This window comes from Chenopodium album, chromosome 21 (assembly GCF_948465745.1).
Source record: "Chenopodium album chromosome 21, dcCheAlbu1.1, whole genome shotgun sequence".
NCBI classification, from domain to species: domain Eukaryota; kingdom Viridiplantae; phylum Streptophyta; class Magnoliopsida; order Caryophyllales; family Amaranthaceae; genus Chenopodium; species Chenopodium album.
Genome location: NC_137854.1, coordinates 11,745,142 through 11,889,320, shown reverse-complemented (window position 1 = coordinate 11,889,320; position 144,179 = coordinate 11,745,142). Strand labels below are relative to the sequence as shown.

Genomic DNA, 144,179 nt, shown 5'->3' with positions numbered 1-144,179 from the left:
ACATCTACACAACATAAACAGTTCAAATGGAAAGACATTTATCTGTTAAAAATGATGAGAATACAGTTTATCAGTTAAAATTAATGAGAAGTTCTAGATGAAACAACAAATTATGTGGGAATACCACGTAAAGGGGAAGACAGGAAGAGAATTCAATCACTTCTTCCTTATTATTCTATTCGAACAATTTTTCGATTCATGTATTTAAACCTACAGATATCCTCAAAGAAATCGTCTGTGCTGCTATGGCTACTCTTCATCTGAAGAATCTTTATTACCATCTTCTTAAGGTTTCGAGCATACTTCACAAATGACTCAAGAGTACTCATTTTCTGTTCAGCATTCAATGGTGATCTTACAGTTAGTACAATCTCTTCCAAACATGGAATTGAAAACTTTGAATCAACCTGCAACCAATAATAGACAGGCGTCACACCTCAAGTAAGAGCTGTAAGACAGCTGCAGAACATCCAAGACTAATTCCAATGTATATACTCTACTAAGGTTATGTTATGCTAAAGTTCACTCACATTTTTCAAGCTATTTTTCTGACATAATGCAGCAAACATAGCTCCATGGATATCGAACTTTTGGAGCTTTGGATGAGCATTAAAGAACTCGACAAAATCGATCTCAGGGAAGGGCAGAAGGTTTTCAAAGTCCCCAGTAAATTCAACCTTCATGTAAAGATACTTCACTTCAGAAGCCCATTGAAGCATCTTGCTTATGGCATCCCAACACCATTGAACACCCCTCAAGGACAAGGTTTCGAGTGCCACGAGCTTGCTAAAATCAACCAGGTAAACTTTTCCTGTCAATAAACATTACAAGATTGAAAACTGTCAGTTTAAAAGAAAAATTGGAAACCCTCAAAACAGTCTGATTAGGAAACTGATCATAGCAGGAATTTTTACCTCCACTGTTGGAAATCGAAAGATTTCGAAGGCATTGAGTGTCCCTAACCCTCATCCAACCACACCCTTGAATCTCAAGGCTGATTAACTTTGGACAAGAAATGGTGAGGGAATTGTTTCCTGCACCATAGAAGTCCAATTTACACTCCTCCAACTCTTTCATATTAATCGAAACAGATCGAATTCCCTCACAACCGAGGAGCAATAGTCGATTCAAATTAGGACACAATTGAAGTGCATCTACCAATGTATGATCCTCCATTCTTGCCCCAACAATTTCAAGATTTCGAAGATAATGGAAAGTTTCCCATTTAGGTGATTGGGTCATCATCACACCCCACAATCTTAAGGACTCTAACTTCTTTGCAATACCTATACAATCTAGTTTACTCATTGAAGCCTCTGGACTAATTTGATGTTCCGAAAGGCTATCCATTCGAAGCTCGAGATGTCTAAGGGACTTATTAGCTACATTGAGCCAAGCTGCAAGACCTGAACTAGAGAAAGGACAGTATACAACAAGCTCCTCTAATCGAACTACCATCATTACAATTTTCAATATGATTTCATCAGGGTTGGTATTGTCACAATCTCTCATCGAGGACGTATCAAAAACGTTTCGAGGAAAGTACAGGCTTCGAATAAATGGCATAGACTCTTTCCATCTCTTTGAGACTGAAATACAAGATGTCACATCTTTGGCATTGTTTAGGTGAGACAATATGTATTGAACAATGGCATCTGGCAATGACTCCATTTATTTTGTTCTCTGGGAACATTTAACAAACAATTAGTGAGCAAATTGAATTAAATCACCACAAATTAAACTTCAAAAAGATCCTACATTTACCGATTAATTAAGATACAGCAACAAAATCAGATGGGCAGATTTAGAATCTTGTAAACAACAACAAAACCCACAAATTTCTGGGAAAATAAGATAATTTACAGTGAAATCTGACATTGTACAGCTCAATTACATCAAATCGGAACAAAAACTCAATGACCCAGAAAAATTCTATCACATATACTAATATCTGACAGCTCAATTGCATAAAATTTATAAGTAAAAACCCAATTCAATTACAAACAGACTACTCAATTAATAGTTCAACCACCCAATTCAGTAAGCTCAACACAACGAAATCAAACAAAACCCAGAAAAAATCAAAAACTAAAAACAAAAATGACTGAAACCCAGAAAAATTAGAGGGAAAAGGAGCTTACATTTGAATAAATTAGATCTGGGTTGCTCCCGAAAAATGAGTGAGAAGAGAGAGAAATAGAAGGGTTTGTGAGGAGAGAGAAAAAATGGGGAAAAGTTGGAAGGAGGTTTAAGGAGGAAGGAGCGCGGGTATATGAGAAAGAGAAGAGGGAGACTGGAATTTTTTCAAATTTCAAACGTTTTTATTTTTTATTATTTTTATTATATTTTTTTTTAATTTGATTTAATTTAATTTGTGGGTTTTTTAACAGTATTATAGTGTACAACTGACACAGTCTTGAAGTGTGGGTTTTAGGGAAATTTTAAAAAAATGAAATTTAAAAAAAAATAAAAGAAAAAGGAAAATTGTAAATAGAAGAGGCTATAAAAACAACTAACGGATGGAGCGGCAATGTGCAATATTTAAAAAGTTTTGGGTTTGAATTTTTTTGAAATTTTGATCCGTTGTGAAAAGAATTTGACATTTCTGAAATGAAATTAAAGAGGCTGGACCTTTGAAGTTGGGTTGAGCTTGGTTGGGTTTGGCCCAAAGATAATTTGAACACTTGAAGCCTCTACTTTCAATGATTTTTTTTTTTTTTTTTAGTTGCAATAATAACACTTTTACATTCAGGAATCTTAAGAGTAATTTTCCATAGAGCCCAGCATTAGCCTATTCATGTGACTTTAATTTCATAATTAGTTCTTTCAAAAACAAAAAAATTCATAATTAGTTTACAGCTAGAGTGATGTCCCGAATTCAATGCGTGTTTCTTACACCCAGGTGTACCATGTGCATGGTACACTTAAATTAAAACGCAGTTGTTTTGAATTTCAAATTTTAAAATTTTAATTTCATTTTCAAAATCTTATTATCCAAAATACTATATTTCGTTCCTTTTCTTTTTTTTTTAAAAAAATATTCTTTTAATGAAAAATAACTTAAGATTCCGTGTATAAAATTATATAATGTGATGTTCTATATCTGATTTAATAATGTTCTCTATTGGAAAACATGATGTACTTTATAGTTGTTTGTAATGTAAAATTATTTATTAAAGCTATATCTTTTTCCTTATGTCCATAATTATAACATATAATGATTTTTATTAGATTTTTTGGCAGTTTATTTTAAATGTCCATGTTCTTTAATTTTAATTGCAATGTACATTTATCATCACGTAATGTTCATTGCTTATTGTGAAATGTTCTTTGAATTTTGTCTTTGAATCTTGGTAGGTATATATATAAGTTATATTCATTACATAATTTTAATAATATTACGGATGTTTTTTAGATATGAAAAACAATCATCAATACAGGAGATCTCAAAAGAAAATCGTCATCAACCTTCATAATTAGTGATATGTGTGTGTGTGTGTGTGTGTGTATATACATAGTTAGCGATAATTAATATTAAAAAATACATATAGAGTTAATAAATGAAATATTATTTTTTAAAAATATTATAACAATTCAAAGAACATACAAAGTAAATCAAAGAACATCGAAGCAAAGAACATAAAAGATAAAAATAAAGAACATTCATATAATTGCTCAATAATTATAATAACGAACATAAGTACAATTTATAAAGAACACCATTTTCAACATTTGACAAAATATAAAGAATATCATGTTCAACCTTTGACAAAATAAAAGAACATCACCTTCAACCTTTGTCATAAAGATCTCAAATTCATAAATATTAAAATTGAAAAGAAAAAAAATGATATTTTACAAAAATCATGCAAAATAATAATGAAATATAATTAACCTAATAAGCAAAATCCTGATATTAGACAAATATATTATGTTGATATTAGACAATTATATCAATTGTGTAGAATATATATCAATTAGAGAATTATATCGTTGAATCTAAACTAGGAAATTTGTATAATTACAGAATAGTGAAGTTGTATAATTAAAGAATTGTTGAATCAATCAATTATCAATTATCAATCAATTATATGCTACTAAAAGCGAATCTAAAGAATTGGGATTTCCCTATTGGGCCAGGTCATGTCAATGTATTATTAAAAAATTTCCCGCCAAAAGTACCTTCTAAAAAAATTATTTTTACTTGAGGAAAATAAAAATTATATCTAAATTATGACATAATTTATTTTATATAAAATATAAATCTTTTCCTAAAAGATTAAACTATCCATTATAAGTTTATAACTATTGCATGTTTGTTAAATATTTTCTCTTGCATGCTTTTATTTTTAATATACTCTATATTTTTTAATACTCAAGTTATTATATTAAAAAATTTATAATAAAATTGTCAAAAATATTTAACAACTGTGCATTACACGGGATTTAACCTAGTTTAAACTAAAAATGGTGACGGTTGAATTTTTTGTCACATTGAAAATATAAGTTCTTTACTGTGTCACTATCAAGTTTATGTTTTTATGGTTATATTGGGTAAATTTTAACCATTATTTAAGTTATTAATTGAAATTGTGACTTAATTTATAGAATGAGAATAAAAAAAATTATGTGATACAACAAGTTTCTTTAGTCCCAAAATTCATCCTCCTTCATCACAAAATCATCCATATATAAAAAAATACACCTCTTGGATCGATGGGTATGCGGTCAATGAGTGATAGTGACACAACATCCGTAAAACCTGGATCCGCCACTGATCACAAATTCATTGTACAACTGTACAAACATGACCTAAAAAATCTAAAATCATATCTTTTCAATATCAATTATTCATTTGGTTCTTATCATTTGTCCTTGTGAAACGGTTGAAACATACACCATAATGTTGGTAAACATAAACGGAGTGCTTGTGATGAATTGTCAAAGAAGATTTATTTGTGAGATAAAAGTTAATTTTGAAATGTATAAACTATATTAAGATAAGTAAAATTAAGAAAAACTACTAATAAAATAGTAAAACCTAAATATAATGCAAAGCATATAATGCTCCAAGTTTTCTACCATTATTTATTTAGGATGAATTTTTTTATATAAACTGTAATTGATATCTTTTTCAATATAAGAGAATATAATAAAAGAAAACATATTTTTCATCATTATTTCATTTCAAGAATAAATATAAGTAGGTGCAGCAGCTCTACTCATTTCTCATATAGTTTATAAATATTTCTTAGGAAAAATACACTTTAATAATCTCAACTATGGGCGATTTACCTACAATAATCCCAACTATCGTTTATTCTACAATAATCCCAACTATTAGGTCAGTTTACCTCCACCAGTCCCAAACCGGTCAACAAAAGTCAACAACCTATTATTGTAGGTTGTTTGACACGTGTCAGTGTGTGAGTAGTTCAAACAAAAAATTTAAATAAAAAAAAATTAAAAATTAAAAAAAAAAAAACCAAAAAAATAAATCTGGTAGCCCAACCACCACCTCCAAAGTGGCAGCCACTCTCTCTCCCACCCCCAAACTCACCGGAACCCTAACCACAACCCTCGATCGCTGGGAATTGACCGGCCAACCACCGAAAATGGTCGGTCGGCCTCTACCACCCACCCCCAACCCCTGAAACCACCCAACCAGCCCTTCCCGACCCCCAAAACGAGAGCCCAACCTCGAATTCGACCACCTAAAAGGTAGTCACAAGCGATGATTGGGTCTGGAGGTTGAAGATGAGGTTGATGTTGAGATTTCGGTGGGTGTTCTTCAGTGTGGGTGTTCGTGGAATTGTGGGTGTTCGTCAGAGGAGGAGAGAGAAAGAGGGAGTTTTGTGGGTGTTCTTCGGGTCAATCGGGTGGGGCTGCGCTGCTGCGGTTGGTCGGAGGGGATAGGCGACGGTGGAGGCGGCGGAGCCGCGGTGTAGGGCGAAGAAAAAGGGTAGAGCCGCCATGGTCTAAGGTTTCACGGTGGGTGTAAGGTGGCTGAAGGGAGAAGGGGGTGGCTGGGATAATTTTTGATATTTTTTTCTTTTATTTTATTTTTTTGTATATTAAGCCAATCATGTTATGACATGTGTTGTTTTTAAAAAAAAAAAAAAATTACCCTTTTAGCAGGTAACCGGTTTTTGGGACTGGTGGAGGAAAACTTAGGGCATAGTTGGGATTATTGTAGAATAAACGATAGTTGGGATTATTGTAGGTAAATCGCCCATAGTTGGGATTATTAAAGTGTATTTTTCCTATTATTAATCTGATCTAATCACCCATTATACTTCCGTTGTCTCCAACAAATTTGGTATCAGAGCTGGAATAATTATATCATGGTTTCTAGTACATCAACACCATTTTTCTCTTATTCCCAATCGACACTTCCTATCTTTGACGGAGAACATTATGACTATTGGAGTAGTCAAATGCAAACATTTTTTATATCCCAAGATTTATGGGAGCTCGTGTAAGGAGGCTACGAAGACCTTCCTGAAAATCCTAATTAATGAAGCACAACAAAAACTACACAAGGAAAACAAGAAAAAAGATGCACTTGCATTACGATATATTCATGCAGCTGTGAGTAAAAGTATATTTCCCAACTTATATGGATTGAAAAAATCTAAAGAAGCTTGGGATATATTAAAACAAGGATTTATAGGAAATGAAAAGGTTGTTGCTGTTAGATTACAAAATCTATGGAGAGATTTTGATAACCTAGAAATGCAAAAGACAGAAAATATCCAAGTTTATTTTTCACAAGTCACAGAGATAGTTAATCAAATAAGAAGTCTCGGTGATACATTAGAAGAAAAAAGATTTGTTCGAAAAGTATTAAGAAGTATGGCAGAAAAATATAATTCTGCCACATTTATAATAGAAGAGTCTAAGGACTTGTCAACTCTCACAATGCATGAGTTGATGGGATCTTTGGAACCACATGAGCAAAAATTGAAAAGAAATGCAAATACCGATCAACTTGTAGATCAAACATTTCAATCCCAACTTAACATATCAAACAAACACTATCAAGGAAAGTCAGAGAAAAGAGGAGGAAACCAAAGAGGACACCAATATGGCAAAGGTCGTGGTACCATACCCAAAATTTTAGCCGTGGCCGAGGACAAAGTAGAGGAAGAGGTCGCGGACAATATCAAAATAATCAACAAAGGTCAAATAATTCTTGTCGTATTTGTGGTAAGTCTAACCATCAATCATCCGAATGTTATTTTAGATGTAAGAGATGTCATAATTCAAATCATTCTCAAAAAGATTGTTGGCATCAAAATGGAAATAATACAAATGAAGCGAATTTCACCGTAAATGCTAAAGGTGAACAGTTATTTCTTACGTGCATGGATGCACAAAATAAGTATGACAATTTATGGTTTCTAGATAGTGGTTGTAGTAACCACATGACAGGAAATAAGGACATGTTCATTAAGTTAGATATGGGTGTAGCAAGCCAAGTCACCTTAGGTGATGGAAAAAATTAAAGGCAAATGTCGAAGGAAGAGGAGTCATTGCTGTTAATAGCAAATCAAAAGACACAAAATACATACTTGATGTGCTTTATGTGCCTAATTTGACACATTATCTCCTAAGTGTTGGGAAACTTGTTCAACGAGGATATTCAGCAAATTTTGACAATGGAGAATATGTTGTTACAAACAAAAAAAATCTAGTACTATATTGGTAAAAGTACAAATGGCAGATAATAAAAGTCTTCCCACTTCATATGCCACAAAATAAGCTGGCATTACAAGAAAATGTTATAGATGAATCTTATCTATGGCACTTACGATATGGACACTTAAACCAAAAAAGATTACAACTATTGAAACAAAAGGAAATGGTTGTGGGATTACCACACATTGATAGAAATATTCAAGTCTGTGAAGGATGTATATATGGGAAAATGCATCGTCTTCCATTCCCAAAAACTTCATGGAGAGCTAAAGCTCCTCTTGAATTAGTACATGCAGATATATTTGGCCCCACAAGAAATGCTTCTCTACAGAATAAGAGGTATATTCTATTATTTGTCGATGAAATTGCTATGATTGGGAAAAACAAGACATGGGAGCTTGTCGATTACCCTGAAGGTAAAGAAATTATTGGACTAAAATAGGTTTATAAAACAAAGCTAGACCAAGACGGAAATATTCAGAAACACAAAGCAAGGCTTGCTGTCCAAAAATATGCCCAAAAACCTGGAGTTGATTTCAATGAGACATTTGCTCCAGTAGCTCGCATTGATTGAAACCATTGGGACAGTGTTAGCATAGCTGCACAGAATGAATTATATGTGTATCAGCTTGATGTGAAATATCAAATATGCATTTCTAAATGGTGTGTTAGAAGAAGAAGTGTATGTGGAACAACCACAAGGTTACGAAATTCAAGGGCAAGAAGATAAAGTTTATCGTTTGCATAAAGCGTTGTATGGGCTTAAGCAAGCGCCAAGAGCTTGGAATAGTAGAATTGACAAATATTTTATGAACAGAGGATTCAAAAAGAGTCCAAGTGAACCATCACTCTACATTAAAGAAAACAATGAGGGGCATTTTCTCATTGTTTGTCTTTATGTTAATGATCTAATCTACACTGGAAATAATGTGAAACTCATTAATGAGTTCAAAGAGTCTATGATGCAAGAATTTGAAATGACAGACTTAGGACTCATGAAATACTTTCTTGGAATTCAAGTTACGCAAACCAAGGGAGAAATTTTCTTTAATCAAGAAAAATATACTGTGGATATCCTAAAGAAATTTCATATGGAAAATTGCAAACCAGTGAATACTCTTATGGCATTGAATGAAAAATTAAGTCAAGATGATGGAGCTAGTAAGGTCGATGCTATTGTATACAGAAGTTTGGTAGGTTCTTTACTATACTTAACTCATACAAGACCTAACATAGCTCAAGTAGTAAAAATGGTATCAAGATTTATGAATAATCCTAGCAAACTACATTTTGCTGTCGCCGAAAGGATACTATGTTATCTTCAAGGCACCAAGAAAATGGTATCAAGTTTCTTTTTTGTGAGAAACTACCTATTAAAAAAATGTTATAGGAAACTACCTATTAAAACTACCTATTAAAATGAAAATGTTGTAAAAGACTACCCTTTCACCGGATTTTCATCATTGACTAACTTTTTAGTTGTTGACCACCTACTTGCCAATCACTTGAACTTTTAAAACCTTAATTTTTCCATGCCCCACCAACAATGCCACATATCATGTGACCGGCCGAGCATGGTCAATGCCGGAGAAATTAGTCAAAGACAAACATTCGACGAATAATAGCTTTTTTACAACATTATTTGCTTTAATGGTAGTTTCTTACAACATTTTAATTATAATAGGTAGTTTCTGCCAATATTTTTTTTATTAGGTAGTTTCTCACAAAAAATTTCTTTTATAAAGTAGTTTCTGACAAAAAATCTTAAAGCATGTAATGCTCCTAAGGGCCTGTTCTCTTACGTTGAAATTCAGTTCAGTTCAGTTCAGTTTAGTTCAGCTGAGTTCAGTTCAGTTCAGCTGAGTTCAGTTCAGTTCAGTTCAGTTCAGTTCAGCTCAATTCAGTTCAGTTCAGTTCAGTTCAGTTCAGTTCAGTTCAGCTCCTAATTTCCTTCTCTTATAAAATATTCATTTCAGTTCAGTTCAGTTCAGTTCAGCTGAGTTCAGTTCAGTTCAGTTCAGTTCAGCTGAGTTCAGTCAATGAGAACAGGCCCTAAGTTTTCTACCACTATTTATTTAGGATGAGTTTTTTCTATATAAACTGTAATTGATATCATTTTCAATATAAGAGAATATAATAAAAGAAAACATATTCTTCAGCATTATTTCATTTCAAGAATAAATATATATAAGTAGGTGCAGCAGCTCTACTCATTTCTCATATAAGGAGTAGTTAATAAATATTTCTTATTAATCTGATCTAATCACCCATTATACTTCCGCTGTCTCCAACATTATTCAGATCGATGACATACACAAATTATTACTTCTACGAATATTTCTATACAATTAATTAATGCATAGTTAAGAAAATTTTGTTGAATCGTTTAGAGATAGAAATCATTGAAGATAGAATGGACTCTTGGGTTGAGACAATTATTACTTTTACAGTGATGAACAAACCAAAAACAATTGAAAAATAATAAACTTGATAAATCTCATAATATTGAAATATATCCCACCAAATAACATATGTAAGAGTCCACGCACATTTATAAAAGAAGAGAAAGTTAAACACTTTATAAGGCTAAGGGGATACTCCTCCTGTTGCCATATGGTTTTAAAATGGAACCTCATTTGGTCTGTTGAAGTAGACTCGCTTTACTTTAGCATTGGGTTTTAAGAACGAACCATTATACAAAACTCTTTATATCTAGATCTAGAGCGTTGTTGATCAAAAAAGAAGTGGCGTTGGGCTTTTAAAATTAGAGGTGCGTCGAATGGTAGAACAAATTACTTCCCACAACAGATATAACTCTTGCTTAGTGAAGAGGAAGATTGTTATCACTGCCACGAGAATAATGCCGAACCATGGCCAGCCTTGGCTATAAACGATGTGAAATGTTGTAGTTAAGGTTATAAAAACTATGGAAAGGAAGAGCAAACAAAGGCCAAGGATTAACTTGCGAGGCAGTGAGTTGAGAAAATCTTTTTCGGCATACCTTGAAGTCAAGATTGATAAAAACACTAGCGTCGAGGCAGTAGATGTTATCAAAGATAGAGTATCAGTGATTGCAAACACCAAATACCACCCACTATAATGTGGAGGGTTAACCAATGAATTAGCATTGTCACGCGGCACTTTCAATAAAGACCCAAAAACTGCAGACGCTATTAAAGTCGCAACAACACTACAAGAACTTGCCATATTTCTCATCCATTTTTCTCCTGATTTCCTTAGCTCTTTGTGCTGTTCAGTAAATAAAACAAGTGGTGTTTTCCCATCTGAATTTCGATGTTCTGCGAATTGAGGCATGAGAAGATCTTCAACCACCTGTAACAACGAACACATCCGATATAATCACTACTTCAAGTATTTCCGTTTCAGACTAGTAATGATCAAATAATTACAATTACCTTAAACCACCTCATCTCCTGTTGCATTTGAAGAGCTGCCCCTGATATACTATTAAGTATATCTGTTGATGGTAACATCGCAGCCAGGTGCAGTATGTTATTATTGGTACCTTTTTCAAGATAAACCACTATCAAATCTTTCATGGCACCAATATCATATATTAGCTTGAATATCTTCTCTTGGCGATGTATAACAGCCACATGAAATATGCTTTGACATTTGTCGTTAAATTTCCATATTAAATCGGGATAGGTACGAAGTAGGGTAGTCACAAACTCGACATTGCCCATTTCTACTGCAATGAAAATTACATTCCAAGGATGGTTTATCAATCTTTCTATCTCATTCTGGCTTTCAAATAGTACTCTACGCCACACATATTCCAGCAGTTCTAGAGCTACATGTTGTAGCAGCACTTTGTCGTGGCGTGACTGACGTCCACCCATTTTAACTGGAAGGATTGAAATCATTATAACGTTAAAAGCATTTTAAATTAAGTTCATATATTTGTGTGCTACGATTAGTGGCGGGTCTACGGTGCAACCTAGCATAGCACTAGCACAGTAGCACATGCTACCAAAAGAAAACTGTAAAAGCTTCCTACAACTGTTGAAGTAAATCCCACCAAGTAACACATATAAGAGTCCCACATTGATTAAAAGAAGAGAGAGTTAAACACTTTATAAGGCTAAGGGGCTACTCCTTCTATTGCCATATGGTTTTGGGATGGAACCTCCTTGGACTTGTGAAGTGGACTCTCTCTCTTGGTTTGCGGGTGTGGCCCAGACCCGCGTTTAACAACGACACTGCGGAGTAATGGAGTATATAAAATTAAAGAATTGCAGTTCATGTGAGAGCTCGTTAGTGGTCAATAAGTTTTGGTTCGTTGGTTTAAAACTATATATGTAATAATATTTGTATATTTACCAGGTTTATCTTGTTAGGAGTTTTAGGCAAGTATTGTGTATATATATTATTGTAATTATCATGTATAATCAATGATAAGCATTAAGAATTTAATAATTGGCATTTGGGCCTTAAAATTTATGCTAAATTCAATCAACCTAGGGCATTGTTCGGGCACAAATTGATTGATATTTATAGAAATAAAGAAGGTATAAGGAGTATATAGTATACGAACATATATTGCAGCATTTGGATATCCGAGTTGCTTTTGATGACTTTAAACGCTTTTTAGCAAGAATATGTAACGTTGTCTCGTTGTTATAGTCATCCCGAGCCATGACCAATTGTTGATGCTTGCTCACCATGTTTAATGCTATATCTGCATTTGACAAGGTATATGGTTTTGTTTAGTTTATGAATCATTAGAATCATTCGTGCACATTTAAGCAGGCAACATACCATACAAATCTGAATTGATTAGCGAGATGAAAACAGTACTGCGCTCTTCATCTGAGAGATCATCTTCAGTGAGTTTTAAAAGATATTTAAACATATCTCTGTGACCCAGTAAGGCTGCCGTATGAAGTGGCGTCATGCCTAAGTTATTTCCTGGCATTTTTAGCACCTCCTTGTCAGCCCTCACCATTGCCGTCGCAATTTCAACAGTTCCGGATGCTGCAGCTAGGCAAAGTGGTGTATTACCCTTGTCGTTCCTCAAGGCTAACAGGTGCGTACATTTCTCTTGTTCCATTAGAGCCACTAGCTGCACCACAAAGTCAGTGCGCCCTACTACAGCAGCGACATGCAGAGCGGTATCACCCTGTTTAGTAATCCTTGAAGCAAAACAGTGTGGATACCTTGAATATATTTGAATTGCATCTTCCCAGTGACCCTTTAGAGCAGCTCTATAGAGTGGCAGACCACAATTCAAATACTCTGCCCGCTTATCATCTTTATTTTGTCGATATATATGCATAAACATTGTCTTAATTAGTTAATCAGCAGTAAGATTATTAAAGCTAAGAATTTAAGAAATGGGGATTTTAATAACTCACCAGACAGTAAATCTCGTGGACACTGTGATGATGGAGTTCCCCAATTTTCCTCTTCCATCGATTTAGAAACTCAATAGATATCAAATTACTCACTTCAACTTCATGAATTAACGCTGTTTATATATATACATAAACTCTATTGACACTGTGAAAGGATCTATTCCACCAAAAGTTCAGACATAAACATAATTGAATCCAACAAGAAGACTTCAATAATAAATTACATCTGCATATACTGATCTGATCTCCACCGGTCATTTTAATGTACCAGTTGATCTTTTAATTACGCAATAGCAAAATGCATACACGTATAATTAATTATTGGTAAGTTGATTGTCCCAATTGATCATTTAATTAAACCTCACATCTATTTTCTAATAATTATACAAACCTAAACCGTATAATTGATTATTATAGCTAGTAAGTTGTCCCAATAGCAAAAAATGTTTATTCTCCTATTACTATAACTCATGTTCACGATCGGTTAGCAATCCTACTTTTACTTTTTCAAAAGTTGTTGTTGGTGACTAATGAAGGTTGTTATCTATTTTCCATGTGCTTTCCTTGCAACGTATATGCCACAAGTAGGATAGGCGGCAAAGTTGAATTTTGTATTTTTTTTTTCCTTTAAATTTGTGTGTAGTATTTTCTATAATGTCATTTTTTAAAAATGACACCATAAATTGCTGACATGGGGAAATCTGATTGGCCTATATTTAGTATTTTTATTTTTATTTTGAATTATTTTTAATGTTCATAATGTATTTAAATTGTATTTATATCATGTATTTTATTTTAATAAATGTATTTTTTTATAGAAATACATAATAATGAAAATCTATTTTTATAATATTCACAATATTTACAAAAAAAAATCACAAAATTAAAATTCTTCATCATTGTTCTTCGTTCATCCACCTATTCCCAAACATTGTTAATGTATTCTCATCAATTTCTTCATTCATCCACCCATTCCCAAACATTGGTCATGTCATCTCAATACCCACTACAAGAAAACACGGCTTTTCCGATGGAATCATTCCGATGGCCATCAAAAACCATCGGAAATTTCCTATGGCTTTTAAAACCATGGGAAATTTCCGATGGTTTTAAAAGCCATCGGAAATTTCCGTTGGTTTTAAAAAAATTCCGATGGATCAAGCCGTTGGAAATTTCCGACGGCACTAATATGCATCGAAAAGTGTATTATCGATGGATTTTCCTATGGCTTAAGCCCTCGGAAATTTCCGATGATTGTAAAAACCGTAGGAAAATATGTACTTTCCTATGGCTTTTAAAACCATCGGAAATTTCCCATGGTTTTAAAAGCCATAGGAAATTTCCGATGGTTAAAAACCATCGGAAAATAGATAATTTTCGATGGTTTTTAAAACCATCGGAAATTTCCGATGGCTTTTGTTAAAAAAGCCGTCGGAAATTATAAAATAATAATAATAAAAAACCCTAAAGGGTATTACTAAAGATGAGCCGCAACCGCCCACTTCCTCTCTCATTTCCTTTCTCTCTCCTTAATTCTCCCTTCTGCCTTCTTCTCACTTCTCTTCTTTCTCACTCCTCTCATTTTTCACTCCATCACCACAATTCCCCCCTTATGCACCACTCTCATGTAATTTCTCTCTCTTCTTCTTTTCATTTCTCTTCTTTTAATTCTTCAATTCTCTATTACTAGTTCATCACTACAAGAAAAGCAAACACTACAAGAATTTAAGCAATGGTGGGTTTAATTTTTTTTGGGTTTTTTTGGCCAAATTCAACCATGAAAATTCCAGATCTGGAGTTTTCGTGGCTGAATTAGACCATGTAAACCCAATTTTCTTACAATTACGAAGGTTTGTTATTTATTTCTTCCTGTTTTTTCATTTTTTTTACGTTTTTGTTTGAATTGTGTTTTTTTTTTGTATAATGTTTTCGCGTGTTTTGGTGGGCGGTGGTGATTGAATTGTAGTGGCGGTCGATGGTGGTAGCAGCGGGTGGTCTAGGTCGTGGGTCTGGGTTGAATTGTAGCGGCGGTTGGTGGTGGTAGCCACGGGTGGTCTGAGTCATGGGTCTAGGTGGGTATGGGTTTAATTGTAGCGGCGGTTGAGGAGTAAGGTGGGTGGGCCTGGGTCGTGGGTCTGGGTTTGGGAGGAGGAATGGTGGTGAATTTCAATGTAAGGGATGGAAGGGGATATAGTATGGTCGGTGGCGTCATGGGTGGTTTTGGGCGGGGGATTTGGTTTTTTTTTTATTTTGATTTGCAGGGATTTCCGATGGTTTGGTCGGCCGTCGGAAATTTCCGACGGTTTTTCCATCGGAAATCTACGATGATTTCATCCGTTGGAAATTTCCGATGGCCTTGGAAAACCATCGGAAAAATGATTTCCGATGGCATTTCCATCGGAAAAGTGGAAATTTCCGACGAAGGGTTTTCCGATGACACGTTTCCGATGGAAAACTGTCGGAAACCAAATTTCCGACGGTTTTTGGGTGATTTCCGATGGATTATAACCATCGGAAATAAGCTAATTTCTTGTAGTGACCCCTTGCACTAAAATATACGAAATAGCTAGCCAGCAAACAACCCCAATGATGGATCACTGATTTGCTATCGGAGAAGAAGAACAAATGCCGAGAATGTTGCCTAAAAAACCGCCTAAAAACAGCCGCCTAAACACCCCTGAAAACCGCCAGAAACACACCCCAAAACTGCACCGGAAACACACCTCAAAACTGCAACAAAAATCGAATAAACTACCAAGAAAGACGCCGGTAAAAGGTACCAAAACCGCTTGAAAACTCGCCAAAACCTAGAGCTGCCGCCGTGAATCATTCACCGGACCTATGTAATTTCAATTTATCGATGCACCCTAATTGCCTATAAATCTATAATCGCACGGGAGAGACAAACAATCTGATTTTTACATGAATTAGAATTATCGAACCCGGACTAAAGCCGATTGTATACGAATTAAAGAATGAAGCAGATTTGAAAACCCAATTGAAGAATGATGATGAACAATCAAGAACGATGATAATTAATATTTGATTTTCTAAATTTTGATTATATAATTTAATTTTCAGGATGATTTTAAAAAATAAAAATGGATTTTCAAATACTATAATTAATTAATTAATTATGTATTCTTTACAAAAAAAATACATGTATTTCCAATTATACATATATGTATAGTATATTTTGGCTTTTTAAAATATAGAAAAAATTGACCAATCATAACATGCCATGTCAGCATATTATGGTGTCATTTTTTGAAGAATGACACAGTAGATTAATCAGTAGTGTAGTGGTTGAATCTGAAAGAGTTAATAAACACATGATGAAGAAAACCTTTTTTTTTTATCTGAGAAATTTAAACCAATACTCATACTAGATAGCAGGCGCACATCCTATCTATAATAAACAACAAAAAACGTATTAGGATTTAAAAGAAACATCTATCACAAAATATTTCCTAACACATAAGCAGACGGTTTAGACTCATATGAAAAGGTTTTATATCCTTAAACGCAGGATATTCAACATTAAACACAACCCAAACTCAAATCAATCAACACAACTCTTTCCTTTTTAAAATTTTTTGTTTCCTTCTTCCAAATTCTCTCTCTTTTGGTTTAATTCTTATAATAATTTTGATCCAAATTATCATCAAATTCTTCAATGTAATTTCTTCTCCTCTGTTTTCTCATTTAATTTGTTCTTTATTTTCACTCTCCTCTATTTTTTTATTTTTCATTTTTATTTCACTTTTTTGATTGAATTTGTTTCTTACAACATGTAATTAGTTTTTATTCCCGAGAAGATCGTCAATGCAGATTAGTGTTTTGTTTTGTTGATTTGTAATTAGGTTTTTTATGTTAGTTTCAATTGTATTTTTTTTTGCTTGATTTTTTGGTTAATTAGCTTCGATCAATTTCGATTCATTATGTACTTCTTTCGTTTATTTATAGTTAAAACACACACTTTAACGGTATTTAAGAAAAGTGGACCTCACATATTATAATACACATAAAATGGGGTTAATAGGTTGTTAGAAGTATAATCAAGTGGGCTATGTGCTTTAAATAAAGGTAACAATACAATTTTCATCATAAAAACCTTTCTTTTATGGTGTGTTGCAACTATTGTGACATTTCCATTTTAGAGAAGTGTTACAACTATAAGAAAAACAGAAGAATGAATTTTGTGTAAATTTCGTTCTTCATGTTTTTTTTTCTGTTCAAAATTTTTATGTATGAATTTCGATTTATTATGTGGTGATATTGTGCTTAATTTTGATTAATTAAATCTTATATGATATTTTGAATTCATATGAATTGCATATAAGTTTCGATCAATTTGATATGTGTATGAATTTCGATTAAAAATATGAATATATGCATTAAAAATATGAACATGCATTAATAATATGAATACATGCATTTTAGAAAATGAACATACGCATTCAAAATATGAACATATGCATTGGTTCATTTTTTGAATGCGTATGAACATAAGCATTTTAGAAGGTTAACATATGGATTTCAGAAAGTAGTGATCATAAACATTTTAGAAAGTTTACAAAAGCATTTTAGAAAGTTTACTTAAGCATTCAAAATATGAACATAAGCATTTAAGAAAGTGAACATATGCATAAAAAATATGAACATACGCATTTCGGAAAGTGAACCCAATCAAACAAAATATGAACATATGCTAAGGTTACCTAAAAGCTAAGTGAACACAAGCTTTTCAGAAAGTGTATGAACATAAGCATAAAATATATGAACACATTATTTCAGAATAGATATATGAACATAGGCATGCTTTTTAGAAAGTGGACATAAGCATAAAATATATGAACACGTGCATTTCAAAAAATGAACTTAACCGTTGAATATATGATCATGCTAATTGTTTTCCTTAGTAAATTCATAAAGAATATGAACAGAAAATTTTACTAATTAACATAAAATTTTCGAAGAATAATAGAGTTTCGAAAAATCCAGATAAAAATCTACATAAATTCGGACAAAAATCAGTGAAATCTTACCTTTTCTTGGGATGATCCTGTTGATTTTGCATGCATCTCTTCTCGTATATCCATTGTTGATGTTTCAGATTTGAGTGAAGTAAAATCATGTAGAGGAGAGAGAATGAAGTTGGAGAGAGAAAATTAGAGAAATTAATTGCATATATTTTTGAAAAATTAAATGAGAGAGAAGTAAAATGGTTTTTTTTAAGAAAAAGATATATTGAAAGCCAAAATATGGCGGTTGGGAAGTGGGTCGCATTTTCGTTTGGGCAAGTTTTGCAACTGGGCTTCTTTATTGGGTTAGTGTTGCATTTATCCTAGGTGCATAAGGTTGCATGTAAGATCAATTGTATATAACTAAATATTCCACGAAAGGGTGAATGAGATTTCTTGATACCACCATGTTAAACCAAAAACCAGCTCAATAACCAATTGGTTATTGGTGTAGTGGTGATAATTGAGACTACACTTGGTAGTTGGTAGGGAGGACCGATGTTTGATCCCCCGCAATTAAGGATGCATGAAAGATCAATTGTTTGGAGTGAAGTTGTTTATGGACTTGTTGTTTCCCTTCTTCTTAGAATTTTTCCTGTTTTAGACACATTCAAAGAAGACTCTACAAGATTAGCTTTAGAAGAATTAAGAGATAAATTCTAAAACTTATCCTTAAGGCGATTAGCCTCTTCGGTTCTCATGTGGCTAATAAGCTCTTGAAGAGTCATATCCTTCTTCTTGTGCTTTAAAGAATTCCGGTAGTCATTCCAAGAGGGAGGGAAGTTCTCCAAGAGGACATTGGCTTGAAGAGTCTCACACATCTTCATGCCTTCACCAAGAATTTTGGTCACCATGTTCTCATATTCATGGACCTGAGACATGATAAGCTTCTCATCATCCATCTTGAAATTAAGCCATTTTCCCACCACATACTTCTTTTTCTCGGCATCATCCGCTCCATACTTTTTCTCCAAAGAGTCCCAAATGGCCTTGCTTGACCTGAAATTGACAAACAAATCAAACAAAGTATTGTTCATATGATTGAGGAGATGACCACGAACAATATTGTTGTCCTTTTCCTTTTTCTTCAAAGCCTCAGTGATGGCCATCGGAATGGGATCCGTTACGGTTTTGGCTGCTTCTTCCGGCTTCTCCAATATTTCAATGACATCTTCATTTAAGATATAATCTATTTCCTCTTGTTAAAAAAAATAGTAACTTTTATGACCACCTCTTATAATTGTTACCATCAAAAGGTTCCAACTTAGAGAGGTTGGGAAGAGACTCACGATACTATTAGCAATAAACATTATTTCATTTTCAAATTGTTGTAAATAAAGGAGTAGTCTATTACAAATAGTATAATAATATTAAGCAAGACTGAAAAATTGATCTCACAAAAAGGAGTGAGTATGGTGTGTTGTGAAGCAAATTCACTGACTTGAAAACGAAATTCTGACGCAACCGGGGTGCTCAATTGTATGTGTCGGCAGGTTCCCTAAGGTTAACACACCACTTCCACTCAAAGGCACTTTTGGGTGGAAGGTTAGAGCCAAGTAACTTATGCCCAATATATAGTATGTGTTTAGCTTGTGTTTGATATGTATTTCTTAAGTGTATGTAACATAATAAAGACTTCTTCTATTTATAGAAAAACATAGAAGAAGAATCCCATCAAACGTCAAGGGAGATGAATAATCAAATTGATGGTGGTAATTAATCACCTTTAACATTCTCATAAAAGGGGAGGGTTATAAGAGTTACACAAAAGTATAAAGTTGGTGATTTATCACCTTAAACTTACTTAAATGAGGTGTTATGTGAGAATTATTCAATTGAAATTAAGAATGTGAAGTAACATCTTGAATTCCCTTTCTTTATTCCAACAGTGAATTCCACATGAAAGATATGGGAGATCAATCTTATTTCGTAGGGATTGAAATAAACAGGAGCAATTAAGGGTACTTTATGTCTTAAAGAAAGTATATCTTGGACTTGCTCAATGAATACTAGCTCAATAATTGCAGAAACTTAAAGTTGTCAATGGACCCGCTCTTACTTGAAACTCACTGATTTTCCTTATAAGCAGCTGAGGGCATGATTGATCACACCTATGTTCCTTCCTCTACGAAACTAGCAGATGCTCTCACTAAGCCCCTACCATCTCATCAGCATTGGAACCTTAGCTTCTTTACAAGCTGGGAGTTCAGATCAATCTCGTAAGAATGGTTCCCCATATATATTTTGATCGATGTTGTCATTGTAAGAAATCATCTGAATTAATAAAACAGTGTAATGAATCAGTGGCGGATCCAGGATTTGGGGAATGGGGGTACGAAATTAAGGATTATTAAAAAAAATTTACAAAATACAAAGTAATATGTGGAGCGTAATAATTTTTGCTTAACTAAATTTTGAGTTAATAAACCATTTAACTATTGTTAGTATATGCGTGTACTATACACCCTATCTTCCGACAACAAGGATTATAATTGACTAACTAAGGGCCTGTTCTCATTGACTGAACTCAGCTGAACTGAACTGAACTCAGCTGAACTGAACTGAACTGAACTGAACTCAGCTGAACTGAACTGAACTGAAATGAATATTTTATAAGAGAAGGAAATTAGGAGAGGAGCTGAACTGAACTGAACTGAACTGAACTGAACTGAATTGAGCTGAACTGAACTGAACTGAACTGAATTGAGCTGAACTGAACTGAATTGAACTGAACTGAACTGAACTGAACTGAACTGAACTCAGCTGAACTGAACTGAACTGAACTGAATTTCAACGTAAGAGAACAGGCCCTAAATATGTATTGTTTTTAAAAAGAGATAATCTAAGAAATCTGTTATGGTAACAATAGGTCTCTTTGATCAAAAGTACAAATGTATCGCTGGAAAATAAACATTATTGCCTAAGAGACCTGTTATTTTAACAATAGGTCTCTTTGATCAAAAGTAATACGGAGCAGTAAGGAAAATATTTCACCTAAGAGACCAGTTTTAAAATAGGCGGTCTCTTAGAATTGATACCAAAAAGCCGCGCTGATTCGGTTGTACTTTTTGGTTGTGGCGTAGTACATAACAGAGTACCAAAGAGACCGCCTATTAGATACAGGCGGTCTCTTTTTGTATCAGTTTTTTGTTTTTTGTTTTTTTCTCGCGGAATGGGGGTACAGCTGTAACTCTATGTACCCCCCTAGATCCGCCAATGTAATGAATGAACATTGAAATCAAATGGAATATCTAACCCTTGCTACTACTTTTAGGGGCCTTTTTGGTTTACCCGGGGTAAACGGAATGGAATGAACAAAAGGAATGGAAGAGAATGGAATGAAAATACCCAATATTCACTATGTTGTTTGTTTTCAAAACCAAGGGAAACAATCCCATCATCCCACTACCACACTGTAATACCCTCTATTTTTATACGTATTTTATTTAAAATGTGTATTTATAAAGGTATTTAAATAATTTTAATATTTTAATTATGGTATTTTAACTACTTATTCCATGTAAGTTGGAAATATTTTTTATAAAAGGAAAGTTTATTTAATTATATAAAAGTTGGGGTTTTATTTTAAGAAAGTATGGTTTTAGCATTTTTTATTAGGGAAGGGATTAGGAAAATTAAAAGATGAAAGTTTAGGAAAAAGGGTTGGTAGAGAAGGTATGAGGCAAATTAACTTTGCCCAGAGTGGAGAAAACCCAAGGTAAATTTCTCTCCCTTTTCTCCTTATTTTTCTTCTTTCTTTTTCTTTCTCCTTCCCCTTTCCCTTTGTTTTCGGACCACCACCGGCAACCACCACCACCGGTCGGCCGCCGACCACCAGCCACCCAGCCGGTAGTAGTGCCGGCCTGCTGTCGGCAGTCCCTGTATTCGAAAAAAAAAACTTAAAAATCTAATCTTTCTTTCTCTAATTTAATCTATACTTTAATCTAATTGTAAATTATGAGTTTTGGGATTTAATTTTGATGTTTAATTATAATAATTATGTTGATTAATTTTCAGATTTAGTTTTTAATTAAAAAGCCCCAATAAACCCTAGGTTCTTGATTTAAGAATTATTGAAAGAATATGATGTATTATGGTTTAGATCTTTGATTAAAGTGTTTTAAGACTAATTTACAGAAAGTTTTAATTAAAATAAAGTGCTGGAATTTTATGTAGAGCACTTAATATTATGTTTCTTAAAGAAATTTCAATTACCCATTAATTGGGACTTAAGTATATGGTGTTTCAAATATAATTTCAGCTTATTTTAATTAAATTATGAGGGTTTTTATAATAGTATATATTGCTGAAAATTTGTTAAGAGTGGGTTTAATACTCTATTATGATTTTAATGTGTAGGAGACTTCGAAGTAAGCAATTTCTATTAGTCGTGGCAATTTTAAGATCGTACTCAAGGTACGTTCGCGTACTTAGCATATTTTGGTGATGTAGTATCATGCTAGGCTTGATTTAAATCAATTACAAGTAGTATGATGCTAAGGTCTATGTTTGTAATTGTGAATTATTGGTGTTGGTAATTGAATTGTGAAGCATGATTTATTTGTGATGGTTTATGGATTGGGAATTTATATTTTGGCATAATTATATGGACTACACTTTTATTTATGGCATGTTAGAGTGCATGTTTAATTAAACATGTTTAATTTGGTTTGGAATATTGAAAAGGAATTTTATTATGGTTTATATAATTTTATTGATGCTTTAAGCATGAGGAAGGAGCTATATAAGTGTCTATGTACACGAAGAATAAAATGTATGTTGGTGCCTTTGTGCACTTAAGGTGTTTTTAATCACCGAGGGATAGGATTTTTGGCGCTTTATGCATTTAAGGTGTCTTTGACATCGAGGTAGAATTAAAAAGGGTTCAACATTAAATATTATATGGTCACTAAATATTCAATAATTAAATTGGTATGTTTTTTGATTGAATAATTATTGTTGATTGAATTGTTATGCTTTGAGAGTCATCACCAAGTCTACTAATATGTAAACAACGTAAAGTGAAAGAAATTACGCACTTAAACTCTTGGAACGTATATACCTTGAGTATGAACATATGGGGGGAGTTATGTGACTTTATATTTGATCATAACTTCTAATGGAGTACAAGACGCTGTACATTCCTTTTTATTTATTATTATGGGCACGAATTCCGCCACCTATGTGTGGATTTGTCGCTGGCACAGTTAGCTCCCGTGTCAGTTAACCTCAATTTATTTGGGGGAGGTAGAGTTGGAAACCCGTTCAATGCGTAATCAACGCTTAGTAAATTATTTAGTGTCTAGTTAAAGAGTCTTGATGAATATTGTGTGTGATTATTCACAGGTGCATTGAGGTAAGGGTGTGTTGATAGGTGAATGCATGTTAGTGTGTTTAATTACGCTTATGTACTCAGCTTTGCTGATTGTGTGTGTTTGTGTGTTTTGGCCATGTTTTTATCTTGGCCCTATGATGACCCATTTTTAATAGAGAGTAGTGGAAGCAATTAAGTAGAGATAAGCTTTTCAGGTACTGAAGCATATTCATGACGGGGCATGAGTGAAAAGCGAATCATGCTTATTTCCATTAGATTACGATGTGTTTTTTTCATTGACTTGGATTTGGTTTTGGATTACGTAAAGATTTGGATTTGGTTTGGTTTTGAATAAGGGCCTTAATGGTTCCAAGTTGTAGTTTGATTTTTAATTGACTTCGTTTGTTTTGGTTTTAAACTTTACTTTCGTTTGGTTGACTTTTAAGTTGACTCATTTTGAATGGTTTTGGTTTTAAGTCTTCCTCTGTGTATTTTTGATAGTTGCCTTAAACGTTTTCACGGTGGCGGTAATGTCTTAGATATTCTTATTTCGTACTTTAAAAGGGTAAAAAGAGGTATTTTAAGGAAAGGAATTTCTAGGGTGTTACACACAAAACCACCCCACAACCACCTAATTCATTCATTTTCCACCTTTTCTAGCCACCATCCGTCCACCAAACCACAAGCCGCACCTATACCGCCCTTCGCCGCACCTTCGCTGCCCTTCTCCGGCCTCGCGTAGCTCTCTCTTCCCCAAAAATCAACCCAAAAAAACCCTAGAAACATCCTAGCCCTTAGCTGCTAGGGTTTTGAGGGTGGAGGAGGGTTGAACGGTGGTTTTGCGGGGGAGAGGGAGGGATTTCTAGGGGTTGGGGATGTTTTTGTGTGAGCAGAAGAGAGTTTTACGGGGAGGGGGGAGGCGGCGAGGGTCGTAGGAGAGGCGGTGAATCGTGGGTAGTGCGGTTGTTGGGTTTCTCGGTGGTGTGTGGAGGTAGGAAGGTGGTGATGTGGTGGTGGCTAGGAAATGGGAATGGAAAAGTTTAGGGGGGTGGGGAATGAACTTAGAGGGATTTGGGGTAATGAAGAGGGGAAAGGGAATAAAAGAAATTGCTAAACAAAGATCAATAAAGGGAATTGGGCCAGTTGATTCCCATTCCCTTTCCTGATTACCCCTAACCAAACGGCCCCTTACTTCTCTATCGTGTCATTAACAGTAATTAGTTTTCTTATTAAGTATTAGTTCTTGTATCCGTTTTATCTTTAAACTAAATTAAATCAATTTATTGTAGCTATATAACTAAAATGATATTAATGAACTAATGATAGCCACATATGGTCGGGTTATATAAATAAATCTTTAAAAAGGGATATGTTCATTAGCGGATGACTTTTGAGTGGCTACAATAAAATTGTGGTCATTATAGTACATCAAATCACAACCGTTTATTTATTTAGATTAATGTGAACCGTTGATAAAATTGACTATTAGTTTTATTTTTGAAAGTTGTTGACAATAAAATCCCTATATTATATCCCATTATCGATCATTTGGTTTTGAATTCGGTTTAAAACTACAGAGTAATATTCTTGCTATTTTGGAAAAAGTATATCTGTGTACGTCATTTTCTTCTTCAACTAGTGTTAATTCTCTCTTTTTGTTAAAGCTTTTGTGCGGTTTGTTTAATTTGTATAACTGTTTTCGGTTTTTCGCCACATGATAAATTGTCGATGGTGACTTTTTTCCTTTTAAACCCATAAATTTGGATGTTTGACGCAATTGTTTAAATTAGTGTAGAAACTCTGTAACATGAGCCTTTGAGGTTTTGATTGCCTGGACAAAATCTGCTTTGCCTTCCGCAAGCTCGTCATCTGTTACTTTTCTGTCAAAATAGAATATTGTTGTCCTTTCAGTTTTTGAAAAATCTACTTATATAAATTAATTAATGGGGATGAGGATTGGATTGAAGCAACACAATTAAGAAGAATGAAAGCAAATCAAACGACATTGAGCAAGGAAAGAATTAAAAACTAATCTGTAAAAAATTGAAAACCGAATGATAGTAGATAGAACATGGGAGAAATCATCCATCAATTTATCAACAGTTCATATTAATTAAAAGAAATTAATGATTCTGATTTGATCTAATATAACGGTCACAATTTTATTGCGGCCATTTAAAATAATGCGGAACCGAATATTCGGATTTCTTTTGATAGTCTTCTACTATTAAAAAATTCATTCAGTGGGTAGATGGGGTCAAATTGAATTAGGTTTCTGAATTTCTCTGATTAATTAAGATTGGCTACAGTTTGAACGTATGACTTCTTTTTTCTTTAAAGGCCGAGTTGCTTTTGAAACCTGTAGTGGGGTAGTGCACTAGTGCAAAACGGCGGCAAATAAGCAAATTGCTGTGGATACCATTGCAGGTGACACGAAACACTTGGCAATTTTTTTTTAACAGGACTACACTTGGCAATTAAAAAGGACATAAACGTTGTCACAATGACTTTTCCAACTTTGTATTGATCATTCTGCAACTTACTGATTGATTATTCTTCCCATCAGTATTTGAAATTTTCGGCCAATGAAACATAAATTTTAGTTATTTAAAATGCGCAAAGTGATCACAAGATTAACAACCTAGACCTAATCATCTACAAGTGTCAACAAGTAATTCCTCTACAAATCTTGGGCGGAGGAAATAGTCTAATACTACGTATTGTATAACAAGTATATCATTTCATATCACTAATTATAAATTTGGATGTCGTTGTCAATTGTCAACTACAGGACAATACGGAGTGAGTAACTTCATGCTTGTCTGGAAAACTTATCAATGACTCTATAAAAATATTGTAGTTACTATTTTACTTGTGGATCTATACCCTTCACTTTTAAGGAACAAATCTTATTCATTTATTTGTTTGACCATATTTTTTATAAAACCCAAAGCAAAATATTTATGTGGTTGGGATTACATATTAAGGGTAACCCCTTACGATTGAATTACTCCTGGTCGATTGAGTAATCTTGACAAACTTTTTAAAAATTTTAATTATTGGTAATAACATTCAATTAGTGCAGCATTGACAAACTTGATAAAAAGAAATATGTCAAGTAAAAAACAGAGAAAATGTATTATTACTTACAAATATAAATAATTAATTAAAGTTGTATATTGACATATATATTAGTTAAACTATTGCAACTATTATAAAATGGGGAAGTAGGAATAAAATAATTTCATATGATGCAAGGTAAACAAAAATTAAAATACTCCACTTTTCCTCCAAAAAAAAAAAAAAAAAAGAAAAAAAAATAACTTGATGATCATTTAAAATAATAATAAAAAAATTAGTTTTGTTTATTATAAATATGACTTTGTCCATTGTTTAATTGTCAAGTCCAGCGTCGTGTCCGCTACGCTTTCATTGACTTTTATTAGTACTCGGTATATCAGTATATGTGCTCTTTCTTTCGAAAAAGTAGATGTGCTCTTATACAACTCTGTACGGCATTTACAAGGTCATTGCACATTGGAGACTAGAGACCAGAGATTACATTGACATGTATAGCGCGAAAAATGAATGGAAAACTATCCAATATTTATTCTCTTATATTCCAGGTATTCTACTATATTAACATCATTTTCTTCCCTCTCCGTCTCTCTCTGCTGTCTTTCACATCCTTGTGTAGCGAGAAACTACCACCGCTTAGCTCCTTTCCAGCCACTTTCGCAACCAAACTAGCACCCACAACTAACCATTTGTCCATAGATTTTCTTTACACTTGTATTATGCGTATTTTTTATTGAAAAATGGTTTGATATGAATATTCTTGTTGATGCATGTGGGACGAAGGACATTACATTATATGATAAGCTATATGGGGGATATGTGTATAACTCATTATGATATGCTGAATACAGTGCTTCCCATGTTTCTCAAATTCTCAATACATGCAAAAAGTGCATTTAATTTACTGTAATTGTTAATGAGTGTATAGTTAAGTCAGCTTGTTGTATGTATGTGTTATTAAGAATTTTAAGTAATGTGTTATGGAATCATAGCTTGGTGATACTCACATAATGAGAAGTATTTTGAAACATGCAGATGGTTTTTGAACTATCATCGCGTAGATATATCCAAGAGAATTTTTTGTTTATACTCGCCCAATCAGAACAGATTTCGATCTTATTGTTGCCAGGTGCTACTACAAAGTGCATAGTTTTGAGAAGATGAATTATTGTATGGTTTAGAGATGATGAGTTGAATTATTTACAAACCCAAAAGAAGATCCATCATGTACGTATGCCACACGATGAAAAAACAAACCAACGCTCCGTAAGTAATTTATTTCATAGCACGATATCAGTTTACAAAATGATTCTTCTGATAAAGATATAATTTATTTATTTATTTATTTTTATTTTTATTTTTATTTTTTTTTTTTTGGATTGATCGAATCTGATTCTCTTACAAAGAATGTATTATGCATGTATCAAGTCTAGTTTATATGATTTGATGAGGTAAATACTATGTTAAAAAAAACTATTCAACCGTCAAAGTTAACTCCAATAATTACTCTAATTAATCATGAATGACAAAACAATTGTTCATTACTACTATTAGGCCTCTAGTTGATGTAATAATTCTATTAAAAAAAAAAAAAAAAAAAAAAAACTCTAAAGTTATTGTAATAATTGTACCAGCATAAGGTCTAAAATACCAACAAACTTATTTTACAAAAGATAGATTTATCATCATTTAATTAGCATTGCTCTTGCAAGGCGTGTAAAATATTAATATTTATGTTCCTAAGTATCAAATGCTATTACATAAAATTGATGGAGTTCTTAGCTGGCTGTTCTTTGGGGGCTAGGATACATCTATCTCTACAAGGGGCTATGGGAGTGTACCTAAAAATTGGTTCTCATGCACCTGAGGGGTAGCTAAATTTACAAATGTCAGGGGAGAAAAGATGCACGCCTGCTGCACGCGCATCACCACCTCAAGTGGTTGTTGGGGCCGTAGGGGTATTGTTTTGGGGGAGGGGGAGGGGGAGAAAAGATACACGCCTGCCTCACATCACCTCCTCAAGTGTGATCTCCCAAAATTTTAGAACCTGTAGAAAAGAAATATGTGAGTACATGCTGATTATTCAATATCAAGATAGTGAGAGTTACTAGTTGATAAACAATGAATATAATAATCAAGATAAAGATTTTAATTAATTACTAGTGTTTTTTTTTTTTTTTTTTTTTTTTTTTTTAAATTTTTTTTTTTTTAAAGGTAATTAATTACTAGTTGATAAATAACAAGTTGATAATGAAGTATAGTTAGTTATACTTCATTAAAAAAAAAAAGTATAGTTAATTACAGTACTAGAAAATAGCTGATTTGCGATGGATCAATTCCGATAGACCGGTTCGTTGCAAAATTCAAAGTTTCCGACGGATTTATATTCCGTCGGATATTTCCGACGAATTCAAACAATCCGTAAAAAAATTTCGACGGAATTTCGAAATATATATTCCGACGAAATAATTAAAATTTCCGACGGATTTATATTCCGTCGGAATTTCGGACGGAAATATTTGTTGGAACATAATTTTTTTAAAAAATTATGTTCTCAATCTTCTCAGCCTTAAATATGTCACGCCTTTATTAGAGCACCAGCAGCAATGAGGATTTGTATCCTTTTAGCTCACTTTAATTTTTGTTGGCTAAAAGGTCCTCATTGATGTGTAAGAGGGGGGAGAGGATCCTTTTAAGAAGAGGAAATGATAGTTTTCTCTTAATGGAAAGGATCCTCTTACTTGGCTCTTGTGCAAAAAGCTTTAATATTTAGAAAAATTGCCCTGAATAAAAATCCCACCTTGGCCTGTCCGCTAAAAATAATCCCACCTTTGATATCAATCCGCTAGAAATGGTCCCAACCGCTCAAATAACTTGTTAACAAGTTGCTTGACACGTGTCAACCTATGATTCGTTAAAAAAATATAAATAAAATAAATTTAAAAGTAAGTTTAAATATTTTTTAACGAAAAAATAAATAAATCAATAATTATATAAAAACACCACCAGCCCAAGCTTTCCCCGCCGCCCCAGCACCGAGGCTCCGGCAGCTCAGACCCCAATGCCAGTGCCGGCATTAGCGGCGCACTGAACCACATCCCTCCCTCACGAAACCAAGCGCGCAACCACTGTCGAACCCCCTCCCCAGCTCCCTTACCCCTCCACACCCAACCCGGCCTGCCTACCTCCCTCCCCGGCATCGATGCACCAAGAACCCATCCCCAAACCCAGCTCCGGCGCACAACTTACCCCCTCACCCTCCCCTAAAGCACCAACCCTCTCCCTCACTCCTTCCCCCGCGGAAACCCAGGCGAGCCACCACAATTTAACTCCCTTAAACACAGCTCCGGCGTGCCGACCTCCTCCATCCCTAGATTCTGGCCGCGTCGATCTCCATCGTCCACCGTTTCCAGCCGCGTTGTCGAACTCCCCTGCCCCGATTTTCTTGGGTTAATGGAGCTTTGGGGTTAGGTTAAATGGTTAATGGGGTTAAAGGGTTGGGTTAATGGGAAATTAGGGTTGGGTTGGGTTAGCTTGGTGGGATTCCGGTCAGTGCAGTAGTTTCAAGTGTGGGTGGGATGGTGGTTCAAGGGTTTAGGTTGGGTGGTGGTGGGTGAATTGGTGTGGCTTGGGTGGTGGTGGTGGTTTTTTACTACTTTTTTATTTTTATTTTTTTGACTAATCAAGAAGCGACACGTGTTAATTCAACTTTAAAAAAAAATAGTTGCTCAACCGGTTCCAAGTAAAATGGGACTTTTATAGCGGAGTGGGTATAAAGGTGGGATTATTTAAAAATAATCCAAAGGTGGGATTATTTTTATCGGACGGCCTAAAGGTGGGATTATTCCGAGCAATTTTTTCTTAATATTTTTAGTTTTTGTTTTTTTTTTAAACTATTACATTAATAAATAATTATATAAATAAGAGATAGAATATGTAGTGGGGTATATGTAAATAGAAGAAAGAAAATGGAAAAGGATCCTAATTTATGTGGGAAATATTAGAGAAGGAGAATGAGAAAAAGGATTAAGATAGTGGGAATTGATGTGGAGAAAAGATAATATGATGTGTCAATTGGTGAAAAAAGAAAGGAAATGGAAAAGGATTCACCATTGTTGATAAATAAAACCCTCTTTCATCCCTTCTCTTTCTCTCTCCTCTTCCTCACTTCTCTCTTTCGTTCTCAGCTTCATTCTCACGGGTCTCTTCTCCCTCATCATGTTCTCATCCTCTTCTCTTCTCTCTCTTCCTCACTTCTGGTACTTCATTCCCAGCCTTAAGAAAATTTCCAAAACTGAAGATAAGCCTTGTTACGACGAGAAAGCTTTCGTGACGACGCCGTCGGGCCGATGTTCCCTCTTTCTCACGCCTCTCCTCTTCTTCCTCTGTTGATGGTCTATTTCATTCAAATTGATGGTTTTTATGTTCAAATTCGACCATGAAATCTCTAGATCTAGAGGTATGGTCGAAATTGATCGTATTAAACCAAATTCGATGAGAAATTACATCCATTTCGGTTTTAAGGTAAGTTTTATTTACTTTAATTTTCTTTCCTTTTTTTTTGGTTTTTGTTTTGTTAATTTTTGTGTTGCAATTGTGGTTTTTCGGCAGTAGTGGTAGTGATTTGCATTTTTTTTTTCAATTTTAGGTTATTTTTTGGGTGGTTGTTTGGTTAGGGTTGTAGATTTGGGTTTGGTTTGGGTGTGTTTGGGTGGTAGATCTAGATTTAGGTTGGTTAGGGTTAAGTGGGGTGGGTTAAGGTGGTGGATCTGGTTCGGTTCGGGTGGGTGGTTGGGTCGTTCGGTTAGGGTGGGTTATTGGGCTTCTTCGGGCAGTTGGGTAAGGGTACTGGGTTTTGGTCGTTGGAGGTGGTGATACGCCTTGGCGGTGGTACTACGGCGTGGTTTTTTTTTTAAATAGGATTTTTCGACTAAAATTCCGTCGAAAAATTTCGATAGAATTGTGTCCGTCGGAACCAGCCCCGGAAAATTTCTTCCAATGCCTTAATTCCGTCAGAATAGTGGTTCCGATGGAATTTCCGTCAGAAAAGGTAATTTTTCCTACAAAGTGTTTTGCGACAACTGCTTCCGATGGAATTTCCGTCAAAGTTTTTCCATCGCAATTTGGGTGTTTTCTAGTAGTGATTAAAAGCGAATAATTAGATAAATTAACGTGAACTGTTATTTAGTGATAAGAATTTTGGATGAAATGAGACTTTTATTTAAAGATGAATGAATATAAATTCAGCAGATACAAAATTTTTCTATATTCTTGTTGCTTCCCTATTGCTGTAACTATCTTATAAAAACTAAATGTTACAAGTTGCTATCATGTGTTTGATTTAACAATGAAAGATAAGGGGAATCAGGGGTTATAAGTTATAAGAAGGCTATGGAGAAATTGGGTGGGTAAAGGAGAAAAAATAATTGAAAATTAGTCATTAAACGTCCCTTATTTATTGCAATAATCCGGTAATAGGTAGCTTACAACATTAAGTGTTTTATAAAGTAGTTTTTTACATCTTTAAAGGAACGGTGCCACGTGGCACTCTTCAATGTATACGATACTATGTCACAATGCCACGTCACTATTCTTGCGACACATAAGCTTGCAACTTCATTTAACAAAATAAATGAATTATGATTTAATCTAGATTCGAACCCGCAACCTCCAATAAATAAAGGTTATACACTTACCATCTCAACCACTATTATCAATGTTTTAAATTTCACATAATTAACATTATATATTCCTTTCTAATTAGAGGTTATTCAATTTACTTATTCTTCACAATATTGGAAAACAAATATATGTGATGTTAAAAAAACCGTAATATCCGAGGCAATAACGCTCGGATCAAACACTAGCTATACAATCAATTGAACATAATTATCAAATTAAAGAAGTAAAAAGTACAAATTAGCAATCCGGGGCATCGCCCGGGACACACACTAGTTTAGTGTTTATAAGGTAGTTTCTTACAAAATTATACTATATTATAATTTTTATAGATTAGTGAGGATTTGTCGTCAATATTTTCAATATTGGACCTAATAAAACACAATGGGACATAAAATAGCTAAGGATGGAGAGAGTAACTTACAATGGTGTGTTAATTCACCTCATTTTTAGTTGATTTTATTTTATCTAGTCTGAAGATATATGACCTTATTAAAACTTATATTAATTGTAGTTCTAATTACTTTACACTTGGCCCCACTTAATTTGTTATAAAAATTAAATAAGTCACTATAATATACCATGTATTAAATTACAAATGGTATGATGGTGGACAAATTAGTTATAAACTACAAGTTCAATCTTTATTATTTTTTTTTGACAAAATGTTCAACTATTTGGAAGTACATGATTACTTATTTTTCATACATATATTGCTCTCTATATTTTGAAAAAAAAAAAAGGGTACAAGTTTAGATTTTTTTTTTTTCACTTTTACCACCTTTGAAAAGTATTTTTTTTATTTAATTTACCTTAAATACTACCTCCGTTAACAGTTATTTGCAACATTTACCAAAAAAAGGTGCTAACTATGATTTGCAACAAACTTATTTCTTTCCTATTTTAGTAACTTTTTTCTGTCAAAATGACCAAAATACCCTCACTTAAAAATTATTAGCACATAATACTACACATAATTACAAAACATTGTAACCTTAATCTAAGTTAATTATCCAACCCTTCCCACCCTAATAATCAGATTAATTTCAATTCATCATCTCCCCATTATCTTTCTCTCTCCTCCTTCATCTCTCAATTCATCTTCTTCATCTTTAATCTCTTTTCAAATTCCAATACATCCTTATTTGTGGGTTTCAGAGGTGGTCTGCTTGATTTGTGGTTGGATTTGGTGGCTTGTGGGTGGAATTGCAGGTGGTTCGTGGGTGGGTATTTGGTTTTTGGTTCGTCGTTTGCGGTGGTTCGTTGAAGGGTTTCAGTGATTCTTGGTGATAGTCGAAGGATTTGGGGGGGTTCTTGGTGGTTTTGGTTGGGTTTGGTTCGTGGTGGTTCTGGGTTTTGGTTCGTGGTGGTTCGTTGGGTTTTGGTTCATGGTGATTTTGGTTGGGTTCGTGGTTGGGTGTCAATGGTTTAAGTGGTGGTTTTGGGTCATGAGATTCGGTGGGTTTGGTGGTTACGGTAGGTGGTGGTTCTAGGTTTCAGTGGTTATGGGTTTTGTTTAACTTTTAATTTTTTTTTTCGGTAGGATTAATACTTAATCACATACCCTTATTTTTCAATAATGATGATTAAAAACTTTAGCCTAGGAGTTGCGTAAACCCCCTTTGTTGCAAATAACTGTTGACGGAGTTAGTAATACTACCTCCGTTTCTTATTACTTGCAACAAATGAATATTTTATATCTCACAAATAATAATACCCCTTTGTTGCGAGTAATAAGAAACGGAGGTAGTATATTGAATTCACCACCTTAAAAACAAAGTTTATTTTATTTTCCCAATGAATCTTTTTATTATTGATGCTTTATTTTATTTTTCCTTTGTATTTTTTTAAGTGTCCAATAGTGACATAACACACATGTCGATGCACAATTTTGACTATATATGTATAATTTTTAATTAATATAAATCATAATAATTCAATATTAATATTTTAAGACGATTACAATACACGAAAGTTCGTGTGAGAGGAGAGGGTGAAAAACAGGAAAGTTCGTGTGAGATGGGATGATGAAAAACACGAAAGTTCGTATAACAGAATGTGAAAACCTACACAATAATTCGTGTGACAGGAGACAATGAAAAAACCTCAATCACCAGAGTTTGTGTGAGAGGAGAGGATGAAAAACACGGGAGTTCGTGAAAGAAAATGACAAAACCTTATATATACAGGAGATCGAGTGAGAGGAGAAGAAAAAAAATGACGCTATCGAAAAGAATGACATTCTCATCAAGGGAGAGAATAAAAGAATCTCAAACACGAGAGTTTGTGTAGGAGGAGTGATCAATTGCACGCACTATTCATTATCATGAGATTGTGGATAATTCAAATTATGAAAATTTGATAATTACCATCTATTATGGTTCACATGTTAACAAATACCTCCAACAATAATTTAAATTTTATTTTACTACCAACAATTATTCAAAATATCATATTTCACCACCAATTTGCCCGAACACCCTTGCATGACATCATTCCCTTCAATTTTCCTGCTTTTTCCCCCTTTTATATATCTTGATTTTCCCTTTGTCCTTTCACTTCCATTTTCTTTCTTCTTTAATTCCCTTTATACTAGGCCACTAATTTTTTTTTACTCCAATTTGATTTCAAAATCTTAATTTCATTTCAAAACCCCCAATTTAGGTTTTCAAAAGCATAAAACAACAATGCGTACCTTTTCAACAATTATATTTAAGTATTAAAGCAAGGAGATCGATTTTTGAAACCTTAATTTTAGGGTTCATTTGGCATTACTGTAGTTTTCTGTTTTGGGTTTTATGTTTTTTAAAATCATATGATATATAATGAATCAAAAATAAGTCAAACTTATTAAAATCATGATAACTTTGAAGACTAACAATAGAAAGGTGGAAATACTTTTTTCTTGTTTCCTGCCAAACAAGCTCTTAATTTCATGATTTGATTATAGGTTTTTGCCAAAATTTGTGATGAATGAATGAATAGAGAAGGGTAAATCATGAGAAGAAGGAAAAGGAAGAAGGAAAAGTAAGGGGTGAGGCCAAGGTGATGACATCATGCAAGAGGTGGTGAATTTGGATGTTTTTTTAAAACGGTTGGTGGTAAAATAAAATAAAAATTGTTGTTGGAGATAATTACTAAAATGTAAACTACAGTAGGTGGCAATTATCAATATTTCCTTCAAATTATATAGTTTATTGTCAAAGACACGATGTAAAATTTTATTTTATTCTCCAAGTCGGCCGTTCGAGATCTAAACGCTCTGACTTGAGTGAGGGTATTGAGATATGTATATTATTATCATATAAGATATTATTGTAATACTAGGATTTTAGTATTTGGAGATAGGATAAAATATATATAAAGATATTATTCTTGTGAAAAAATATAGGTGAGCTACTAGGATAGGGTTGGATATTCCTATTGTCTATAAATGTGGCCGATTATTATGAATGGAAAATAATACAAAGAAATATATTCATTCCCTAAAATTGAACATTGGCTCACTTATGTCCCCCCAACTCCACTGCATTAATACCTGTTCACATTTACTAAACTGAACTGATTTGAGCTGAACTGAACTGATTGGAGCTGAACTGAAATGAATATTTTATGAGAGAGATATTAAGAGCTGAACCTGAACTAAACTGATTGGAGTTGAACTCAACTGATATTAAGTTAATGTGAACAGACCCTTAGTTTTGCAATTTCCCTTCTTTGTAAACATCAAATCTCTCTTTTCTTCATCTACTCTACTTCAACTTGGAGTGGCTTGGGTTTTTGATGCGTATTTACGCAGTTATTTTGAGTTTCTCGAATAAAAAACTCAATCTTTAAACCTTTCTTGGATTTTTATATGTTTATTATATGATTATAGATATATGTATTTGTTATTCTTGAGGAAAAACGAGTTAAAGAATTTTTGTGACACAAATGATAATCAAAACTCAAATCTCTCTACGGACAAAATAAAATATGGAGCTTTCTAAAAACAAAAGATAAACTAATTTCAAAACTAAATCTATCAAAATAAAAGATAAATAACTACTAAATATTTTTTATAATAACCATCCAAAGTATAACTATTATTAACAAAAGATATAATTTTAATGGCTCTTTTACGTATCCTCTAGATATGCATCAGTTTTCATGGAGATAAGAATTTATTCTCATTGTTGAATTGAAATATCGAAGGTAGAATTTCGGTGGTTTTTGGGTGGTTTTGAGAGTTAGGTGATATTTTTGGTGGTGGTTAGGTTGTTGACGAGAAATTAGTGTGTGAATACCAGTGGTGGATTACCATGAGGTGATCTGGAGGTGACTAGGTGGTTTTGAGGAGGTTCGGTGGGTTTTCGAAGGTTGTTTAGTGGTTTCGAGGGAGTTTACTTGGGTGGGCTTTGGATAAGAGGGGTAAGCTAAGGTGGTACATCGCGCCACTGACAGTCATTAGGTGGTGGCCTAGTGAAGATGTGATTGGAATTGGTGTTTTTGTGGGTCACATGTAATATAAGTCAATGCTGGAATTCTACATAAGGTGCTACTTTTTAAAAAAAATTGAAATAGTAGTTTATTTTGAAAAATTCTAATGTTAAAATGTCTTATAATTAAGATTAGAGTCTGGGTCAAAAAAAAAGAAAAAAAAGATTAGAGTCAGTGGTTTTACCGTTTCATGGTGTTCTGGAGTGTGGAAATCGAGTGAAAGGAATTACTCTATGATTGATTGTTAATAGACTACTATATAAAGAGCAGAGTATTTGAGAATTCGCTCGGCTTTGTAATAGGATATATATTATCTGAATTGATCAGATATTCGATTAATGCTAATCTCTCACCGAAGGACTTTCTTTTTTTAAAAAAAAAAACTTTTCATTTTTTATTTGTGAAGGTTGAAATCTTTTCAACCTAATTAAAGTGACGAGAATTAAAATAAGTACTATTTGGAAATTTGATTTTGCGTAATCGAATATATAATTGTTATACAAAAGCAATTTCATTTGAAATGGGGAAGTAGTGTATTGCTTAAATTAAAAATAAAATTATTAAGGCCCATTTTAATATTAGAACAGGCCCTAAATTCATTGCTACGACCCTGGATAGAAGTAGATGTCTGGTTGACTTGCTTAGCTAGTTCTTTTGCCTTCATTTATTAAACTAGAATCAAATTCTGATACAAAAAGAATTTGAGAACAATCAACTTGATAATTTGAATGCTAAATTTCACAAAAATAAACCACAGACAAATTGAATTGACAATTTATTTTTTAAAAATTGTAATTACTACTGAAAATACAAATCATAATTTAAAAATGTAAAACCCCATTTTAATTTTTTTTTAAAAAAATGAAAAACAGTGATTTAAAGATAGATGGATAAAACAGAAAATAGCATATTTAGGTTTGGAAATAAGAGATAACCTCAAACAAGAAGGAATGAAAATTTAATTACCAAGGGTAAAATATCGAGAGGATGATCCGTGCTGATAAGGATGATCGGCAGCCTCAACAGCAGAGCCAGCAATCGCCGATATTCTGGAGAAACTGTCATAGCGCAGCAAAGGGGGCTGATCCCCTGGAGGATGTGGATTTCCGGCGATGAGAGAAAATTCCGGTGATCGTCTCTGATGCTTCATCATAAAGCCTTCAGAATCTCCGGTTTCTTCTTGAACGGAAATCGGAGATTCCATTGTCACTGACATAATTCTCCGAGGGTGGTGGTAATTGATCCCTGCCGATTCTGTCGGAGGGCCAGCTTCTAAACCGGTGATTGCCTGAATTTTTGACATCAGGAGAGAGAAGAGAGAGATTGAGATAATTCAGGGAATATAGATTAAAGAAGAATGATTCAAAACCTGGCATTTTGTTTTAGTGTTGTATCCTAGTAAGAACGAAAGCACGTACTCCGTGTCTGACTTGGCTTTTATGTTTTAATATTTTTTTTTTTCAGGAATCCGCAAACACCGGAGGCAATGAACTATGACACTATTGTCACACCACTTTTGGCAGCAAACTTATTAATACTCCTAATCAAGCATGTTATTTGGGTGTTATCACACCACTTTTGAACCAACCTTTGCTTATGGTGAAGTTAACTGTAACTAGGTTGAGGCCTTTCAAGTTTTAACCGTATGACTAATAAGATAATATCAAATGTCGTATAATATAATATTTGGGTTATCTTATGGAATATTTGTTAGGGGATTTTATCGTGTATTTTAATCAATTTATATCTTTCTAGAATATTGTTATTTTCTAGATTTAGGATGTTTGTAACCCTATATGTTAATGAAAAAAGCTAAGCCATTATATTATATTTTCTCTCTAGTTTGTCAATGACTTTTATAATTATTTAATCTAGTTCTTAAATTACCAAAAAAAAAAAATACTATTAAGTGTCCAAGTTCGACAACAAATTAGGACACTCACGGAGACAAACCTCATCACTCCAGTTTGTTTGGATTGAAGGAAATGGAGGGAAAAGAAGGAAAGAAAATAAAGAGATGAATTATACTCCTTCTGTCCCTTAATGTTAGTCCCTGAAGGACAATTTTCACGGAAATTAATAGACCTAAATAAGTAGTAAAAGTATATTGGAAAGATAAATTTACATTGGGCATGCAAAAAAGTAGAGATAGAAAGTAATAAAAGTATATGTAAATGCAAAATTCACATGGAAAAGTTAAAATTTGCACAAATATTGTTGAAATTGGAGGGAATTTGAGTAAAAAAAATTAATATTAATGGTACTTGAAAAACCAAATGGGACTAACATTTTGGGATTTAAGAATTGGCTATAAGAGACTATCAATAAGGGACAGAGGGAGTATATATATATATATATCTATATAATGAGAAATTTCTTAAAATGAGAAGGATGTGAAGGATTTTATGTGCATATATTTTGTATTGAATGTGCAAATTTTGAACTAAATGTGCAAATATTTTTTTACTCGAATTTATATATGTGCATACTTTTACTTCTAAATATGCTTTATATTTACCCCATTAATTCATTCATACAGGGACCTTACTTCTGTCACTCTCTCATCCTCTACTTGCACTAAGATACTACATGTGTTCAATCTTAAAAAACCTTCAGTTCATTGTGCATAATTTTTAAACTAAATATACATAAATCTACTTCAAAATATGAATGATATAACTCCATTTATTCCTTCATATAAAATACTCTTTAGCTGCAGGTTTTTGAGTAGCATTACAATAAACCTCAAATTATATATATGCAAAGTCATGACAAATATAGTCCAGGTTATGAGCATAGTATGTGAAATCGATGACATTCTTTCAGAATACTAAGCAATTTGGAACTTAAACTAGTATCAATGGCGGATTTCTTCCATCGGGAGAATAATTACTTTAAGGCTTTCAATGAATATTTCCCAATAACCTTCTAATGTGTAGTAAATTAACTAATATCTATTACTAATTAAATATTAACGCTCATAATTATTTGTATATGATTTATATAAACGATACGACTACTCGAATTTGATTACCCCGATGTTGTAAAATTGCACGAAATGTTTACTCCTAAATAATATATAGAAAGGAGAAGGAAAGAGTAGTAAAGAAAATTCCCTTCTTGAATCTCAACACAATGGATACTTCCTTTATCATCTTTAAAATAAAAGATAGAACTTTAAATAAGCTTTGATGGAGGGAAGAGGGATCACAGAGAGAGAGAGTTTGTTGCAGTCAAGAGGGAAACTGAAAGTAAAAAATGAATGTGCATAATTTTGTATTAAATGTGCATATTTTTTGTGCTAAATGTGCATTTCGTGGAGGTGAAATGTGCATCGTTTGATTTATATGTACGATCAAGATTGCTTCTCATTATGTACATATACTTGATAAGCTGAGGTACATCAACATACCACTGTAAATACATCAATTATACACTATGGAAACAATAAACTTTCATTTCAAGTACATCTATCAACACATATTTTTGTACAAAAAAAAATAAAGAAAAAAAATCAAGCTTACTTGGTGGAGTTGATGAAAACTAACCTTGTGACTTGAGGTCCCATGTTTAAGCCTCACCTACTATATTTGATGGATCAATGTAATCCCCCATATTTTCAACCTAACTAAAATCTATTTATTTATTTATTTTTTATACAAATACTTTATTTTAATTTTATAATATGAATTATTTTGATGTAAAAACAATAAGATTTGCTAGCTAAAACTATCAAGTGTTTAATTTAGATCATAATCCCTTTTAAGTTTACTAGCCCACTACTTAAATCTTACCCAAGCCCAAACCAATCTTACTCCTACTTGGATTAGGAAGGTTAAGCCCATACCCTTACAAAAACATAAAACCCTTAAACCCACCTTATTTCTCCTCACTTATTCCTCCTCTTTCACGTACACAAAAGGAAACAAAAAAAAAAATAATAATAAAAAATAAAAATAAAAAAATTCACTCTGCTTGCTGTTGCTGCTGTTGCTGCTGCCGCCGAGAGCAGCCCTGCCGCGCCGCCCTACCCTACTCCGGCGACCACCATGGCTCACCCACGACCACTACTTCGCCCCCTTCTATCTCCTTCTTTTTCTTTTGTCAATTTAATTCAAGTTTCTATCTTTATTAAATTTTTGTTCTTAAATTGTTGTTATTGTGATTTGATTATGCATATAATTTATAATAGATTATAAATTTCTAAATTTTGCTATGTTTAATTTAATGACCAAAATTTCAGATTTGGTTTAATCAAGAATTAAGAGTTTAAATGTTGATTTTCATGGTTTTAGGGTTTGAAACATGTTGATTAAGTTACCTAATCATACTAAGTCTAGATTATGTTTATGCATAATTATTTTGATTATATATAAAATTTCAGATTTATTAAATTTTAAATTTTATGTTTAAATTGTACTAATTTCATATCTTTATGTTCCCAATCTCATAAAAAAATGATTATGGGTATTTTATGATTATAAAGCTTTGAACTTTAAAGTCTAATCTTAAGATTAAATTTTCAGATTTTATATTTATTATTTTAGAGCCACTAATTACATTGAATTGGTGTATTTTTGGGTTTAAACCTTACTAAATTAATCTATAATGTAGATAGTTTCAAAGATTACTATAATTCCAAGATTTTATGCATAAAGTTAATTTTCAGATTTTTTATAAATATCTAAACTTGCTGTAATTTCATGTATAAGGGTGTATTTTAAGGTTTTTATGAAGGAAACTTAAAGAACTATATATAAGCTTTTGATTTTGACAAAAGGAAAGGTTTTAAAGTGTTGTTTAATTGGATTTTGAAGGTTTAAAAGTAAGTTAGTATTGCTGTAAATTTGGTTGTTTGGGTATTGATTGAAATTTTATTATTTGGTTTAGGAGAGGACTTTACAAAAGGTGATTTCTAGTTGGTTAAGTGGCCAACCAATTGGTTTATTCAAGGTACGTACGAGCTACGAAACCTTGCCTTTCGAAGCATGTTTAGGAATGAAATGAGAACTTAGTATCATGTATAGAGAAGACTGGGAATAATTGTTTGGTTATACACTGTGATTTCCGAATGATGTGCACTATTTTACTTGGCAAATATTGTTTATGCATTAACTTTGCAAGGTGCGATTAGAGGCAAAGGTATATAAGTATGTGGAATGATTTATTTATTACTCATTCATGATTATTGAAATAGGATGAGTAAAGGAAGAATTCAAGTCTTATTAGACGAGGTTAAGGTTTTGGGGTGCCTTATTGTTAGAATCCAACTCCTTTTGATGTATTTGTTTCCCTTTAGATGCTTTCTAAGAGTTTAGTTTATGTTTTCTAGGCCATATGTCCCATTATTGTGTTACTGTCAGTTCAGTGTTCACTAGGGATTCTGTGCATGTACTACATTAAGCTTTTTAGAGGGCGAATGATTAATGAAATCTTAAAGCCTTCTACCAAGTGTTGCCTTGCTTTTATGCTTGTTTATTGTTAGACCTTTATAGATGTTGTGTCTTACTTGAATATTAGCTCCCCTCCAACCCAACTTGATGCGCTAAGGACTCGTGGTTCGGACCCGCTTGTGCCCGCTTTGAAGTATCGGCCGTCACAAGCCCCGACCACCCACACTCCGTCGCCCAGATAGACGGGAGTGCTCCTGACACTACAAGAAAACAGACAAATAGCGACGGAATCGTTCCGACGGACATAAAATTCCGTCGCAAAAGTCGAAATTTACGACGGATATTTATTCCGTCGGATATTTCCGACGAATTCTAAAAGTTCGTCGGAAATCCGTCGGAAATTTCCGACGGAATTAAAATCCGTCGGAAATTTCGACTTTTGCGACGGAATTTTCCGTCGTACAGTTCTATTTTCGACGGATTTTAATTCCGTCGGAAATTACTTTAAAAAAAAAGCCTTCAAAAAACCCCTTTAGAGAAAACCTAATATAAGACTCTTTCCTCCTATCCTTTTCTCCTCCTTCTCTCTCCTTCCTCCTTCTCCCTGATGCGCCGCTCTCCTCTTCTTCTCTCTGCTTCCTATCTCCTCTTATTCTCTCTTTGCTTCCTCTCCTTCTCGTTTTCCTTTCTCCTCTTCTTCTCTCTCCTTTCTGTTCTCTTTTTCTCCATTGTTGGCCTCTCCTCTTCTCTTACTTTCTTTTGTTATTGGTAGGTGGTGTTCATGATGCCGACGAGTTTGGTTTGGTGGTGTTCAAGACGCCGGTGAGTTTGGTTGGTGGTGTTCAAGTCGATTTCTCGCTAATTTTTAGAAATAAATGGTTTTTCATGTCAAATTCGACCCTGAAAACTTTAGATCTAGAGTTTTCAGGTTTGAATTTGACCTTTAAAACCCAAATTCGAGCCAATTTTGGGGTTTTTTGGGTGAAATTCAAGGTATGTACCTTTTTTCTTACTTATTTTTGTTTTTTGAGATTTTTTTTTTAATTTTATAGTGAATTGTGGTTGAATTGCGGTGGTGGTGGTGGACTTGTCGGTGGCGGTGGTGTAGATCTAGGTTAGGGTTTGGGTGTTTTAGGTGTTTGGATCTGGGTATGGGTTTGGGTTTGGGTTAGGGTTTGGCTGTTGAAGTTCGGGTTTAGGGTGTTGGGATTTTAATTTTTTTTCTTCTTTTTTTTGTTAATTTTTTCGGGTTTCGGCGGTAGTTTTAGGTGGGTTTCGGCGGTGGTTTAGGTGGGTTTCGACGGTGGTTTTAGGTGGGTGGTGGCGGTAGGTCTGTTTTCATTTTTTGTTTATTATTTTTCTTTTTTTTTTTGTTCAGTTTTCAAAGAATTTTTTAGGTTTTAAGTTTTCATTTTAATATATTTTGTTTGTTTTTTGTTAATTTTTTCGGGTTTGGTGGTAGATCTGGTGGTTGTGGGTGGTGGGGTGGTTCTGGACTGCTGATACGAGTTAGGGGTTGGTGGTTGTGGCGGTGTCTGATGTTGGGTTTTTTGGTGGTTGGAGGTGGTGATACGTCGTGCCAGTGGTGGCGCGGCGTATTTTTTTTAAATTCAGAAAAGCAATTTCCGACGGAAATTCCGTCGGAAATTTTCGACGGAATTGAATCCGTCTGAATTTTCCGACGGATTGTTGCTGTACCTGAACAGAATTTTCTGACGGAAAATTCCGTCGGAATAGTGTTTCCGACGGAATTTTCGTCGGAAAAGTTCATTTTTCCTACAAATGCTTTTCCGACAACCGCTTCCGACGGAATTCCGTCGTAAACCCTATTTCCGACGGAATTCCGTCGTAAACCCTATTTCCGACGGATTTCAGGGTGTTTCCGATTGAATTTTTCTGTCGGAATTTAGCCTATTTCTAGTAGTGTGAGATTATATTGCCCGCTTGTGTTGCTTTGTGCTCACAAGCCCCTCTTCCGCTCAAGGCTAGCATTCTTGCCGCCAAAAGGCTAGAGCGCGCCGCACGTTTCGGGGCCCAAACTCCCGGACCGTGACAGTTGGTATCAGAGCCGAGGCTCAAACCTCTTCGCAAGCAACCCGTGTAGGCACCAAGGAGGGCTACACGAAGATGGAATTCTTAGAAGAAAGGCTCGCTTGGCTCGAGGAGAAGGCGGACAAATGGGCCGAGCTCCAAGTCATTGTACACGAGCAAGCCGAGAAAATTGTGAAATTGATGGCTTACAAAGATGCCCTCCGCGAACAATTGCAATTTGTTCAAGGACAAGCTGACGAAGCACTTGAGAAATGTGCTACCTTAACGCGCGCTGTGGGCAGAGACGCGCACTGGGTGTTGGTGTGGCGAAGATCAAGCCGCCCAAACCTCGCGACTACAGTGGCGCTAGAGACGCTAAAGAAGTTGATAACTTCCTCTTCGACATGGAGCAGTACTTCCGAATATGTCAACTGAGTGACGATCAGAAGGTGGATACTGTCATCATGTACTTGTCCGAAGATGCTAAGTTGTGGTGGCGCACCAAGCACGCAGACATCAGAGCAGGAAAGATAAAGATTGATACATGGGCGGAGTTCAAAAAGGAACTCAAAGAACAATTCTACCCCGTCAACACAGCATTTGTTGCGCGGATGAAGTTGCAAGAGTGTCGTCAGAAGGCGACTATGTTAAGGAATACTCGGCGATAATGTTTGACATCACAGACATGAATGAGAAAGATCGTGTGTTCAACTCTGTCAACGGGTTAAAGGAATGGGCGCAGTGAGAGATTTTGAGGCAGAATATTGATACCCTCGCTGCTGTTATGTGTGCTGCTGAGAGATTGATGGACTACTCAGTCGGGAAGGGTCGTCAATCCGATAATAATTCAAGTGGGACGTCAACACGCTCTAACAGTCCGTCTCCAAGCTCTCCAAAGGGTACAGAGAATGGCTCACGAGTATTGTCCAACACCATTAATACATATCATAGAAGAAGTGGAGGAGGTGATGCCCAAAGACAAACATCTACCCCCTCCCAAAGAGTTAATACAAGTTGGAGGGACTAACGTTTCCCAAAAGTTGCACAAAAGGGACTAACGTTTGGCAAGTTGCAAAGAGGGTACTCAACCCACTATTGCAGGTTAACAATCAGATTGCAAAGGTCAATGACCGGTTAATTCCTATTTTCCTTTAAAAAAAATAAAAAAATCCACTCAGCTGTACTTTGGGAAGTGAAAAGCCATCATTACACTGACAATGGCACGCTTTTTGGAAAGGTTTATGCCTTTTTATTCACTCTCTCTCACCCCATTGGCTTCCTCATTATTTAGCTTCCATTTTCAGATAAATACAGAGCATTTCATTCCAAAAAAAAAAAACTCGAACTTCCTCTTCAAAAAAATCGCCATTAATGTGGGAGTGTGATTGTGAATCTTCTGCCAAGAAAGCAAAGTTGGCTGAGCTTCAATCTAGTCAAGGTATATTCCCTTTTTTTGTCTTCACCTTCGTAATTTCGCCATTAATGTTGTTGTATGCTTGTTCTGTTTTTTTTGGGCGAATTTTGTTTGAAAGTGATTTTTCTTGTTTCAATTATCATGATCTTGTATTTTGTTTGCGTAATTCTGTTGTTTGTGGGTGATTATCAAAATTTAATTGTGTTGTTGTTGGGTAGAATTTCTTGAGAATTATTTCTAGGGTTTTGGCTTACTAAAACAGAGTAGGATTTCCCATGGAAATTACCTTGTCTAACTCCATTAATTTACCTAGGTATGGACGCTCTTTCTGATGCCCACCCAATTTTCAGCAACCCCGATTTGCTTGTGGTCCATGTCTTCTCCAAGCTGGACTGGGGTAGTCGGGATAAAGTGAAGAAGGTCTGCAAGAGATGGCGTTTGTGGTGGAAGACCCGCCACCTTGCCCGACTCGAGCCCTTTTTTGGTCCTAGGGCCTCTGTCAACGAGTGGATCCTCAACGACCTCATCTACAATGATGGCCGTGACTTTCATGTCCTGGATCAACAATGACATGACAGTCTATTTTGATGGCTTCCCTCTGCTCTTCAAGGAGGTTGTGTAGGCTGTTGTTGTTAGGTTGGGTGGGGGGTATGTGCAGCCAGAAGTTTTTTGGGGTTAGGAGCTGCTAGATTTAAGCTTGATCTTATTTTTTTTTTTTATGTTTTAAGATGTGAATTGTAGGAGTGCATTGTCATGGTTAAGTAGGTTTTTGTTGTTAAAGTGACAAATCATTTATAATCTTTTGGGATTTGTCACTACCATGACAATGCTTAGGTTGAAATGGATGGCTTGGCTTGATTGTATAGCCATTTTGTGATGGAACAAATTAAATGTATATGTATGAATGAAGCCACTCCTTTTAATTAATTTGCTGTGTTATTATTATGCACTTATTCTAGAGTTAATCAAATGCTATGATATGCTTATTAAGAGAGTGCTTATTGTGGCATAATGGATGAATTAAGCATGTTTAGTTGTACATGAATTAAGGACAAGACATGAATTAATTTCCTGTAATTTTTGTAATTATTTCTTCTGATTTTTTTTTTAATCAATCGCTGCAAGGTGGAGAAGATGGCTATGGAGATGAGTATATATGGAATATTTTTGGAGTTGTACCAGCTATAATATTTAAATGCTAGATTTCTTGAACAATGCCAAACGTTAGTCCCCTCCTTTATTAATGTCAGAATTTTAATTTCCCTTTTTTTTGTTTGGTTAACCTGTTGTAGAAGGTCAATTATGTGGTGAGTACCCTATCTGCAACTTGCCAAACATTAGTCCCTTTTGTGCAACTTTTGGGAAACGTTAGTCCCTCCAACTTGTATTAACTCCCCTCCCAAAACTTAGGAAACTCAAGGGCCGGCGCATCCTCGGCAAACACAAGGGCGATAAACTGCATACTTTGTCGAGGTCCACACAAATGGTGGGATTGCGAGCATAAAGAAGAACTCGACAAGATCCAAAAGAGATTGCCATCCATGTCCGTTCAGGAGGCCACAAAAGAGACTAGCAACGATGAGGAGCCCACATACCGGATGGGTTCCATACGACACCTGAGTGCTATGAGAATGATAGTACCTCAAGAAGAACCAGAAATCCGATACCTTTCGGCAATGCGAGTGATGGAGCCTGAGAAGAAGGCAACATCGAAGAAACAAGCTCGCACCAGAAACCTAGAGAAGTGGGAGATGAAGCCCATGGAGTTGGCAACATCCCGGATACACACCCGCCAAAACCAGAATCAGATACCCGGTTCAATTCAAAGAGCAACGAGCCCAGAGACACCAAAAAGACACCAAAGGAGAACCTCCCAAGAGAGAGGGAAAACAGTGGCCGAGCAAATAACGCAGGTCATGCGCAAGGGATCACAAAGAAAATGGTCACCTAAGAGGCACCAGCCACAACTTGAAGCTCTCCACCTTAGTCTTCAGGAAGCTGCTCCCCAACAGATGATCGAGGAAGCAGCTCTCCACCAGAACCAACAAGATTCAGCTCCCAGGAGGAAATTCAGAGATGAAGCTCTCAACAAGTTGTTCGAGCAGAGCCACCCCAAAGACAAGCTCCTCGGCAACAACGAAGATCCAGCTCCAGAGTCATCGAAGATTCAAGAAGTCAGCCGCATCAACGGCACACCAGAGACTTAAGATAGTTAGGATTTTCTTATTTTGGTTGTAACTCTTGTAAGTCGACGAGGTCGTCGACAGCTTAAGTGGGGGAGGATGTTAGAATCCAACTCCTTTTGATGTATTTGTTTCCCTTTAGATGCTTTCTTAGAGTTTAGTTTATGTTTTCTAGGCCATTTGTCTCATATTGTGTTACTGTCATTTCAGTGTTCACTAAGGATTCTATGCATGTACTACATTAAGCTCTTTAGAGGGCGAATGATTAATGAAATCTTAAAGCCTTCTACCAAGTGTTGCCTTGCTTTTATGCTTGTTTGTTGTTAGACCTTTATAGATATTGTGTCTTACTTGCATATTAGCTCCCCTCCAACCCAACTTGATGCGCTAAGGACTCGTAGTACGGACCCGCTTGTGCTCGCTTTGAAGTATCGGCCGTCACAAGCCCCGACCACCCACACTCCGTCGCCTAGATAGACGGGAGTGCTCCTGAGATTCCATTGCCCACTTGTGTTGCTTTGTGCTCACAAGCCCCTCTTCCGCTCAAGGCTAGCGTTCTTGTTGCCAAAAGGCTAGAGCGCGGCGCACGTTTTGGGGCCCAAACTCCCGGACCGTGACACTTATGCACTCAAGGTGTTTATGAAGGAGTTATGTCTTCGTCGTGTGCAATTACTAGATATATAATTGGATCAAATTATGGAGATAATTAAGTCCGGACATTTGGGTCGTTGTTTTGCCATAGCTAGAGGTACTTACGATCTTTGGACTAGTAAAATAGGCCAAAGCCCAATTGGACGGATCCTATAAGGTCACACAAAGGGGCTAGATCGAGCATTAGAGGACGAGGCCCATCATGGCCCTCATCACTCTAGGTGGCCGGCCATATGGGGCTTTAAGAGGTTATTGGGCTTCGTGCCCTAGTCTAATTATAATAAGATTATAAATAGACTAGGTGCCTAGGTTTGCAAGAAAGGAATTTACTGATCATTTAGATCAAACCCTAATTAGCAAACACGAAACCAACCCCTCTCATACTCCCTCTCTCACGTCACTCTCCTCCTCCCGGCGCCGGTGGTGTCTCGTGGTGGTGGTGGTTCGTGCGGTGGTCGGTTGTCCGAAAAGGTGGTGATCGCGATTTTCCTCAATCACTCGACCAATCTAGTATTGGTGGACGGCTCGTTCGAATCTCGTGGACTAAGTAGAGGAGCAACACTTGGGGCTCTATTCTCTCCCTGATTTGCCTGTCGAATAGCTTCGTGGAATTCACGCTTCAAAGGTATGATTATGTGTCTTGTGTGTTATGCATGTGATCCTTGGATTAGGTACTTTATTGAATATGATTCATATATATTATTTCCGCTGCGTAGTACCTATAAACTCTTACAGTGGTATCAGTTAGCCTCTTGCATGAACGCGCTAGATCATAATAATACGATTATTTGATGTCCACGTTAATTTTATAATCAATTAAGAGGGAGAAATTAATTTAATTATGGTTCGATTATTATTTTTAATGCGATTAAACTTTTGGAATCGATTAAATGCGATTTAATTATGCTCAAATAGCCATAAAGAGGACCGAATTATGCCCTAATATTGTTCAAAAAATTTCGAACCCTAACCCTAATTTATTCAAAAATTCGAACCTTATTAGCCTTAAAATTATGAATTTTGATGCTTATTTTGGTTGATTACGTTTTAAATTTGTTTCATAATTTTAATTGGGTTGATTTATGCATAAAAATGTTTTATGTATGATCATAGATTTAATTTTAAAAGTTAGAATTAAATTGGGATTAATTTTATGATGAACCCTAATTTTAAAATTGAATGTGATTTAATTTTAAATCAAATGGACTGATTTAATTTAATTATGATAAGTGTTATTTTAATTAAATTAAAAACAAAAAAAACAAAAAAAAAAAAATTATTTAAGGCCAGCAACCGCGGCTGGGTGGTGCAGCCACGGCGGCTGCCGACCAGGTGGCGGTCCAAGAGGAAGGGGAGGGAGGGCGGTGGTCCATGGTGGCTGTGGGCAGCAGCGTGCAACCGTTGCACGGCTGCTGCCGCGGCTGCCAGCTCGGGGGTGCTGCTGCCTTGCGCGGCAGTGGTTGCTGCAAGGCAGCCAGCCACCGTGGCTAGCCTCGGCTGGCCACGCACGGTGGCCTGCAGCCCCAGCAGTAGCCGCTGCACGCTGCTGCCCTTGCGGCAGTGGCTGCTGTCACGGCAGCCAGCCATCGTGGCTAGCTTTGGCTAGCCAACCAAGGTGGGCGGCGTTGGTGGTTGCGGTATTTTCAAAAAAAAAAATTTATTTCAAGATAATTATGAATTATTTTGGGATAAAATCAGTTTTATTTTGGATAAGTTAAAATATTTTCAAAATATGATCTTTTATTTTAAAAGATAAAGTTTGATTTATTTGGATAAAATCTTTTATTTTAGGATAAAATCAAATATTCAAAAGTTGTTATATGTGATATTATCCATATTTAGTTTGTTATTTTGGTAATCATCCTAAATTAAAGTGGTTAATTATGGATAAGATTGATTAGGATATTCTGAGCATATTCCAAAAGGATAATAATTTATTTAAATAATGTGATTATCCCATAATTAGATTAGGATGTAATTGATTTTAAAATTATTTGATTGGCTAGTAATTAGGATAGAATCTCCTAAATTAGGATAATCATGGAAGATTAAATATGATTTATCTTTCTAGATTAAAATATGATTTGATTCTATCTCATGACTAAATTAAATATATGATATTTTATGAACCGTCATGAATAATATATGATATTATCTAATTATGATTAAAATATAAGATATTTTAGGAAATGTGTTGACTTTATTATGAACATTCGATGTTGTAGTTTAGACAAGCATATTGAGTGATTTATTATATGGCACTTTTCTAATATATGATATTATGTTGCTATATATAGACTAGTATGGCCCATAGATTCTTAAATATGATCTGCGTATCGTGATGTATTTTTGTAATCTAAATACGGTCTGCGTACCGTTAAGTATTTTTATAACTTTTATTTAATGTAAATAGAATAGTTATTTAAATGGTGTTAGCCCAAAAGAAGCCCATGAAGTGAAGGCCCAAAGGAGCAAGGTGGATGAAGATCCATGATGATTCAAGTGGGAGCATTTTTCAAATCTAGTTTTCTTAGGACTAAGGGGCCATACTATGTCATGTTTATTTTATTGCATTAGTTGATTATGCATGTTTAGGTTTATTTATGTTGATTGATGATGCGCTAGAGTTCACTAAATAATCACAACATAATGAATATAGATCCCAGTAATATTGATGCAGCTTTTCCAATTGAAAACCCGACGAAAACCTTGATCGTTTATGATGGGTCGGCCTCAGCAGAGCGTCATAATATATCTTGGGGAAGTGGGGGTAGATCACGTTCTACACTTTTAAATGGTTAAATTCAACAAGGTTACCTAAAGATCAGTTTAGAACCTTGAAGCTAAGGGTAATAATTAAACATGTGATGGTTAATTATTCAACCAAGAATTACAAGAGTTGTAATCAGTAAAGAGTTTACTCACCTTGAAAATGTAATGGTTGATGGCAGGGCCTCAGTCCGGTCAATTATTGCACAAATAAAGGATCTTGGAATCACTTAAAATTCAATTGGGATCATTTAATTATTGAATAAAGTGTTTTAAAGTTACCAAATAAATGTTTTTTTTATGGTACTTTAATTTTATTAAACATAATTATTAAACTTTGCCTTATTTTGACTTAGATGGGTAGCCGTAATCATAATGACAGCAACGTTTACAATTTGCGACCATTCCTTGAGAAGGATAGGTTGACAGGGGAAAACTTTTCCAACTGGGAAAGAATGCTAAGGCTTGTTCTGAAATCTGAAGGTAAGGAGGATGTCATTGATAACCCATTACCAGGACCTCTGCCAGAAAATCCAACTGCGGCAGAGATCAAGAAGCACAAGGAAGCTCATGATAGAGCTATGCCTATCACTTGCTTAATGATTGCTACCATGGAACCTAGTCTTCAAAAACGTTTTGAGGACCAGGATGCCTAATCAATCATGGAAGAGCTCAAAGTTTTGTTTAAGAAACAAGCTAGAGTTGAAAGGTATGAGCTTCATCGTGAGATTATGGATTGTAGAATGGAGAAGGGTACCACAGTTCATGATCATGTTTTCAAAATGATCGGCCTAATTCAAAGTATGGAGAAACTAGGGTACCCAATAAGTGATGATTTGGCAACAGACATCATTCTCCACTCACTTCCAGAAAGTTTCAACCAGTTTATCATGAACTTTAACATGACTGCGAATGCAAAGACTATGAATCAATTGCATGCAATGCTGGTTAGTGCTGAGAAACAAATCCCTAAGGAACCTAAGAAGGAAGTTCTTATGATTCAAAAGGGAAAGGGGTTCAAGAAGAAGGGGCAAAAGGCTAGTGCTAAGAGCGAGGCAAGTTGCCAAAGCTCCTGAAAAGCCTAAGGCGAATCCAAAACCCAAAGCTGCAAGTGAGAGTGAATGCTTTTACTGCAAGAAGAAAGGGCATTGGAAACGCAATTGCCAGAAATACCTTGATTTCCTCAAGAAGAAGAATGGAGCATCAACCTCAGGTATTATGTTATAAACATTTTAACTTTCACTAAGGTATGTGATACCAAGTTGCAGAGCTTAACATTATGATGTTGTGCAGGAACTGCAAACAAGTGAAGCTAGCATGGAGATGGAGCTTGAAGGTGCACTAGGAGTATTTAAGTGGCCAGAAATAGCTTCATAGTTTTATTTTCTGATTATTTTATCATGACATTTAAAACTATTTCCAGTTTTTGATGAGACAATATTTCGGTTTTCTTGTTTTGAATACTGATTTGGTTTTACTTGGCTTGGACAAATGTTGATCCATGACCAAGGTAATAAATTTTTTTCATTTTGCTAGATATGAGTTAATGTTATTTATGACAATGATATAAGTAGATCACAAAAGTAAATTTAGATGATTCAAATAAACTTACTTATAACAAAGTAAGGTTGGGTCACATAAACCATTTGCACATCCAAAGTTATGGATGGACTCTTACTCTTATATGATTATGAATCACTTGAGAATTTGAAGTCATGCTTGATAAGGTAAAATGACTAGGTTACCTTTTAGTTGAAAGGGTAAAAGAGCTAAAATGACCTTTTGGAACACAAACATATGATGTGTGTGTACCATAAGTTCAAGATATAGCAAAAAGATTAAACTATTTCATTGCTTTTATTAACGATTTAAGTAAATATGTAGATACTTACTTAATGAAATAAAGTTGGAATCATTGAAATGTTCAAAACTCCAAAAATGAAATGTAAAATCAAGTTTGAGATAAACAATTTAGCGTCACAACATGATTGTTGTGATAAATATTTAACTCAAAACAAATGATCGTCTAAAGGAATTGTTGAATTAATTCACAATCCAGGAACATTACAATTAAAATGTATGTATAAAGTAGGAATCAAACTTTGCTTGCCATGGTTCGATCCAAGATTTAATGATTTACAAATATCATTTTGAGGATATGCATTAGAACAACAACAATTGCGAATATACTAAACAGAAACTTAACCAAAGCAGTAGAAAGATGTCATAAGAGTTATGGATTGGAAATGTTCCAAAGTAATCTTTTCTAAACAGGATTGAGGGAGTATGAAATCTATGTAAAATGTTTACAAATATGACATAATAAACCCTAAATCAGGTGTTATTCCTACAATCGCGTAGAAACAAAATGTTTGTTGCTCGCGATAGTGTGTTTATAGAAAGAAATGTCTTCCTACAAAGCCAAGTGGGAGTAAAGTTAGATCTCGATGAGATTCGAGACGAGCAACAAAGGGATGTGGATAACACTACATCAGAGACGAAGGCGCATGAAATCAGCTAATTTGATAAAACATGTGTCGAAGCAAGCTAATTCAAGTAGTGAGACTTCTATCGTCCTACTAGAATGAAAGACTTCAAAGGGTTGAAGAGAATAATTCTATTGTCGCTCATACCTATTGTAGGTTACTTAGGATTAAAACAAATAGTTTGTTGGAATTCTAGTAAAAGGTGGATTCTAAAATTTTCCTATTGGAATAGTTGGAATCCATACCTACAAGCAAGCTTTGCACAAGTGCCAACTCAGGAAATGGCTTAAAGCCAAGAAATCCAGAATGGACTCCATGTCTGTAAAGATGTGCTAGTCCATGATAGTCTTACAAATAGGGTCAAACATATTAGTCATGTAAGCCTATTCGGATTATTCTAGTTATGGAAATCAAAATCACCTTCATGAAATGTTCTTGATGGATGGCATGTATATGATACAACCTAAGAGTTTTGAAATCCAGGAATTCCTAGAATGTTTTGCAAACTTCAGAAATTCATTTATGGATTGAAGTGAGCATTAGGGAGTTGGAACATTCATTAGGAAATCAAACAGTTTGATTACCTTAGAAGAATGAAAAGGAATCTTGTAAAGACAAGAAGTTTAGTGGGAGCAATTGGTCTTCTTAGTCTAGTATGCAGTTGACATACATATATCAATGCTTGAATAAGTCAAGCAATGGTTAGAAAGATTGTTTCTATATGAAAGATTTAAGAGATGTTGAGTACATATTGGGAATCAAAATCCACAAAGTGAATCTTGAAGGATGACTAGACCTAATCAAGAGACTTATGTTGATAAGGTTCTTGAGAAGTTCAAGATGCAAGGTTCTAAGAGAGGATCTCTTCCCATGTCTCATGGTTTTACACTCAGTAAAACTCAATGCCTTAAAAGCTAGTAGAGTTGAGTTGTAAAGGTAATGTACCTTATGATTTTGCAAAAGGGGTCATTGAAGGAGTTATGTCTTCGTCGTGTGCAATTACTAGATATATAATTGGATCAAATTATGGAGATAATTAAGTCCGGACATTTGGGTCGTCGTTTTGCCATAGGTAGAGGTACTTACGATCTTTGGACTAGTAAAATAGGCCAAAGCCCAATTGGACGGATCCTATAAGGTCACACAAAGGGGCTAGATCGAGCATTAGAGGACGAGGCCCATCATGGGCCTCATCACTCTAGGTGGCCGGCCATATGGGGCTTTGAGAGGCTATTGGGCTTCGTGCCCTAGTCTAATTATAATGAGATTATAAATAGACTAGGTGCCTAGGTTTGCACGTAAGGAATTAACTGATCATTTTAGATCAAACCCTAATTAGCAAACACGAAACCAACCCCTCTCATACTCCCTCTCTCACGGCTCTCTCCTCCTCCTAGGCGCGGTGGTGTCTCGTGGTGGTGGTGGTTCGTGCGGTGGTCGGTTGTCCGAAAAGGTGGTGATCGCGGTTTTCCTCAATCACTCGACCAATCTAGTATTGGTGGACGGCTCGTTCGAATCTCGTGGACTAAGTAGAGGAGCAACACTTGGGGCTCTATTCTCTCCCTGATTTGCCTGTCGAATAGCTTCGTAAAATTCACGCTTCAAAGGTATGATTATGTGTCTTGTGTGTTATGCATGCGATTCTTGGGATTAGGTACTTTATTGAATATGATTCATATATGTTATTTCCGCTGCGTAGTACCTATAAACTCCTACAGTGGTATCAGTTAGCCTTTTGCATTAACACGCTAGATCATAATAATACGATTATTTGATGTCCACGTTAATTTTATAATCAATTAAGAGGGAGAAATTAATTTAATTATGGTTCGATTATTATTTTTAATGTGATTAAACTTTTGGAATCGGTTAAATATGATTTAATTATGCTCAAATAGCCATAAAGAGACCGAATTATGCCCTAATAATTTCGAAAATTTCGAAAACCCTAACCCCAATTTCGAAAATTCCAAGCCCTAAAATATGATTTTTGTGCTTGATTTTGTTTTAATTCGATTTGTTTTATGTTTCGTAATTTTAATTGGTTTGATTCATGCATAAAAATGTTTTATGTATGATCATAGATTTAATTTTAAATGTTAAAATTAAATTGGGATTAATTTTATGATGAACCCTATTTTAAAATTGAATATGATTTAATTTTAATCTTATGGACTAATTTAATTTAATTAGGATAAATGTTATTTTAATTAAATTAAAACACAAAAAAAAAATTAATTTATTTTGGCCGGCAACCGCGGCTGGGTGGCGCAGCCACGGCGGTCGCCGACCAGGTGGCGTCCAAGAGGGAGGGAAGGGAGGGCGGCGGTCTAGGGTGGCTGTGGGCAGCAGCGTGCAACCGTCGCACGGCTGCTGCCACGGCTGCAGCTTGGTGCTGCTGCTGCCTTGCGTGGCAGTGGCTGCTGCAAGGCAGCCAGCCACCGTGGCTAGCCTCGGCTGGCCACGCATGGTGGCCTGCAGCCCAGCAGTAGCTGCTGCCACGCTGCTGCCCTTGTGGCAGTGGCTGCTGTCACGGCAGCCAGCCACCGTGGCTAGCTTCGGCTAGCCAACCACGGTGGCCGGCGTTTGGTGGTTGCGGAAATTCAAAAAAAAAAAAAAAAATTCTGTTTTAAAATTTTATTTCAGGATAATTACGAATTATTTTGGGATAAAATTGGTTTTATTTTGGATAAGTTCAAATATTTTCAAAATATGATCTTTTATTTTAAAAGATAAAGTTGGTTTTATTTGGATAAAATCTTTTTGTTTTAGGATAAAATCAAATATTCAAAAGTTGTTATATTTGATATTATCCATATTTAGTTTGTTATTTTGATAATTATCCTAAATTAAAGTGGTTAATTAAGGATAAGATTGATGAGGATATTCTGAGCATATTCCGAAAGGATAATAATTGATTTAAATAATGTGATTATCCCATAATTAGATTAGGATGTAATTGATTTTAAAATTATTTGATTGGCTAGTAATTAGGATAGAATCTCCTAAATTAGGATAATCATGGAAGATTAAATATGATTTTATCTTTCTAGATTAAATTATGATTTGATTCTATCTCATGACTAAATTAAATATATGATATTTTATAAACCGTCATGAATAATATATGATATTATCTAATTATGATTAAAATATATAAGATATTTTAGGAAATGCGTTGTCTTTATTATGATCATCAGATGTTATAGTTTAGACAAGCATGTTGAGTGATTTATTATATGGCACTTTTATAATATATGATATTATGTTGCTATATATAGACTAGTATGGCCCATAGATTCTTAAATACGATCTGCGTATCGTGATGTATTTTTGTAATCTAAATACGGTCTGCGTACCGTTGAGTGTTTTCATAACTTTTATTTAATGTAAATAGAATAGTTATTTAAATGGTGTTAGCCCAAAAGAAGCCCATGAAGTGAAGGCCCAAAGGAGCAAGGTGGATGAAGATCCATGATGATTCAAGTGGGAGCATTTTCATTTCTAGTTTTCTTAGGACTAAGGGGCCATACTACGTCATATTTATTTTATTGCATTAGTAGATTATGCATGTTTAGGTTTATTTATGTTGTTTGATGATGCGCTAGAGTTCACTAAATAATCACAACATAATAAATCTAGATCCCAGCAATATTGATGCAGCTTTTCCAATTAAAAACCCGATGAAAACCTTGATCGTTTGTGATGGGTCGGCCTCAGCAGAGCATCATAATATATCTTGGGGAAGTGGGGGTAGATCACATTCTACACTTTTAATTGGTTATATTCAACAAGGTTACCTAAAGATCAGTTTAGAACCTTGAAGCTAAGGGTAATAATTAAACATGTGATGGTTAATTATTCAACCAAGAATTACAAGAGTTGTAATCAGTAAAGAGTTTACTCACCTTGAAAATGTAATGGTTGATGGCAGGGCCTCAGTCCGGTCAATTATTGCACAAATAAAGGATCTTGGAATCACTTAAAATTCAATTGAGATCATTTAATTATTGAATAAAGTGTTTTAAAGTTACAAAATGAATATGTTTTTGTGGTACTTTAATTTATTAAACATAATTATTAAACTTTGCCTTATTTTGACATAGATGGGTAGCCGTAATAACAATGACAACAACGTTTACAATTTGCGACCATTCCTTGAAAAGGATAGGTTGACAGGGGAAAACTTTTCCAACTGGGAAAGAATGCTAAGGCTTGTTCTGAAATCTGAGGGCAAGGAGGATATCATTGATACCCCATTACCAGGACCTCTGCCAGAAAATCCAACTGCGGCAGATATCAAGAACACAAGGAAGCTCATGATAGAGCTATGCCTATCACTTGCTTAATGATTGCTACTATGGAACCTAGTCTTCAAAAACGTTTTGAGGACCTGGATGCCTATTCAATCATGGAAGAGCTCAAAGTTTTGTTTAAGAAACAAGCTAGAGTTGAAAGGTATGAGCTTCATCGTGAGATTATGGATTGTAGAATGGAGAAGGGTGCCACAGTTCATGATCATGTTTTCAAAATGATCGGCCTAATTCAAAGTATGGAGAAACTGGGGTACCCAATTAGTGATGATTTGGCAACAGACATCATTCTCCATTCACTTCCAGAAAGTTTCAACCAGTTTATCATGAACTTTAACATGACTGCGAATGCAAAGACTATGAGTCAATTGCATGCAATGCTGGTTAGTGCTGAGAAACAAATCCCTAAGGAACCTAAGAAGGAAGTTCTTATGATTCAGAAGGGAAAGGGGTTCAAGAAGAAAGGGCAAAAGGCTAATGCCAAGAGCAAGGGCAAGCAAGTTGCCAAGGCTCCTGAAAAGCCTAAGGCGAATCCAAAACCCAAAGTTGCAAGTGAGAGTGAATGCTTTTACTGCAAGAAGAAAGGGCATTGGAAACGCAATTGCCAGAAATACCTTGATTTCCTCAAGAAGAAGAATGGAGCATCAACCTCAGGAACTGCAAGCAAGTGAAGCTAGCATGGAGATGGAGCTTGAAGGTGCACTAGAAGTATTTGAGTGGCCAGAGATAGCTTCATAGTTTTAATTTCTGATTAGTTTATCATGACATTTAGAACTATTTCCAGTTTTTGATGAGACAATATTTCGGTTTTCTTGTTTTGAATACTGATTTGTTTTACTTGGCTTGGACAAATGTTGATCCATGACCAAGGTAATAAATTGTTTTCATGTTAGATCTCGATGAGATTCGAGACGAGCAACAAAGGGATGTAGATAACACTACATCAGAGACGAATGCGCATGAAATCAGCTAATTTGATAAAACGTGTGTCGAAGCAAGCTAATTCAACTAGCGAGACTTCTATCGTCCTACTAGAATGAAAGGCTTCAAAGAGTTGAAGAGAATAATTCTATTGTCGCTCACACCTATCGTAGGTTACTTAGGATTAAAACAAACAGTTTGTTGGAATTCTAGTAAAAGGTGGATTCTAAAATTTTCCTATTGGAATGGTTGGAATCCATACCTACAAGCAAGCTTTGGACAAGTGCCAACTCAGGAAATGGCTTAAGGCCAAGAAATCCAGAATGGACTCCATGTCTGTAAAGATGTGCTAGTCCATGATAGTCTTACAAATAGGGTTAAACCTATTAGTCATGTAAGCTTATTCGGATTATTTCTAGTTATGGAAATTAAAATCACCTTCATGAAATGTTCTTGATGGATGGCATGTATATGATACAACCTAAGATTTTGAATTCCAGAAATTCCTAGAAAGTTTTGCAAACTTCAGAAATTCATTTATGGATTGAAGTAAGCATTAAGGAGTTGAAATATTCATTAGGAAATCAAACAATTTGATTACCTTGGAAGAATGGAAAAGAAATCTTGTAGAAACAAGAAGTTTAGTGGGAGCAGTTGGTCTTCTTAGTCTAGTATGTAGTTGACATACATCTCATATGAAATGATGTATCAATGCTTGAATAAGTCAAGCAATGGTTAGAAAGATTGTTTCTATATGGGAGACTTAGGAGAAATTGAGTACATATTGGGAATCAAAATCCACAAAGTGAATCTTGAAGGATGACTGGACATAATTAAGAGACTTATGTTGATAAGGTTCTTGACGAGTTCAAGATGCAAGATTCTAAGAGAGGATCTCTTCCCATGTTTCATGGTTTTACACTCAGTAAAACTCAGTGCCTTGAAAGCTAGTAGAGTTGAGTTGTAAAGGTAGTATACCCAATGCTTTTGCAAAAGGGACCATTACATGTGCCATGAAATGTACGAAGCAAGTTGTTACATATGACTTGTGCATGTGTAGCAAGTTTTCAAGCAAATACAGAATAAGCATACAGAAAGTTACCAAGAACAAATCCTTGAGTACTTGAGAAGCACTAAAGGAATTTTTCTAGTTTATGGTGTTAAAGGTAAACAAGTTTGTCAAAAGTTTTACGAATGCGAGTTCTTTCCAAACAGGCAAGATGACTCTAGATTTTGATCTAGACGCACAATTTTGTCAGTATGGAGAAGTACAGTGAGCTTGAAGAGTTCAAAGCAGAGCACTATTGCATGCTCAATGTTAGAATATGTGTATTAAACTATAGTCGGATAGTTTTAGAGGAAGTTCGGATTAAAATGTCATATGACTAAAGGGTTACCTTTGCCCAAGAACAAAGGAGCCAGGGTCACATTACAAATCCAAACAAATGGATATAAAATATCGCCTCAGTTATGAGATCATTGACCGGCGGAAGGTCACGTTCAGCGAAGTTTTATTATGAGTGAGAAATCACTAAACCCCTTCCATAGACAAAGGTATGAAAGTCACATTAAAGTCTTGGATTGAAGCAAATTATGTAATTTTAAGTTGTGTATGTTTGTGGAAACATATTACATGAGAAAATACATCAATTTGCAGAATTATGTTTAAAACAGAAATTATTATTTCTCTTATTTAATTATGGTTTTGAAATTAAATAAAATGTCCAAAATAATTATGGATTGATGGGCTCATCAGGTTATCTATTTTAGAGACCTGGTGTATGAAACCCCACAGGTGAACAAAATCCGTATATTATTTAAGTTCCTAGTTCGAAATCATTAAAGTGGACATAAATGATTTCAATAAATGGACTAGCATGTAAGATTGATTGGATAGCTCGGTTTCATGGGCTATAGGGGCATAGTGATGCTCGATCAATCACTTGGATATGCATGAATGATGCATGATCGAACTATTGACCTACTTTGAAGTTCAAGTATAGAGCTTCCGTATATATTAGTGGATTCCTTTGACATGAGTGGAACATTGATTTCATTCAATGGATGTTATAACTGTGGTACATTCAAACGTCTTCCCGTAACTGGAGATTATAAAGGATGTTTCCCGGTTATTTCAGAAGTTGAGTGGGAGGCTTGTTGCCACAAGATTGGATAGAGTCTACCTATTAAATTAGGAAATGTGTCATGGCCGCTTGAAGAGGGAGAATTCAGAAAATACGTGGCCGCGTTCAAATGCATTACTCAGTAATCATTTGTTTTTGTAATTCTAACTCAGATTTCAAGAAACGATTTGTAGATTAATATGATCTCGACATGTGATGCAATCATATTATCAAATCGACATATACATTGACTTAAGGAATTTGAATATTGCACCCTTGTCTCAGACAAGTGGGAGATTGAAGGAGTTATGTCTTCGTCGTGTGCAATTACTAGATATATAATTGGATCAAATTATGGAGATAATTAAGTCCGGACATTTGAGTCGTCGTTTTGCCATAGCTAGAGGTACTTACGATCTTTGGACTAGTAAAATAGGCCAAAGCCCAATTGGACGGATCCTATAAGGTCACACAAAGGGGCTAGATCGAGCATTAGAGGACGAGGCCCATCATGGGCCTCATCACTCTAGGTGGCCGGCCATATGGGGCTTTGAGAGGCTATTGGGCTTCGTGCCCTAGTCTAATTATAATGAGATTATAAATAGACTAGGTGCCTAGGTTTGCACGTAAGGAATTAACTGATCATTTTAGATCAAACCCTAATTAGCAAACACGAAACCAACCCCTCTCATACTCCCTCTCTCACGGCTCTCTCCTCCTCCTAGGCGCGGTGGTGTCTCGTGGTGGTGGTGGTTCGTGCGGTGGTCGGTTGTCCAAAAAGGTGGTGATCGCGGTTTTCCTCAATCACTCGACCAATCTAGTATTGGTGGACGGCTCGTTCGAATCTCGTGGACTAAGTAGAGGAGCAACACTTGGGGCTCTATTCTCTCCCTGATTTGCTTGTCGAATAGCTTCGTGGAATTCACGCTTCAAAGGTATGATTATGTGTCTTGTGTGTTATGCATGCGATTCTTGGGATTAGGTACTTTATTGAATATGATTCATATATGTTATTTCCGCTGCGTAGTACCTATAAACTCCTACAGTCATTACATGTGCCATGAAATGTACAAAGCAAGTTGTTACATATGACTTGTGCATGTGTAGCAAGTTTCAAGTGAATACAGAATAAGCATACCGAAAGTTACCAAGAACAAATCCTTGAGTACTTGAGAAGCGCTGAAGGAATTTTTCTAGATTATGGTGTTAAAGGTAAACATGTTGTCAAAAGGTTTTACAAATGCAAGTTTTCCAAACAGGCAAGATAATTCTAGACTTTGATCTAGATGCATATTTTGTTAGTATGGAGAAGTATAGTGAGCTTGAAAAGTTCAAAGCAAAGCACTATTGCATGCTCAATGTCAGAATATGTGTATTAAGCTATAGTCGGATAGTTTTAGAGGATGTTCGGATTAAAATATCATATGACTAAAGGGTCACCTTTGCCCAAGAACAAAGGAGCCAGGGTTACATCACAAATCCAAACAAATGAATATGAGATATTGCCTCAGTTATGAGATCATTGACCAGCGGAAGGTCACGTTCTGAAAAGTTTTATTATGAGTGAGAAATCACTAAACCCCTTCCATAGACAAAGGTATGAAAGTCATATTAAAGTCTTGGATTGAAGCTAATTATGTAATTTAAGTTGTGTATGTTTGAGAAAACATATTACATAAGAAAATACATCAATTTGCAGAATTATGTTTAAAATAGAAATTGTTATTTCTCTTATTTAATTATGGTTTTGAAATTAAATAAAATGTCCAAAATAATTATGAATTGATGGGCTCACTAGGTTGATGACCTTTTGAATGAAACCCCACAGGTGAACAAAATTCATATATTATTTAAGTTCCTAGTTCGAGATCATTAAAGTGGACATAAATGATTTCAATGAATGGACTAGCATGTAAGATTGATTGGATAGCGCAGTTTCATGGGCTATAGGGGCATAGTGATGCTCGGTCAATCACTTGGATATGCATGAATGATGCATGATCGAACTATTGACCTACTTTGAAGTTCAAGTATAGAGCTTCCGTATATATTAGTGGATTCCTTTGACATGAATGGAACATTGATTTCATTAAATGGATGTTATGGCTGTGGTACACTCAAACGTCTGCCCGTAACTGGAGATTATAAAGGGTGTTTCCCGGTCATTTCAGAAGTTGAGTGGGAGGCTTGTTGCCACAAGATTGGATAGAGTCTACCTATTAAATTAGGAAATGTGTCATGGCCGCTTGAAGAGGGAGAATTCAGAAAATACGTGGCCGCGTTCAAATGCATTACTCAGTAATCATTTGGTTTTGTAATTCTAACTCAGATTTCAAGAAACGATTTGTAGTTTAATATGATCTCGACATGTGATGCAATCATATTATCAAATCGACATATACATTGACTTAAGGAATTTGAATATTGCACCCTTGTCTCAGACAAGTGGGAGATTGAAGGAGTTATGTCTTCGTCGTGTGCAATTACTAGATATATAATTGGATCAAATTATGGAGATAATTAAGTCCGGACATTTGGGTCGTCGTTTTGCCATAGCTAGAGGTACTTACGATCTTTGGACTAGTAAAATAGGCCAAAGCCCAATTGGACGGATCCTATACGGTCACACAAAGGGGCTAGATCGAGCATTAGAGGACGAGGCCCATCATGGTCCTCATCACTCTAGGTGGCCGGCCATATGGGGCTTTAAGAGGTTATTGGGCTTCGTGCCCTAGTCTAATTATAATAAGATTATAAATAGACTAGGTGCCTAGGTTTGCAAGAAAGGAATTTACTGATCATTTAGATCAAACCATAATTAGCAAACACGAAACCAACCCCTCTCATACTCCCTCTCTCACGTCACTCTCCTCCTCCCGGCGCCGGTGGTGTCTCGTGGTGGTGGTGGTTCGTGCGGTGGTCGGTTGTCCGAAAAGGTGGTGATCACGGTTTTCCTCAATCACTCGACCAATCTAGTATTGGTGGACGGCTCGTTCGAATCTCGTGGACTAAGTAGAGGAGCAACACTTGGGACTCTATTCTCTCCCTGATTTGCCTGTCGAATAGCTTCGTGGAATTCACGCTTCAAAGGTATGATTATGTGTCTTGTGTGTTATGCATGTGATCCTTGGATTAGGTACTTTATTGAATATGATTCATTTATATTATTTCCGCCGCGTAGTACCTATAAACTCTTACAGTTTATACACCGAGGTAGTTAATGGAATAAATAATAAATGTCGATTGTCACTAATAAATTAAGAAATGTAATTGAAAACTTGTTTACTTGATTGAATTGATATTAGATTGATTGTGTTGTTTGCATATGAGTCATCACCAAGTCTAAACTTATAAATCACGTAAAGTGCAAGATGGATGAGCAATAAAACTCTGGATTGGTGCACATCTGGAGTAACGACAATTAGGGGCTGGGGTACATGGGGTATTAGCCGCGTACTTTTCTCGAGGCCGTCTGATCTACGAGTCTCTTATTTCAAATATATTTTTTTAAAAACTAGGAGTTAGGTGAGATCTCATACTAACTACGGTCACGGAGTCGGGCCCATGGTCGTTGGATGTTTATTGATGTTTCCGAAAGAAGGCATGGGGTTTTTCTTTTATTGATGTTCCAAATGGAGCATGGGTTGGACAACCTTGTCTATTGCGTAATCCAATGAATAAAAATAATGATTTACCTATTATTAAATTGATGGAGTCTTAGTAATATAAAATAATTGAGTCATGTGTCGAGTCTATAAACTAATGATGCGTGATGATTGATTATTAGTAGCATGTTAGGGATTTCTTTTATGTTTTGCAGCTTGTATGTACTCAGCTTTGCTGATTGCGTGCTTTTATGAGTGTTTTTCTTTGGTCATGGCCTTCACCTTTCAATAACCCTGTGACGATCCAATTTTTACACTTGTAATATTGGGGAGCAGTTTAACCACAGGTTCTTACACATGCGGCATTCACATCAGGGTTGTGGGATTTTGAGTGGAGAGTTGGGTATTATTCGCATTTTATTTCTTTTCACAAGTTTGAATTTATTTAAACTCTACTTTTATTTATTTAATACTTTTGTTGGGTTTTGAATAAGGCCTTAATGGTTCCATCTTGTATTACTTAAGTTGGTTTTATTTGTTGGTTTTGAAACTTATTTATAACTGATTTAGTTTTTCCGCTGCTAATATTTTATATAGTCTTAACGCTGGAACACATGGCGGTAGCATGCCAGTAATTCTCTTGGATTTTGTTCAGGGTATTTACAGGTTTTAAGAGAGAATTATTGGGGTGTTACAATTAAAGAGAGTAAAAGTCAGGTTTCTTGGTTTGTTTGTGGCTTTTCTAGAGTATAATCAGTTTACTTCACAAGTAGGTTCATTGTGGCCTACTACGTTTTCCCACAAGTGGGTTGTGGAGTAGACTTTTTCTATGTCTAAATTCACTCTTTGGCCTGGATTTCTACTCATTCTCTTGGATTATTCCTTGATGGTCTTTTGCTTTTCTTATGTAAACCCCTCATTCAAGTGGTTGTTTTTTGTGATTAAATCATCTTCATCACTCGTTTGACAATTACATTTGACTCTTCATACTCTTTGTATTGTCTATATATTGCTTGGAATCTTTTCATGAAAAACATTATTATATACATATCAAAAAGAGCTAAACACATTCTTCTTCTTTGGGCATAAGTTTATATGGTTCCACCTTCCACCCAAAAATGCCTTAGCTTTGAGTGGAAGTGGTGTATTAACCTTAGGGAACATGCCGACGAATACAATTGAGCACCCCGGTTGGGTCGGAATTTCGTTTTCAAGTCAGTGAATTTACTTTAAGACACACCATACTCTTTCTATTATTGTCATAAGATCAATTTTTCGATCTTATTGTTCTCTTATTTTTGTAGCCTTGAAAACACCTTTTTTTACAACAATATTTGCTTCGAACTAGGGGTACGGTATTCTCTTACCTACTTTACTTACCGCCCCCCCCCCCCCCCCCACCCCCACCCCTCCTACTAGTCTACTTGTTGTCTTTAATGTGGGGTACATTATAGAGAAAATTCAAGTTTATCTCCTAGATAAACCTGGTATGTTTATCTAGGGGTGAATGTGGAATTTCGCCTGTTAAATGAGTGGGCAAAGTTGGAAACTTGAATTTAGCCCATCTGCAGACTGACAGCCGTTTACTAACGTGAACTAACCCAACTGGTTAAACATTTTCAATCTCAACCCCAACCTGGCAACCTTTCTTCAACCTCTCAGACCTTCTTGCATAACCAAGCAAACATTCTTCAACCCAGCAGATCATGACCTTCTTTGATAACCCGGTAACCTTTCTTCAACCTCTGAAATCGTGACCCCGGCAACCCGTAACATTTATTTAACCTCTCACATCGTGAAGCAACCTGCAATAATGTTTATTTTGCCTCGTTGTTGTCGAGAAGTATATTTTGTTAATAAATTGTGTAATCGTCAAGCATCGATTTTTGTTCTGATTGATAAGAAGGCGTTTAATTCGCTTGGGACGTTGGAGATAGGAGATGATTTTAAATTGAAAAAATATGAAAATTCTGAAGAAGTTTCTAAATTATTTCGGTATTGATTATTTTAATAGAGTATAAAACATATTCCTGGGCCTTAACCATCAGCTTAAGCTTTTGGTTGAAATGGTCCATTAACATGGTATCGGAGCCAACGTGACACAAAGGTCACGAGTTCGAATCTCTTCCACCCCTCTTTCAAAGTGGAATTAATTCGCGCCGGGTATGAGAGGGCCTGTGCTGTATCCACTTATCCACATCTCAAGCCCAAAGGGCCTTCATGTGAGGGGGAGTAATAGAGTAAAAAAAATATTCCTGGGCCTTAACCATCAGCTTAAGCTTTTGGTTGAGATGGTCCATTAACATATTTGAGTGATAATTATTAATGTTGGTATGTGTAATTTGATGATTGTGTTGTACAGTGCCGAATATGATTTGATAAGAATACATTGAATTCATCTATGTCATAGGAGATTGGCGATAATATGGATTAAAATAAAGCTGGAAAATCTGAAATGTATCTTGGTATAATCATTTTCTTACATTTGATTTGAATGATTAAGGCCTTGTTTGATTCACCTTAATTTTGCTAAACTGAAATTATTTTTACTGAACTGAACTTATTTTTACTTAACTGAACTTAATTTTACTGAACTGAAATTATTATTACTGAAATTAAATTATTTTTACTGAACTGAAATTATTTTTACTAATTTTCTATCACAATTCTTCTTTAAGAAAACTGAATTTTACTGAACTGAACTTATTTTTACTGAACTGAAATTATTTTTACTGAACTGAAATTAATTTTACTAAACTGAACTTATTTTTACTGAACTGAAATTATTTTTACTTAATATTATTTCTTTAAGGTGAAAAGAACAGGGCCTAATATTCCATTCTATCAAAGAGTGTTAGTGAATTGGTTTTGTATAGTGCATGGAAGAAATTGTCTGAAATTGAATTGATAAGAATGATATATGGATTTTGCTGTGCGATCTAAATCTGATAAAAAAAAAGGAAAAGGAAATAAAAACAAGCTTCTAACCATGGTTAGTTTCAGCAAACGGAAACTAACATCTGTTACCTTACGCATGGGCCCTACAGTTAGTGCTTTTCACTTAACTTATCAGCTTTTAAAAATATACTAGTATTTGGGCCTGGGCGATGCCCTGGGTCATTAAATTTTTTTCTTGTAAATAATATGTTATATATATTAAAATTTGTCTCATAAGGTAACATGAAATACATGAAATATTCTATAGCTTGGTGGTAAGATGCTTAACTTTAGAATTAGAGATTGCATGTTCAAATCTTGCGGAGAACATTTTTTTAATACAATTGCATAACATGCAATGAAAATTATGTGGAAGGTAGAGCCCCGTGGCATTAAGTGGGTGACATGGAGGTTGTTTAATCGGAGTGTTGTGAGATATAGCTATATGTTTCACAAATGGTCCCCGTTGGTTTTTTTTTTTGGTACTACTGGGACACTCTACTATGCTACTGGAATTTTTAATAATAATACTACCAACACTCTATATTATACTACTGATGCTATTATAAGTACTACTAACAGAAATATTTATCAATGATTTATAATTAAGGGCAATAATTACTTGTTTTTCAATTAATGACTTTAACGGTACTAGTTATCACAACTCTACTATTTATATATCAAAAGAGATTATCCTTTTAGTTTAATAGCCCACCATGTTTCACAACAGTAATTATCTAACTAGAGAGTTTTGACCGATACCTGAACTTAGTCGACACTGGAATCTCCAGCGTTTTGAGCTTCTGGCTTTACCAAGGTAGCTAACCCCAACCCTGTCTTCCTTAGATCAAGCACATCATATGGTTTACAGAAGGTAGCTAACACCAACCCTGTCTTCCAACTCTTGTCTAATGCCCTTTATATAGGGGAAGGCTCACAAAGGTCATCGACACTTTCTATGGTTTACAGAAAACCATGACTCAGCAAGTGAATATCGTTCACTGCTTTTTTAAAAAATAAATAAAACGTGCTACAACAGTAAAAGTAGAATACATAATTGCTGGTGTAGGCTCAGAACTCCATCATCTCTTGTAGACTGTCTTTGTTGTCCTCACTTTCTTCATAATGGACATACATTGGGTTGTCTTCTTCTATACCTAGATCCATCACACATTTAGCTGTATAGGATTCATCCCATGTGACAAAGATCTCCAATAAGTGCTCTTTTCCCTCTAAGGATAAATATCTCCTAGCTTCAATTTGTTCGAGATAATCATACACTGATTCGCCATGTAATACCCCTTCTAAATAATTTCTCAACCATTCTGGTGCTACTATAGTAGTATTTCCCACATGTATTATGACTGGTGGTTCTTCCTTTAACGCTATGAAGTGGTTAAGATACTGAGCAATATAGAAAAATCCATAAGCTCTTGCTTCTGTAGGATCTTTTACTCGTCTCTGCTGGATACAGATTGGATCTTTGAGTTTGCGATGATTGTCTTCAAACATGATCTGGAAATGTGGAGAGCTAACTTTTCCTTCAACCATTTCAATGTTTGCACTTTGTACTTGGACTTGTTCAACTCTTCCTTTATATCTTGTTGCTTCATAAATTCTCCTAAAAACATACTTCTGGAATTTCGTGAGTTTCTCAAAGAACGTGGTATTATTATCAGGAAATGGCACAATACTATGAACCATCCCATAATCCCAAGCTCTGTAGTGCTCCGCTACATAAGGTGCCCTCCATTCCGGTGAATGTGGATGAATTGACACAGTACCCACTCTGGAATTGGTGTTGAATATTATTCTACTTCCCCATATATCATAGACATCATACATCTTGTATGACCTTGATACGACTAGATCATACCAGAACCTAAAATTATTATCTTTTATTTTATTTAGTATTATATATATCCTGAATATCAGGAATGAGCCTCAGGATAATGATCATTACTTCATACATTAGGAATCTTCGAACTGCTACCTGACAACTTTTAATCAAACCATCTCGGGATCTCTTTTTTGATGAAACGATCATGGCCTCCATCAAGGCCCAAGTGGAGGGTGAAACCTGCTCCATTGCTTTATCAGTTTCTTTAATAAGAGTTTTTCTCTCTGCCTCCATCTTTTCTATTTGATGGGCAGGAGGTTTTTCCGATGTCTTGTGCTTCTTCGTCATTGGCCAATTCTCTGGCCAGGCTGTCTGCCAAAGAATTCTTTGTTCCCTGTATATGTTCAACAGTAAAAGAAAATTGGTTAAGCCATAATTGCCAACGCAGGAGTCTCCCTTGCGCTTGCATATTAGACAAATTCTTTTTAACAAAACCGAGTATGCCTTTGCAATATGTTCTATTAAGAACTGTTTAGGGGCTAAGAAGATTAAGAACTTCTCGATCCCTCTAATAACTGCAAGGATTTTCTTTTGCATTGTAGGATAGTTTAACTTAGCTTTGTTAAAACTTCCACTGCTATATCTGCAAAGTTTTTCTCCTTCTTTTATTTTTAACTCAGCACTCCAGTGTTCATTACTAGCATCTGTTTCAAGGATTAAATCATCTTCACTTGTAGGTAGGGTTAGTACAGGAAGATCTCTACACATAACTTTTAAATTTTGAACAATTTTAGAATCACATTCCTTCCAATTACAAGCTGTTTCTTTCTTGAGTTTTTGTTGTAATGGTTTTCTTAATAGAGCAAGATTTTCTATGAAATTAGAAGCATAGGTTAAGCATCCAAGAAATCTTTCTAGTTGTTTTCTATCTTCAATTTTATCTAGAAATTTTTCAATCTTTTCTAGGATATGCTTTTGCAATATTATTTGCCCTGCTTTAATTTCTAATCCTAGAAACTCAATTTCTTGTTTAGCATATACGCATTTATCTTTTCCAAGGATTATTCCATGTTCAGTACATTTTTGAGTTACACTTTGAGATCATTCTTATGCTGCTCTAAATCTTTTGAAAAGATTAGAATGTCAGCTATGTAAACCAAACAGCAATGATTAAGTTCTCTAAAAATATTATCCATTCTTCTCTGAAATATTTGTGGAGCATTTTTTAATCCAAAAGGCATTACTAACCATTCATAATGCCCTTGAGGTGCAATAAATGCAGTTAATGGAATACTTTCTTCTTCTATCTTAATTTGCCAATAGCCGCTCTTACAATCCATTTTAGAAAACCATGTGGCTCCTTGTATTCTATTAAATAACACAGTTTTATTAGGAATGTAGTAGCCATTAAAAACAGTATTGTCATTTAGTTTCTTATAATTGATGACCATTCTAGCCTTACCTCTTTTCTTTTCTGCATGGTTTCTAACTATGAACGTTGGACTATTATGAGGACTCTTGATATTCCTAATTAATTTCTTATTCAACAATTCTTTTATTTGTTCATCGAATTCTAATATATCTTGGTAGGTATAGACCATTTGTCTTATTCTGTTAATCTAATTAGGATTTGTTAGAGTTATCTTAGCAAATGCTTTATCCTTTTCCCAATGTTCTAAAGGATTTGTTGAATATAATTTTTCACATAGCTTTTCTTGTTGCTCATTAATTTCATCTATTAATGATGATTCACACTCAGAAATTCTAAGTGCAACCTCTCATTATGTAGGTGTAACTAGGGGTGAAAGTGAAGCGGTGTAAAACCGAACCGAACCGAAAAACCGAACCGAAAAACCGAACCGAATAAGGAATGTGGTTCGGTTTTTTGGGAGTTCGGTTCGGTTTCGGTGTCAAAAAATAAAAAAATTCGGTTTTCGGTTCGGTTTCGGTTCGGAAAATTGGAAAACCGAACAAAACCGAACCAAACCGAATTATAAGCCCAACATACAAAACCCCTGGCCCAAAAGTAATTACCCTAGGTATATAAAGAAAAATATGAAAACCCTAATTCCTCTCAGCCTTTCTCTCAGTCTCTTTCTCCACTCTTTCGTCCCCTCCTATCTCCAATTCTCGACATTCACTTTCTCCGACCACCAGGCGACCACCGACCACCGACCACCGACCTGCTTCTCTCTCTCCACATTAAGGTATGCTCTGCTTCTCTCTCTCTCTGCGATTTTAATTTGCTAGTTTGCGATTTTAATTTGCTAGTTTGCGATTTTAATTTGCTACTTGCGATTTTAATTTGCTACTGCCTACTGCATGTTGATTTGTTCTGCTGATGCCTGATTTGCGACTTTAATTGCTGCGATTTTATTTGCGATTGCTACTACTTTAATTTGCTGCGATTTGTTTGCGATTTTATTTGCTAGTTGCTACTGCCTACTGCTTTAATTTGTGAATTGTGAATTTGTGGGATTTAATTTGTGGGAATTTTAGTTTGTGCTAATTTGTGGGAATTAATTAGTTTGCTACTGCTACTGCATGTTCAATTGCTCTGCTACTGCATGTTCAATTGCTCTGCTACTGCATGTTCAATTGCTCTGCTACTGCATGTTCAATTTTAGTCTTCTTATGCTGCTGTTTTTTATGTCCTAGGGCAATGGCAACCAATGTGGGTGTCAATGACCAGCCTGAACTCGAACTTGAGACTGACCAATCTGACTGTAACAAAAAAGAAGGTGTAAAAAGGAAGAGGATGAAAGAGCGGTCTGAAGTTTGGGAGCATTTTGTGAAAGAAGACTTACCTTCTGGAAGGCAGGCAACTTGCAAGTACTGTGGGATGAGCTACAAGTGCGGGGCAAAGAAAAACGGCACTAGTGTGTTATGGGCTCATATTAACCGTTGTCGTAAGTATCCCTATAACACCCCTAAAGATTCAAAACAGAGTTTGCTTTCATTCAAAAGTGCTAAAGTAACAAGTGCTGTTGGTGGTACTAGTGGGTTGACATACCATAAATTTGATGCTGGTAGTATTAGAAAAGCTTTGTCGTATATGGTAATTGTTGATGAACTTCCATTTAAGTTTGTTGAAGGTGTAGGTTTTAGACACTTTTGTGGTGTAATGGAACCTAGATTTAATGTTCCTTCTCGAATTACAGTAGCAAAAGATTGTTTTGAAACTTATTTAACTGAAAAAAGAAAGCTGAAAAATCAATTAAAGAAATGTAATTCAAGAGTTTCTTTGACCACTGATGCTTGGACCTCTATACAACAAATCAATTACATGTGCTTGACTGTCCACTTCATTGATAATGACTGGAAATTACACAAAAGAATTCTGAATTTTTGTCCTATTTCTAGTCATAAGGGTGATGATATTGGCAAAGAAATTGAAAAATGTTTGCTTGATTGGGGGCTTGAAAAATTCATGTGTATAACTGTTGATAATGCTAGCTCAAATGATACTGCAATTGGTTATTTGAGAAGGAAAATGAATGGATGGAAAACTGGGGTTCTTAAGGGTCGTTTCATTCACATGCGTTGTGTTGCACACATTGTCAACTTGGTTGTTTCTGATGGGTTGAAAACTGTTAATGAGTCTGTTCAACGTGTAAGACAAGCTGTTAGGTTTATAAAACAATCTCCTGCTAGGTTGCAAAGGTTTAAAAAATGTGTTGTAGATGAAAAAATCAACACAAAAAAGGGATTGTGCCTTGATATGCCCACTAGGTGGAACTCCACCTATTTGATGTTATCTGCTGCTATTGAACTTGAGGATGCTTTTGAGAGGTATTCTGAGGAAGACCCTCACTATGTACTTGATTTGAGTGAGAGGGATGGTAAGGGCAGCCCTGATGCTGATGACTGGAACAATGTGAGAAGATTTTCTGAATTTCTGCAAGCTTTTTATGATTTGACCATGCATGTCTCTGGCTCTTTATATGTCACTTCGAATATGTTTTTTCATGAATTGGTGAGTGTTTGTATACTTTTGAAAGATTTGGTGTCAAGTGATGATCCGGATATGTGTCTTATGGCTTGTAGAATGAAAGATAAATATGAAAAGTATTGGGGTGATCCAGAAAAAATAAACCTCTTGATTTTTATTGCCGTTGTCCTTGATCCTCGTTATAAACTTGATTATGTTGAGTGGATGATAACTGAAATCTATGATTCTATTGTTGCATCAAAGTTGGTTAAAAATGTGAAAGAAGCTTTGAATGCTTTATATGAGGATTATCGTGTTTCTCCATATGGTGATGGGAATAAGATGGAAGCGGCTTCAAGTAGTGATGATAAAATTCCAATGTCTCCCAAACATAAGAAGATAGAGGTCTTGAAGAATAAGTATAAGAAACACAAATGTGAGAGAGATGGAGATGCAAAAATAGAATTAGACAAATATTTGGAGGAGGATACGGCTGAAGATGTTGCTGATTTTGACATTTTGAGCTGGTGGAAGTTCAATTGTTCAAGGTTTCCTACTGTTGCTAAAATTGCAAGAGATGTTCTTGCTGTCCCTGTGTCGACAATAGCTTCCGAGAGTGCTTTCAGCACCGGAGGCAGAGTTCTAGATCAGTTTAGGAGTTCATTAACTCCTCGAGTTGTGGAAGGTTTGGTATGTGCTCAAAATTGGTTACGTGCTGCACCATTCCCAAGTATTGAAGAGTGTTTAGAGGAACTTGAGCATCTTGAAGAAGGTAAAATATAAGAACATTTAATCAAAGTTAATTATTTTTCATTATGTATATATATTTATTTTGTTTTCTTATTTTGTGAATTATATTGAATTATGATAGAAATGAAGAATATGGCAATTGGTGATGCTAAAATTGATGAAGTGGTCGAAATACCCGAGTGATCTGCTGCTCATGTTGCTGTTCTGCTGCTACTGCTCTGCTGTTCTGCTGTATTGCTCTGCTGTTCTGCTGTCTGCTGTTCTGCTTCTGCTATCTGCTGTCTGCTATTCTGCTGCTAGCCTGCTACTGATCATGTTATGTTTAAGTAGTTATGTTAAAACTTGTTTAAGTTAAGTTTGTATGAATTGATTGGTTTGATTTGAGACTTTGTCAGTTTGTTGTTTAAAAAGAAAACTTAAGTTTGTATGATTTGGATTGGTTTGTACTTTGTATGAATTGGACTAACTTTGTTTCCTGTTATTTTGTTAATTTGCACTTGATGTGTTAGTGACTTAGTGTGTTGATTAATGAGGCCCAAATTGCAGATTATTGGCCCAAATATAAGAGGCCCAGAAAATTCGGTTTGGTTCGGTTTTTTATTGTGAAACCGAAATAAATATGGTTTGGTTTGGTTCGGTTTCTAAAGTAAAGTGGTGCGGTGTGGTTTCTAAAATCAAGAAACGGAATTAAGGTGGTTCGGTTTCGGTTTGGGCCAAAAACCAAACCGAACACCGAACTTTCACCCCTAGGTATAACCTATCACCACGCTGGCTGCGCGTAAATTCCATAGTCTGGTGGGTATAAGCTTTTGTTATTTTCTATATAGGAACAAAATGACCATTAATAGTAAAGATTATCTTATCAATAGTTTGAGTGCATGGAGTGTATAACCTTTGAAAATTATTTCCTATTATCATATCATGACTTGGTTGATCAGTTGTCCATAAAATAGGAATAACACATTGAACTCCTCCAATTTCTATTTTTAAATTTATAATTATCTCCGTATGCATCATGCCACTATTATTAGCAATTCTAACTTGCATAGGATTTTTAGCCTTTTTCCATAAGAACTTTGGAAATAATGACCTTTTTCCAAAACATGTAGAACAACCACTATCAATATACGCACATAATTTATATTTATTATAATCCTCAATGCATATATCAATTGGAATATAAATGCTATTAGGATTAGTACTGGTTACTTAATTACAAGCTTCCATTTGCATGTTAACTTCATCCTTATATACTGGTTCACTCACAGTTTTAGTATTATATCCAATGACTTTTCTTTTACCAATAGGATTGTTTGGATCTTCATTTAACTCAAAATTAGAACATGATCCCATGTCAATGCTATGCCTTGCAGGTTGTTTTAAAGCCTTTTTATTCTCATTTTTTTCATTTAGTTTCTTTAGTAGAACTTATATTTCTTCTTCGTCTTCTTCTGGCTTCTCATCACATTGTTTTTTCATTCTCATTATTGTTGAATTTTGTCTACTTAGACTTGTTGTTCTAAGACTCATATTTCTCTGTATCTTAGGTTTCATAGCTACTCCAATATGAAGTAATCATGATTCATCAATTTAACATTTTACTTGATATATTACTAACTGCAGGATTCATAAAGAATTCTTCCCAAGTTTTTTCACGTACGATTTCGTTAGGATTTACTTTTATAGGTGTAATTTTCTTCTTAGGTCCTCCTCCTTGCTCATATTTTTGAGCATCGACTATTTGCTTCTTAAAAGATGAGTCTATTGTGTTTACCAACTTATAAACCACCTTCCATCTTAATTGTATGGGTCGTGTTCCTTTATGCATTTTTACTCCTTCTGTTAGTAGTTTGATAGCTAAAAACTTTGACGCAAATGAATCTTCTAAGCTCACATAATATCTAGGTTCACATATGTAGCTTACCGTTCTTTGACTTAAATTACATGTGATACCACTAATTATTTTAGCATAAAATTCTTTATGTCTAATATCACAAATAAAACTCAAGCATTTAACATCTTGCCAAAGTCTTATAAAGGAGTTAAGTATACTTGTACTGCACCAATACAAATATAACTATAATTTCCTTTTTCTTTATGTTTTTTAATACTTTTCCAATTTGTGATATTATTTTCGGCTGCTTTTTGTTCACAATATTCGATTACTATACTTCCTTCCATTTCTTCACATACATATTTGGTTCTCGTAATAAAGAAAGAAGTTTTAAATATTTTATCCTTAGTAATTTGAGGAAAATTCCAGCTTTCTTTGTTTTTCTGATCTAGGTCATTATCTTCAAATGAATATTCAGCTCTTTTTAGTTGACCTATAGTCATTTTGCTTTTATCCTCATTATCATCTGATTCTGAGTTTTCTAATTCTTCTCCTTCCATCATATTATTTATTTCTTCGTAATTTTCATCTTCAAATTCACTTTCTTCCGGTTCTTCATTATACTCATTTTCTTCTTCTATTATTTCTACTATTCCTTTATTATTACTTAAAGCCAATTCTAAAACCTCGTCTTCTGATATTTCTATGTAATCCCAACTACCTAAGGCTTCCATTAATTTATGATTAGCTTTCTTACATTCATTAGCATAATGTCATAATTCTCCACAAGACCAACACTTGCATGTTTTCTTTTTCTCAGGACAATATGTTGCTTTTCTGAAAAACCTACTTGGTTTTCTATATTTATGTTTGTAGTACTTCTTCTTATAGGTTTCTCCTCTTGATCTGTCAAATTTATTTTTCTTATAATTCTTTCTCTTATTATAGTTTTTTCTTTCACATCCATAGTTATTTGGGAAATCCCAACAAGTGAGAAATTGTCTCTTCATTTGTTGAGTTCCTGCAACCTCTCTGCATTTCTTTTCAATCCATTTTCTTAGAAAAGCAATTATGTTTCCTAGGGCATCCCCAGCTAAGAATTTCTCTCTCCATTCTTGATATTTTTCACTAATTTCTTCATTAAGGGGATTTGGTAATTTATCATAGAACATTCCAAGATTTGTTTCATTTTCACCGATTTTATAATAATATGTCTCAAACTCCATAATGTAACTTTCAACATATTTCATATTACAGATGGACAAATTACTTAACTTTCTTTGGTATTCCATTCGTTTTTCATTAGGATCAGCTCTTGGACCAATGAACTCTAACTCAATGTATTGACATAATTGCCTAAACATTCTAGTAGAAGATTCACTAAGCTAGCTCTTAACGTAGTTTTGACTTCTTCATCTATTCCATCATACCAATCATCTATTCCAGTCAGTGTTTAGGTTGAGTACACTACGCATGCTCTTTTTCCACTAATCTAAAACATTTTGTCTATCTCTTACTCCGTCTAACTTAAGCTTATATCCAGTTTGACTTATGGCTTCAAGAGTTACTTCTTCTTGTTTAGGAATTTGGTTTGGCATAACCTTGACACTAAACCGGGTAGTTTTCCCTGGTATGTATCTTGGTCGTGTGCAACTTTCTTCTCCTTGATATCTAGGTCTTTGGATAACATTGTGTACGTTAATGTTTTCAATAATAATTTCTTCACCCACATCATTACTATCCATTACTCTTTTACCTATTTTATTTTCAATCTTTTGTTGGACTACTTCTATGGGTAGAAGGTCCAGATCATTTAACTACATTAATCCCATTTGTTGATATAGGTCTTCTTCTAAAGTAACAGAATTATTTTCTTCTATAGAAGAAATCTCTTTTTTAGAAATTAAATTCATGATTTCGTTAAGCTTATTAGGGTCTTCTTCCTTGTCGAATAATACTTGTAATTCTTCAAGCGTTCTCTCCTGAAGATGATGGCTCATCTTTAGTTTCTTGGTTCTTTTCTTAATTACTAATAGGTCTTTTAGGAAGTGATACAGTAAACTTCTTGTTTTTATCTAGATTTTGAAAAGGGTCTTTATATTTATAAGGAACAATCTTTTCCTTACTAGGTGATACTTCTTTGTTAGACTGATGTCTAACCTCATTTAATTTGTTAATGCAAGTTGTACTTGTTTAACCTGTTCTTTTAGCTCACTTAAATTTTTATTAGTCTTTGATATTGCTGTTAATAGCTTATTTTCACTACTTATGCAACGACAATGTATGCTACCAACTTCTACCTTAAGCTTGCCAATTTGATCTACTATATAATTAAGGACTGGGCCAAAATTATTAGTATTTTCTGGAATATGATAGTAATGCTTGAACTCAGGCTTCTTACACTCAGTAGAAGGTCTAGTATTCTCCAGTTTTACTTATTTATCAACAACCTAATTTAGCTTTTAACTGTATGGCTCTGATACCAATCGACGCAACACTTAAGACTAATTTTAAGAGATGTCTAAGCTTGTTTTAGAGAAGCAGTTTTAAGTTGTTCCATTGGGTACTTATTTTATATCACTGGACAATAATATTGCACTATTGATACTTGTGATAATAATACTGAGAATTTAAGGCTTTTATAAACTAACTTAATCTTTTTCTAACTCTGAAGTCTGAATTAATCGTTTAATACTGATAAATAAATTTATATTACTGAATAATAATAATAATGTACTACTAAGCGTTGAAAATATACCACTGTGGCCTCAAGTGTACTTTAGTATTTTACAGAGGTACTTTAATATAGCGAATTTCCTAAATTACCCTTGTGAGACACGAGATTCGTGTCTCGCAACCCTCCGTTTGGACTTCCTCAGTGACATGACGTAATAAGAAGTTGAGTAGATGATGTGGCGTTATGAAGGGGGCTACGTGGCACATAAACTTTCTTAGGAACGCCTTATAATATATTAGTATAGATATGATTATTTTATTTCCCATCTCTTGGGATATCTTGCATTTGTTAATCTAGGAGATAAATGGAGACTTGCTCTACATTATATCAATTATACTCCGTAGATACATTAAGGAACCATTATTATAGAAACATAAATTATTACAAATACATCAAATAATAATTCCAAAAACCAAACAAAGCATGGATTAAATTAATATTATAGCTAATACTCACTCGATCTGTTTCGTAACAATCGCAACACTTTATTTTAATGTATGTTTTATAATAATTGCAACACCACCATATTTGGAATAGTCCCTCTACTATTTTATAATTTTTGTCACACTAATCCAACTTTCACATATATTTTATTATTTCTCTCTCCTATCAACTATTCATCATAATATTATAAAATCCAATCCTCTTTTGGTCTCCACCCTGTAATTTTCCTAAAACTTTGTGTATACCCTAAGGTTGCGATTATTACGAAATGGAGGGAGTAAAAATAAATTATATTATACAATCATCAAAAACATGAAAACTATTAGGTAATTCCTGAGTCATGATCGGCTTTTAAATATGGTATAGAGTAATTGCATTTCAAATGTAGATGTCTTTAGGAGGAAAAAATTTAGTATACCCTAGGCAAAGTAATACTTAAAATAAAATAAAAAAAAAGTTTAGGTGAAATAATTCCCTCTAAAAAAGACACTACTCTAGTATAGGTTTGTGATAAAGTATAAAACATATTCGTGTACCTCAACCATCAGCTTAAACTTTTGGTTGAGATGGTAAAACGTGGTATCAGATCCAGCGTGACACAAAGGTCAAGGGTTCGAATCTCATCCACCCCGCACTTTCAAGTGGATTATTAAGCGCAGGGTATGAAGAGGGTCCATGCTGCATCCACACTTCTAGCCCAATGGGCTCTCGTGTGAGGGGGCGTGATAGATTATAAAACATATTCATGGGCCTCAATAAAAAAAAAAATGTTACAAGCTTTTGGGTATAATCAACAATCACATATTCACATGGAGCTGGTTCCAAACTCAGCAAACAAGTTATTTGGGTCGGGTCAATTTCAGGTCAGGTCTTTTTCGGGTCAACTAACATTCGAGTTTGGGTAGTTTAGGTCAATGCGGGTATCGAGTATGTTTTAGATTGGGTATTAGGCTAGGTATGCTTGGGTCGAGTCATGTTCGGGTCATTCGATTTTGTGTCAATATCGTGGATCAATCTCAAGTCCATAATTTTATATGTCGAATTATCATTATAATCAGTTCTGTCAATTTGGTTTGTGAGGTTGGATACTGTAGACACCCATTTGTGTCTCCCCAAAACCAAACCCAGTGATGAATACCTTTCACGTCAAAACATAATCGAATGAGGTAAAAGTGTGAAAAGTCAAGTGTTGCGGTTAGTTTTTATTAAAATCCTTCTTTCTGTTTTCGAAAACCATTTCTATTTTATGAAAACGTCCAATTCAGTTTATTTTGGTCCATGATAAGGGTCCAATAATGGTGTAGTTGGATGGGGCTTTAAAAGACCTTTCCAACGATATTATAAGCCCAATTCCGATGAATAATGAGGAAGTTATGGCCAAAATACTAAACTGGGCCCAAACCGGATTTTACCTACGACCCAATGATCATGAGGAGGGTCCAAAGGTTTAATCCTATTCCTAAACTAATTAGGATTGATTAGAATCTTTTATAAGTTTCTAAAATATCTTAATTATCCTTTTTTGAAAAGATAAGATCATAGAATTTGATTTGAATATAAACTTTCCGTTTTTAAAACTTTCCTAATTCTATTCGGATTTAAAGATGTTCAAAGATAGTCAGATATTATTTTTGTGCCTCATATTTTTTATCCAAATTTTATATGGTTGTATAGATCTTGAAATTATCTTTCCAATGATATATTATAATAATAAATCCGAGCTATAACGAAAAAGATATGAAAGATATACGAAACTCTATCCAAAACTGACACCCTTTCACTATTTCGTCCATATCTTTTTATCTACAAAAGATTTTAAACTGATTCTAATTGAATTAGAAAGTAGACTTCAAGAGCTTTCCAACGACATATTATATGACTTATTTGGACTTCTAGATCAAAAGATATGATAAAAACAAAATCCGCAAAAAACTGTTTCTGTCGCCAAACGACAGGTTTGTCGCCTCGCGACAGACTCTGTTGCCTGGCGACAAGGTCGGTTTGATCAGCGACAGAGTGGAGTTTTATTCCTTATCAAATTCTATGATTTTCCGGACTGTTTTCTTATAAATAGGGTCCGAACCTCTGTTTTTTTATTCATCAATTCTCTCAATCAATTCTCTCAATCAGTTCTCATCAATTCTTCCTTAATTCTCTCTATTCTTTCTCTAAGCAATATATGCTTATTCTTTCTCCCTCTCTTTCTAAACTAGCTTTTTACACACAACATTCCGCATTCACAAGGCTTAGAGTCTCTTAGCCAAGTTCGAAGTTGCCTTCGCCCTAGACGTGCAAGGTTTGATAATTTCTGAGGGTTTGGTCCAAAACTAGTCTAAACTTTATTTAATTTGATTCTAATTTAATTCTTTAATTATTCTTTATTATTTTCATTGAAGTTTACTAACTTGTGTATTTTGTTATTAGAAAGAGGTACGAGGCTTCAAAGTAAGTAGATTAGCTTACTCTCTATTTCTTTCACAATGTAGAAAGCATGCTTATTATTGTTTTATGATTCTTAGTATCATGTTAGGATGCTTTTAATGCTTTCTAGTATCATGTTTAGGGTGCCCTCAATCTTTTCTAATATCATGTTAAGTACCATGTTAGGTTTAAAGCTTTGATCTTTATTGTTTAATGACATGTTAGGATTTGTTATTAATCTTATTAGTATCATGCCTAGGGTCTTGCTATTATTATCAAGCTTTATTATGCCTTATCATGCTATTATCATCATTATTGTTATTGTTTATTATTATGTTGCTTGATATATTATTATTGTTATTGCTTGATCACACCTTTTATGATTGTTAAAGGGAATTTGTACTTGAAATCACGCTTAATAAGATAATTAATAATTTGGTTTAGGCTAATATGATTTTAACTCAAGTGTTCGCCAATAATAGTATTATTTGTGCATTAATATTCAACCAACATAGATTAAACAGGTTAGGATCAATATAATGTTTGTATGTTATTCGAAAAGCGCACATGAATACGAGCAGAACAAAGTAAAGGCCTATTTTATAGGGCGGGTCCTTTCTTTTGTAGATTGGATTCGTACCTTCATCCCCAGACCCTATTTGGTTCAAGACCTTATGGATTAGTTGATGGTCCTTTTGGATTGTCTTTTGGGTTTACAAGTTCCTAAAACTTGTTGGCGACTCTTTTTGCTCTTTTTCTTTCCCTTTGGAACGCCACCGTACTTTAGTGTATGATCACAGTGGGGTTCAAGTTTGGGGTTATCATAATGCTTGAAATATTCCCTACAGTTACGATTAGGGATGAAATAGTTTGAGTCATTTTGGCACCAAGCATTTTTATCTCAACTTTAAAGTAGCTTTAGTTCTTCACATTTCAGACATTGAATTTGTTCGAGTTAAGCAATTCGAGCTATAATCAAATCGGGTCAATTTCGGGTCACTTTTGAGTTGGATACGGGTCGAGTTGCATTGGATGGAGTTCAGTTATCGGATCAATTTCAAGTCACCATTTTCGAGTCAAGTTTGGGTCACGGGTCAGGTCAAGATTGTCAAGTCCAGTTGGTTTTAACACTACACCAAAAAAAAGTGCTTTTGAAATTACCAAAGTGTCGTGACTAACAAGATTTTTGTTGTCTATTGATCCAACGACTATAAATACTTCTCACTATTCTCACATAACTTGCACTTCTCGCATTCTTCAAAGAAATAAGTATTCTCTCTGTGTTTTAATAAGTGTTACACTTCTTTTTTGGAAAAAAACTACATTTTATTATTATACTCCTTTCGTCCCTAAATTACATTTCTACTTTCCTTTTTGGGGGTTTCAAAATTAGATTTCTACTTTCCTTAATAAGTGAATTTTTACCAAATTATCCTTATTCTCCAAATTTATTCCCCAAATGTCCCCAAATTATCCCTAAATCACTGTGATGTGTCATTACTTTAATTACTTTTTTCGTTTGCCAATTAATGGTTGCACAGAAATCATAATTTGATTGGTCCATGTAAACAATTGCAATCCATGTGTAGCACAATAAATAAATTTAATTGGTACTTTTATTTTTTTCATACACAAATGTGATTGATCATTTTTCTTTTTAAAGGATTGATGACATGTGCAGGCATTAATATCATTCTATTTTGTTTTATTCAAAGACAGCAATATAATAAATGTCTTGTGAATCCCACTGTATTTTATAATCATGGGTTTTAAGGTTACTCCAAGTTCCTTAATTCATGTGTAAATTTAGAAATAGAAATGAATTTAGGGACGAAGAAAGTATGGTCCCCACCAAAATCCATTACCACTTTTTTTATTATTATTTCTTTTCTCTCACATTTTTTTACTTTTCAATAAATTATTAACCCATTATCTTTCTTTTACAATTTTTTAATACTCCAACTGTTCCACTTACCTCTTATGATATTTAAGTCAATCAAATTGTTTAAAACTATGTGTCGGTCAAATTATAAGACTTATTACAACACGAAGGGGGTACAACTAGGGATGTCAGTGGGGCGGGCTTGTTTTGACCCACCCCACTACGGGGATGGGAATAAAAATCATACTCGCCATGGGTGATGAGGCAGGGGTAGAGTTTACATTGTACCCGCCCCCCGCCCCGTTCCACCCACCCCACTTCGTACCCGCCTCATCCCCACCTCACACCCATATCTATATATTTTATAAAACAAAATTCTATACATTAATACTATTTTATATTAAAAAAAATTATGTAAAATATAATAGTAGATATAATAATTTTATAACTAAAAAAATTTGTAATATTAATAATCATTATATTTGTTATAATTTATAATAAACATGTTAGTTGGATTGTGTATTGGTGATGGGCGTTAGAACAGTCGCTCATTCCACACTTAATCAAACACATTTATTAACAAACACCTTACAAACCAAGCATAATGACAAGTAAGAGTTCGGTCCACAAGGAACGGGATATGGTTGCTAAAGATCTTAACACTTAAGCTAATTCGAAGTCAATGGTGAATTAGAGTTCGTCAAGTAGACAAACAAACTATTGTTCTAAATCAGTGGATTAAAGACACTAGGGAATGGGATCGACTCAACCAAGGCAATTAGGTAAACAGGGAGTAAAATAGATAAGATATAGCAAGGACTATATGTAAAATCAACCTCATGCAATAAGAAAATAACTCACACTACTAAACTTAGATTCCTCATTAGTCTAGCAATAGATGATACATAATCAAATTGCAATAAGTAATGACATACTCAATTTACACTTCCATGTCAAATTAGGCATATCATGCTATCAAGCTCCTAAGTCAAGGGTAGCTAATCCTATCATGAAGAACTAACAAACAATCTCATATAATCAATTTAATTGCAATACAAACATCAATGTTTCTCCCACATTTGCATAACTAACCCAAAAGGTTGAGCTTCACCCAACCCCTAGCAAGAAGACTACTCACTCATGTTTATCAACATGCAATCAACAATTATGGTTCTAACTACTAATTTAGGAAAAGTGGTTAACAATTGAAATAACTATCATCCAATAACAAATTACCAAGAACTAAGAAGATTTAAATAACATGCAAATACCAAATAAAATCTGAAATTAAGTAGAAAAAGGTTGGAGAAATTACTAATTGAAGCTTCAAATGTTGAATACAAATTGCCAAATCTTGAGAATAATTCTTGAATTTCACTAATACAATGATTTGATTTGATGAAAACTAAGCTAAATTAATTAAAAGGAATGTTCAAACTAAGAGAGGTTTCTGAAAACTAGGCTACTGCTTTTGTACTACTAAAAGAGCTAAAGGGGAAGTATTTATACTCCCCGAAACACATAGGAAAATCCGTCAAAAGAAAACGGATTCCCAGCGAGGAGCGCCCGCTCCTAAGCTAGGAGCGCCCGCTCCTTTCGGCTGCACGCCCTCTCCAGAATGCTTCAATGAAAAGTCAGATTTGAAAGTGTCAGGGAGGAGCGCCCGCTCTCACATGATGCACGCCCGCTCCCCTGTTCCACAGCATGGGCAGATTTCAACTTCAAAGGGAGGAGCGCCCGCTCCTGGTCAGGAGCACGCCCGCTCCTGGTCAGGAGCACGCCCGCTCCTAACAAACTCTGAATTTGGGCAGAATGTAGCTAAAGTCGAGGAGCGCCCGCTCCATGAGAGGTGCACGCCCGCTCCCCTGGAGCGCCCTCTCCAATCTTTAATTCTCTTGTCTTAAACACAATTCATGCACCGAAAGCTTGCCAAATTGAGTCCATAGACCTGCAAAACGTGGACAAACACAAACTAAGAGGGGGAAAACCGAGACAAAATATTTTCATTCAAAATTGGGTTAGAAAGAGGGGAAATGATCGCAAAATCGGGTTTAAATTGACACAATAAGTGGTCAAATAAACCACTTATCAACTGGGAGGTTGGGATTAGGCGGGTCTTAGGTGGGGATTAAATGGGGATGGATATCCAAGTGGGGGGTGGGGCAGGGTTTTGGAATTGTACCCGCCGAGGCGGGGAAGGGGATGAATTTTACACCCGCCGCGGGGATGGAGATGGGGATGGGAAGGCCAACACCCGCCCCGACCCGCCCCATTGACATCCCTAAGTACAACAATAGACAAATAGGGAAGAGATAAGAAGAAAGTACAAATTCTCAAATGAACCTGGTTCACACTAATTAATTGTGGACCACTAACATTAGAGACAATATGATTGTTTTATTAATAATAATAAAAAAAAAGGTCACTATATTAAAATAAAAGTTTTTATGTTGAAATAAAAGTTAGTGTGATATTATAAAAGCTATAAGAGGTTAATTTTTTTTTAATGAAATTTTTAAATAATGGTCAATATGAATAATAAAAATCACTATGTTAAAATTAGGTCACTATTCAACATAATGTTGTACTTTAACTTCATAATAACATTAAGGGTCACACAAGTTTTTAAAAGAATTACTATGTTACAAATAAGGCTACTATAATAAAATTAGGAGTCACTATGTTGAATATAATGCCTGTTACGTGTGTATAAACCTTAGGTCCACATAAGATTTTTTAAGAAGAAAGAGTAAAGTAATGTGGATTAAGTTGAAAATTTACTGGAAAATTGATTATTTTGAAATAAAATTACATCCATAATTGAAGCAAAAATGCTTAGACAACTACAAATCTATCTACATACACAAAGAAATTTAACACATTTTCCTTAACAAAATTAGCTATTACAGGATACTCGTTAATAACTTTAACATCATAACCACTCCTTAAGATTTGAGGAAGGAATAGCCACCACGCGGTGACCGCGATGAACCCGAGAGTAAGCGGACCCGATATCAACCGGTGCAACCGAAACCTCGGCACAACTACCTCCTTAACCACAACCTCTAGCGCAGTACACGCCCCATGTAAAACAAAGAACCACGTAACCTCCCACGTGGGCATCACACGTGTGAAATAAAAGTAAATCAACTCATGCATTAGACCTGACACAGTAAAAGCCGCCATCATCCCACTCACAACAGCCCACCTTTTCCCAACCAATGGCAATGCGACACGTCGAATAGGATCGTAAGCCGACAACCGTAGGATATCCGACACCATGAGGTTCCATCTACGGCCCCAAAAATCCTGAAGCGAGGTAGCCAAGTAAGGCTCGTCGAATTGCGGGTCCAAGCCCAGGCCCGAAGCGGCCCGAACCAAGGCCGCGGTAATTCCCAAAATTACCTCAACACCAAGGTAAAGATGACAGCAGTAGTTAACCAATAGAAGAGATTTTGGTAAGTCATGACGAAAGTCGTATATTTTTATCACAACTGCGAATGCGAGCAGTTTGACCCCAAATAAGAGAAGAGATTTATGCGAGTTATGACTCCGATTGCTGGCGATCGATTTTGAGTTGACTTTTATGGGAAGAAGAGCGACGGAGATGAAAAGGGGTAAAGATGCGTTTGGAAGAGAAGAAAGTGGGCCTAAATGAAAGGAGTAAAGGATGAGTTTGAAGTTGGATAACCAAACAAGGTAGAAGAAAGTGGGGCCTCCAAGATGGAAGGAGGAGAGAGAAAATGGGAGAGTGGTGAAGAGATAGATGATTGGAAGGATGAAGAATAGTCTGAAAATGGGTTTTTTGATTTGGAAGATTCTAGATATTGAGTAGGCGTAGCTAGCTGATGCTATTGCTACTGCCCATATTTTGATGAAATTCCAGATCTCTGTTTCCATTTTCTTTACTAATTTCGGAAAGATTGCAACGATTTGACTTTGACTTAAAATGTGAGAGGTTTTTTGTTTATATTTTGACGAATTTTGGGTGCTTGTTTAAGTAATGAGAATTGGAGATGTTGAAAACGAATTTAAGTTCCTCGTTACTTTTAGGATTTAATAATTTAAAATGGAAGTTCCAAGATGAGTTATACTCTCCATTTACCAGCAATAACGAATCTAAAGTATATAGCCGCATGATAGGATGAGCTGTATTTATTAAATTCAAAATTTATGAATTTAAATATATATACCAATAAATTTCCAATTCGTAATGACATCAACAAACCACGTCACAATCATCACGACAAATCATTGATTACCGTCTTACCGACCTAGCACTAAAGTACTCTACTGTCTACTCCCTTCGTCCTACATACGGGTGATTGGGTGCTAATCGAGCGAGTCGATCACGAATAGAGGGTTGCTCGATTCGTGCTCGTTAATTTTCGAGTCGAGCCGAGTCAATCATGGGTTGATCGTTTAAAGGTTTACGTCTCTTGAAATTCAAATATTTGTTGACAATATTTTCTTCTCTTTATATAAATTTTTTCTACTTAAGCTTATTATTTTAAATTTATTAAGTGTCAAGGTTAATTTTTGTTTTTAATGATAAAATAATAGAAAATTATTGAATTTCTTATACACTTATCTAGTTTCGAGCTGATTCAAGCAAACACGAGCAAACTCGAGTTGAGTTTTGACCGAGTTGAGTTTTGACCGAGTCGAGTTTGAGCTGCTCACAAGTTGCCCTGCTCAATTAGCAACTCCTACAATGTGGAGTATTCCTTATAAATGTATTCTTCGTTATACACTTTTAATTTGTTACGGGATATCAAGGGTGGTAAGTAGATGATGTTGGTGTGGAATTTAACTTACTCCCTCCGTGTTTTTTTAAGTGTTACAGTTTGACCGACACATAGTTTTTAACAATTTAATTGACTTAAATAAAATAAGAGGTTAGTGGGATAGTTGGAGTATTAAAAAATTATAAAAAAAAGATAGTTGGGTTAATATTTTATTGAAAATAATGAATGTGAGAGGAAAGATATGATTTAAAAAAAAAAGTAATAGTGGGTTTAAGAAGGGACCATGAAAGGAGAGATATATAATATTTTAATGTAGCTTTTATACAAAAAAAAAAAAAAAAGGTAGCAGTTATTAGAACACGGCCGAATTAGGCAAGTGTAACTAACACTTATTAAAACATGGAGGGAGTATAACTTTGAGTCTCAACAACTACATTTGCTTAGGAGTAATGGAATTCCCTTATCTCCCCCTCTACTCACCCAATTAGTTCAAATTTTCAAACAAGATAGTATAATAAGTTAATTTTACAACATTCTATATACTTCTTAACTTCTACAGTTCTATATTAGTACGGGTGAATCTTACCCTATTCTATATACTCCGTAATTAGTATGGTGTAATATGGAATTGGAATGCAAACAAATGTAAAAACTGTTGAATAATGAAATGATAAAGTTGCTTCGGAGGAATTGGGTGATAATAGTGGAGCTCATGAAATAGAATACTTGTATACAAGGCACGAGGTATGACAATTTGATGCTAAGTTATTACGGAGTATACTAAGGGAAGACTAGTTAGTAGACTTAGGGGCTAGGGCCTATTCTCATACGTTTATTTTCAGTTTATTTCAGCTCTAATAAGTTAGCTCTAATAAGTTAAGTTCGGCTCTTAATTTCCTTTGCTTATAAAATTTTCATTTCAGTTCAATTCAGCTCTAATCAGTTCAGTTCAGTTCAGCTCTGCTCTAATAAGTTTAGTTCAATTCAGTTCAGCTAAGCTAAGTTCAGTCAATGAGAACATGCCCTTAGTACTCGTTCCATTCCTTTTTATTTGTTTAAGCTTTGATTATTTTTCTCTCGCAAAAGTATTCAAACGTAAGAAGATAAAAAGGAACAAAGGGTTAGATATCAAGTCCAACAACTCCATCTCTAATTCTCTTTAGATGATTTGAATCAAGTCATAACCCCAGAGCAGATCTATGCCATGCCCAGTATATTATCAGCTCTTATACAATTGAGAATTTACATAAATTCCATATTTTGCTATAGTACGGAATACAAAATCTCACATATCAAAGTCACATGGTTCCGGTAATCCACCGTCTGCTAGACCTCTTCAGGTACAACAGCCTCACGCCCTTTATCCCGACTACTACCAATCTACCCCCTCCCCCAAACAGCCACCCAAAAAATATAAGGGGAAAAAAAAAAGAATAACCAACAAATTACAATGCAAATCAAGTTACAATTCTAATACAACCACATCTTGATATATTACATGATAAACAATGGGAACGCCTTAACCTGAAGATACAATGACCACAAAAATACATCACTTGAGAGTTATATAAGAGTATTCAGGGGAATACGAAACATCTGAGCATGGATAAAAAGACATACCGTTGAAACCTATGACAAGGCTTTAGGCAACCAATCTTTTCGATGTGTGCATATATGAGGAAGCTCAGCATCAAGGACAAACTAGGCTTTTAAGCAGTATTGTGTTGGTAATGATTTAAAATCATTTGAATTGCATGCCGTTGAGATTGCGTTAAGCTCTGCAGTATAACATAAAACAAATATTATTATATTAATATCATTTCAAGTTGAATGCAATTATGCACTAGAGTTTTTTCAGCCTATACAGAATCTAATTTCGAGGCAACCTGGGAAAGCTGATCAAAAAGCGTAGTGTCACTCTGGTAGAACTTCACCAAAAAATCAACAAGGTAATTTGCTACATTAATCTGCAAAAGTAAAGGGAACAAATAACAAAGATTAGATCAACAATGATTTCGTCAACCTGTACGCAACATGCCCATCAGATAGCACAATGAATCAACCTCATTAAGGGGGTCGATACTGCTCAATAGATCATCTTCATCTCCATCCTGTTCGTTCTTCAGCACCACGCATCGTTAAAGAAATGTTAGCAGATATTATGATAACAATATAAAGCATTTCCAGGAAAAAAAAAAAAAAAAAAAAAAGGGATGAATAAACCAAGAAATATAAGAAGAGAAATAGGGAAAAAAATATATTACCTCAAATACTTTTGCCATAGCCGCAAGATGTTCATAAGCAGGTTTGCCAGAAGATTTGGCAGTTGCCACATGTAAGATGTTTTGATCAACATCTGCATCTCCTGCATCAACTTCCTCCCAGTCACTATCCTGCCACAGCATTTAATTTAAGCTTTTAGTCCGGTTTACTTTACAGGATACAAATAATACAATCAATAGTTCAATCATTACCTCCTCATCATGCTCCGTCACTTGTTCTTGAATCTCAATTAGTGTATCCGCTAACAAGGCAAGAATCTGCATCTTATAAAAAAAAAAAAAAATTAGATCAATATGTTATTTCCCACAGTTTGACCTCTAACCTCCATCACATATATATTGCAACAAATCAGGACAACAGAGGGTAGATTAGTATGCTCAGGGTAGATTAGTCTTCTTATGACTGGATAACAGAGGTTAATTGAATGGGTCACTATTCAATGGGATAAGGGATTAGTCCGTTAGGTCTTTTCGGTTACAGAGCCGGCTGGTCACAAGGTGGGGAAACTCTTTCAACGTAGCTACTTTTCCAGTTAGACAATACTGGCTTTAGGGGTGTAGAGTCAAATAATTGGGAGATTTGGGACTGGCTGTGTCTACCGTTTCTTTTTCGAGTAGGTTATTTTAGTTTTTATTGAAATTGTACACCAACTAATTACAACTTCTCTAAGTGAGGACTCACTGACAGAGGTCAACTCACAAGAGGTGAAAATAACGCAATAAAATTACATGCATCAGGCCTTTTGTGTGCATATGTTGGGGGGGGGGGGGGGGGGGGAGGAATATGCTGCAGTTTGATTTAGACATACTGCAGGGATATTTATCTTTAAAGTATGCATAGTATGGAGAGGAAGATCATACAAGATATTGAAAAATCTATGCTCACAAGATCTCAGTAAATCTATCTTCAGATTGGCTCTTAAGAGAAACGTTTGTACATGAGACGTATCACAAGATGATAGTAATGTGATAGGTTTTGTTATTACCTCAAGACAACTCAAGCCTCCTAACCCCAAAGATAAGGAAATGTAAAAGACCGGAGTGTACTAAAATCTTGTGTCATGCCTATGTAAAACCATAAGGTACCGAATGAGCACTACACAGTTTTAACTAATAGTCTAATACCAAAGATATTGATTCGACAATGGACATGCTATAAAACCATCATTGGTCTAGAACTTAAACTACATACAAAAAGTGACAAAACAATAAATACCATGCCTACAAAGCTTGTCTTAACTAGATCCAGGTTTTGTCCTTTTAACCAACTAAGCTCACTGCCACTATCACCACCCACCCTCACCACCTTCCCCAAAAACACCATCCACTGATTGTACCCTCACCACCTTCCCCAAAAACACCATCCACTGATTGTACCCTCACCACCTTCCATGGAACACCACCCATCTACCCTACTTTCACCGAAACAACCACCCTCACCAACCCACGAAATTAACCCTCACCACATCCCCTAACAAAATTTACAAAACTTGAATCCAAGGTGGTCAATGTGCCATGGGTTCCAGATCTGAAAATTTGGTGGTTATATTTGACGACCATGGTCTCAAATTTTGAGGGAATAAACAAGAGGAAAAAAGGGAAGGTGTTGGTGGCGAGATTCAACCAAATGACATGGGTTTGGTTGTGGTGGTTGACCGTGTGGTGCAGTATTTTTCTTGATTCTTTCTTTCTCCTCTTGATTTGAGCAGCTTGTTGTAAAACTGTCAAGAATAATACGTTGTGGTGGCGGTGGTGGTGATTGTGGGATGGTATGATATAATGACAGAGATAAGTTTAAGGGGTGGCGCAAGTAATTAGATGGCTAAATTGTTACCCTTTTACTTTCTCTCTCCTCCTTGGTATGAGTAAAAAGGACATGTTACACATAAAAAATAAAAAAAAAAAAAAAAAAAAAAAGGAAAAGGAAGTATTATTATAAAATGTTCAAAAAAGTTGACACATTAATAATTAGATATTTAGATTATGGTTAGCTTTCCAAATATATGCCCACTTAAATGGACTGGTGCAAAGCAAACAAATATCTTTACTCATTTCGATTGGGCATATAGTTTTAAGAAAGATAATTTGATATTGAGATTATGAGATACATGTAAATATTACTGGAAAAAGTGGGCAATTTCACAATGATACGAGAATAGTTATATGAGAAAATAATGGGCAGCTTTTATATTGATGTGAATAGGAAAAAAAGATAAATCTGTATTGAGATGGAAAAAGTACTTGTGAGTGGAGACAATTAATCCCAGATAGAGCCATAGAGGGAGTAAATGAGAAAGAGAGAACACCAGAATCAAGGAGAAGTACCACCTTTGCATTAAGAGGCATCACAGTCCACTGTTCTGGAGCTGATTTAGCTTTTGAACGTGTTGTTATTCCTGCAGTGCTCTTCATACAATAGACAGTCAGCTCTTTTTACATAGTAACTCTGCAAAATAGTCCAGAGTAAAAATTCAAACCTGAATCAAATGGCCTTGAACAAAGTTTTTTGCCAATTCTACATGCCTTGTAGACAGCAAAAGTGCCAAAGAAGTGGTGGTAACTTTAATTTGGTATGATCCCTGTATTTCACCTACAGAGGTTCAAATTAATAAAATCATTTCAAACAGCAATCAATAATCATTACCAAAATACCAACACAACGAGTAAAAGATGCATCCCGGAATGCCAGTGACAGGTATTTAAAATAAATTGAAAAGCATGGATAACATATGTGCACAGCACACCAGCTATTCACGACAATGCAGAAACAGCAGAAAATTGAATCACCATGGCTATTGTAAAAATGTATTTTCTAAGAAGTGATCAGTTGTATAAACTATCCTGCGCCCTTGTCCTTGGTATAAAGGGGGTGGGGGTTAGCAGAGGCATAAAATCCTTGTCCAGCACAGAGACAGGGCCACGGGGGGAAAGAGAAGAGAGTGAAACTGTCTTTTAGTAAATTTGTGTAATTTTATACTACTTGCAAGTCACTTTCCGCCGCTGATGCTGGTGTTTTGCCGTTGAAGGTGGTGGTCTCAGATTCGGGTTTGGGTCCGATGGTGTTTACTTGGGTGGTTGTGAGCTTGAAGGGAGATGACCAAAAGGATTGAGGGGAGAAGGTGTAAGCAAAGGTGGGGTCACAACGGCTAAGGGTTGACAACGGTAGGGGAGGTGGCGACTTAGGTACAGACAAACGTCGGGGGTGGTGGTGGCCTAGTGGACCTTGGTTGCTAGTTGTTGAGAGTACACTTTTAGGCCACCATACAAGGAGAAGGGTAGGTGGGATAAGGCCCATAAGGGTAGGGTAAGGGTATATTTGTCTATTGATTTTCTCTTTCACTTCTCCTTAATTGTGCGCCAAAATGAAGTGTGTAATCTAATAAAAAACGGAGCAAGTATGTAATAAACTACTTTTTTAAGTATGTAATAAACTACCTTTTTTGAAGAATTTATTTTAGTTGATCTGCTCCTGTTCGTTATTCTGATAATCATGACGTTAGCAACATCAATTCAATTTTTCTAAAGTTTATTGAACTATAACAGTCCTTTTACAGATGCAAATTGCAGTAAAGGCTGAGGCAGTCAGGTCATGACTGATTACTACACAGAAAGGCATGAAGCACCCTATAACAATCCAATCCAGAGATAAGACTCAAGATACCTCAATCAGCCTAGATCCCTCATCCCGGACATTGAGTTACATTGTGGTTGTAGCCCGAAGAATAATGTTACAACTTACAATGCAATCAGTGGAATCCTCAAATTTCAAACGAAAACTTACAAGTAAATGCTCTACATACACACTTTTGTCAGCTATAAGAATTTGCATACTTTAATGAATACTACTAACCTTGATGCTTGACCCATTCAGACATTACATAAGCAAATGAATTCCTGTCACCATCCCCGGGTATGGAGACCAACAAATCAATAAACTGGCCAACATTTGGAGCGCTCAAATGAACCTATACACAGTATAAGGCATTAAATATATGAAAATAGCAGCGATATGTTCAATATAATTCCAACAATACAGAAAATTTCCTCTCGGTTATAGGGAAAACTAATTGCAATAAAAACCACACAAATTTCCGCTTTGGCTGCTACTACAACTTAAGGAAAGATCGCATAAAGGAATGTGTGCACAACATAGAGTGCACATTTATGCTTCAAATGAATTACTCAAGGTTCATGCTCCCATTAAATCACACAACTGGACAACAATTTCCACTTTGGCTGCTATTAGCCTGTTACTGCAGCTTAAGGAAGGATTGCAGAACGGAATACATACATCCTATATTATGCACATCACGGAAAAAAAAAAAAAAAGGTACATGATCACTGATTAAATTCCACATTGGGTACATTAACGTTAAAAAGATTTAAAGAAATAATCACGTTTTTCTCTAGAGGGTGATATTAATCATAAACTCATTCTAATTTGGAACTTGTCATCAGATTGCTGATCTTCCAAACAAGAATTAGCCTGAGAACCAAAGGACTCACTGGAGCATGACTATAAAAAATTCTATCACTAATATCATGCCACAACTTTGATGATTTTCGTAGAGAGAAACATGAATGACATCATCCGAAGCCATGAACTTACAATTATTACTAAAAACGAAAGGTAATAAGGTTTGCTAGTTCAAGGAAGCTACAAATAAGTTTAAGAGTAATACCAATCTGGCAAAAACAAGTAGCAACGAGTTTTTCAGTCCAGCGATTTCACAAGATTTCATGCGCCTGACAAGAGCAGAGACCAGATCTTGAATATGCTGCCCCATTTGTGAAGGAAGATTCAAAATAAGTTGCAAAATGTAATTCCCGACAAAAAAAGATCCCGAGCTTTCTAGATCAGGGTCCAGAAGCCTGCATGCACAGCATAATCCAACAGTTACATATGACTACAAAAATTATTATTAAAAAAATGATCCACCCACAGAGAAACAGATGACAAGTCAAATTACCATATTGACTTGAACAAACAAAACAGATGAAAACTTAAGTACAGTATCAAAGAAATGAAAATGCAAAACAATATCATAAACAACAGTCATAATAATATTCAGACTGGGGTGACTAAAAACTTAAATTTTGCCACTTTCAACAACAGCAATACAATTTTGTCAGTAGCATGTGACAAGAACTATCGTGTATAACAGTTCGCACACAAGAACCAAAGCATCAGTGGAAAGGAAAAAGGTAGCTGACAAACATAGATACTATAGGCCTATTAGCAACCACCAATGAGGTTTTCTGCCTACAGTGGGGACTAATTCCGTTAATATAACATGTAAGGAAGCCATTTTACATATATTTACACAAAGAGGCTACTCGAGAAAGACCAATGGTAAAAGAGAAGTTATATTCACAATAAATTATACAATCACTATATCACTACTGGGGTCAAAGTAATACATCTAATGATTTGATAATTTATACTAATCAGAGGGCAAGACAACCTCAGAATTAAGAACAAACAAAAGAGCAAGAAATTGAACCCTATAAAGAAAGCCTCTTAAGACCACCTCCATCATATTAACAGTCATTTTCAAGCAAACTAACGTATTTGGCAAAGACATACGAGAATATGTAATAATGCATTTGTTCGAATACTCACACTAGTGCTGCCTTAAATTGTTGTTGCATATTGTTGTTAGTAAGCACATTAGCATGTCACTTTATTTATTAAATGATACTCTCCATCTAGAAGGCCGCTTGATTTTAGGATAATCATCATATTATAATGCAAAGACACTTATGTGGCCAAAACCAAATCCCCGTGTGGTCTGTCCAATGGATCTTACTGATAACAATACTCCCTCATTTGTTCAAATACTCACACTAGTGCTGCCTTAAATTGTTGTTGCATATTGTTGTTCGTAAGCACATTAATATGTCACTCAATTTCTTAAATGATACTCTCCATCCAGAAGGGCCGCTTGATTTTAGGATAATCATCATATTATAATGCAAAGACACTTTTGTGGCCGAAACCAAATCACCATGTGGTCTGTCCAATAACTCCAATTGATCTTACAGATAACACTCCCTCCTCCCTACCCCCCTTTCCATATTTCTGCTTACTTCTATTACCAATGGTATATAACGACCACTGCTACAAAATGTTATTTAACCTTTTCCAAAGTATCTGCTTTACTAATTGCAACAAAATGCTTGCCTAAATTTTTTTGAGGATTTTCACCAGGCAATCGAGAATACAGTCTTGCCCTTTCAAGTTTGGTCACAAGAAAGACTACATACATCAAAATCGTTCCAGAACTCATACTCATACAGAGTAATTGCAGCAGTGAAAAGCAGGTCTGCAATGAGAGCCAAACAGAAACATCCAATCTAACCTCTATTGGCCTTGAAGTGGAACTAGACTGGATACAATCTAATCCACTTTAATTCATTAGAGGAAGATCCGCAGATAGAAGGATAATAAATATAATTCAGAATATTTAGATTTTATATCTGAAGATTCTGACCCTCCAATTTGGAATTATCTACACAAGTTGAGAGTTGAATACAAATTTAAATATATACTAAGACATCCATGTACCAATTTGGACTTTCTTGTCAAAAAAAAAGTACCAGTTTGGACTTTGCAGGTTCTAGTCATGCCAAAAAAAATAACCAAGTAAAAATTTAAAAAGTCATCCTTAGCTAGCAGAAATAAATAAAGCATTTTGAGTATATACTAATGTACTCAACCAAATAGGAAAATATAATTCCTAAACCTATATACTATGATAATGATGGCACATATACATTCAAGTCCAATGCCGGTCCTCTAATTGAAATTACGATTCAAAGGAAGCATCACTCCTTTCATGCACATTAAAGATGTTAAGATTTTATAAGAAAGTAGATCATGACCAAAATCAAAAAGACATGATTCTGTCACATGAATTGTATTTTACCAACGAAAAAGGAAATCAAATACCTTGAAAGAGCATCTAGAAGACTCCTCATAGTAAATCCGGGATCTCCGCCCCAAGCAAGAAGTTCATTCTTTCCACCACATACAAAAGCAGCTAAGCATTCTGTAGCATTCTGGTGAACAGTACAGATACAACTGAGTGCTAAAAGTAATTAAAAGATGTCGAAAGTGAAATTCATCATTACCTGCATCTCACTATGATCATCGCTCTGAAGTACTATTTGTATTATAGGGTTGAAACAAACATCATATAATGCTTTGACAACCGGACCAGGAGCATTCTGTCATAAACAAAGAACATAAGCTCGATCTAATGTGTTAAAAGAAAGAGAAAAAGAACTCCAGGAGAATAACAAGAGTCACAAGTCACCTTCAAAAGCATAGTCACCAAATCCAGTGATCCAGCAACTAATCCATCAGGCTGCTGTTTAGGCTAATACACACAGCCAAGCATGCAACTCAATAACTTGATCTTTCTGAACTCATTTGACCACTATCAAGGCTTGAGGATCCAAGACATACCTGGCTAAGAATTGGTCCAATATAGGGTAATACACGAGAAACTAACGGTTCGATGCAACCCGGAGCACTTTTGATCGCCTGATGTGAAAAAAAGGGGCAAATACTCAAGAAATATAAATAGTTTAATAATACATATAGATTAAAACCCAAAGCTCCTCGAATTCCCCCAAATAAAATCCACCAGGCCACCATGCACATCAACTAACAAACAATCACTATCTACTCTGTTAGATTTTCCAAAAGACTGGCCAGCATGTCTCATGTCACCAAACAATAATCGACATAAGTTTGTATAGCAAGATACTGTCCATACAAAAACCAGATCTTGTTATCATATATAGGCCAAGGTCACTCAGACACGCCCTTACACAAATATAGAGGATATAGCTACTATACATAGAAGTGAAAAAACAAGCCCTCCATGTCACCACATGAACAGTCTCATCAAGCATAAGTTAAAAAATCTTATATTTGAGATATAGTCCCAAACATTTTTCTTGGATTGATCAATACCAGTTGACTCTAAGCCTTGCGGATTCAAATAATCAAGTGCTTATGTCATGTTTGTCAACAGCCAAACTGAAGAATAAGCGTTTTACTATCAATCACAATTGCTAGTCTTGGGCATAGTATTCATATCAGTAAATATGGATAAGGATTACTATATAGATCTCTATCTACTTCCGAGATTCCTTCTAAAACATTTTCCAACACAAAACCTCCACTGCTCCACATCTTCACCCAAATTAGTGAATTATACAGGACCTTTTTTTTCAAACAATTGTAAGCAGCACGTCAATCTTAAGACATTTCAGCATATTGTTAAGTAAATGGAAATAAAATATTTATACAAACAAATAAACAGATGAGGGAGATAGAAACAAAAGGCGGGTCGTCTGCTTGGCTAGTCAAACAAGGGTTGGTTCATAGATTGTTGGGCTTTGTAACCAAGGAATAACAACTTACCAAATAAAGCCCGAAGTGGTTACAATTATTTAGGTTCTCAATGAGCTTATGATGTCACACTGGGCGGGCTGTTTGCTAGTGTGTATCATCTTACGAGAATCAAAGTACGGTAAGGATCAACTGAAAGAGGTATGCATGAAAGTATTTGCTCCAAGGCAGAGTCCTAGAATTCCGTCTGTTTTCTGGGTTTGAAAATGTGTGGATTTTCAAAAACAGGAACCTTAAGATATGTTGGGAATCTCGTATGATAATTTATCATATTTCTCAAATCACCCAATGTGGCTTGGAAAACTGAGCTTAAGCTGTAAAAAGGAGAATCGAAGTAGTAAAATTTTCTAGCAAGGAGGAAATCCAAATCAAGTAGTGCAATAGCCTGCAGAGGTCATTTTTGTTTCACTGATTAGAGTATTAGAAGACTTTAATGTTCCTGGATGATGATATAGAAGCATTAGTTATTACTTAATTATTTACTCAACTCGTGTTTTGCAAAGTTTACTTATTTCCTTTGCTAAAGTTTTCTCAAACCTTCATGGTTATTTTTCACTCACATGTTTTTCCTCTCCTTTGTATCCCCTTACCTCCCTTTTAAAACTCTCTTAAATTTAATTTGCACGTTCTTTCTATTTCTCACTTTACACCTTTTTTTTTCAAACTTTTATTCCATCGATTATCTTGCTATGCTCTTTTTCCTTTCCAAACGGTTCCTTATGATGATTCGTGCTAGTGGACCCCAAGTCATTTTTCCATTTTGGGACTGAGGCTTTGTTGTTAGTTTGTTTGTTTAGGTCACATAAGCTGTCCCCTGTCTTGGGATTAATTTAATATATGAAAGGGAGCAAAACGTTTATATATCTTAAAGCATATTGGAATTAGAAGTGGGGATTAGGGAGGGCCATATCCATGCATGAGATGTCTGCACTTCTCTGAATCACCATTCAATTAATAAATACTAAGCATGGGTTTAGAAAACGTCATTCTGTGAAACCATGTTACAAAACGCCATGATATAAAGCACATTCTTCACGCAACATTAGAGCTTTTTTCCCCTTTATGTCCGTTCTTTGGTAAAATTAGGCCAAAAGTATCTCACTAATTAACTAAGTTATTAATGAAACATATTATATATCCATCACCAAAAATACAATCCACTTATAACAAGTTTGGTCCTGTTATAAAATCACTTCTTACACTAATAAATGCTAAGGATATTAAAACCTGTTAAATGTTCCATTCCATTTGTATAAGTTCTTGATTTATTGTCTTGACTACTACATTTTTATCCTTAAAAACTTTTACTGGCCTATAACCATCATCTACAAGCCTCTATTCTTGTAAATACACTAACCATTGATAGAGAAGCTCAACGAGACATGAAATTTCACACAATGACAAAGGAAATGGTATATCCAATACCACTTCTTCTGTCCAATAATCTATTAACTTTTACTGAGTGAGCAGAAAATAGGCACAAAACAAGGAAGACAAATGTTACCTCCAGAACTTCAATGGCATCTATACTAATAAAGGGATCAGAGACATGAGAGACCCATGTGTTAAGAATTATGGGGGAGATAATCGGCTCCACAGATAAAGATGCTTCATGACCTACATAATAATAAATCTGATATTAATTTTAAGAGAAAGGAATCTGGACCCACCAAATTATTAAAACAAAAATAGAAGACAATTATATTTCAGTAACAAACATCAAAATATGAAAATAACTATAAGTCCATGTTCTCGTCTTTATTGTTATGCAGACATTAATTATAGAGAAATACCTGACTTTATAGCTGCTTGTAATGTTTCAAGTACTAGGTGCAAGCTTTCTTCAGATGCCTACAGTTGGGTAAAAGAAGTAAGCTAGTGCATCAAGAAGATAACACAGGAAATAAAAAGGAAAACCAAAACCTCCCAATAATACGTTACATGATTAAGTAGATCAACAAGTGATGAAAATAACTGCAATATCTGAGGTTGAAGAGCCTCTTTGTTTGCTTCAGATAAGAGTTGGGAAAGCACACGACAGGAACCAACTTTTACTGGTGGTGGCCTGTACATAAAACATATCAGATATCTTTTCTGATACGTCACAACCTATCATTAAACTTGAAACCATTGTAATTTAAGTAGAAAACTTATACTCACACATCCATGCCTATGGCTCTCAAGGAAGCAAAAAGAAAATGCTCAATCACCCCAACGCTCAACTGCAAAGGAGGTTATTCTTAAGATACAATTAAGCTAAATAATTTCCCATATAGAGAAAATTTTGAAAGAGACAAAACGCCAACATTACCATAGATGAGAACTTAGGCACTGATGAGAACACACGGGCATAAAGAAAAGGGCACTCATGCACACCTGTCGAAAGGAATTGCTTAGCCAAATTACAAACAAAAATACAAACTCAAAGCCCTAACAACCTTGCATACCTGCTCCAATATCTTCCATTATCATTTGCTCTATAAATTTCTTCAAATCAAATCCATCAGCGCCACAAACCTATTGAAAAGTGAATAACACATTAAGCAACCTCAAGTAGAGTAAGACTTTTTTCATACTTCAAATAGACTATCTAGAAAGGAAAATTTGACTAATTGACAGCAACAGAGAACTCAAAGCTGCTCAAACCTCTGCTTCTTGCAATTGATCTGATAATGATGCCATAGCATAAATAACAGCCTCTCTTATCTGTCAAAGGCCATATTGAAGAAGTAAGATTGACCACCTCCAGCATGAACTAATAAGATTAACAGCAACTTTGATCATAACATATAATTAAGGGCATCTCCAATGGTAGGAAAGATCACTTCTAGCTCGACTTGCCACATCTATATATTCAGCTACAATACGTTGGTTTAAACCCACATTGAAAGCAAACTTTAAGTAAAATTTCCTTCCTTATACTGAGGCAAGGAAGGTATCTGGTCTAGACTACAGAACTGAGTACATGTACAAACTCCAATGTTCAAGCAAGTTCTTCCATCTAGCTTAAAAAATTTAAAGCTACAGCAAAAATTAACCATTGGAGTTACCCTTTGGCCTCATTTGGTTAAAACTTTGGAATCAAATTTGCATGTATCTTATCACCCAAAACATTATTTCATAATTAGATGAAACTGCAGAAAAGATATGCAAAGTGGGGGCCATCTAAGAAACGACCATGGTATACTAGAGGAAAGAGATCGATTTTCTCCAAACCCCCATCCTTGACATCAGAGGGACAAACCTCAGCACCCTATTTTTTCAGACCATCATATCTAGTTCATTAACCCCACCTCATGTAGCTCTCATTGGCACAGGCTGACTTACAGATGGACTACGGCATTATTTGTGTTAAACTATAATAGTCTTCATATCGACCTGGGAAAAACCACTCGTATCAAATTTTAATATAAGCGAGAAACTCCAGGGTATCTTTTTTAGTCAATATACAGTCCCTCAGTAGCTTAGTATCAAACTATAAAACAATATTAGATCGTTTATTAAATTGCCCTTATCATTACATCATCATTTATCAAACCAAACCTGCTTTTTCTATTTGTTATCCATAATCTGAAATGACAATCCTAAAAATTAAAAAAAAAAAAAAAAAAACAAACAAACAAAAAAACAAAAAAACAAACAAACAAACAAAAAAACAAAAAAAAAAATAAAAAACAAATGATGTGCTCCAAGATGATAAGTATTCTGCAATCATGAATAACGGCAGTCAAACAACAAAATATGCATCAAAATCTACATACTATAGCAACCCAGACTAGACATCAGCAGATATCCAAAATAATTTCAAATTTGAAGGTCATCTTTTCACAAATACATGAATGAACAATGGTATAACACCCAATGCCACCAAAGCAGCTCCCACTTGCGGAAGATGGTATAAGGTGCACAACCTTATCCCTTCACCAATAAAGTGGCTGCTTCTGTTAGACCCGTGATCTGAAACAAAACAGTTGTCAGCTGCTTCATTTCCAATCATGACCAGAGCATAAAGAGAGCCCCATTCATACAGCCTTAATTTCTATTCAAACAGATCTAGCAGAATTGCAGAAACGTTTCACCAAAATGCAAAGGCATGTTAAGTAGTTAGTAGTTTGTCACATCAAAGACAGAAAATTACAAGTTTAGATGTCAAAGCAAATTTACACAGCAACTCCCACTCCTGAAAACACACACAAACACACACACACACACACACACACACACAGAGAAGATAAATAGCATGTATAAACTTCATCAGATAATTCTCAAATCAACACAGAACATATCAGATAATTCAAGTTTGCAAAGCAATAAGTTATGCAGCAACAGATTTTGCTGCACTTACCCTCCACCAAAATTCAAAACCATCAGCCTTCTGCTGTTGTGACTCGATAAATCGCCTCCTAGCAGCATCTACCAAGGCACAAAGCCCATCCTCGCCACAAGAACTGATGATCTCTTCTAATAATAGGACACCTGTAGACAAAATGGAAAATCAACACAATTAATAATCATACAACCAAAATCAATTACATTACAAGGTAAAGGAGTACCTACCAAAAATGAACTGAGCCAGATAACATTATAGGCTATCTTATAAGTTAATCTTATCAGGAAATATGTATCCAACAGAGACGAATACTTGATTCCAATAGTACATTAGCCTCAGAAAAGGTAGCACAGATCCTCAGTAGAGAGAAGCTAGGCCCTCAAAGATTTTTTTGTTTCTCTCCATCAATGTAGAGCACGTCATTATAATGGAAACTAAATTCCTTAGTTTACTAATCCAAGCCTTTTTGTCTAATCCTACTTTCCCAAGCCATATGCACTGAAGGCAACACAAAAAAGATGTAGACGTTGACAGAAAACGGATGGCAATGTTGTTTACCAAAATTTAAACAATGCATAAGTTCCAAGCGTAAGAAAGGTAGAGTTCCCATATTAAATTATAAAAGTAACTAGGGAAATTCACAACATAACACTAAACTCTGGAGCGGCTCGATTGAAGGCAAAAGCAGAATTATATAGCAAGGCCTTCTCCAATTGACCTATAATCCTAACAAACAAAAAAATCATTTTTTCCCCAAGATTATAATGACCAAATTTTTAAAACTAAGTGTTTCTATATTTTCATATACTATAGAGAAAGAAAAAATTAAAACATGTCCATCAATACATGAACAAAAGGACTAGCTACATTACATTTACTATCAATGAGGAAAAATAGTTCCATCTACTGAATCTTAAAATTTAATTTATGTACTGATTTTTCTGTAAAAGTTCTATAGTTGTCCCTTCAAGTTTTGCATACCAGAAACACGGCAGTTGTACATATTGTCATCCTCATCAGAGATATACTGATTTGCGTCCAGAGACCACGCATTCATCTACATAATATCCAAGAAAGAAAGAGTAGTTATAGAATAAAAAACTAAATTGTGCAACTTTAATTCCTCAATTTTTCAATGAGTGACCTATCAGAGACTAAAACAGGATTTAAAAATGTACTTCCTCTGTTCTTTTTTACTTGACCTATTTCTTTTATCACGCTTGCCAATGCAGAACTTTAGCGATCTATAACTTTAATTCTCCATAAGTAAAAATTATAAAAGTTGTATATTATGATAGTACTTATTGAGACGAATTCAAAAAGATCCCAGATGAATATATTTTTCCTTACATATCATTCATAAAAGACGGTCAAAGAAGAGGTGGTGAATAGTGTAAAAGTCAATGCAGGTCAAGTAAAAAAGAACGGAGGAAGTATGTGGGAATCTTCTGATGGCCACAAAAACATAATAATACAGCTGATAAAGTCGTACCAGTTCCTCAACTCACAGATGGTTTTTTTTAAGGAAAAACGTCTGGTTTCAACAAATGTAAAAATGAGCAAGGAAAACAAATCAAACAATTTCATGATGACAAGATAATAAAGTAAAATTGACTATCCAATTAGGACAGCCAGAAATTCAAGTATCACCAACGAGGCACTAAAAACAAAAGAAAAAATGGAGCACCTGTTGTTCTGTAATCTGCATAAATCCAAATGTATAGTAAACCAGCTCTTGCAAGTTATTTGCAACAACCTAAATAGAAAAAAGAAAAGCCGTTATCACTTATCAGCAGAGCATAAGAAGAAAACAAAAAATATTACAAATCTGAATTCAAGGTTCATTTGCTGTTATACCTTGACAAATCTCGAACTGCCAACGATTGTTAACAAAAATTCAAATAACTGCAAAACGTTTGTGTTAGTAACCTTGCCTAAAGAGGTAAAGAAAGAAGATACCATACTGACAAATCAACCTGACTACACTGCACTACTAAGTAAATTTGTTTGAAAAAGATGCAGGGCATAAAACAATAAATTTACATATAAAAAAAGTGAATGACTAATCAGTGCTAGAAAAATAGATTATTGACTTCCATTTTTTGCCTGAATCATAAAGCTGCAAAATGTTTCTAGAAGACTTATTTGATAATAACCCTGTATAACTCACATCACAACCAGACAGACAAGATCTAGACAGATCTGTACAGCCTTGCCACTCAATTACACTTCCTCCATTCTCTAGAGGATGCATCATAGGGGGTAGGGGGAGGCACAATATCATAGAAATCAAGCCAACTGGAAAATCTTGATAGCTCTATTCTCTAGAGGATGCATCATAGGGGGTAGGGGGAGGCACAATAAGAGGATGCACCATAGGGGGTAGGGGGAGGCACAATATTATAGAAATGAAGCCAACTGGCAAATCTTGATAGCTCTATTAGACTTCAGTACAATAGCTATGCCTTATGAAGTTGCAATGACTGATCCAAGTAGCAAACAAAGAAAAATACAACTTTCTTGTTTCAATTTTTCTTAAGATTCAGCTTCCATCTGTCATGACTTCAAGCATGAAGTTGATGCAGCTGTTCTGTAAGTTCTGTAAGCATTGTGCCATAGTTGTGTAGAATCTGTAGATTCAACGAGATGGAGTCTAGGGTTATGGTTTCAAGGCCCTCAGGCCAAATAGTTTCAAGGCCCTCTGATCATTCAGATTCCCGGACAAGGGAGTTGAACTCAACTATCCACTCTCAAGGTTCATATAGATTACTAGATGCTGGTGTTCTTAAGATTAGCACAGTCTCATCTTAAGACTTTAATCCATTGCCACATCAGTATTTTAGACTAAATTGAATTATTTTTCTAATTTGTAATTATGTTAAGACTCCTTAAGACTCAATAAAATTTATATCTTCAATCGCTCAGACTCACTTTTTACATATAAATTAAATTATTAAAGTTTTTGAAATATAAACAAAAAATTAATTGAGTGTTAAATTAAGTCTGAAGTTGAGTCTTGAATTTTCAAGACTCCACTTCAGATTTTATTTAAATTTCATACATGCTTGAAAATAATAAAGTCTTGACTTAAGACCACAAAATTAGAAATTGATGATGTCATCTAGAATCTTAAGACCTAGGGCTAATCTTGCTCTAAAAGGTAAAATTTCTGCTTTAAGAAGGTAGTGCGAAATGTGAATTCAGTATGCAATACATCTTTAGCATTTTTTCATTACTCTCCAGGTTCCCCTATCCTAAGTTAGTTCCATTCCAATGACATGGAAGTAATATATTCAAAAGGGAAAAGCTGTTCATGTTACGTACCTGTATAACGAAGGACTCTAGACTTCTCTCTGCCCCATCAGAGTCATATCGTCCTTCAAAAGAGTCTTGAGTACCTTCAACTGATGATTGCTCATATACTTTTAAAGTAGTTACAAATGTTTGCCACAGAGGTCCGACAATAGCTGCAACACAGGACACATAGAAACAGGATGATAAATCCTCATAAAAAGAAAGAGAAACAATAAGAATGTGCCTAATTGTTAGCCTGTAGGCAAGAAACATATAAAACTCACACATGAACTCTTTTTCAGTAGCACTTGGAAAATTCTGAACAAATTGATTCAAGCACTTCAAAACCTGACATTGAAAAAGAACAAATGCGTATAATATTATTAACATAGCAGTAAACAATTCAGGAGTTCAGGGTTGGCTGTTTCACCTTCACCCAAGCCCCACAGTCCCGCACCACACACTCAAAAATTTAAAAAGGTAAAGAAGGATGTCATTCGTCAAAATAAACCTCTATTCTTATGCTCCAGTCATCAGGATCTTCTGGTTGCACTGAAAGACTTAATACAGCTGAAAACTGCTCCATCCATGGTTGGAGCATTGGTGACAACAGATAACCAGTCTCTGCCTGAAAGGAGTCATTATATGTCATATGTAAATTATTCAAAATCAATAAAGTCAAAATATATTTAATTACTCAGAATTTAGACATGTAAACTTAATACCTTGTAGGCGCCACTCATGGTACCTAGCATGGATGTACAGCTGTAGACTATTGACAGAGCTTTTGCACGCATAGATTTTTCATAGGTCTAATCAAGGTAAATACAGAGGTGAGCCACCATCAATTTGAAGCATCAACTTCATCAGAAAAATAAAACTCTGGAACAAATACTTGAAATTATATTGTTTACATTTTTACAGATAAGCAACTCAACAAGTTCACAGTTAGACACTACTTTATGTAGATTTCACCAAATCAACCCCTAAAGGCTGAGATCAACTATGGGTAGACAGGAATTTTAAGAAAGTAGGGATGTGATAATATAGTCAATACTAACCCACTAAGTTGTTCAAATAATCACAAAGATAATTACAAAAGGAGTTACATTGTAGGAGATCAATAAGAACTAAGAAAGATAACCTCGTGGCACTCAGGCTCCATCTGTTTTGGAAAAAATTATTTGGGAAAATGATTTTTCATGGAAAACAATTTTTAAGGGAAAACACAATTGAAAAAATAGTTTTCTTCAGCTTGTTTCCTAACAAGAAAATTTACAAGGGGGAAATGAGAGGGGAAGGGAAAAGATGGATGGAAGGAGAGGGAAGGAATATTAAGAGTAGGCGTCAAACACAGCATTCTGTTTTCCATTCTAGGGAAAACTAATTTTTCACCTTTGAGAAAATTGTTTTTCAACCTTTACAAACCAAACAATGGAAATTTGGGAATTGGGAAAATCAATTTCCTGAAAAATTTGTTTTGCTAAAATAAACAAAGCCCCAAAGTAACTCATCAGTTCCGTGGCTACTATGCTACATGGATACAGCTTACACAAAGAACTTGGCAATGAGAAACTTTTGGCTATAATAAACTGTTACAACCCAGCTTAACATGATTTAGCCGCCATCATTTCAAAATTGCCCATGTATGAAGCTACCAAAACAAAGCTTTTGCTACATGACTATTGACCAGTTAGGCAATTAGTCCAGCAAATTTAGATAATACACTGAAATAGGAACAAGGTAATCAAACCAGTATCAGTCTGGAATTCTACTTTCTAGATACCACAGCTCAATATATGGACAGTTCAAACAATGTCAATTAGATTATCAAGTGAGGAAAGATTGTCAAGTAATTAGAAATGCAATATTATGAGCATTCAAACAAGGGTCAGCGGTCCAGTGACAAAGGTACAAAAACAATAGCAGAAATGCAAATTGCATATATTAAGAAGAAAAATACTCTAAAGTAGAATGCTACTATACACAATAACCAACATATCAATATTAAAACAATAATATATACTTAACCCTTAAGGTGCTTATTACTTCTGATGTACCAATAGTAAGCTTAACCAAAAGTTTACTTCCTTAAGAACTAAACTGGTGTCAAACAAAGACAGCATGTAAGCATAAACAGCTAAATTTCAGATGCAACAGATTTTATTCTTTTAAGTACAGGGCACATACAACCAAAATAATAATCTACACATACACATTTGAAATGAGACAATGAATGGCTGAATTATACAGACCTGAGGAGACGAGACAATTGAGAGCAAACAAGGGAACAAGATCGGCACCAAAGATGGTACAGCTTTATCATCTATGTCCCCAGATAGAAGGGCCAAGCACCTTAATGCACCAAGCACTGTACAAAATTATTCAAGAATTAAACTCTTCTTATCTAACTTTGAAACAATGCCTTAAATAGAACAGCAGATTAGTATAGCAAAAGACAGTAAAGCATAACTAAACCAACAACTGAAAGCAGTGTCTATATGCTTTGCAAAGGCAACGCAGTCAACATTAAAATATCATCACCCTAGAAAATAGAATACTTCAGTTATTTAACATTTCAAACTACATATATGTTAACATTTTTAAATATGAATTGCATTTTTTATCTCCACCATCCAAAACCTGAGACAATGGAAGCCACTAATGGGACAGCAGCTTTGACATATCACTTTCAATCTAAACATCACACAAATTGAGCACAAGAGAGTATTGCTCAACAAGTTAAAGTTACATACAAACATAATTAGAATTTAGTCAGAAAGGTTGAACTTATTTTATCAATGCAAACCCCAAGACAAATTCGAGAGTCCAAAACTTACCTCCATTCATATTAGTTTGATCATTAATCAACTTCATCAGAAAAGGCAATAATTCAGGCCAATCTTCTGGCCAATCATAATGTGCAATTGAAGCAACAGCCATGCTAACTGCTGTGCAGATTTTCCTATGTGTATCATCCAAGCACAGCAGGAGAAGTCTGCGTATGACTTCCTGGAGAAACATGACAAATCCAATGAGAACCAAAAAGAACATGAGAAATTGTCCTACAAAATTTTTGCAATCCAGATAAAATTTAACTGGGAGAAGCAAAGTGGAAGGAAGCAGATGTTTGTGCATTTTATGGAATAGGTCAAGGTATACAGCTATAGTATAGTAGAACCAATTACAACACAACAAACAAAATCCTCAATCAAAATTCAGTTATTTATAACTTTCAAAAAACTAATGAGCATCTTGTGGGAGTATTTAAAGCCTAAAGAGTAAACACCGGTTGGAATATAAAAAAAAAATAATTAGTATGTTATTAAAACTCAAATAGTAGTGAACTTCTCTTTCAAAACGGATATCATAAGATTCATTAAAAAAACACTGGTTATATGCACAAAATAACAAAACATTGCAAGTAATACACGATGTAAATTTCAGATTCCCTTTCTCCTTTTTCACCATCTATGTAATATTTGACAATCTAATCTCCAAAAAGAGACTACTTATGCCAATGCCCACAAGACCAATATCGTAGACCTGTAAATGCATTGAATCAAACACACCTACAGCACTTATTCCCAATCTTTCCACAACCATCAAAAGGACGTCTAGGAAATGTACACTAATTTGGTTACAGATTTTCTAGTTTTTTTTTTATTAATAACAACTACCATTCAAAAATATTTCCAATACATAAAGCATTGACCTTTTCAATAATGAAAATGTGTTAGATTTACCCACATGTTCCAGATACAGATATAAATGTCATGTTTTCCATTGGAAAAATAAGCTTGAGAGTTGAGACCTAGACTCCCCCCCCCCCCCCCCGCGCCTCCATCGCCAACCAGTAGAAGACTGGTGAAAAAAAGTGACAATTACATATTCACAATTAAAGTGTGCATCAGTTAATAAGAATCATAAAAGAAACCAGAAAGTTGATCTTAGTTAGGTTGATAAAACAAAATTATACCAGTAGAAAACCCAACAAATAACCACTTTCAGAAAATTACGGTATATGTCAATGAGTCCATATCTTACAAAAATACTACATGTCCATTTCTTATAAATCAACTTTCCACTCATTATTACAAACCGGTTTAATTAACAGAAGGCTTTAACTCAACACAAAGAACAGGGTGACTAATAGAGCTTCCTTTTAGAAAGTCTGTAGTCTTTCAAATGTTTGTGGTGTTCAGGTATTTGATATCATAAATGAGCATCCAAGTCCTCATTGACTCTTTTTTGGGCCCCCCCCCTACAATCAACCCTCAAAAGCATATTCTTATAATTTAGCGAGATGTGGACAAATGTTTACAGATGATGAAGGACACTAATTGATGAAGAAAACAAACTTTAGGAAAGTGATTCAGGTAGCTCAGTTCCTAAATTATGCCTTAGAGAAGTTCAGCACAGATGAGACTAGGCTAGACTCCAGTGACAAAGGTACCCAAAAGAAAGTAAGTGGGGAACATTTAATAGATTTAACATCTGAAGATGCACCTAACTTTTAGCTAAAATGATTTGCGATCTTTTTCTGTAAGCCTTATTGTTCAATACCATTTAACTGATTTTATATATGAAGATGCTCCAAACTTTTAGCAAAGCACGCTCACCTTTACCATAAATCTCAAATGGGCTATGTATTCAAGAAAGTGATTGTCTTCCCATTTTCCACTTTCCAAATATTAAAACAGACTGCTCATAATGTGTTATACCTCTGTTTTCCTCTTTGATTCTATAAATTTATGTAAACAAAGTTTCAAGATACATATCCTATGCAAAAGGTTTCTCCTTTGCTGGAACCTTCTAATTTTCATGCACATAATCTGACGCAAAGAATCAAACTGAAGAGGAGTTTACTGAAACAGCTTACAGTGAGTCAACAGACATAATCACAATCTATCCTCTAAATTTTCTCTCACTGTACTTCTCTCATTCATTGATTGACTGCACTAAAATCCAATGGAGAGAAGGGGGGGGGACTCTACCTCCCGGATATCTTCTTCCTTAGTCTCTCCACTCTCCTGCTTTCTTTGCAAGTTTGCAAAAACAAAATGAATACATTTGCTCGACTCTCCTCTTTGTCTGTCATATAAGCCGAAAAGATGGAACAAACAAACTCCAGTCCTTAAGCCTCTTCTCCCTCCCTCATTTATCCTAATAAACCAAAAAAATTAATATATTTACCATCCACCACAGTCACCATACATTTAGCCCTCATCATCACCTTTATAGCTTTTCTCTTTAGAATTTGCCTTGTGACAATTCTTGCCATATAGCAGAGGAGAAAATTAAAGAAGTATAAAGATTAAAACAAAAATAAAAATAAAAACAAACAAACAATATAACTACACAGGTTACCACACACAAACACAAATTACAAAAATAAACAAATAAATAAATAAATAATAGAAGTTATTCCAAAGAAAAAACAAAAGGTTAGCTGGGTAGTGAGAAAACCATCAAAGGTGTGTATGAAATACTATGAATATTCAAAAAGCATTAAAAATCTCCATAACCAGGCATATTACTTTTGAACAAACAAGGAAACAACCCGGCAATGTGGATAGAAAATTTGGGATACCTTCTCATCACTTGCAACAATAGGGTGCTCAAAGTTATCCTCGTCCTCGTGCCAATGCTTTTTGATAAACTGCTTCAAGAGAACTGCGGCTAAGTAACACATGTCAAAGCCTCCAAAATAATTCAACAGGGGCCACAAGTATGTCAGAAAAATAAAAAGGCTAAATAAAAGAACATGGAGGTGGTGATTATTGATTATTGTGTGTTTCAAATGAAGCAAATATGGAATTTGACAAATGCATAAAAAAAAAAATAAATAAATAATAAGGAAATTTTGTTTTTTACCACCTCACAAAAACACGAAAATCTCTTTTACCACCTCCCAAAAAAAGTATTTTACTTTACCACCTCATAAAAAACACGAAAATAGGTTTTACCACCATTGAACTGATTCCGTTTAGGAATCCGTTAAGTGGGCCCATAAAGCCACGTGTCGTGTTATTATTGGCCAAAAAAAGAAAAAAATAAAAAAAAAAGAAAAAAAATAAAAAAAATAAAAAAAAAAAAAAGAAAAACCTAAAACTACCCAGCCACCACCACAACGCCACCACCCCCTTCCCCCCAATTCACCACAACCCTCCCCGAAACCACCACCCGCGTCGCACCACCAGCCCCAACCCACCTGAACCCTCCCCCTCCCTTTCCCACAACCGCGTCGCCCCCAAAACAACCAAACCCAAAACCCTAGATCCCCACCACGGCCACGAATCTGGCCACAAATGGCCGAAATCGGCCGGTTTTGGGGCTCAGTGGCCTTGATCGGCCGATTTCAGCCTTTTAAGGTCAAATTCGTGGTCGTTTTTGGGGGGATGAGTTTTGGGTTTGGTGGTTTTTGGAGGCGATACGGTTGTGGGGAAGGGAGGGGGAGGATTTAGGTGGGTTGGGGCTAGTGGTGCGACGCGGGTGGTGGTTTCGGGGAGGGGTGCGGTGAGTTGGGGGGAAGGCGGCGGTGGCGCGGGGGTGGTGCTGCGGTGTTGGCTGGAGTAGTTTTAGGATTTTTGTTTTTTTTTTTTTTAATTTCTCTTTTTTTTTAACAAATAAAATGCTGACACGTGTTACTGTGGGCCACACTTAACGGAATTTTTGGATGGAAACCGTTAAGTGGTGGTAAAACCTATTTTCGTGTTTTTTATGAGGTGGTAAAGTAAAATACTTTTTTTGGGAGGTGGTAAAAGAGATTTTCGTGTTTTTGTGAGGTGGTAAAAAACAAAATTTCCAAATAATAAACAAATTTTCTGACTAAAATCAGCAATAATCTATGTAAAAAATCATAGCTGAACAAAGGTAAAGAAAAGATGAATAATGAGAAAGCTTAATATGTAAGGAAAGGATATTTGGCGCAGTCCCATTGGCAATTCCCTGTTTGCAGCTACTTTGGCCAATGCACTTCCAAAACCTAGAAATTGAGGAAGGGTCAAAATTCAGTGGATGGCCTTGAATCAGCTAGTTAGTACATGTGTTAAAAGGAAGGAGGGAGTAGGGTCAGTCCAACATGCAATCAACTCATTCAAATGCCACAGGAAGATAATTAACACATTGCTAGAGATGTTAATGTAAAGGTAACATGGATGCAAAAATTTTCATACACCTGCTATAGATTAAGCCCCCTTTAGATGATCCACACACAGAAAAGGCATAATGACCTAGAAAGCTGATATAACTAACACAGATATGCACACACATAACTACTCCAATCTGAAAGCGCCATTATATCAGGAGCCACTTCATGACAGAGAATTAGTAACACTGCATTTTGATGATGCAGCAACTCTCATGCTTGCTTGCAGAGTTCTAGTTATACCTAAAAAGCCCTAGGCACATACATTTCGGAAATAACTGTATCCTAACTTTCTAGGCATATAGCCAAGAATTAAATTTCAGGATTGATATACTAATCTAGAGCATCATTAAAAGTCTGGCTACGTATAATAATATCAACACATAGACAAGGATTATATAAACACAAATTGCATCTATAATTCTGATCAATAGCCATCAGTAACATGAAAGGGCAATTATAAGAAGGTACAAAAGGGGGAGGGTGCAAATTTTTGACTGAAAATTACATCAACACATGTTACACACTTACACCATATCCCTTTTGCACCTTCACATCTTAAATTCTGTCTCGTGTAATGGGTGGCTCGTGACTAACATCAAATTTGTAATTTATCCTTATTCAATGTCTTAATAACGGTGGTTTCTATGCTAATTCAATTCTTGCCAAAAAAAAAATGATGCCATTGATCAGCAAATTTGAGTTAATCTGCATGCATGCACCTGTGCACAGACAATTACTAACAGAATTAAGAGGTATTGCACAGTTTAGGAGACCTATAATAACCACCCAAAGAAAAAAACTCCTATAAAATTTTTAAGTGACTTGAATGCTTAACATAAGGGAAGTACTTGATATGATGAAAAGAGAAGTTTTACTTCAAAAAAATTCCCATTACTCTAGGGCCTCTAGACTCCCTTTGGTTTGATGGTAGACCTTTTTAATGAATATCTTACCTAGGAAAAACATAATTATAGATTAGTTTCCTTTGCTTGGTACCTTTCAAGAAAATCTAAAATTCAAGAGAGAAAAGGAACATAGAGATAGGAGGATAGATGGAAGGAGAGAGAGGAAAACGAGGTTAACCTGCCATAAAAAGGAAATGTTTTCCACCCTCACCCTCACAAAACCATTTCCCATCTTTTACAAACCAAACAATGGAAACTAAGAAAATCACTTTTCCTACCAACCAAACACTCACCTACGGATATAGATTAATAACTGTTGAAGAGCTTCTCATAATGATTTAATATGGATCCCATCATTGGCTAGGTAAAAATTTCACTTCTCAATGTACACCATAAACAACTTAGAGATAAACTCTTGCCTTGATGTATTGTATCATCGGGTAATAACCCAAACAAGTTTCCCACCCAAGGTAGGACAAGAAAGAATAAAAATTACACAGCCTTACCCCTAGTCCCCATACAAATAAATGGGTGCTCTTAAGCTTTATCCAATTATTTCAAAGAGGCTATTTCAAATAGAATATTATTTATAAAGGAAAAAAAAAAAAAAAACACACATTACTTCATGATCAAAAGTAAATGAAAATTCACTAAGACATTTGATTTGAACCATTGCAATCCAAGATCAAATACATGTTCACTAGATTGACCAATTTGATGAACATGGACACACTTGAAAACAACACATACAACGCCAACAAAGAAAATGGGCGCATAAGATAACATCATACCAGATTACCAGGGAACCTACTCTATTAAACCTCCAGATTCAAATCAATCACTATGCATTCGATACAAATCCTAAGCTCAATAAAGAACTTTGTACTTACAAAAAAAATTAATCAAAATGATTTTCCTACAAAGCTATCAGCATGTCCATTTTAGTGGGCATCTGGGCAATTATATAAAGCACTACCTAATGAAATATAGAACCACACCAGTGGTCCAGTGCAGTTTACACAATCATAACTTCATAAGGCAAAGAATGCCCCAAGCCAGAGAAGTGATTACTCGGTCCGAAAAGATAAGCCATTAATTCATTACTGATACCACTGACCATTTCTATCAATTCCTATACTAGAATAACCAAAGGCAACATTTTTAAACAAAGCATTAATTAATGAAATTAGATCAACTAAAGTTATGTTTCAATTCAAAATAACAAATAGACTGGTATAATGAGGTCATTATGGTTGATTAACTGCAATTTCCATCCAAACTAATAGTCATGTTGATAGCGTAATTGAATTAGTAAAAATAATTAATACTCCGTAAATCCACACCGAGGCGGTATAAGAAAGAAAGAGAGAGATAGCCAACCATGTTGAAGTGACGCTTGAGTGAGAGACGCTTCAGCAAAGGAACGAACTTGGTGATCAGTATCAAGTGTAGCATTCAAACAATTGATAAGCCATTGTTGATCTTGATCAAGGTTAATCGCATTCGCCATAGTTGAAATTCACCAAAATCTCAGCAAATTATCCCTAAACCATTTCAACAACATTTAAATTAAAAAAATTAAGAAAAATCGACAGTATACAAATTAAAAATCGAATATAATCGGAAAATGGAAAATCAGAGCAATTGAATTGAATAATACTGTAATAATCTGGAATTATAAAGGAGAGAAAAAATTGAAATTGAAAGAGAAGAAGATGATATTACCAGGTTGTTTGGAGGTTTATTAGGGTTTAAGAGGAGAGGGAATTGCTTTTTGAAATGGAGCAAAACCCGGCAACAGATACACAGTCTCTCTCTTATAATAGTAGCCAGCTGAGATAATCAGTGGCGGGGGTATTTTTGCGCTTTGGGAGTTATAACATTGGACAACTCAAAAGTATCCCAAGAAGACCGTGTGAGTAATCATTTTGTATGCAATTAAGGTACATCGTAAATTTATAAGTTTGATCAAATTTATAAATGAATAATCTGTTAAATATTTTTACTGATGGTAAAATATTTATCTGTGGAGGGATGGAGATAAGAAGCAAGTAGTAGTATGATGAAAACTTTTAGTTTTTTTCAACTTAGTTCACAATACGTGAACTTGCTCTTTTATAGTCAAAATATATGAATATAATAATATACATTGATGTACTACATACAAGTAATTGTACTTGGTAAAATTTACATTGACCTTAAAATTACTTCATGTGAACTTCAATCATGCATGTTTGTATTTTTCTCAACACTCCCCCTTTGAGCGTTCATGGAATGGGGTACAAGTTGCCTCATTAAAAACCTTGCTAGGTAAAACCCCGTGGGATAAAATTATAAAAACCATAGCTAGGGAAAAAGAGTACAACTATATCGTATTATATGCTTTGGTAAACTGCCTCGTTAAAAACCTTGTCAGGAAAAACCCAAGGATAAAAACCTGATCGAAGGGAAAAAGAGTGCAGTACATATAATACTCCCCCTGATTTCAGCATAGTTCACGAAGATGTCGCATTCCGATTTTATTAACTAACTGCTCAAATTTCTTCGAAGGAAGTGAGTTGGTGAACAGGTCGGAAAGATTGTCACAAAACTGAATTTGCTGGATATCTATTTCCTCATCCTTTTGCAAATCATGTGTGAAAAATAGTTTTGGGGCAATATTGAAAGTGTTATGTATTCGATAAGTGCAATTACTAGATATATCAAGGATCACGATTATGGAGATAATTGTTTGTTGCTAGATATGACAATTGATCTTTGGGCCAGTTAAATGGCCCAAAGCCTTATAGAATGGATCCTACAAGGTCACACACAAGAGTATTGAGTTAAACAAGTTAGAGGCACATTGTTGGGCCTTATGAGTTTATGACATGCCATATTGATAGTTGGGCTTAGGTAGTTAGAAGAGTCTAATAGGTTTTGGGCTTGACATGGATTTATTTCTAGATATGATCTATAAATATAATTCATGCCTAGGGTTGCATATCAGATCAATTAACAGTTAATTGAATGAAGCAACAAAAGTCCCAAAAAAAACCCTAATTCTCTCTCTCTCCACACTCGGCCCTCTCTCTCTCTCTCCTCCCTGTCCGTACGGCCCTCCCTTGGGTGGCGCGTGTGGTGGTTCGTGACTCATATCTCCGTAGAAGGTTGATTTAAGTGTTCGGTTACGACTAACTAGCATTAGTGGATGTTTGATCTGTGCTCGAGGACTTAGTAGTGGAATCACACGTGGGGGGCTGATTTCGGTGGGGGTTGGCTTCGTGGGTGGTGGGGTTGGCTTCGTGGATGGGGGAAAGGGGAGGGGGTTGGCTTCGAGGGTGGGGAAAAGGGAGGAGGGTGCAGTCGCCGACAGGGGGGAGGAGGAAGGGTGGCAGTGGGATGGTTGGGGTTTTTTTTAATTTTTTTTTTCTAACAAACTTAACAGAAATCCTAACGGATTCCGTTAAGTGGTAGTGATTTCTAACAAACTCTAATTTAGGTGGTAGCAAAGTAAAAAAAAATAAAAATAAAAAAATAAAATAAAACGGTAGTAAATGTGAATCGAAGTGTTTTTCCTAGAGCAAATGTCAAAATTTCCTAAAAACTAAAAAAAATTGGGAGACTATTCATAAGGATAACAATTGAAAGAAGCCCCCAATTTCTCAAATGAAAAGAGGTTAAGGGCGTGTTTGGCAAAATATAGTTGTGAAGGTAGCTGTTAGCTGTCAACAAACTATAGTTGTGAAGATAAAATAATTTAGGTATGAGTGTTCGGTAAAGTAGCGGTTGACTAGCTATTACATGTTAAAATTAATATTTTATATTTAAAATCTATAATATTATTAAAATACTTGGGACAACATGCTAATGACATGTGTCACCCATATGCCACATGTGCACTACATGCCTACATGTCACCCTATGTGTCACCCCTCTACTATCACCATATTGAATTATATTCATGTTTAGTCTCTATAACAAAAACTTTTTATTGGCCTAACTTTAATGTTATATTAAAATGTTTAATTTTATTGAAATTAAAACTCTTTATATGTATATAATTTCTTATTATATTATCATTTAAATATTGTAATATTTTTCAACATTAATTCTTCTAAATTACTGGTAATTTGATCAAGGTTGTGTTTGGATACACCTATTTCATTTCAAATAATTGAATTCAATTCTAAAATTTCAATTACTAGATTTCAATTCCAAGTCCCATGTTTGGGAAAGTTAAGAATTTACAATTTTGGATTTCAAATTCTAAAAGTTAATTGGCAAAACAAGGAATTTCAAATTCTAATATCTATTTGGAAATACAAGGAATTTCAAATTCTGAATTTTAAACCAAGGTACATTTTGCCAACAAACTCTAAACAAAAAGACAACATATCAAGATCTAGCTAGTAGTTTTAGTTCACAATCACCTAAATAAAAATACTAATCATTAATACATAATAAAACCCAATCCAATTTTTCCACTTCCGGTAGAGTTTTTAACATTTCAAATTCATCCACCGTCCCATTCATGAACCTTTTCACAGCTTGTAGGACTTGGTGACGTGAGATCCCAAGTACACTTGAGACTACCTCGTAGATCTCCTGTGAAGTTGGCTTCGATGGCCCTTGCGCTCTGCTCACATACTCCTTAAACGACTCTGCAAAACAGCTCACTGCATCTGCTAAACGATCTCTTTTGAGCTTCTTGTTTGATCCTCCGGAAGAAGCCTCGGAGGTACTTGCATTATCATTTTCATTCTCCATTGCTGCAGCAGCTTCTTCATGCTGCTCAGCTCCTTCACCAGTTGCTCTATCCGCAGCAAACAAAGTACATAAATCATCCCAATTCTCAATGAATTTATTCTGATATGCAGCTGCTTGGGGAGCTTCCTACATTAGCAATAATCAACATCAATGTAAGACAAACTATAATCAGAAAAACAGCACAATGACAAACTATAATTTGATACATAAGTCTACTTTCATGGGGATATTGGATCCATTTGCATTTGGTTTTAGTTTAACAAGAGACAACAAAATTCAGGCAGAAATGGATGAATGGGTCAGACTGCTAAGATGTGCGTATCAACTCTACAAATAAACTAGTTAAGTATTAAATTCATACACCAAGTTTTATAATCACCATCAAGGGCACCTACTGTTACCTAGCTAAATTACCTGGTTAGCCCAGGATAAACACTAAACACTGCAGGATAAACACAGCAGCTTTATCCTGATGATTAACTTGTATTTTCTAGTCACCCATCCACCCATTCCTTTATGTTACCCCTGATCTCTCTAAATTCCAAGCATGGCCATAAAGCCAATAATGTATGAAGGAGAAAATCTAACTAATGACAATATACGAGCATACATAACCTGACATCCTATTTTATACAAGAAAATAAAACATAATCCTTAACTCCCTGTGCATTTTGGTGTTCCTTCAATAGCTTAAAGCAGGAAATGGCTTGCCTATGATCAACTTATACACCATGATAGAAATTTTCAGATCAAAGGAAAATAGGAAGGTTTTCAGTTCGGTAATCAAGCCTAGAATTTCAGATTAACATATAAAACAAGCCTAAATTAACATATAAGCCTAAACAAGCCTAGAAGCAGAACAATTAACAATCAACAAGCTGAAACAGATAATAAAATTTCATGTTATAGTCTATTCAATGAAACAAGGAATAAATGAAGCATACCGTACAGTACGTATACCAATCATCAAGCTGTTCTGCAGGGATTACCACCATCTTCTTTTTTTCATCCCATTTAAACTTCGTGTAAGTTCGAATTTCAGTAATAACGGAATAGTGCTTCTTCCAAACCTTAATCCGATTCCTAACATGATCTACAGTTATAGACATGCCCAAGTCAGCCCTTAACTTGTCAACCACGGCTTGATATGCTTGTGACTTGAAATCTCCATCACCCTTGTTCCCTTCATTTATTTGCTCATACAATGTAGAAGTAAGTATCTCATCCATTTTTGAATTCCACGAAACATATCCTCTTCTATTAGGAGGACCCATAGGTTGTTTGCCTTGTCTTTTAGAAGTCATTGCTCCTAAATATCACAATGTAAACATTAGCAGACAACCAATATAAGAAAAAAAAAGTGATGAAAACATTAATATGCAGTCATGTAACTCTCTGAATTCTGGGTGCACAGCCACATGGCAGAGTATGACAGGGTGCTCTGAATTAAGTAGCCTATCTATTAAACAAAAAGTATTAAACAGAAAGTATCCATTTCATTAAACATAAAGTATTATACAGAAAGTATCCATTTCATTAAACAGAAAGTATCCATTTCATTAAACAAAAAGTATTAAACAGAAACTATCCATTTCATTAAGTAGTCAAAATTCGAATTCTCCTCCCTTGATACTCTTTAAACATCTTCTTGGCAAGTCTATCCCTAAAATCATTCCACTCTTTTGTTGATCGAGCACTGGTAATATAGTCTTCTTCTTCTTCCTTTTCTACATCGATTACTTCCATATTTAACAAATCTTGTTCTACCTCTTGCATAAGAGTCGTTTCTTCCATTTTTTCCTCTCTTAAAAAGTTATGGAGGATGAAGCATGCATTAATTATCCTAATTTGAGTCTTTTTACCAAAAAAACTAGGATCCCTAAGAATGCTCCAACGTTTCTTCAACAACCCAAAAGCCCTCTCAATAGTGTTTCGGGCAGAGGAATGTCGTAAATTGAAAAGTTCCATATAATTTGTTGGAGTGTTTTCCCGCCACAAATTTAAATGATAACGGGTTCCTTTGTAAGGAGCTAAAAATCCCTCACAGTTTGAAAAGCCCAAATCCACAAGAAAGTATTTGTCTGCATTATCAAATATTAGATTAATCATATAAGATTCAGTATAAAATTACTAAGTTATGAGGAAAAAAAAAATCTAAACTCTTACTTCTTGGTATTTTAAGCCCATTAGGCCTCCTTAACGCATCACGAAGCACACGAGGATCTGATGCGGACCCTTCCCAACCAGGTAAGACATATGTGAAACGAAGATTAGAATCACAAGCCGCTAAGACATTAGTACTAAGGTCACCTTTCCTATCTCGATAGCGAGGACGATCCTCAATAGGGACGGTCATCTTAATGTGTGTTCCATCAAGAGCTCCAACAACACCCTAACATTATATTTCACAATGCATAACTTAGGCTAATAAAAAGAAATTTATATCGTTAAAGCTATAGGTCATATTGATTTTACCTCAAACCATTTCCACTTGCTATCCTCGGCAAAATTAGTGGTTTGGTCAACTTGCTTGATGTAATACTTTCCAATCTTCAAAATATATTGGAGGACTACATGGAATTGACGACTCACGGTCTCTCCAGAACGGGCAAAGATAGCTTGAATTGTTCTATTTTTCAAATCTTGGGCAAGAATATGAAGAAACAATGCAACTATCTCTGTTACCGTGACATTTCTTGTTGTCTTTAAACCTCCCTTAGTTTGCAATATATGACATAATTTATTAAAACACCTTATGTCAAGCCTTAATTGCTCTCGACAAATCCTATCATTTTTTAAAGTGTTCATCCAAGTAGCTCTAGTTAAGGCACGCTCATGCTCATTCCATGTTACCTCCTTAAGCCTATACTTTTGACCATAACATGATGCACCTACTACTATCATAATAAAACCTATAACTACGACAATAAACTCCATATCTTCGTCATCATCCCTTACACGTTTTAGCGACTCCCGAGTAGAGACTTCCTCTGACATCTTTTCAATTATGAGCTGGAAGAATAAACAATACCCAGACTCAAACTTTGCTTATCTTAAGCCAATTCAATAGTATCATTAACAGCTTGTAAGCAACACAAATCACGAAAAAAAAGAGAGATAGAATTGCAAATTAGGATTGAATATAACGCTCGATTACATGCTACTAATCAAATTTCTTGACTATCTATTCTATCATTACAATTCCAAATCAAATTTCTTGACTTTACCCATATCAAGCAGCAAATGGACCAAGTAATCAAACACAATCAGCCGCAATAACTTTTACTAATCAATTCATCAACTTAGCCAATGTACAATTGGAAGGTAGACAATTTTGAGAAAAGCTGTACAATTCACATGAACTTTCATAGAGGGGTATTTACCGGGAATTACATGCTACTACTCCTAACCCCTCACATTTTATCAAACACATCCTAATATAAAATACAATGTATTTCCGATGAATTCCCAACTAACTTACAATCAGAAGAATAAATTAGTATTGTAAACTGCAAGCAACAAACTATATGCAATAAACTACAATAATCTGAGCATTAAATTATAGGATTTCATCAAATTGATTTGATTAAATTGACAAATCTCATCAAATTACAGAAATTAGGGTTAAGAATTGCAACTTATAAACTACAATAATCTGAGCATTAGATTATAGGATTAAGCAATAAATCGGAGAGAGATAAAGCATACCTGAGGAAAGAGATTGGAGATAGAGAAAAAGCTTGACCTCAGCTTCTCTAATGGCGGCACAGGAGAAAGGTAGGAGAGATAGAGCAAGGATTTAGGGAAAATTTTTCTCAGAAAGTATCGTGGAGAGAGAAAGAGTGAGATGAGAAACAAATTGGATTTGAAATGACATGATTTGATAATGGATTTCAAATGGCCATATTTCTTACATACCTTGGAATTGGCCCAATTACAAATCCAAATTCTTAGTATAGCCAAACAACCTATTTGGCCCAATTCCGTCATTTAAAATGAAATACACAATACCAAACAGGCCATAAATGAATTTAAAATGATTCGGAGCATCACCCAGGTCAATAACTAGTTATAGAGTAAATTTTTAACAACCACCTTAAAAGCTAATATTTCTAACTTTTCATAAAAGCTACCTCCACCACTGAAATCTACCTTAACCACACGTTTGTCAAACACTCACATTTTTTTTTGTTACATAGTGATTTGACTTGGTCAAACTACTAAAAGTTACTTAAAATTACTCAAATGCTAACGTCGAATACGCCCTAAATTTGTAAAATTATGAACAAAACCTCTTGAATGCTAGCATCGAACACGCTCTAAATTTGTAAAATTATGAAGAAAACCTAAAACATACCAGTACTACATGAAACTTGGAATTTCTCCATTTGAATCCTGAAAAGATGATTTGAGAGAGAGAAGACAATTTCAAAATATTTAGTGCGCAAAGGGCGGGGAAGCCATAAAAGCAGAGCAAGAACACTAGACCTTAATTTCGACTTTTGAGGAAGATTTTAGCCATGAACGCTGGCTAATCCAAGCTTTGAAGCTTAATCAATGAATTGGGGGTTCCATAACGTCCAATCAGGTGAATTTTCTACCTTACATACTCTGAAACTACTTAGTTTTACAGAATTCTATCAATTCATTGTTCTATTTGTCAAATGTACTTCAATATTTGTATAGTTATATTTCTATAATCGAAGAATTTATAGTGCTAAATCTTTAATTCATATGATCATATCATCTTAACAATAAATTTTAATTTGATCAGTGAATTCGGGTCTCCGAAGTCCGAACAGCCCATATAATCCAAATTCAGGATATTTGAGAGCTAAGACTCTAAAATCACTTATGTAGTTAGAGTTTGAGCTCATAATTTAGAGCATTGGACTAAGCATATGAGTAAAATCATAATTAGCCTCTCAAAATAAACTTGTTGAAATTAGGTTTACAAGTTTCGGTCTAAATTACATCAACCAGGTAGATAATTATAGAGGTGTTAATGACTTTGACAGCCCGTTTGCTAACCGGTTATAAATTGCGGTAATAGGAATGAATTAGTGTAATTTGGAAAGCTAAGTGACATCCTAATGTCTACAGTAATGCAAACTCTTATGCAAACTTGTGTTTTATAGTTCATAAACATCCCTATCACCCAGTCACCAAATAATCGAATATCACTTACTAGTTGGCGGTAATGGTACTAATGGTGATAATCCAGATTTGTGAAGAGAAAGAGGGAATTTAGGGTGAACTATTTATATACAAATTCATTCGCATTATCACTTCTCATGAGTGCTACCCGATAATGGGAGACGGAGAGTGAGTGAGAGACCTTGTTAGTTCTAGTGATGAAAATCATCTTTGTGTTACATAATTTCCTTATTGCTGCTGGGATTTGCCTTTGTCATCCGTGTTTAACCAGCTAAAATCTTACAAAGTATAATATAAGGCTTCATGATTCTCAAGTAGCATGAGATCATTAATATGTTAGACTTGAATCCCTTTCTTCCCATAGTATTCTTTCTAAAATCAGTATGAAAGAATAGGAGATAAACATTTTTTTAAATAATACTTGGTTTAGAACATTTAGCCCTGATTTCCTTTCTTCCAACAGTATTCTTTCTAAAATCATCGAGCTCTGACCCACATCTGCAATTTATCCATTCTACCTTATATAGTCTCAAACCACACCATCCTTCAGTCATCATATCTATCTCCTTGTGCAGCTTGTTGCATATTCAATCTCATTGTGCAACTTGTTGCATATCCAGGACTTCTCCCGTTACTCATTCACTGATCAACTGTCACAGTCTTTCCCTGACTGTAACTCTTCTCAGCAGCAAAAATCTGCTTTCATTTTTTACATCTCATAAATTAAATCCCCTTTTTTTTTAAATTTTTTTTTAAATTATCATGAAATGGGATAAAATTGAGATAAACTCTGTTTTAAATAGTATTAAGGTTTTAATATATATCATAAACTCTGTCAATTATTATTACGCTTATTATTCAATACCAAGAGAACTTAAATCAACAGCATGAGCTCTTGTTTTCTTCGGTCAATCTTTATGTTACCCTCATGTAGACTCCTCTTTCTGTTTATTTATACATTGATGTGGAGAGAACAATTGTTAGATTATAGGTTATATTAGTTGCCTTATTTATTGATTTATGTATTTTGAGTTTTTGATTTGGTCTAGTTTTAAGACAATACTTCTAGCTTTGCAATTTCAATATCTGAAAAAAAAATATACAGTTTCCAACTTCATAGTTCAAATAGTCCAAATGAGGATAATTACATGAGTGCACATAGGTTCACAATAATGTTTATATTGAATGGTAGGTGTAGACTAAGTTCTTTTGGTACATAAGGTGCCAGAAGAGCGGTGTTGTATACCAGATCATGGACATCACCTCCTATATGACTTTATTATCTAAGCTAGTTGGCATCCACCAAAAGTGCAGTGGTATAGACTAAGCTAGTAGTAATGATTTTTTCACCACAAAATAAGTTTTTATAATGACATGTATAGTGCTGAGTAAAATAGTTAAGGGTGGTGAATAATATTCATTTCAGGAAAATGCCCTTTTGATGTTGTACATGTTAAGGAAACTCTAGTGATGGTTTTGTAAAACGGTTGATAAAGGAAGTTTTAAATATGATCATGAGTTTTGAAATGTTATAGGCTCCAGCAGTTGATCTTTTACATGAGCCAATAACTTCTATTATTGGCGTTAAAAATGCTTTCTCTAATCTGATGATTAGGTTGACTACCTATAAAACAACCTACCTTTGGGAGTATTGAAGCCTTCTCACAAAGCAGCAGAATTTATTTGATTTATTAACATGCTATAATCAAATTGCAGTGGTTTTGTGATTCTTATCTGTATGTACATATTGATTACTTGATTAAAACATTCAAAAAACTTGTTGATTAGAAGGTCAACATACATATGCATTATATAATCGCCTAATTTACTCAGACAAAATGCTATGTAATTTCAATGTCCATTATATTTATAATCACACAAACAAATTCATATATTTAGAGAAACAAGATACAATATTGTAACTATTTTTTCTAATGCACAGCAATGTAATTTACATATATACAATGTCTCTTGATTTAGTAAATACACAGAGCAATGTAAACCTTGCAATTGTATGTAGCTTATAATATGTGGATTAGGCTAGGAAATCAGTTTTTCAGATCTGTCCAGAAAAGCAGGACTCATTTATCATTCCCATTTGCTTCTTATCTGATGAGTGTGCCTGAAATCATATGTTAACACATTGCTCCCATCACCTCGCTTCAGAACAAAACTTTCGACAAGCAAATAGCAACCAAAAGTTTTCCAGTCTCCTATTCCTTCATACTTCTCTTCTTTTACCACTTTGATCCACTTCTCTTTCTCTTTAGCCCATCCAACTCTTCCTTCTTCCCACATTATTCTTTCTACAATCAGTGAGCTCAGCCCCACCTGATAGTCTGTTCCGCTTCCATCTGCTGCCTTGTACCACACCACTCCTCTGCCATCAATCATCTCTTCTTGCGCTTCTAGCTGCCCTGCTATTCTTACCATCTCTGCTGGAACCACCGCATCGACTATCACAGTCTTTTCCTGACCATAGCTTCTCTCGGCAGAAAAAATCCGCTCCCATCTTTGCTCGAGTGTCATTTCATAATATACAGAATTCTTGATTTGATCTTTCTCGCTCCCATCTTTGATGAACATAAAAGGGCAGTACCACTTACCAACAACCACAGACTTTGACATTTCTTGAAATGGCAAAATATTGAAGTCCGGAAGACGAGCTCTAAGAGAAGGGTCAATACCTCGAGCCTCTCCCATGTTGAAGTTTTTTATAGATTTGGAGCTCATGTGCCATCCTTTTCTGCGTAAAAAATGTGGAGGGTGACCATCAGGTGCTACGGATTTAGCCGAGAGCCTGCTTCCACCGAGGCATGTTGGTGTTACAGAGAACTCAAACTGCTGATATATGTCATTTGCATCAAAGGGTGGTCTTGGTTTTACATCTCGGATGCATGGGATGCAGAAGCAGCAGGTGCTGATGTCGTCTTCTCTTGAGCTTGCATATGATTCCCTGTAACCATATATAGAAACATACGAGAAAGATTGTAAACTATAAAGCTATGTTAATTTATAGCATAGTATGAGATGATTTAAGTTGTGAGTTTACCCCTTTGTCCTCCCATCTGCTTTTATTGCATAATATCGATTTGATGAGAGTGGCTGGTTGATGACAGGAATCAAATAAACCTCATCAACTGAAGTGTGAGAGCTTTCGCCATTGCTGGTTGTATATCTGATGGAGAGGCGCTTATTTTGTGGAAATGGCAGATTATTGATAGATGAACCCTTGATCAACCCGAAAAAATAGGTTGGTGTGGATTCCTCATCTCGGAGTACCAAATAACCAGAATTTGGACCTTCTGGAGCTGATGAGATAGCTTCTGGGGAATTTTTGTATAGAGATAAGGGTCTGGTTGTGTACATTTTTTTCCCTCTATACTTAGACACCAGGTGCTTCCTATTCTTGGCTGACTCAGGGATAATAGTTGGCCTATCTTCGATAAATATAGTCGCCTGAATATGTTATTTGACTTTTCATTAGATCTATTTTAACTTATTAAGTCTTTATGCTGCCAGCTTTCATATGTTATTCAGTTGCCTAAACGTCATGTATGACCTTGTCTAGCTTAAAATAATGCTTGATAATGACTAATTTGACTATGATCACCCTAATTTCTCTTTGATTTTTTTTTAATTTTTTAATTTTTTATTTATTTTTTATTTTTTGAAAACATTTGAACATTTGGCACATTGTCAAAACATAGTTTACTTACGTGATTATTAATTTCGGATAGACATTGAGAGTAAATAATTTGATTTTTGGCAAGCCATGGGATTTGGGGCACATGCACAAGCAAGTCTTGGTCTTTTCACATAAAAAACAGCTCTCAGCAGTTTCCTGTGTCTTTCTCACCAGATAATTTTCCTAATATTAAGCTAAATTTAATTATAGGATTGTAGTCCATTGTACTAGCTAAGTATTGCAACCTGATGTCGTGTTCCTTAATGTAAATTTCGCGGTTCTTTTCGTTCCTCAGTCTTGTATTTGACCAAGTTTTGCATGTTACAGAATCTTCAAAGATTAAAGATTATGCATTATGCTGCATATTTCTTCAATCTGCTCGTTTCACTGCATTGATAATCAACCTGGATTTCACTTTTCTTGATTTTCGAGCAGAATCAAATTTCTCATTCACTCATTGTATACTGCTGAGTAGTATTTTTCTGGAGTTTAACAAGCTTTCAAACAAAAAAAACTTTTGTTGCAAAATTCCTAAATTTAATGGATTGCTATAATATAATACTACCTCCGGTCCAAATTACTCGCAACTTTGGAATATTTTATATCTCACAAATAATACCCCAAAGTTGCGAGTAATTTGGACCGGAGGTAGTATTATTTCGTTGGTAAAAATTATGCGAGAACAAAAGTTATCATTTTTCAAATACAATGAGATGAAAACAATTCTCATGGTTGCAATAAATTGTTTGTTGTCTATTTGTATAATCCATTCGTATCTATTTAAGCATTAGGTTGTGCACCAAGTTTTATACAAGTGAAATAAAGTGAGTATTCTAATGTGGATGAGAGTGATAATAAAATATGTTGATAAAAGATGAGTGGAAAGGTATGACGGAGTACTCGTATAAAAACATAGAGAGATTTCGATATAATTAGGCATTTTCTACTCGTTTTAGATAAGTGATGCACTTATTGATATAGGGGAAATAACTCTTTCAAAAAAAATATAATAAAAAAGTACGAGAAAGTAAGAGCAACTCCAGTGACAAGCTAATTTGACAATTAGTTTGATATGCCACATAAGCTTTTAAGCTAATTATTATTTTAGTTACTTTTTGCTCCAATGGCTAGCTATTTGATATAATGAGTTTTTTTTTTATTATGACAAGTTTAATTCTCAAGGCAAAGCTAATTTACTTAGCCAACATAATTGAGTTTTTTTTAGCTCGGTCAAGCTAGTAGGTAGGAAATTATTGTAATTGCAAGCAAGTCTCTAGCTACCATCACTAGACAAAATCCGAATGCACTTTTGTAAGACTTGGCCCTATCTAAAATTTGCTAATTTTACGGCAAATGAGGCGAGTTTGGGGTTTTTGAGTAGCAAAAGGTTTATGTGATTGATTTTAATTTAGTACTCCCTCCGTTTCATAATGATGTTCATGTTTCGCAAATCGATGCAAAATTTTACCCATCTTTAACCGCAAATATATTTAATCTCACACTAGCAAAAATTATAAAAGTATTAATAATCTATTCACCACGAATCAAACTAGATCCCACATAGACTATATTTGCTCTTATAGATTAAGAGAAATTTAGAAGATTCTCTTTCTTAAAAAAGTCAAACACTTCAACTAGAACGGAACGGAGGAAGTATGAAAGAAGGGATGCAATGCCGGACTTTGATGCAAGCTGAAAACATGACGAAGGAGTGAGAAAATCAATTTCTAAATATTTTTTGCGGGTTAGGGTTTGGAAGTGATGAACATGCATGAGAGCAGGCAAATTCAAGCTTTGAAGCTTAATCAATGGAGTGGAAGTTCAAAATTCTTCAATGAGGTAACTTTTCAACATTACACATCTATTTATATGTTTGCAATTACTTATTTTTGTACAATTCTATCCATTTCACTGTATTACTTGTCAAATGTCCTTCAAAATTTGTATGATTGTATTTCTATAATTTAAGAATTTCATTTTTGTGATCATATTGAATTCTTTGATTTGAACTGCAGATTCGGGTTTCGGCCTCTATGAACGGCCCATAGAAAACCCAAATTAAGGATATTTGAGTGCTAAAAGAGAGATTAAACTTTAAAATCATGTAGTTAGGGAATTTTCATAAAGTTAATGCAGAATATTATATGAATTTGGGTTCTTAATTTAGAGCATTAGACTAAGCATAAGAGTATAAACATGATAATTAGCCTCCTAAACAAACCTGTTGGAATTAGATTTTGGATGTTTCGGCCTAATTTATATTAGAAACTATAGAGGTGTTTGCGCCATTTATGCTATGACGGCCCGTTTGGTTGCTAGACTGAGGTGATAGGAATGAGTTAGTGTAATTTGGTAAACTAAGTGACATCTTAATGTCTAGAAATGTCTAGAAATGCAAATTCATCCGCAAATTTGTGTTATTCTTCATAAACTCATCCAGTAGTCCAATACTACTCCTGTGAAGTGGGAGTAGTAATGGATATTTGGATAATAATGAAAATTTGTGAATAAAAATATAGAATGTAGGGTAAGCTAGCATTACCATGTGAATGGACAAATTTATATACTAACTCATTCCCATTACCACCATTACTACTATTTGTCAAACGGGCCGTGAGTCTTAACTAATCCTAAGAGACAGACCACCTAGTGATGAACATCATCTCTCAGTTACATAAGTTTCTATATGATGTCCTGAGTGTTAACATGCTAAAATCTTGTATGGCTTCATGAATCTTTGGATGTTGCGAGATCATTAATAGACTTGAAAAATACATCCAAACTGATGGGGAAAATGGACTGTAAGCATATTAATTCTTTCCCCTTCACTAACATGAACGCCAATATTTCCATTATGTCTCTAAAAAGACCCCCACCCCCCTACCTCACCGGCAGGGTCGGATGTATGCAATCTTAGTTACAATGATGTGGAGGCTATCTCCTTAAATCCTCTATCTATTGGGAAGTAAGTCAATTGTCAATAGCCATCTATTATTGCTCAACGAGTTTATCTCCTATTGCTTCATAATCCTCATCTTCTTACCCTGACTTGCTTCTGTTCCCACACCATTCTCTCTACAATCAGTGAGCTATGCCCCACATCTGATATTCATCAACTGCATCAACTTTTATAGACTTTCCCTGACCATAACTCTTCAGCTGCACAACTTCATTTGTTGACAGTTCATTATTACAGATTTTTTAACTCGATATTTCTTTATCTCTGACTCTGTTCTTTGATAACTTTGAATAATAATGATAATAAACTTTGAGCTTGCATAAGATTTACTGTGATTAGATTAAATCTCGGGGAATTTGTGCATGTTACTCAGCACTGAACCTTATCGAGTATTTTTTTTTATATATTGATTTGACCTGTCAAAATATAAAATTTGTTAGAGGTTTATTTATATACTTATTTTATAAAAAATGGCTTAGCCACTTAGGTTAGTTCCTGCAGAACTCAGTAGATCAGGTTGGTATATATAGTCCTTGTGGATTCTTGTCTTGAAGTCCCTAGTTGGCAGAATTGGAACATTTGGTGGTAATGAGATGGCTTAGGGGAGATTTTGTAAAGGGACAAGGTTATGGTGCTGTATGTTTACCCTGATGTGTTGGATTATAGATTATTTTAGTTGTCTTATATATGTAGCTTGACCTGGTCTAATTTTAAGGCAATACTTATAGCTTGCTCCTTCAATGTTTTAATGAAACTTAAAATAGAGTGACCAACTTCAAATGGCTCAAACGACTGGAATGAGGATTTTACATGAGTGCACAAAGGTTCATAATTATGTATTTAAATGGTAGGTGTAGACTAAGTTCTTTTGGTGTTTAAGGAGCCACAAGCGTGGTGATGTATACCAAGTCATGGACATCACCTCTATGTGACTCTATCACCTAAGCTAGTTGGCATCCAATAGAAGAGCGTTGATGTATACCAGATCATGGACATCACCTCTGTATGACTTCACCACCTAAGTTAGTTGGCATTCCACTAGAAGGGCAGTGGTTTAGACTAAGTTAGTAGTTGTAAATTTGGGAATAAGCTGTTATGATGATTTTTTATATTATGGAGTAAAATAGTTAAGGTGGTGAATCAGTTTGATCTCAGAAAAATGCCCTATATATGTTGAACTTGCTAAGGAATCTCCACTGATAGTGCCGTATAATGGTTGATAAAGGAAGTTTTAAATATGGTATGATTTTGGAAATGCTACAAGGTCCATCAATTGATCTTTTCCTATTACATGAGCCTGTGACTTCAATAATATTGTTGAATAAGACTTTTACCTGATCATTTTGTTGAATACTCGTTAAACCTACCTTCTTTTCAGGAGCTGTTGAAACTTTCTCAGTAAGCAGAAGAATATATTTGATTATTAACATACTACATTTAAATAGCAATGGTTGTTCTTTGTTGTGATTCTTAGCTGTAATTACATGTTGATAACTTGATTAAACATTTACATGGCTTGTTCATTAATTGGAAGCTCAACATATATATTGAATAATCTGTTTTATTTTCTTAACAAAACATAAACTAATTTCAATGTCCATTAAGTTAGAAAATATGCAAGCAATTGGAGATTATTGGAATTATAAGAGAAAAAAAAATACAACTATTTTATTATTATTATTATTATTATTATTATTTAAAAATATAAGGTAATTACATATTTACAATATCCTTTGATTTATTAGATACATAAAGCAATGTAGACCTTGCAAGTATATGTATGTTTACAAGGGATCATGCAGAATAGCAGGACTGTAGGAAGACAGTTTTTCAGATCTGTCCAGAAAATGCAGGATTCATTGTCTCATTGATCATTCCCATTTGCTTCTTATCTGATGAGTGTGCCTGAAATCATATGTTAGGATAATGCTCCCATCACCCCGCTTCAGAACAAAACTTTCAACAAGCAAATAGCAACCAAAAGTTTTCCAGTCTCCTATTCCTTCATACTTCTCTTCTTTTACCACATTGATCCATTTCTCTCTCTCTTTAGTCCATCCAACTCTTCCTTCTTCCCACATTATTCTTTCGACAATCAGTGAGCTCAGCCCCATTCGATATACTGTTCCGCTTCCATCGATTGCCTTGTACCACACCACTCCTCTGCCATCAATCATCTCTTCTTGCGCTTCTAGCTGCCCTGCAATTCTTACCATCTCTGCAGGAACCACCGCATCGACTATCACTGTCTTTTCCTGATCGTTGCTTCTCTTGGCAGTAAAAATCCGCTCCCATCGTTGCTCAAGTGTCATTTCATAATATATGGAATTCTTGATTTGGTCTTTCTCACTCCCATCTTTGATGAACATAAAAGGGCAGTACCACTTACCAACAGCCACAGATGTTGAACTTTCTTGAGAAGAGAAAATATTGAAGTCGGGAAGACGAGCTCTAAGGGAAGAGTCAATACCGCGAGCCTCTCCCATGTTGAAATTTTTTAGAGATTTGGAGCTCATATGCCATCCTTTTCTGCGTAAAAAATATGGTGGGTGACCATCAGGTGCTACGGATCTAGCTGAGAGCCTGTTTCCACCAAGAAAAGTTTGTTTTACAGAGAACTCAAATTGCTGGTATATGTCATTTGCATCAAAGGGTGGTCTTGGTTTTACATCTCGGATCGTTGGGATACAAAAGCAGCAAGTGCCCATGTCTTCTTCTCTTGAGCTTGCATATGATTCCCTGTTAGCATGTTACAAGATACAAAAAAAAAAAAAAAGTAAATTATAAAGCTATGTTAATTCATAATTTCATAGCATAGTATGAGATGATTTAAGTTGTGTGTTTACCCCTTTGTCTTCCCATCTGCTTTTATTGCATAATATCGGTTGAATGAGAGTGGCTGGTTGATGACAGGAATCAAATAAACCTCATCAACTGAAGTGCTAGAGTTTTGACCATTGCTGGTTGTATGTCTGACAGAGAGGCGCTTATTTTGTGGAAATGGCAGATCATCTATAGACGAGCCCTTGATCAACCCGAACAGATATGTTGGTGTGGATTCTTCATCTCGGAGTACTAAATAACCAGAATTTGGACCTTCTGGAGTTGATGAGATGGCTTCTGGGGAACGTTTGTATAGAGATAAAGGCCTGGTTGTGTACATTTTTTCTCTCTGTACTTATTCACCAGGAGCTTCCTATTCTTGGCTGATTCCGAAAAATAATAGTTGGCCTATACTTCAATATATATAGGCATAGCCGCCTTAAAATTGACTATTTGACTAGGTCTAGATCAACCAGATCTTGCCAGCTTTAGTTTGTTATATGTGTTTGACTATGTTATCCAGCAAATAAAATTCCCATTAAATGTTTGGAAAGCAAAAAAGTCTGCATATAATAATGCTTGAATATAACTATTACAGAGTATGTTGGCATTTGCGTGCAGTCTAAACATAGTTTATGTGACTATCAATTTCGAAGGTTAATAGTTCCGATTTGTGGCAAGCCACAGCCCACAGGATGTGAAGCATATGCACAAGAAGTCTTGGTCTTCTCCGATATAAACAGCTCTAACCAGTTTCCGGTATCTTTCTCTCCAGTTATTTTTCTTGATATCTGGCTAAATTTAATCATAGGATCGTACTTCGTACTATTTTGTATTGTACTAACTTATTTGCCGTATCCCTTAATGCAAGTTTTTTGATTCTTTTTGTTCCTCAGTCTTGTATTTGACCAGTTTGCATGTTAGAATCGTCAAAGATTGTTGGCTGAACAACGCAATTAGTTTTATTTGGATATTAGTAAATTTCGAAACCATCATTAACAAGACTATCAACATTACAACTTAAACACGCTTTGGATAATTTGTTATCGGAAATTAAAAATTATTCATGACATGAAACTGTTTCCTAATACGGAGTTAATCATAATTGGGTAAAGTTATAGTTAAGGATCTCATTTAGCCTTTATTCTCTTCGTCTGAACTAAAATGTTTTGGTTTTAATTTTCTAAAGTTCCATTTAAAATGGTCTGATATAATCAAACTGTTTGATTAGAATAAAGTTAACTTATAGATCAATATATAAATACACACCATTAGCTGGTTCAGTTATTCAAACAATTGCTTGTAATAAAAAAAAAATATACAACTCTTCCAATTAATCCAAGCAAAAAACTATAATTTTTATTTATTTATTTATTTTTTTTTAGACAAGAAAAAAACCAAAATCTATACTACATACTAAATCCACGTGTTTTAATTATTTTTTAGTATATCTTGAAAATAAATCTATTTAATTAATAAATCTATTTAATTAATAAATCTATTTCCAAAATTATTTATAACGACACTGTATATACCCTATGAACTTAAAAGTCTCTTAGCTTAGTAGTGTATACGAAGTATTTTTTTTTTTTTTAAATCTACTATATATTAATAATAAAATAATACACCGAATTATTTTTATTAAAATTGTATTTTACCTTATTATATATTACGTATATTTTTAGACTAGATATTGTATTATATGAAAAGTTATTACATTGTATTATATGATAATACATACTAAATCCACTCTTCTAGAATTTGTCCACCTACATAATATTTTCTAAGTTGAATATTTTTAAAGTGGCAATCTATTTATGTTGAGTAAATTTTAATCTGTTTATATACATATATATATGTATTGATTTAAATGTCCGAACATGCTTGAAAATTACCTAGTTTTTACAGATACAAAATTACATATTTATGACAATAACAGAACAAAATTATGAAGATTTGGTCTGATATGTCTGTCTCATATAGAATTTTCTAAACTGGTCTTATTTTAACAAGTAATACGGAGTAATAACAAGAATAAAGTGTAGAGAACAGAGCCTAATGGTTTAGTTACATTTTCGGTTAACTTTATTACTTACTTCATAGTTATGCAGGGTAACCCATTGGATGTACTCCATATAATCCATATAAGCTATTCATATATAGTTCAAATGAGAAATTGAGAATTACATCTCTGTTTTTTTTTGCTCATTTTATCATACATAGTTGTGATTAATAATCCATGAGAATGAGAAGATTTAATTGCAATTTGCTAAATAAGTAAGATGCAATAACAAATTAACAATGCCATTATTTTTTATGTGCTAGTTTCTTGGCTTGAATATTATTTTTTTTCTCATTACTTTACTACGAAGTAGTTGCTGTAGCCTGTAAGTTTGTAACCATGTTGATTGTTGAACAACGCTTGTTCTCTAATCTATTCAGTTATTCACGACAACCTGTATAACCTTCCTTCCCTGAAACAATGAAAATATAATAAAATAGATGAATTGATTTAACTATGTTGTAGTTCGTAAATAGATTGGTCACCAGTGGTGCTTAGCTGCAACACATGCAGCAAGATTGTTATTATTTTAACTGTTAGTTTTCTTTGTTGTAAAATTCACATTAAACTCTTTTTCAGTAATTCAGACAAAATGCAAAGTACTTGCAATATCTTTGTATTTACCACACACAAATGACTCAAAGATACAATTTTACAATCACCTCCAAATGCAATGTAAAGTACTTACAACGTCTTTATGTTCAGTATCACAATACTGTGTGTTTCTAAAGGATCATGCAAATCAGGACTGCAGCAAGACATTGTTTTTACATCCCTCCAGCAGGAAATTCTGATGTCATTGATGTTACTCCCATTTACTTCTTATCTGGTGAGTATGCCTGAAATCATATGTTAGCAGAATTTGCCCATTATTTCTCTTCAGAACATAACTTTCAACTAGTAAATAGCAACCAAATTTTTTCCAGTCTCCTGTTCCTTCATATGTTTCATCTTTAACCACCCTGACGCGCTGCTCTTTCTCTTTATTCCATCCAACTCTTCCTTGTTCCCACATAATTCTTTCTACAATCAGTGTGCTCAGCCCAACAAAAACTTCATTCGTCCATTCCGGTTTCATCAGTACACTTAAACCATACCACCATTATGTTATTGTTTCTGTCTTCTTGTGCAGCTTCCTGACCTGCAATTCTTACAGATTCTGTTGGAACTATCATGTCGACTGTCACTTTCTTTCCTTGATTGTACCTCCTCTCAGCAGCACATATCTGCTCCCATCGTTGCTCAAGTGTCATTTCATAGAACACGTTCTCTTTGACTTGATCTTTCCTTCTCCCGTCTTTAATGAAGATATAAGGGCAGTACCATTTACCAACAACCACAGGCTTTGGACATACTTGAGAGGACCATAAATTGAAGTCTGGAAGATGAATTCTTAGAGAAGAGTCAATACCTTGAGCCTCTCCAATATAGAAATTTTCTGGAGAGTTGGATTTCATTTGACATTTTTTTGTGCATAAAACCATAGGAGGGTCACCATCAAGTGCAACAGATTTGGCTGTGGGCATGTATACGTTCCTGCTCAAGTTTGAATTTGTTACAGAGAATTCAAACTGCTGATACACGTCGTCTTGATCAAAGTGAAAATAGTATAGTGCACCCGGGTGCACCATGCGCATGGTACACCCGGAAATAACATTAGGCTTATTTTAAAGAACATGAGGGAAAAAAAAAAGAACATACGAGTGTTTGAAAAAGAACATGCTAGTATTTGAAAAAGAACATGCATAATAGTGTTCAACACAAGAACATGTTTGTGTTTGACAAAGAACATGGCCTCCGAAAAGAACATTAGACATATTTTAAAGAACATGTTAGTGTTTGAAAAAGAACAAACCAGTGTTTGAAAAAGAACATGCTAGTATTTGAAAAAGAACATGCATAATAGTGTTGAACAAAAGAACATGTTTTTGTTTGACAAAGAACATGACCTCTGAAAAGAACATTAGGCATATTTTAAAGAACATGGAATCAAAAGAACATGTTAGTGTTTGAAAAAAAACAAGCTAGTGTTTGAAAAATTAACCTTGTTTGGTTATCTTCCAGTTGGCTTCAATTCATTACTATTCTTCTTTCTCCTCTAATTGTTCTTTTTTGAACAACTTGTACTTTATAGCTTTAATTATTTTTTTTTAAAAAAAAAAACCCAAATTGACAAAATTAAACACTTTGACTTTAAAATTATTGACGAAAAACAATTTGCATGTACAATATTTATACTTACGTTTTACTTGAATCCACCATTTGCTTAAGTTTGAAGGTTGAATTGTTGAAATAAGTTCAATTTTTTTTTCTTGGGTTTCACTTTGAAGATGAACAATTTTGCTATTTTGAATTTTTTTGAAAAATAGAAAAAGATAAAGAGAAAAGTTATGGAGAGAGAAAATGAGTACTTTGGAAATGATTTTACCCAAATTCATTGAAATTCTTAAATGAAAATGATGGTGTAAAGGAGAGTAAAAATTGGCAGCAAGAAAGAGAGTGATAGGAAGGGAAAGAGGAGTGAGAAATTGCAGGAGAAGAGAGTGATGGATTTTCAGTTGCAAGAAAATAAAAACATGTTCATTTTTTACCCATATTCTTTTAAATATACTAAATGTTCTTTTGGGTGCACCATGCGCATGGTGCACCCGGGTTCACCAGCCACAAATTAGATCAAAGGGTCTTAATTCTTCATCTGGGATTCAGATGCAGAAACAGCAGACGTCCATGTCTTTTGAACTTGCATATGCTTCCCTGTTACCAAGATTAAAATAAAAATATATTGAGAAAAATGCACATTAATTGAAGAAAGGAGTACGACCAACATATAACTTTGGTGGAGTAAACTACCTATTATTAATTGATTGTACGTTGGGCTTATTTTTGACAAATTTTCCAATTTCTAATGTGTATGTAAGAGAAGAGTACCTATATTTGTGTGGAAAATCATATGTAGGCAAGGCTGTATATATATTACCCTAGAGTCTAGACAAGTAATAAGCATGTACGGAGTTACTCTCTTTCAAAGCTCCCCGGTCCGGCCCAACGTACTTAAAAAAAAAATATATGTTTTCATCATGTAAAAATAAAAGTTAAATTTGTAATTAGTCAGGATTACAGATGACGTAATGGTTAAAATAATTTACATGCCTCCATTTAAGAAAGGTATTTATTTTGGTTTTTATTGTAGTAATGGGAGAAGATGGATGATTGGATCACCATTTCAATTGGTATATTTCTCAAATTCGATCCATTTACACCATTTTTTTTTTTTGGGTTAAAGGACAAAATTAGCACAATATATGAGGAAAGAGATAATAGAACTAACTAAATTTACTCCACACATGAAACATATGAGCTGCATAATCAATATTCAATTCTGATCCTACCAATTAATGGAACAAATATAAGTACACATAATCTTGCAATATTGAAGTATTTGATTAAAAAGTCTACGAGAACGTACATACTCTAAAAGAGTACCTTTAGCCTATTGCACCACAAGTCTACAAGAGATGATAAGTGATTTGAACCACTCACAAGTCACGACAACAAATTTATGTGCTAAGGATATGTTCTCTTCACTTTTATTTTGCTGAATTGAAATTATATTTGTTAAAATGAAATTATTTTAACAGAAGTTAAATTATTTTTACGACCACTAGTGCAACCATCCACCGATAGCTAGCCGTTAGTGAGATTTTTTCCAACGGTGTTTCACTATAACACCAACTGTTTCTGTCTGTCTTTGGAAAACGCCTGATTTCTTGTTGCGATACATTCTTAAATCGAGATATTGTAACTAGGTTATCGTTTCAAACACATGCTACTACAATTGTATGGACTACGGAGTAATAATTTTCTAATTTATGGACAAGTTATGAAAAAGTAGTGGGTAATAATAAATCAGGATGGTGTAATGGTCATGGTCCACCAATTCCAAAGTTATTCACTGACTTAAGTTAACTTATGTTCCCGGCAAAAAAAAAAAAAAAAAAAAAAAAAGGTTAACTTATGTTGTGCACTTGTGCTTGCTACTCGGCTACTCCAAATCTCCAATGTTGGTAAAGTAACTGTTGAAATCAATAACAAACAAAAGATTAGAACTTTCCTGAATTGAATATCTCAAACTCACAGTCGCGCCGCGGAACAAAATCCACTGCCTTAGAAGCGAAATACGCCACCACCGGTACAAGTTTCCTAGTGACGCACGCCCCCCAAGTTTAACGCAACTCTCCTTCGTAATTCGTGCACCCGAACCCGAAAAGTGGAATTGCTCAAGAACTGTTTAGATCTCAAAGGGTAGGTTTGTGTTTGTGTGTTTAGGGTATTTTCAATAATGAAATTAACGTATGAATCTATAAGGAAAAGTAGTAGTAGTATATTTATAAGGTCTTCAAAAGAAACCTAATAAATATAAACTTCCTCTTTGATGCTGCCGTACACGGTCGTGTAGGTGAGGGTACACGACCGTGTGGTAAAATCTTGTTCGCAAAAGCACACGGTCGTGTAGGAAAGAACACACGGCCGTGTAGTTGGGTTTATATGTAAGAGCTATCACACGGTCGTGTAGGAGAGAACACACGGTCGTGTAGTCAGGTTCATATGCAAGAGCCATCACACGATCGTATACTATTAGACACACGACCATGTATCAATTGTTGCAAAACGAGTCTACAACCAAATGAGAACAAATATCTCCGGTTGCATTACCAACTCCAACATCCAATACTGCTCTAGTGCTCTGCGCCTCTCCCGACGTAACAATAACAAAACACCAGCAGCAACAGAACGAATCAATGAACAATGCACGTTTTTTTTTTTTTTTTTTTTTTTTAAAGTGGCATGAAACTTTATTTGTAAAAAGTTTGCAAATAATTTGAACTTCTTATTCAAGAAAAATGAAATCATTTGGGACACGTTTCTACAGTTATCATAATGAATTCTTGTACATGAACAAGAGTAAAATTTAAAAAGGTTAACAACTACCCTATAATTATTTCCCGAACCACACCTCAACTTTGACGGTTTTTTTGGTTATGTATTTGCGTGATAGATACTTGGGAGTTTGGCCTTATTCTCTACAACTTATTTTAGGCTTATTCCCTAATAAATTCAGATCAGATCAAAAAGATTCATATCAGACCAGTCCAAATCAGTAATTTTTTTATTATCATTTACTTATCGCTGATATCAAAGAGAGTCTCAGTATAGTCAATCAACTAATCTACTCGTAGAGTGCTACCTAGTAGTCTAGATATCGTTAATTGCGCATTATTTTTATAAAAATTACATATTTAAAAAGTTCATAATGAGACGAATCTAACAAGATCCATTTTGATAATATTTTTCTTCATAGATTAGTATTAAAATGTGGTCAAAGTTAGCCAAATTGTTAAATCAGATCAAGCCAAACCACATCAGGCCTTAATAAATTCAGATGATGAGATCAACTTATTTCAGGTGAAGAGAACAAGTCCTAAAGGGAGGGTAAGGGATTTCTACCCCCAAATACCCTCACTTGGTGGGATTCGAACCCCCATACCTTCAGAATCTAAAATAAGAACCTTACAAAGTGAATCAACACTTTCTTGATAAGAACCTTACCTAGTGATGTATATACATAAACCCAAAATTGAGAGATGAAGAGCCGATCGAATAAGTTGATATCCAACAATGATTATTTATCAATTTCAATTCACACACTTAAGAAAAATAAGGAAGATATATAAAAATAAAAAATTGTATCTTACCTAGAGGAAGGCATGGGCCATAAAAATAAAAAATTGTATCTTACCTAGAGGTGGGCATGGGCCATGTCGGCCTGCGGGCGACACGGGCCCAGCACGACATTGGCCCGCAACGGCACGAGTCCGCCAATGACACGACACGACACGACAAGGTGACCGAGGAGTGGGCAGTGGGCCTTGCCGTGAACACGATTTCAAGAATCCGGCACGAACCTGCGGGCGGCACGGTAGTTTGGCTCACCAGCACGGCACGCCAAGCATGGCCATAAAATAACATAAATAATAATAAAGAACTATAATAATAAAAAGAACAATAATAATATAATAATAAAAAATGATAAATTAATAAAATTATTTAAATAGTATATCCATTTTAAAAGTTGTTCAATTTTTTTTAAAAAAATATTAAAAATATTATGGGCGGCCCGATGCCCGGCACGACACGGCACGTAGGCACGTGCTGTGGACTGGGGTGTGCTAAATGGTGGCCCGGCACGCATGGTACGCCAAGATGTAGGCATGGCGCGGCACAAGCCACCACCAGGCACCGTGAGACATGGCCCGCGGCGACCCAGCATGGCACGTTGCCCATCTCTAATCTTACCATCATGAACAAATAATTACCTTAATAATAGTAGCATTGGAAAAGTGTTAATTATTTTTTAGTTTAGTTTGGGATTGATTGTGGGTAGAGGGGGTAACTATCTAGCCAAAGCAAATTAGCCTATACTAATCGCATGCATGCCCTAATTAAAAGAATATTTTCGTTTTTAAAACGGAGTATTAATCGAATTGTAGGATCTTAATCCCAGGTTATTTTTGTCTCAAGAAACATGGACTTAAGAAAATAAAAATATCTTTGGATCAATGTCATCAACTGGATATGGTGAGTTTAAATGTTTGCCACTGGTTTAAAAAAAAATATAAAAAAAAAATAAAACACAGCTAAAATTATTTTGAAATGTAAGCTCATTAACCAAGAAGAAATAAAATTTTGACCTATGCAATGATTATTCATACACTTTACTTTAACTATCATGGGGACGTTGTTAGAAGGTGTATTTTCAAAATATAACTATTTTATAATTTTTATGTATTAATAATCAGAGATGTTTATGATTGATAAATATTTATGGTTGAATTATATATTGACAAACCTGATAAAAGAACGTGTCAGCTGATTTGAAACGAAGGAAATATCAAACGGATTATGAAAAAACAATAGTCATAACTTAAAAAATTTAATAGCTCAAGAATAGGGGTGTTCATTATTCAGATTAAAATCGAAATCCAATGTAATCCAAACCGAATTAATCGATTTTTTTGTAAAGATGCAAATTCATGCAATGAACTCGCTAAAAATAACAATAACAAAAATGCAGAAAAAGAAACACGGTACAAGTTTTGCAACCCCTACTAGACATGAAAATGTTGCACCCTTAAAAACCATGAATTATATTACCAACATTCATAAAGCTTAATATCAGTACGAAGTCGAAAATAAACATCATCTTCGAAAGCATCAGTGACCAATGTAGCAATACCCCTAGCCATGAAGAAATCACCAGTTCCTCCAATAACAGAGATGTCCCTAGCCTTGTTCGTCGAAGGGTTAGCCCCTGCAAAGTTTAACGACCCCTTATGCTCAGTCGAGTTGAACACGAAAGAGAATCCGAACCAAGATGTAAACACGTCCTTCTTGTCGTATAAGTAGAACCCTTGGGCGCGGCCTACTGGGGTGGAGTCAAAATCATTTGTAACTGTAATGGGATCGTCGAAAACCACAACATCTCCAAACCGATTTTGCCCGGCAAAAATGGTTCTGTTACCCCAAGCGGGCGCTGCTACGATGGCTGAAGTCGCATTTTTGGCATTCTTGCCGTTGTAGACTACGTCATGGAAGTAGTAAACCATCCTCTTGCATGGTTTTCTAGGCCTTTGGGTGGTTTTTGGTGGATTTTTAAGTGCATTTGAGAGATTTGTTAGTGATAATAGAAAGAAAATGACAAGGGAAAATACAAGTGATTTGAGTGCCATTTTACCTTGTTTTAAATGAGGAAAAGATAGAAATGTGTATACAAGAGAAGAGTATGTATATTTGTGTGGAAAATCATATCTAGGCAAGGCTGTATATACTACTCTAGAGAAGCAATCAAGTATGTACGGGACAGATGTTTTCATCGTGTTAAAAAATTATTATTAAATTCATAATTGGTTTTTAGGATTATAGATGATGTAATGGTAAAAATAATTTAAATGCCTCTAAATAAGGGTATTTATTTTTTGTTTTTGATAGATTGGATGCCTCTAAATTCAATCCATTATATCTACACATTTTTTTTTTGTTAGAGGACAAAATTAGTTCAGTAGATGAGGAAAGAGATAATAGAACTTACTAATTTTACTCCACACATGATACATAGGGATTGCAATATTTAATTAATTCCGATCCAACTACTAATTCAATTTATGGAATAAAAGTACACAAATCTGCGATATGAATGTACCCTTGCTAATGCACGGCATATATGTATGT

The 144,179-nt window shown here is 34.9% G+C and overlaps 10 protein-coding genes and 1 pseudogene across 12 annotated transcripts; 1 reads left to right on the top strand and 10 right to left on the bottom strand.

Annotated features, from left to right (window-relative positions):
* Positions 1–93: 93 nt before the first annotated feature.
* Positions 94–2,209, bottom strand: LOC145602799 (F-box protein At1g10780-like). Of its 2 annotated transcripts, XM_081658952.1 has the most exons (4): positions 2,142–2,209; positions 915–1,683; positions 531–811; positions 94–407 (listed from the first exon to the last, which is right to left on the bottom strand). In XM_081658952.1, the coding sequence occupies exons 2-4, from the start codon at positions 1,669–1,671 to the stop codon at positions 171–173; spliced, it is 1,275 nt and encodes a 424-aa protein (XP_081515078.1). In that variant the 5' UTR covers positions 1,672–1,683; positions 2,142–2,209; the 3' UTR covers positions 94–170. The 2 variants fall into 2 exon arrangements, with proteins under 2 accessions (XP_081515078.1, XP_081515080.1); XM_081658954.1 differs by lacking the exon at positions 2,142–2,209 and having other exon boundaries at positions 915–1,721.
* Positions 2,210–8,158: 5,949 nt separating this feature from the next.
* Positions 8,159–13,006, bottom strand: LOC145600411 (uncharacterized). Its single transcript, XM_081656309.1, has 4 exons — positions 12,484–13,006; positions 11,118–11,569; positions 10,703–11,034; positions 8,159–8,300 (listed from the first exon to the last, which is right to left on the bottom strand). Exons 1-4 carry the CDS (start codon positions 13,004–13,006, stop codon positions 8,159–8,161), a joined length of 1,449 nt encoding a protein of 482 aa, XP_081512435.1.
* A 5,756-nt stretch (positions 13,007–18,762) lies between these two features.
* Positions 18,763–37,857, bottom strand: LOC145600410 (uncharacterized). Its single transcript, XM_081656307.1, has 2 exons — positions 37,620–37,857; positions 18,763–19,301 (listed from the first exon to the last, which is right to left on the bottom strand). Exons 1-2 carry the CDS (start codon positions 37,855–37,857, stop codon positions 18,763–18,765), a joined length of 777 nt encoding a protein of 258 aa, XP_081512433.1.
* A 34,124-nt stretch (positions 37,858–71,981) lies between these two features.
* Positions 71,982–74,183, top strand: LOC145600409 (zinc finger BED domain-containing protein RICESLEEPER 2-like). Its single transcript, XM_081656306.1, has 2 exons — positions 71,982–74,022; positions 74,122–74,183. The coding sequence occupies exons 1-2, from the start codon at positions 71,982–71,984 to the stop codon at positions 74,181–74,183; spliced, it is 2,103 nt and encodes a 700-aa protein (XP_081512432.1).
* An 11,909-nt stretch (positions 74,184–86,092) lies between these two features.
* Positions 86,093–87,395, bottom strand: LOC145602847 (long-chain-alcohol O-fatty-acyltransferase pseudogene; annotated as a pseudogene).
* A 1,792-nt stretch (positions 87,396–89,187) lies between these two features.
* Positions 89,188–112,988, bottom strand: LOC145600222 (uncharacterized). 2 transcript variants are annotated; one of them, XM_081656127.1, is made up of 32 exons: positions 111,991–112,988; positions 109,238–109,409; positions 108,653–108,768; positions 107,123–107,209; positions 106,909–107,025; positions 106,682–106,745; positions 106,428–106,570; positions 104,961–105,008; positions 104,791–104,859; positions 104,085–104,160; positions 103,119–103,249; positions 101,420–101,479; positions 101,221–101,290; positions 101,085–101,149; positions 100,934–100,995; positions 100,715–100,838; positions 100,567–100,624; positions 100,278–100,390; positions 97,820–97,897; positions 97,668–97,730; positions 97,483–97,578; positions 97,301–97,368; positions 95,031–95,220; positions 94,199–94,313; positions 92,826–92,938; positions 92,677–92,754; positions 90,541–90,606; positions 90,331–90,459; positions 90,130–90,186; positions 89,953–90,033; positions 89,687–89,844; positions 89,188–89,590 (listed from the first exon to the last, which is right to left on the bottom strand). In XM_081656127.1, exons 1-31 carry the CDS (start codon positions 112,090–112,092, stop codon positions 89,776–89,778), a joined length of 2,880 nt encoding a protein of 959 aa, XP_081512253.1. In that variant the 5' UTR covers positions 112,093–112,988; the 3' UTR covers positions 89,188–89,590; positions 89,687–89,775. The 2 variants fall into 2 exon arrangements, with proteins under 2 accessions (XP_081512253.1, XP_081512252.1); XM_081656126.1 differs by having other exon boundaries at positions 97,301–97,410; positions 111,991–112,987.
* Positions 112,989–120,800: 7,812 nt separating this feature from the next.
* Positions 120,801–122,201, bottom strand: LOC145600408 (uncharacterized). Its single transcript, XM_081656305.1, has 3 exons — positions 121,680–122,201; positions 121,371–121,596; positions 120,801–121,285 (listed from the first exon to the last, which is right to left on the bottom strand). The coding sequence occupies exons 1-3, from the start codon at positions 122,199–122,201 to the stop codon at positions 120,801–120,803; spliced, it is 1,233 nt and encodes a 410-aa protein (XP_081512431.1).
* A 4,040-nt stretch (positions 122,202–126,241) lies between these two features.
* LOC145601774 (uncharacterized) lies at positions 126,242–127,730 on the bottom strand. The gene is made up of 2 exons (XM_081657842.1): positions 127,414–127,730; positions 126,242–127,317 (listed from the first exon to the last, which is right to left on the bottom strand). Exons 1-2 carry the CDS (start codon positions 127,728–127,730, stop codon positions 126,450–126,452), a joined length of 1,185 nt encoding a protein of 394 aa, XP_081513968.1. The 3' UTR covers positions 126,242–126,449.
* Positions 127,731–132,666: 4,936 nt separating this feature from the next.
* LOC145602008 (uncharacterized) lies at positions 132,667–134,171 on the bottom strand. Its single transcript, XM_081658117.1, has 2 exons — positions 133,855–134,171; positions 132,667–133,747 (listed from the first exon to the last, which is right to left on the bottom strand). The coding sequence occupies exons 1-2, from the start codon at positions 134,169–134,171 to the stop codon at positions 132,880–132,882; spliced, it is 1,185 nt and encodes a 394-aa protein (XP_081514243.1). The 3' UTR covers positions 132,667–132,879.
* A 2,777-nt stretch (positions 134,172–136,948) lies between these two features.
* Positions 136,949–137,419, bottom strand: LOC145600406 (uncharacterized). Its single transcript, XM_081656304.1, has one exon. The coding sequence runs from the start codon at positions 137,417–137,419 to the stop codon at positions 136,949–136,951; it is 471 nt and encodes a 156-aa protein (XP_081512430.1).
* A 5,388-nt stretch (positions 137,420–142,807) lies between these two features.
* On the bottom strand, positions 142,808–143,729 carry LOC145602964 (dirigent protein-like). Its single transcript, XM_081659102.1, has one exon. It carries the CDS (start codon positions 143,678–143,680, stop codon positions 143,102–143,104), a length of 579 nt encoding a protein of 192 aa, XP_081515228.1. The 5' UTR covers positions 143,681–143,729; the 3' UTR covers positions 142,808–143,101.
* Positions 143,730–144,179: the final 450 nt, after the last annotated feature.

What these genes read in the sequence shown, in the direction of transcription:
- LOC145602799 (XM_081658952.1), bottom strand. Translation starts at nt 1,671, where the DNA reads ATGGAGTCATTGCCAGATGCCATTGTTCAATACATATTGTCTCACCTA. An exon ending in TTCGATTTCCAACAGTGGAG is followed by an intron (nt 812 to 914) that starts GTAAAAATTCCT and finishes GTTTATTGACAG; the next exon opens with GAAAAGTTTACCTGGTTGAT. An exon ending in AGAAAAATAGCTTGAAAAAT is followed by an intron (nt 408 to 530) that starts GTGAGTGAACTT and finishes TATTGGTTGCAG; the next exon opens with GTTGATTCAAAGTTTTCAAT.
- LOC145600411 (XM_081656309.1), bottom strand. Translation starts at nt 13,006, where the DNA reads ATGTTTATGCATATATATCGACAAAATAAAGATGATAAGCGGGCAGAG. An exon ending in AATCAATTCAGATTTGTATG is followed by an intron (nt 11,570 to 12,483) that starts GTATGTTGCCTG and finishes CAATCCTTCCAG; the next exon opens with TTAAAATGGGTGGACGTCAG. An exon ending in TTATCAATCTTGACTTCAAG is followed by an intron (nt 8,301 to 10,702) that starts GTATGCCGAAAA and finishes CATTCTGTGCAG; the next exon opens with CTATGCTAACACTGTCCCAA.
- LOC145600410 (XM_081656307.1), bottom strand. Translation starts at nt 37,857, where the DNA reads ATGGAATCTCCGATTTCCGTTCAAGAAGAAACCGGAGATTCTGAAGGC. An exon ending in CTCTCGATATTTTACCCTTG is followed by an intron (nt 19,302 to 37,619) that starts GTAATTAAATTT and finishes TTTTTTAACAAG; the next exon opens with AGGAAATAGATTATATCTTA.
- LOC145600409 (XM_081656306.1), top strand. Translation starts at nt 71,982, where the DNA reads ATGGCAACCAATGTGGGTGTCAATGACCAGCCTGAACTCGAACTTGAG. An exon ending in ACTTGAGCATCTTGAAGAAG is followed by an intron (nt 74,023 to 74,121) that starts GTAAAATATAAG and finishes GAATTATGATAG; the next exon opens with AAATGAAGAATATGGCAATT.
- LOC145600222 (XM_081656126.1), bottom strand. Translation starts at nt 112,092, where the DNA reads ATGTGTTACTTAGCCGCAGTTCTCTTGAAGCAGTTTATCAAAAAGCAT. An exon ending in ACTGGAGCATAAGAATAGAG is followed by an intron (nt 106,746 to 106,908) that starts GTTTATTTTGAC and finishes TTTCAATGTCAG; the next exon opens with GTTTTGAAGTGCTTGAATCA. An exon ending in AGAGCCATAGGCATGGATGT is followed by an intron (nt 100,839 to 100,933) that starts GTGAGTATAAGT and finishes TTTTATGTACAG; the next exon opens with GCCACCACCAGTAAAAGTTG.
- LOC145600408 (XM_081656305.1), bottom strand. Translation starts at nt 122,201, where the DNA reads ATGTCAGAGGAAGTCTCTACTCGGGAGTCGCTAAAACGTGTAAGGGAT. An exon ending in GCAAGTGGAAATGGTTTGAG is followed by an intron (nt 121,597 to 121,679) that starts GTAAAATCAATA and finishes ATATAATGTTAG; the next exon opens with GGTGTTGTTGGAGCTCTTGA. An exon ending in TGGGCTTAAAATACCAAGAA is followed by an intron (nt 121,286 to 121,370) that starts GTAAGAGTTTAG and finishes TTGATAATGCAG; the next exon opens with ACAAATACTTTCTTGTGGAT.
- LOC145601774 (XM_081657842.1), bottom strand. Translation starts at nt 127,730, where the DNA reads ATGTACACAACCAGACCCTTATCTCTATACAAAAATTCCCCAGAAGCT. An exon ending in GCAGATGGGAGGACAAAGGG is followed by an intron (nt 127,318 to 127,413) that starts GTAAACTCACAA and finishes ATATGGTTACAG; the next exon opens with GGAATCATATGCAAGCTCAA.
- LOC145602008 (XM_081658117.1), bottom strand. Translation starts at nt 134,171, where the DNA reads ATGTACACAACCAGGCCTTTATCTCTATACAAACGTTCCCCAGAAGCC. An exon ending in GCAGATGGGAAGACAAAGGG is followed by an intron (nt 133,748 to 133,854) that starts GTAAACACACAA and finishes ACATGCTAACAG; the next exon opens with GGAATCATATGCAAGCTCAA.
- LOC145600406 (XM_081656304.1), bottom strand. Translation starts at nt 137,419, where the DNA reads ATGCCCACAGCCAAATCTGTTGCACTTGATGGTGACCCTCCTATGGTT.
- LOC145602964 (XM_081659102.1), bottom strand. Translation starts at nt 143,680, where the DNA reads ATGGCACTCAAATCACTTGTATTTTCCCTTGTCATTTTCTTTCTATTA.